This window comes from Panthera pardus, unplaced genomic scaffold (genome assembly GCF_024362965.1).
Source record: "Panthera pardus isolate Hobbes unplaced genomic scaffold, ASM2436296v1 HiC_scaffold_27, whole genome shotgun sequence".
Taxonomy (NCBI): domain Eukaryota; kingdom Metazoa; phylum Chordata; class Mammalia; order Carnivora; family Felidae; genus Panthera; species Panthera pardus.
In genome coordinates this window covers 65,931,656-66,075,834 of record NW_026526843.1, presented here as the reverse complement: position 1 = coordinate 66,075,834, position 144,179 = coordinate 65,931,656, and the positions used below count along the sequence as shown (strand labels likewise).

General features: G+C 36.8%; 2 long non-coding RNA genes across 5 annotated transcripts; one reads left to right on the top strand and one right to left on the bottom strand.

Annotated features, from left to right (window-relative positions):
- Positions 1–32,185: 32,185 nt before the first annotated feature.
- Positions 32,186–98,687, top strand: LOC109260315 (uncharacterized). Of its 4 annotated transcripts, none has more exons than XR_008418221.1 (3): positions 32,186–33,825; positions 48,375–48,490; positions 98,555–98,687. It is a non-coding gene; the product is annotated as an uncharacterized LOC109260315 (long non-coding RNA). The 4 variants fall into 4 exon arrangements; XR_008418218.1 differs by having other exon boundaries at positions 48,375–48,519; XR_008418220.1 differs by having other exon boundaries at positions 48,375–48,519; positions 98,507–98,687.
- LOC109260314 (uncharacterized) lies at positions 86,845–89,082 on the bottom strand. Its single transcript, XR_002076954.2, has 2 exons — positions 88,715–89,082; positions 86,845–88,002 (listed from the first exon to the last, which is right to left on the bottom strand). It is a non-coding gene; the product is annotated as an uncharacterized LOC109260314 (long non-coding RNA).
- Positions 98,688–144,179: the final 45,492 nt, after the last annotated feature.

The window sequence follows — 144,179 nt, the reverse complement described above, 5'->3', positions numbered from 1 at the left end:
AAGCCTGGAGAGAAAGGTGAAGTGAATTGGGATTCAATAGGAATTGTAATTTCATTGTGTGTCTGTGAACAATATACTGAAACTCTTGGAACTTATTTTGTCTTTTGTAAAATGAATTGTACCATTTCTTTTTTAAAAAGATTTTATTTATTTTTTAATGTTTATTTTTGAGATAGAGTGCAAGTGGGGGAGGGGCAGAGAGAGAGGGAGACACAGAATCCGAAGCAGGCTCCAGGCTCTGAGCTGTCAACACAGAGCCTGACATGGGGCTCCAGCTCACAAACCTGCGAGATCATGACCTGAACCAAAGTCGGACACTTAACCGACTGAGCCACCCAGGCACCCCGAAGTGCACCATTTCTATACTTTGTGGGACAGGCATAAGGGATAAGCAATGCCAAGGAGGTTTCAAATAGGAAATATCTCCTGCTCCCCATCTAGAATCTCTGGCCTTCCTACTCAGTTCTCAGCCTTAATATTGAGGTATCTTGGCCTCCACAGATGGCTTTCAACTCATTATCATACCTATTTTAGTTTTAGAACCAACTGTTCTTCCAGGAGCATGTCTATCAAATCCCTTGGGAAATAAGCCATAGGAAGAGTTATACAGGGCAGAGTCCCCCTCTCAGGTTACAACTGGAAAGCACCTCTCCTTCCTCATACTGGGAACTTGGAACCTTGACAGGCAAATGAGTTCTGCTGGAGCCAGTGTAACATACATACAGGTAAACAAATGAGGAGACTGGTAAAAATAACTCTTACATTGAAAGACATAAATAGGGTATCCTGAGCCTGGAGACAGATCTATTCTCCCATCCATGGAAAGCCAATGGAAATATAAGGCACCTAATCAATGGAACACAGGTCAAGACTCACTGTGTTGTAGTAGAAAACATAGATCAAGGAATCAGGAGACATTTGCAGTTATACAAGTTGCTGTATAACTTTGGACAAATCATTTTCATGTTATGGAACTCAGTTTCCTAGATAAAAATTGAGGGACCTGGACACATAATCTCTAAGAGTTTTCAGCTAAGTGGGAAAATGGTCCACATTCTATTCATTAATAGCCAGGAAACGGGTCAGGTTTTAGATATCAGGTAAAGAAAATGGGGTGGGGGTAGACAGAGTGCCTGAGAGAGAGAATCTCTCAGGAAAAGACAGATGCAAGGATTCAGTTTCACCTGCTTTCTCATTTTTTCTGAAGGCTTACTTCTCCCTTCCTACCCAGTGCCACTAGCACCCTGCTTTTGGTCTAGTCTTAGGAATGGACACCTGCCTATCTCTTGGAGATGTAGCCTAGGCTGATACTTCTCAAAATGGCCTCCAGATAATTGGGATACCCATGGATCTGTCACAGAAAATTCAGTGGATCTTTGTGCTGTAATCAGCCCAGAGTCAAGGTCCAAGGGAGGAAAGCTTCATAAGGGAGACTGTTGGCTGAGCTTGGCTACAGTGAGCCTACCACTCACTGTCTTTGGGGATTTGAGTACAGCACCTCTATTGTCTCTTGGCAATGCTTCCTCTGCCAGTTTCTGCCAGCTTGCTATGGTACCAACCTAGAAAATATGAGAAAAATAATTTTTGGAGCCATTTAATAACTTCCTATAAAAATGATTGACATAACTTCATAGAGTGTCAGGAAAGCAGTGCTATGTATAACTTAAGATTCTTCTCTCATAACCACATACACTGTACTTTTAATATACATACATATATACATTAGACACATATTTGCACACAGCAGATAAAGACACATACAGAGGGGAAAATGTGTGCGTGCGCACGTGTGTGTGTGTCTATATTCTGTGTCTTTCCTAGATAGCCCATTCTGACTAAAAAAGTGTACTTTTCACTTACCTCATTCTTACTCTCTTAGTGGATTTTCTCCTCTAAGTTCATATCATTGGATGGAATTTCTGGGGATAGGGTCCCATGGAGATTTGGAGAGATTTTCCCTCCCTTAGTAGGTATAGATTTGAATGGCTCACCTCTTTTGATGCTTTCGCTTCATGTGAAGTACAAAGGCTGGAGAGAAAGAAAGGGAATAAATTGGAGGAATTTCAGGATGGGGAGGAGAAGAGGGTAGAAGAGAAACTAAAGGAAGTTTGCATTTCTCCGCAAGGCATCTGCTTCCTGTTTTTTGAGGATGGTAGTAGTAAGAAGAGCTTCATGGGCTACATTCATGGGTATTGGCCCATAGTCTCCAACAAAATAATCAGTGAGAGAGCTGAGCACCAGAGCTGTACAACAAGGTAAAGATAATACTTTATGCTACCCTACCCTCCTCTTTTTTAAATATGAAATTTACTATGATACTTAAACATCATAAAAGCCATTTATGAAAAGCCCACAGCTAACATCATCCACAATGGGGAAAAACTGAGAGCTTTCCGCCTGAGATCAGGAACATGACAGGGATGTCCACTCTCACCACTGTTGTTTAACATAGTGTTGGAAGTTCTAGCATCTGCAATCAGACAACAAAAGAAAATCAAAGACATCAAAATTGGCAAAGATGAAGTTAAGCTTTCACTTTTTGCAGATGACATGATACTGTACATGGAAAATCCGATAGACTCCTCCAAAAGTTCACTAGAACTGATACATGAATTCAGCAAAGTTGCAGGATACAAAATCAATGTACAGAAATCAGTTGCATTCTTATACACTAATAATGAAGCAACAGAAAGACAAATAAAGAAACTGATCCCATTCACAATTGCACCAAGAATCCTAACATACCTAGGAATAAACCTAACCAAAGATGTAAAAGATCTGTATGCTGAAAACTATAGAAAGCTTATGAAGGAAATTGAGGAAGATACAAAGAAATGGAAAAACATTCTGTGCTCATGGATTGGAAGAATAAATATTGTTAAAATGTCAATACTTCTCAAAGCAATCTACACATTCAATGCAATCCCAATCAAAATTGTACCCTACCCTCCTCTTGACTTCCCTCTGTAGGAGCCCTTGGAGAGGGATAAGTTTCTTGGGTTGAATGATTGACTTGTTTGATGTTGAATAAACCTTTGTTCCATCCTAAAACAGACAAATCTTAGAGAATGGTAATTTTCCTAAACAGTTATTAGCCAACCCCCAAGAGAGAACAGGAGAGGTAAGCAAGTGAAAGAAACAGTAAAGAAAGTCACAGATCTCCTCTCCATGATGAGTGGGTGCCTGGAGGTGGAGAGCATCACTGAGTTGCAGTTTTGTTTTCCCCAGGCAGCTGAACTACCTGTAGAGTTGGAGGGGAGGTGCTTCTATTTCATCTCTCAGAGCTACTGCCCCCTGGATCAGGCTCAACTACTTACATCCACTTTTAGCCCCAATCCTCTATCTCCGAGTTTCCTGCACAAATAACCTACTGACAGGCTCTGGGTTTTCACCACCCACTTCAACCTGATTGGTGGCATCCTTCTCAATAAAATTCCTTTGCTTTCCCCCCACAAGGTCCTCTCATCAGCCAGTCCTCTTAGTTGTTCACTGTGTGGTGAGGAGAGGTGACCACTGGATTCCATTGCCCTTTGTCCCCCTACCCTAAACACATATACTCAGGAGGCAATCCTTACCTGGCTTCCCCCTGGCACCACAATCTTGATGCTTCTAATGGGTGGGGTAACCAGGATGGGATACTCTGCAACGGGCACCAGGTGAAAGTTGGTAGAAAATTAAGAAACGACTGAGGTGGATATGGGCCACATGACTGCAGAGCCAAGGGGGCCAAAGGCCAAAGATCTCTTAGACAGTTTCCTTGCTGCTACTGGCACTTCTTTCCTCAGGTGTCACTTCTTCACTTTCACCTTTTATATCCAATTCCTCTCCCCTGCTTTCAGTAGCAGGGGATCAAGGATCTTGGTCTTCTGCAAGAATCTCTCTCTTCTCTGTCTGATGGCAAAGTTGCAAGGAAAAAATATTGTTACAGTGAAAGCTAACTCCTCTGAGTCTAAACTAATCCAAAGTTAAGTTGGGCTATTCCCAAGACCAGGGAAAGGAGGGAATGCTGGCATGGGCAACAAAAAATAAACTATCAGTACTCCATCTTCCTCACCCCAAGTTTAAATATAGAATGTCTCAGCTGATGAGGATTTAGGGATCAGAATCTACATTCTTTATGTTTATAGTTGAGGAAAATGAGGTTCAAAGACATACTCTCACTTGCTTGCTGGGTAGGATGTGGTATTTGGGAATAAGCATGTGGAAGTCAGGGTCAGAACGGGGGTCAGAATCCAGGTTTCCAGTTTTCCTATGCAGTATGGTCCTTATTGCCACTGCTGATCTCTTCTTTCTTTAAGTGAAAAATCTGCAGAGTTGGAAAGGGATTAGGCTGTATGGGTGCCAGTTGGCCAAGAAAGAGACAAAAGAGCAACCAAGTAAGTACCTTTCTAGGGTGACACTTTGGGCAAGGGGACAGGTCTTTTGAGATTTGTTGTGCAAGTTTACTGTTGCCCCAATTTTTAAATAAAAATGTCATAATATGGAGCATGCATTCTCTAGTTGCCCATAGCCTCTACGACTCCCTACTGTCTGGTGACTTAACCCATTTATGTTACTTCTCTGACTCCTGGAAAATATTTGATTGGTCAACTAGAGTAACTTGAGGGAAGGGACTAGGCCAAATTCAGTATCTATCACCAAATGGAAATGGTAGGGAGAAAGCATTGGAAATTCCCATCCACATACCTGAAGGTTTGTCTTTTTGTGACTGCCTGTCACAACTTTTAAAGACTACACTTGACCTTCAGAAAAAAATTTATATCATCTGGATATAAATATGTGTATTGTGGAGAGCGGCTGCCAAGAAGAGAATGGAAGAGACAAGGAGTGATTTATTAAGAACTCTCCTTTCTCATGAACATAGAGGACATTATGCTAAGTGAAAGAATCCAGATACAGAACAAATACACTTTATGTAAGTGATATATAAATACACTTTATATAAATGATACCACTTATATGAGGAATCTAAAATAGACTCATAGAAACAGAGTTTCTATGAGAACAGACTGGCAGGTGCTAGGGGTTGAAGGGAGGGGGAAATGGACACAAAGTTTCAGTTATGCAAGATGAATAAATCCTAGAGATCTACTGTGCAGCATAGTGCCCAGAGTTAACAATACTGTATTGTATTTGCTAAGAGGGTAAATCTTATATTAGCTTATCACAAAAACATAATAAGAGGATGGGAGGAAAGTTTTGGAGGTAATTGATATATGTTTATGGGATAGACTGTGGTGATGGCTTCATGGGTGTATACCTATCTCCAAACTCATCATGTTGCATGCATTAAATATATACAGCTTTTTGTGTGTCAATAATACCTCAGTAAAATAGTTTTTAAAAAGTGGTAAATAAGGTGGGGCAGGGAGGGAACTGACCTCGTTCCTCTTAAAATTCCTGCCTGGGTTTCTTATTGTGGTGATGGTACAGCCAAAGGGCATACCTACAATCTGAACTGCTTAGCACAATAACAATATGATATTATAACTCTGTGGCACTTTAGTTTGAAATTTTATCCTTTTCTTACATGTATAAACACTGTCATTTATCTTAACTAATATATAACCCTGTCAGTTAGATGGAGCAAGGAGGAGGAAACACGTTCAGAGAGGTTATTTGTCCAAGGTCATAAATATGTGAATAGTCAATAGGCTCCCAGCTTTACTCCTGACTTCTAGTCTGACCCTTTCTACTATACTAAGCTGATATTTTTCTGGAAGTGTTTCATTTGTGAGTATGTCTTGTCTTCACAACGAGTCTATGAATGTTTGGAAGGCAGGGATCACATATTACTCACCTCTGTATTCCTTGAAGCAGCAACCATAGAGTCTTGCATGAAGCACTCAATTATTTCTGGTTAATTGGTTAGCCAATATATCCACTCTGTCTTGTTCCCAATACTGGATATCACTTATCTGTAACTTCTAAGTGTCCATTTTTAATCTTTAATTTTAATAAACTTTTGCTGGGTGTAAAAATACATTTGCAAGGCACTCTGCTAGGCCCTGCTCTGGAAATTAAAGCTGTAAGTAAGCTAGTGTCTCTGTACTCAATTAGCTTAAAGTTTTGTTAGAGGTGCCAAAAGGCAGGAGAAATAGAGGGATAAAAATAAGAGAAAGGCTCTTATTTTTCCAAGTATCAGGTCGGGCTCATTTGTGCAAGTTACTATGATCACAGGACAAGTTTAAGTTTCTATTAAAATTATTGTCTTTCTAGAAATGAGCTATTTTAGATTTAGGCTTTGTCTTTCCTGGGGAATGGAAGTGAGGGGCTGAGAGAAGACATGGCCTCAAATCAGTGGTAGAACTTTCTGAGGACAACCTGGCCAAATTTACTATGGAGATAGGCTTATTCTTCTGAGAGCAAAATTTGCCCCTGTTGTGGTTATTCTATCTAAAATGGCTACTTAGAGTGAGTACTTCATGAGCAGGGGATACGTTCTCCTCCAAGAGGCCTCAGTGCCCTTTACAAAACAATTTACCACCATTTTTCTTTCCTCTCCTGACCCTGATTAATGGATTCACAAAGTCTTAACTGAGCACTGAGCCAGGTAATATTATGGGAAATACAGAGATTTAAAACTGTAGACTCTACAAACTTTCACTTTTTGCAAATAACATGATACTCTATATGGAAAACCCAAAATATTCCATCAAAAAACTGCTAGAACTGATCCATGAATTCATCAAAGTCGCAGGATATAAAATCAATGCACAGAAATCAGTTGCATTTCTATACGCAAATAATGAAGCAACAGAAAGAGAAGTCAAGGAATCGATCCCATTTACAATTGCACCAAAAACCATAAAATAAGTAGGAAGAAATCTAATCAAAGAGGTGAAAAATCTATACACTGAAAACTATAGAAAGCTTATGAAGAAATTGAAGAAGAAACCAAAAAAAAAAAAAAAAAAAAAAGGAAAAATACTCCATGCTCCTGGATAGGAAGAATAAATATTGTTAAAATGTCAATACTACCCAAAGCAATCTACATATTCAATGCAATCCCTATCAAAATAACACCAGCATTCTTGACAGGACTAGAACAAACAATCCTAAAATTTGTATGGAACCAGAAAAGACCCCGAATAGCCAAAGCAATCTTGAAAAAGAAAACGAAAGTGGGAGGCATCACTATCCTGGACTTCGAGATGTATTACAAAGCTGTAATCATCAAGACAGTATGGTACTGGCACAAGAACAGACACTCAGATCAGTGCAACACAATAGAGAACCCAGAAACGGACCCACAAATGTATGGCCAACTAATCTTTGACAAAGCAGGAAAGAATATCCAATGGAATAAAGACAGTCTCCTCAGCAAGCAGTGCTGGGAAAACTGGACAGCGACATGCAGAAAAATGAACCTGGAACACTTTCTTACACCATACACAAAAATAAACTCAAAATGGATGAAATACATAAATGTAAGACAGGAAGCCATCAAAATCCTCGAGGAGAAAGCAAGCAAAAACCTCTTTGATCTTGGCCACAGCAACTTCTTACTCAACACGTCTCCAGAGGCAAGGGAAACCAAAGCAAAATTGAACTATTGGGACCTCATCAAGATAAAAAGCTTCTGCACAGCAAAGGAAACAATCAGCAAAACTAAAAGGCAACCAACAGAATGGGAGAATATATTTGCAAATGACATATCAGATAAAGGGTTAGTATCCAAAAATCTATAAAGAACTTATCAAACTCAACACCCAAAAAACAAATAATCCAGTGAATAAATGGGCAAAAGACATGAATAGACACTTCTCCAAAGAAGACATCCAGATGGCCAACTGACACATGAAAAAATGATCAACGTCGTTCATCATCTGGGAAATACAAATCAAAACCACATTGAGAGACCACCTCACACCTGTCAGAATGGCTAACATTAACAACTCAGGCAATGACAGATGTTGGCGAGGATGCAGAAAAAGAGGATCTCTTTTGAACTGCTGGTAGGAATGCAAGCTGGTGTGGCCACTCTGGAAAACAGTATGGAGGTTCCTCAAAAAATTAAAACTAGAACTACCCTATGACCCAGCAATTGCACTACTAGGTATTTATCCAAGGGATACAGGTGTACTGTTTCGAAGGGACACATGCATCCCAATGTTTATAGCAGAACTATCGACAATAGCCAAAGTATGGAAAGAGCCCAAATGTCCATCAATGGATGAGTGGATAAAGAAGATGTGGTATATATATGTATATAATGGAGTATTACTTGGAAATCAAAAAAATGAAATCTTGGGGTGCCTAGGTTGCTCAGTTGGTTAAGCATCCAACTTTGGCTCAGATCGTGATGTCGCAGTTTGTGAGCTCGAGTCCTGCATCATCAGGCTCTGTGCTGACAGCTTGGAGCCTGGAGCCATCTTCGGATTCTGTGTCTCCCTCTCTCTCTGCCCTTCCCCTGCTTGCACTCTGTCTCTCTTTCTCCCTCAAAATAAACAAATGTTAATAAAAACATTAAAAAAGAAAGAATGAAATCTTGCCATTTGCAACTACGTGGATGGAACTAGAGGGTATGAAATGAAGTGATATTAGTCAGTCAGAGAAAGACAAAAATCATATGACTTCACTCATATGAGGACTTTAAGATGCAAAACAGATGAACATAAGGGAAGGAAAGCAAAAATAATATAAAAACAAGGAGGGAAAAAAACATAAGAGACTCTTAAATATAGAGAACAGAGGGTTGCTGGAGGGGTTGTTGGAGGGGGGATGGGCTAAATGGATAAGGGGCTCAAGGTATCTACTCCTGAAATCATTGTTGCACCATGTGCTAACTAACTTGGATGGAAATTATAAAAAATAAATAAATTATAGATAATAAATAAATAAAACTAAAAAAATTTTTAGACTCTTAAGCCCTTTCTGATCTAGAGGGAGAAAAGACTAAAGTGAATAAAAAACAGGTTCCACACAAAGCAGATGTATTCCAAGAACAAAATGAGTGGTACTGATAGTTCATATTATAGTTCCGAGATGGAAAAGATTCTGTGGTCACAAAAGTTTTCAAGACTAAAGTCTTAAAGGATGGGTAACATTTAGAGTGGTAGAAGAAGGGAGGCAGGCAAGGGCAGCCCAGGCAAAAATAAAGATATACAGTATGGCTGTGATGATATACTATCTAAACTGCTTTTAGGTAAAGTAGAGGGAGGGTAGTGAGAAATGAAGCTGGACCAGACATAGGCACACAGGAATGGTTTGATCTAACTAAAGAGCTGGGACTTTAATCAGGAAGCAATGGCAGCTGTTTGGCATTTACAGCCTTGACTGCACTGTCACTTTTATACGTTCCAGCTCCTCTACTGGATTCTAAGCTACTTCAAGATGAGAATGGTATCCTATATCTTTATAACTCCAGAGTGCTTGGCAGTGTAAATGAAGGGCCCTGAGATAATTCGGTGGAGTTGGCAGTTGGCTTATGAACTGAATTCCTGATTTTGTTTATATGTAAAATCAGGTGTATGAGACGAAAAGGTCACACTATCCACTTGAAAATTCAAGATAAGTAAAAAACAAGTGAAAACTTGAGATGAACTTGAGTGAGAGAGAGAGAGGTCCTCTGCCTTTTATGAAATCAAGGCCTCTTTAGGGAATGGCAAGTGTCCTTGAGGAATTCAAGTTTTGCTCTCAAGGCCCTAACTAAAGGTAATAAGAGAGGTCTTATGACTTGTTCTCCTTAAGCGCTTGTAAACTGTTATGCAAAGTTATTGTAAGGCAAATAGCCTCCCTGCAACCTCTAAAATTATATTTTGTACAGTCTCTAACTTATAAATGTTTGATTTTTGTTTTGTTTTTCTTTTTTTTTCAATATATGAAATTTATTGTCAAATTGGTTTCCATACAACACCCAGTGCTCATCCCAAAAGGTGCCCTCCTCAATACCCATCACCCACCATCCCCTCCCTCCCACCCCCCATCAACCCTCAGTTTGTTCTCAGTTTTTAAGAGTCTCTTATGCTTTGGCTCTCTCCCACTCTAACCTCTTTTTTTTTTCCCTTCCCCTCCCCCATGGGTTTCTGTTAAGTTTCTCAGGATCCACATAAGAGTGAAACCATATGGTATCTGTCTTTCTCTGTATGGTTTATTTCACTTAGCATCACACTCTCCAGTTCCATCCACGTTGCTACAAAGGGCCATATTTCCTTCTTTCTCATTGCCCTGTAGTACTCCATTGTGTATATAAACCACAATTTCTTTATCCATTCATCAGTTGATGGACATTTAGGCTCTTTCCATAATTTGGCTATTGTTGAGAGTGCTGCTATAAACATTGGGGTACAAGTGCTCCTATGCATCAGTACTCCTGTATCCCTTGGGTAAATTCCTAGCAGTGCTATTACTGGGTCATAGGGTAGGTCTATAAAATCAGTACTTTTTAATGGAGACAACTTGACCAAAAATCTGTCACAAAATTTTGAAACCCATTAAAACGAAAGTTTAATGAGAAAAAAAAAACACTTGGGAATAAATTTAACAAAAAAGTACAAAATTTGTACATAGAAAAAAGTACAAAATGTCATTGACAGAAATTGAAGAGGACCTAAATATGTGGGAAAACATTCAATGCTCATGGATTAGAAGACTTCATATTGTTTAGATATCAATACTCCCCCAAATTTTGAACACATTTAACACAATCCCTATAAAAATCCCAGCTTGATAATTTCAAAAATTGCCAAGCTGATCCTAAAATTAATATGAAACTACAGGGGCACCTGAGTGGCTCAGTCAGTTAAGCATCTGAGTCCAGCTCAGGTCATGATCTCATGGTCCGTGGGTTTGAGCCCCACATCGGGCTCTGTGCTGACAGCTCGGAGCCTGGAGCCTGCTTTGGATTCTGTGTCTCCCTCTCTCTCTGCCCCTCCCCTGCTCATGCTCTGCCTCTGTCCCTCTCTCTCAAAAAATAAACATAAAAAAAAAAAAAAGAAACTACAAAGGACCAGAATAGCTAAGAATGATCTAGAAAATGGAACAAAGTAGTAGCATTCGCACCTCTTGATTCTAAAACTCACTTCAAAGCTACAGTAATCAAGATTTGTGGTAGAGACATAACATTAGAAATATAAGTAAATAGGGGTGCCTGGGTGGCTTGGTCGGTTAAGCGTCCGACTTCGGCTCAGGTCATGATCTCACGGCCCGTGAGTTCGAGCCCCGCGTCGGGCTCTGTGCTGACTGCTCAGAGCCTGCAGCCTGTTTCAGATTCTGTGTCTCCCTCTCTCTCTGCCCCTCCCCTGTTCATGCTCTGTCTCTCTCTGTCTCAAAAATAAATAAACGTTGAAAAAAAAATTAAAAAAAAAAGAAATATAAGTAAATAAAATAGAATTGAGAGTTCAGAAATAAAATCTTCACATTTTATGCTCAATTTTCTACAAAGAAAGACCAGTCTTTTAAACATATGGTGCTGGAACAACTGAATATTTATATGCAAAAGAAAGAAGTTGGGTCTCTATCTTCCACAATATACAAAAACTAATTCAATTAAAGATTTAAATGTAAATGTGAAAACTATAAAAGTCTTAGAAGAAAACTTAGGTGTATATCTTCATGCTCCTAGATTAGACAATAGTTTCTTAGATACGACATCAAAAGTCCAAGGAACAAAGAAAAAGCAGACAAATTATACTTAATCAAAATTTAAAACTTTTGTCCTTCAGATGACACACCAAGAAATTGAAAAATCCATAGAATAAGAGAAAATATTTGCAAACAATATGTCTGATAATGAACACATATCCAAAAATATATATTCCATTATATATATTATCATTTTATATGTATATCTTACTACTCAACAGTAAAAGTTCAATAACAGTAAAAGATCAATAACATATCTAAAAATATATATTCCATTATATATCATCATCAAAAGTAAAAGATCAATAACCCAATCAAAAAATGGGCAAAGGATTTGAATAGACATTTCTCCAAAGAAGATACATAAATGGCCAATAAGCACGTACAAAGATGCTCAACCTTATTGGCCATCAGGGAAATCCAAATCAAAAACACAATGGGATGCTACTTCATACCTCCTAGGCTGGCTATAATTAAAATGACAAATGTTAGTGAGGATATGGAGAGACTGGCACCCTGATATATTGCCGGTGGTAATGTAAAATGGTACAGTGCCTTGGAAAACAGTTTGCAACTCTTCAAAGGGTTCAACGTTGGGCTACCATATTATCTAGCAGTTCTGGTATATTCCCAAGGAATTGAAAACATGTCCATACAAAAACTTGTTCACAAATGTCCATAGCAACATTATTCATAAGAGCCAAGAAGTGGAAACAATCCAAACATACATATTGGATGAAAAAATATGTCGTATATCCATACAATGGGATATTATTTAATCCTAAAAGGAATGGAAAAGGAATAAAGTACTGATAAATGCTATAACATGCATAAACCTTGAAAATGTTATGCTAAGCAAAAAAAAAAGGCCAGAAACAGAAGGTCACCTACTGTATGATTTAATTTATATGAAATTTTCAGAAGGGATAAATCCATAAATACAGAAAATAAATTAGAATTTGCCAGGGACTTGTTTGGGGGCTTGAAGAGGGGATGAGTGATAAGGGGTACAGGGTTTCTTTTTGGGGTGATGAAAATGTTCTGAAATTAGTGGTGAGAGTTACACCAGTCTGTGAGTTTACTAACAACTACTGAATCATACTCTTTGAAATGGTAATTTTTATGGTATCTGAATTACATCTCAAAAAAAAAAAAAAAGGAGCTTCGAGGCAGGTCAACTTTACACAGAGAAAGTTGTGTGATTTTACATGTCTCATGATACATCCTTCATTCTAATATAAATGCCTTCAATGGTTCAAAGTACATTTATAGATTTCTCATTGTTCTTCCCATATCCTACATCATTTAGTACAGTGCCTTGCAAAATGTATGACCTTATTAATCATTTTAGGTGTGAAATATATGTATTCATCTCCTTAAGTCTCCTACTAAAAAACATTACACAACCTTCATATTTTATTTTTTTCCACTCACCCATAAATTTCCTGAGGCTAAGCATCATGGTAGATTCATTCCAATATTCTCTTTCCACACTCAAACATCACTTTTATTCCCACCTTGTACCTAGTATAGTGTCTGATACACAAATACTGCTTATAATTCTTTTAAAACTCCTTTTATTTTCTGCTTCCCAACTTGAACCTAATCTTCTTGAGGACCAATACTGGGTTTAATTCACATTTGTATTCTTTACCATCCTCTCTTGAATAGCCCTATTCTTTACATGCAAGTTCTTTTTTTTTTTTTTCTCTCTTCCAAGTTTTTATTTAAATTCAAGTTAGTGTAGTATTCATTACACTACACATACAGTGTAGTATTGGTTTCAGGAGTAGAACCCAGTGATTCATCACTTCCATATAACACCCAGTGCTCATCCTAGCAAGTGCCCTCCTTAATGCTCATCACCCATTTAGCCCATCCCTCCCACTTCCCCTCCAGCAGCCCTCAGTTCATTCTCTATAGTTAAGATTCTGTTATGGTTTGCTGCCTCCTCTGTTTTTATCTTATTTTTTCTTCCCTTCCCCATGTTCATCTGTTTTGTTTCTTAAAATCCATGAGTCAAATCATATGGTTATTTGTCTTTCTCTGACTTATTTTGCTTAGCATAATACACTCTAGTTCCATCTATGTCATTACAAATGGCAAGATTTCATTCTTTTTGATGGCTGAGTAATATTCCAATACATATGTGTGTATACATATACATATATATATCATATATCATATATCATATATATAAATCACCTTTTCTTTATCCATTCATCATTCAATGGATATTTGGGTTCTTTCCATAATTTGGCTACTGTTGATAGTGCTGCCATTAACATTGGGGTGCATGTGCCCCTTTAAATTAGCATTTTTGTATTCTTTGGATAAATACCTAGTCAGGCAATTGCTGGGTCGTAGGGTAGTTCTATTTTTCACTTTTTGAGGAACCTATATACCGTATTCCAGAGTGGCTGCACCAGTTTGCATTCCCACCAACAGTGCAAGAGGGTTCCCCTTTTCTCTGCATCCTCACCAACATCTCATGTTTCCTGAGTTGTTAATTTTAGCCATTCTGACAGGTGTGAGGTGGTATCTCATTGTCATTTTGATTTGTATTTCCCTGATGATGAATGATGTTGAGCATTTTTTCATGTGTCTGTTAGCCATTTGTATGTCTTCTTTGGTGAAATGCCCATTCATGTCTTCTGCCCATTTTTTAACTGGATTATTTATTTTTTGGGTATTGTGTGTGATATGTTCTTTACAGATTTACATGTAAGTTCTTAATGAATGAATAAATTATGTTATATCTGCTCTCCCGTTTGCCACATCAAATTGTACTTTTTCCCAACTCATGTTTTAAATGAATGCATTCTAGTCTAACTATGCGTGCATCTATCATTTGGACTGTCATTATAGGTTCATGACTCATTTATTTGTCTTAAAAATAAATGCAAAGGTAAGAGAAACTCTTGTCCCAGGGATCATTGCCTGTGCAATTATCTTTGTAAATTCTCTGAGAGTTTGCCAAATATGGCTGAATGATGGTGAAATCCCAACTCTTCTTTTGTCTCTTTGGATTTTATATTGCAGGAGACAGTTTTCTTACTTTTGAAACATTTACAATGAGAGAGGAAAACTGGGCTCTCACAGAGAATGGAATAGGAACTGACTGGACCAGGAGTCCAGGAAACCAACAGGATCAGCCTCAAAGAGCAGATATTGTAGCTTGGCCATCAAACTCTGCCTCGGGTATTTTCTGGACGCATTTTTCTTGGGATCAAGGAAGTTAGACTAGGAGAAATGTGAATGGTAGAGGCAGGGATATGAAGTTTCTACCTTTGCTATCAATAGAGCTTTTCTCCGCTTAGGTCTCTGGGTCCAGCACCTCTCAATCTGAAACACCACTAAATAAAACAGTGCATCAGGTTTTCCCCCACTAAAATTGACTAGCAGCGTCACAAGCCTATTCTTCTAGTAGTTCTTCCTCCTGATTATTTATTTATATGTATTTCTTTAAAATCCAAATGGTCCTGGGGCACCTGGGTGGCTCAGTAGGTTAAGCGTCCAGCTTTGGCTCAGGTCATGTTCTTGCGGTTCATGAGTTCAAGCCCCATGTTGGGCTCTGTGTTGACAGCTCAGAACCTGAAGTCTGTCCTGGATTCTGTGTCTACCTCTCTGCCTCTCCCATGCTTGCTCTCTCTTTCTCTCTCAAAAAGAAACATTAAAAAAATTAAAATCCAAATGGTCCTTTGTTCCAGGCATAAAAAGTCCTGAGAGTCATCAGAGCAAAACTGCAATAGATTTCACTCAATTTTCTCTACTTTTCTATTTACAATTAAATCACTGCAGAGAGATGTCGTGTACCTAGCTTAAAATAAATACACTTTGTAGTACAACCAAATCCCCTGCAATACTCAGAATTGATTCTATATTTACCCTAGGTTGTCTGCCTGACTCCCTCCTCTCTTAGGATAAGTAATTTCTCAAGAGGTCAGCAGTTCCTTCTGCAATTGACTTCTGGTGTCTGCCCTACCAGTTTCCAAGATGTGCTCAAACTTGTCTAAACTCCAGGCAATGACACACTTTAAGCTTAAGATAAGACCTCTTCATTTCACTACACAGGTTACTGACAAGACAGATTGGCTTTATGTAGTGTTTTACACAAGAATGGCCATAAATCAAGGCCCAGAAGTTTACACATTCTCTACCATTAACCTCTATTTGAAGGTAACAATTTTGAAAATAAAGAAAGGAAAAGTAATGATGCAAATAAATAGAATAAGAGGTGTTCTGTGCTGGGTTCTTGTAGAAAGCTAGAGATGACATTAGAATGTAGACAGAAATTATGCCTTTGGAAAGGGATTAGGACCTCTAAATTGTCTTTTCCTTACTTATGCAGCACAAACCCTCCCCTACTAATCTTTCACACCATTCATACACGATGCTTCACAAAGAAGTTTCAGCCTCCTTTTTAAAAAATGTTTTGGGAGCTGGCATCCAGCTAGTGTATTTTCCCTCATGGAGAGGGATAGAAAAAAAGATAAAGATTTTGATAAACATAAAGGCTTCTTAAAGGAGTCACCACTTGAGCTGAGTCAAAAAAGAGGAAGGAATTTTAGGATGGAGAAAAGCATCCCAACACCTTTATGGAGATGTTTTCTGTTACAGAATTAAACAAGGAAGCAGATTGTTTTGATTTCAGTTTTGTCACTGACTCAATGTGTGAATTTAGGCCCAAACTCTTCCTATTTCTGTCTTCAGTTTTCCCATCTTTTCAATTAGTTGAAGTACACGGTTATCTCTAGCAGCACGAGGATCACTGGAGCAAAAAGAAATATGTTCTGTCCACTCTAACACTAGCTGTTGCAGCTTTTGGAATACTGGTTCACTATATATGGGCTTTGGTTTCCTCATTTATAAAATTGGGAAATTCAGTCCCCCAGCTTACCTTACAAAGTTGTAATAATTAGGTAAAATAACAGAAATACAGTTTTGTCCATTATAAAATTCTGTACACTTGTGAGGTAACTGACAGTCGAGGAGAACGAGACATCCAGAAATGTAGAAGGAAGAAAGGAGTGGAGGCAAAGGTAAAAGAAATCGGGGGGGGGGGGGGAGAAAGAAAGAAAAGGACGCAGAAAGTAGCAATTCCGTTGAAGATAAAGGCAGAGAGAGAGGAGGAAGTGCAAGCTCTCTGGAAGCCTGGGGGACGGGCCACAGTGAGACTGGGTCACGTTGCCGGCGGAGCCATTTGAGCAGTGCACGGCGGTTGGGCGCAGGACCTATTTGGCTGTGACGCTCACTCCAGGTTTTTAGCGCCCTATCCCCTAGGGCTCATCTAAGACTTAAAATGGCGGCGTTTGTACCGAGGGAAAGTACCGACCAAGTACCGGGTGTGGAAAGCAGCCAATGGACAAATCTATTAAGGAAAGTACAGAAACCCGCTAATTTTTTGTTTTGTGGTGAGTGCTGAGTTTCACGTCAGCTAGAAAAATGTCCGTTAATAAGGCTGCATACTTGGGGATCGCGTGGCCTGCCTGAGTGGGGGAGGAGCTGGCCTGCTGTTCATTTTACTCTCTTGCCTCTGTAAAATATCGGAGAATAATTTCTCTTTTTTTAGTCACTTACCACCACGGATGAAGTTAGACGGTTGCGGATACTAGCTTGTAGGGATTCTGAGCCGTTTTCCTCTCTTTTTAACTTGTTTAAATGGGTTTTTATTGACACCACGCCGACGCCAGAACGCTTTCAGTAACAGCCTAACCCGTTGGACCTACCTTATTTCCTTTGTGTTGCATTTCGCGTGCAAAGGTTGTTTTGATAAACTAATCAGTTTGTAGCATACTTATTATGGGCTAGATTTAAAATTTTTTTGTATCCTTTGTATAGGTCTCAGATGAGGACTTCTGGGCATACATTTATTCTGGAAGCACATTGTTCTGTTCAGAAGTAGGGGTGTGTGTGTGTACAGGTAATCTCTTGGGGGAATTGTTACATTATTTTGTGGATTATTACCTTGATGATTCACTAAGAAAAGAGCTAGATTTTTCATGTTCAAATCTTTTGGTGAAAATATGTTTATGTTAAGCGTAGCATATTTGGGGAAGACTAAAACGTTTGCAGCTTTATTTTTATGAGGAGTAACTGAAAACAACCTGTATATCCATCTATATAGGACATTTATGTTATGAAATATTTTGCAGCTGTGGAAACAGATTTACCTCTTCACACACTTTAGATCTAGAGAATGATATAATGGATTGTTATGTGAGAAAAGCAAGTTACAGAATATCTAGTATGCTGTTTTTGGTGGGAGGAATGGTGAGGGAATGTAAGATTAACTTTCTTTGTCTTTTTGGGGGGGGCTTTCCACATATGTTATGAAGTACTTAAGATATACAAACATAAAGAATAATACAATGAGAGATGCAAAAAAAAAAAAAATACAGTGAACCTCTGTTTTCACCATCCAAACATAAAAATAAAATATTACCATCATAGTTGAAGTTCTCTGTGTACTCATCCCTGAATGTGTCCCTTTCTTCCTTCATCCCCAGAGGTAACTATTATTTTAAACAGTGATTATATTTCCCATGCATTTCTTAAACTTTTGTGACACGTGAACTTCTAGCATGGATTAGTTTTTTAAATAAGTTTTGAAGAGAAATTTTAAAAAGAAAAGTCAATAAAAAAGAGGAGTTTTAAAGTGCCTGTTATGTGGATTATAGTAACAGGGGCCATTTGAAATTTCTTTTAAGTTGCGGGCAGAATCTAATTAAAAAAAAAACAAAAACAGGAAATAAGTGTTGGTAAGGAAGTAGAGAAATTGGAACTGGTGTACATTGTTTTGGGGATATAAAATGGTGCAGCCACTGTGGAAAATAAAAATAGATTGCCAGTTTATAGGTTAAACACGGAATTACCATGCTTCCTTGCCAACACTTGTTATTTCCTGTTTTTGTTTTGTTTTGTTTTGTTTTTTAATTCAACCATATTAGTGTGTTTGAAGTGGTGAGTCCTTATGGATTAGATCTGTGTTTTCCTAAAGACTGATTTGGGGTATGTTTTCATGTCCTTGTTGAACATTTGTATGTTTCTTTGCAGAAATGTCTATTCAAATCCTTTGCCCATTTTTTAATTTAGGTATTTTTTTTTGTTGCTGTTGTTGAGTTGTAAGAATTCTTTATATATTTTGAACTGTTATATATTTGATTTGAAATTTCCCATTCTGTAGGTATTTTTCACACTTTATTGATAATGTCGTTTGGCGTACAATTTTTTAAAAGTTGGAAGTCCAATTTGTTTTTTTCTCGTTTGTGCTTTTGGTGTCAAATCTAAGAATTCTTTGTCAAATCCAAAGTCATGAAGTCATACATCTCTATTCTTTTAAATGTTTTATGGTTTTAACTCTTGTATTTATGTCATTGATCCATTTTGAGTTCACTTTTGTATATGATGTGAGGTCCAACTTCATTCTTTTATACGCACATAGCCAATTGACCCAGCACCATATGTTGAAGAGACTGTTTATTCCCTATTGAATGGTCTTGGCACCCTTGTTGATATCAGTTAGCCTTAGATGTGTAAGTTTATTTCAGGTCTTTCATATTCATTCCATTTGTCTCTGTATCTGTCCTTATGCTAGTACCACACTGTTTTGCTTACTATAGATTATAGTAAGTTTTAAAATTGCAAAGTGTCACTCCGCCAACTTTGTTCTTTTTCAAAATTGTTTTGGCTATTCAGGGCCCCTTGCAATTCCATATGAATTTTAGGATCAGCTTGTCCATTTCTTTTTAAGTCATACAGAAAAAAAATAAGAGGAGCTACAAACCAAAAATACAATAATACTGGCATTTATGTTTACCTATGTAGTTATCTTTACCAATGTCTTTTATTTATTCATACACTTTTGAGTTAGTCTTTTATCCTTCCGTTTTAGCCTGAAGAACTCCCTTTGACAGTACGTGTAAGGTAAATCTATTAGCAACGAACTTCCTCAGATTTTCTTTATCTGGCAATGTCTTAATTTCTCTTTTCAGTTCTTTTGATGGATATATTGAAATATAGTTCACACATCAGTTACCCGCTTAAGGTGTATCGTTCATTGGTTTTCAGTATATGTGCAACCATCACTACAAACATTTTAGAATGTTTAATCACCCCAAGAAGTCCATGCACTTTAGCCATAAACCCATACCCCTTGAGCCCTACCTGCTCAGCCCTAGGCAACCACTAATCTACTTTTTGTCTCTACAGATTTCCCAGTTTTGAACATTCTGTATGGATGGAATCAGAATATGTAGTCTGTTGTGTTTGGCTTCTTTCACTTAGCATAATGCTTCAAGGTTTATCCATGTTGTAGCATGTATCAATACTTCATTCCATTTATGACTGAATAATGTTCCACATTATGGATATACCACATTTTGTTTATGCATTCATTTATTGATGTATATTTAAGTTGTTACTGCCTTTGGCTATTAAGAATAATTCTGCTGAAATATTCATGTACAAATTTCTTTCTAGAAATGTTTTCATTTCTCTAGGTATATATTTAAGAGTGTTTTTGCTGGGTCATATGGTATCTATGTTTAATTGGGAAACTGTAGACTTTTTTCCAAAGTGGCGGCACCATTTTACATTCACAGCAGCGCGGTATATGAGGGCTCTAACTTGGCTACATTCTCACCAACCATGTCATCATCTGACTTCATCCAATTCTAGCCATCCTAGTGGGTGTGAAATGGTGTCTCATTGTAGTCTTCTTTCCCACAAGGTTAGTCCTCTGACCTTGGTCCTTAGGGAGGGGCAATTTGAATATGCCCCCAATCACCCTGGGATGGCTGGTTTTGTTAGGGCTGTCTTTCCCTGACCACACCCAGCAGCCAAGATCCACTTACTGGGAACTAATTAATTGTTTTCCACAATGCCCTGGGGCATAAACTACTTTGAAAGCAAATGCAGTCAAAACGTGTGTCCTTTGAAGAAATAGTTTCTAAGCTTATTGTTTGATATTTGTTCTGACCCCAGGAGGGCCCCTCCCAGTTGTTTTAGTCTCTAGTTCTCTCCTGCAAACTAGTTTCCCTACAGTTTAGCCTCTGTATTTTGAATGGGCTATTTGGCTTTTGCTCCAACCTCACTTTTCTCACTACTCCTGTAGGCTTGACTTTCTCCAAGCTCTTACAAATGAAGTTAGTCCCTTTGGGAAGAAATTAAGAGCTATCTGTTTTAATGTCTGCTTCTTTCCTCAAACAGAAGCTCTGAGCCTGGTCTCTGGAGGTGGGGTGGGAACAGTGGCAAGTTTCTGAGTGACAATAGTACTTCTTGGAGGGGAGGGTGCAGCCACAGGTCATCTGGTTTTGCTTTTCTCTCCTCACAATCCAGGGCAAGGATGATTAGGGTCCCAGGCTTTTCCATGCACCACACCCAATAAAGTATACATTCTACCAGTGGGGGCCGGAAGGCCTGGAACCCCTGCCTCTCAAGCACACTTGTCTAGGACTCAGCCCTAGCAACAGGCAGCTGGGGGTTGGATGAGAAACTCTGTTCCTCCTGGGAAGAAAGCCCTCTGAATGAGACCTGTGGGGGTAGGGTGGGGACAGAACCCTGTGTTCTTGGTTGCAGGAGTCTTGAGTGGAGGTTCCCCTTCCTTGAGCTGGCATGGGAGAGGGAGGGAGTGGTCTTGGTTCAAATACAACTCATCTTTCTTAGTGAATTTTTGAAGTTGTTCTTGAATGTAGGTTTCTTCATTTGCCTTTTGTCTTTAGGTCAGTTTCCAGAGGCTTTAAATGGCTTAAAAAAGTAGTTTTCATCAGTTTCAGTGCAGAGCAACAGGTCACTTGAGCTCATGCTGTCATGCCATAAATTGTTCTCTTTCCTTTATTTTTGAAAGACATTTTTGTCAGAGATTTGTTGGTTGACAGCTTTTTTCTTTCAGCACTGTAAATATGTCATTGCACTGCTTTCTGGCCTCTGATGATGGGTTACTTTTCTTGCTTTTAGAATTCTGTCTTTTTTTGGGGAGTTTCAACAGTTTGATTATACTACATCTCACTGCATCATTTTGGGTTTATTCTCTTTGGGGTTCATTGAATTTTTTTAAGATATGTAGATTGGCCACTGTTCAAATATTCTTTTTTTTTTTTTCTTTTTTAAGTAGGCTTCATGCCCAGTGTGGAACCCAGCACAGAGCCCAATGCAGGGATTGAACATGACCCTGAGATCAAGACCTGAGCTGAGATCAAGACTTGGATGCTTAACCAACTGAGCCACCCAGGTGCTCCTGTTCACATATTTTCTGTGCCTCTTTGATTTTGTTCTGGACCTCTCATTTTGTATATGTTGGTATACTTGATGTTGTTGCTTAGGCTCTTTCCATTTTTCTTCATTTTTTTTTTTTTTTCTTTCTCTACTCCTCAGACTGGATAATCTTTTTTTTTTTTTTTTTAGTGTTTATTTTTGAGAGAGAGCAAATGCGTGAGTCAGTGGGGGGAGGGGCAGAGAGAAAGGGAGACACAGAATCCAATGCAAGCTCTAGGCTCTGAGTGGTCAGCATAGAGTCTGATGTGGGGCTTGAACTCAGGAACTGAGATCATAACCTGAGCTGAAGTCAGACACTTAACCGACTGAGCCACCCAGGTGCCCCAGACTGGATAATCTTAATTTACATATCTTCATGGTCATTTTTTCTTTTTTTGGCCTATTGAAATCTTATGTTGAACCCCTCTAAAATTCAGTGAATTTTGAATTTCAGTTATTGTGCTTGTCAGCAACAGGATTTGTTATTTGGTTCCTTTTTGTAATTTTTGTCTCTTTTTTTAATTAAAAAATTTTTTTTTCTGTTATTTATTTTTGAGAGAGAGACAGAGTGTGAGCACGGGAGGGGCAAAGAGAGAGGGAGACACCGAATCCAAAGCAGGCCCCAGGCTCTGAGCTGTCAGCACAGCCTGACACGAGGCTTGCTCGAACTTACAAGCTGTGAGATCATGATCTGAGCCCAAGTTGGACGCTTAGCCGACTGAGCCACCCAGGTGCCCCAGACTGGATAATCCTAATTTACTTACCTTCATGGTCATTTATTCATTTTTTGGCCTATTGAAATCTTACGTTGAACCCCTCTAAAATTCAGTGAATTTTGAATTTCGGTTCTTTTGCTTTTCAGCAACAGGATTTGTATTTGTTCCTTTTTGTAATTTTTGTCTCTTTTTTTAAAAAAGTTTAAAAATTTTTTTTTATTATTTAGTTTTGGGGGAGAGAGAGAGAGAGAGAGAGAGTGAGTGAGTGAGGAAGGGTCAGAGAGAGAGGGAGACACAGAATCTGAAGCAGGCTCCAGGCTCTGAACTGTCAGCACAGAGCCTGACATGGGGCTCGAACTCAAGTTGTGAGATCATGACCTGAGCCGAAGCTGGTTGCTTAACCGACTGAGCCACCCAGGCGTCCCAGTAATTTTTGTCTCTTTATTGCTATTTTCTATTTATTGATACACTGTTTCCTGGTTTTCTTTAGTTTTTGTCCATGGTTTCTGTTAGCTCTTTATCATATTTATGATAGTTGATTTTTCTAGTAAGTGATGTCTGGGCTTCCTCAGGGACTCTTTCTGTTAACTTTTTTTCTTTCTGTGAATGGGCCATACGTGTTTCTTTACATGCCTAATAATTTTTTAATGAAAGATTTTCTTGAAAAGTAGGTACTTTGCATTTTGAAGTATGGTGGCTCTGGAAATCAGAGTATTTCCCCCCTCCCCAGGGTTTGTGTTGTTCCATATTGTGGGGTGCAGTCATCTACTTGTTTGATGACTTTTCTAAATGATTTTTGCAGACTATATTCCTTGTTATACGTGAGGAGTAAAGTGTCCATTCCATTATCTTAGTTGTCAGGCAGAAGCCTGATAAGATTTCTTTAAATGACAGAATGGCAGCCCTTTTCTTCATTAAGCACTGTCCTGATTAGAGTAAGTTTCTGATTAGGTTCTGGAGTTCTGTAAAAGATTCTTACGTTTTTTGCCAGCTTAATAATTTCAGTGGAAGAATGGATCCTAGGAGCTCCATATTCTCCCATTTTTGGTGTTGTCCTCTCATGTCATACATTTTGGTTTGTGATTTCATTATAATTCAGTTCACAGAAATTTCTATTAATTTTGCTTCTGATTTCTTCTTAGTTTCATGGGTAATTTAGAAATGTAGTATTTAATTTCTAAGTATTTGTTGAATCCTGAATTTTTGTTTTGATTTTGAATTTTAAAAATTCCATTGTGTTAGGGGCATCTGGGTGGCTCCGTTGGTTGAGTGTCTGACTTCAGCTCAGGTCGTGATCTTGTGGTTTGTGGGTTTGAGCCATGCATCGGGCCCTGTGCCCTCAGCTCGGAGCCTGGAGCCTGCTTTGGATTCTATGGCTCCCTCTCTCTGTGCCCCTTCCCTGCTCGCTCTCTCTTTCTGTCTCTCAAAAAATAAATAACAGTAAAAAAAATTAAAGATAAAAATCTATCATGTTGGAGAACATACTCTGTATGATTTCAGTCCTAAAGTTCTTCAAGGTATGGTTTGTGGGTGAAATTGGGCCTGTTGCCTGACTTTGTATGGCTGGTAAACTATGAGTAATTTTACGTTTTTAAGTGGTTTAAAAAATTTACAAGCAGAATTGTATTTCTTAACTCGTGAAAATCATGTGAATTTCAAATTTCAGTGTCCATAAGTAGTTTTACTGGTATACAATTATACTTACCTGCATACATATTGTCTATGGATACTTTCATTCTACAAAAACAGAATTGAGTAATTAAGACAGTGTCCATGTGACCTGCAAAGACTAAAATATTTACTGGCTCTTTAAAAAATAATTTTTTTATGTTTATTTATTTTTGAGAGAGGGAGGGATAGAATGTGAGCAGGGGAGGGTCAGAGAGAGAGAGGGAGACACAAATCTGAAGCAGGCTCCAGGCTCTTAGCTGTCAGTTCAGAGCCTGACATGGGGCTTGAACTCAGGAATGGTGAGATCATGACCTGTGCTGAAGTTGGATGCTTAACCCACTGAGACACCCGGGTGCCCCTGACTCTTTTTTAAATGTTTAGTTTTGAAAGAGGGAGAGAAGGGGGGAGGGTGGACAGAGAGGGGAGAGACAGGAGACAGAGGATCCAAAGGAGGCTCTGTGCTATCTGCGGAGGGCCCTACTGTGAGATCATGACCTGAGCCAAAATCAAGAGTTGGACACTTAACCAACTGAGCTACCCAGGCGCCCCTTACTGACTTGTAATGAAAGGGTTTGCTTACCCTTAGTTTATTTTTTTTTATACATTTATTTTTTTTTAAATTTGTTTTTTTTAACATTTATTTATTTTTGAGACAGAGAGAGAGCATGAACAGGGGAGGGTCAGAGAAAGAGGGAGACACACAGAATCTGAAACAGGCTCCAGGCTCCGAGCTGTCAGCACAGAGCCCGACGCGGGGCTCGAACCCACGGACCGCGAGATCATGACCTGAGCCGAAGTCGGATGCTCAACCGACTGAGCCACCCAGGCGCCCCTAGTTTATTTTTTTTAATGTTTATTTATTTTGAGAAAGAGAGACATAGCGAGCAGGGGTGGGGCAGAGAGAGAGGGAGACAGAATTCCAAGCAAGCTCCTCACTGCCAGCATGGAGCCTGATGTGGGGCTCAAACCCATGAATCACGAGATCATGACCTGAGCCAAAACCAACAGTCTGATGCTTAACCAACTGAGCCACCCAGGTGCTCCTACCCTTAGTTTAAACAAACATCCCTTGTACCTGTTACTCTATATTATGCTATCACCACAATAGCACTCAACAATAATTGAGAAAAGATTTTATGCTATAGCATTTCTCTTAAACATGAGTAAATATATTCTTTCTGCATCTTACCATTTTGCCCCTTTGAAAGGCAGAGATAAAAGCACACTGAACAAAAATATTGGTGACTGATATATGAGGAAAACTACAGCTATCTTATGCAAATAATTTTTTTTGTATTAGAACTTTCTGCACATCTCTTCCATTCTGATTTCTTTCCAAACTTAAATATACCAAAGGTAATAAATATTAAACCATTTTTATTCAAACTAATCTGTCTTTACTAATGTACACATAAGCATTGTGTGTAGTTATAATCAATCTGTCTTAAAAATACCATTTTATATTTCACTTTTTAATGTTCTTTCTTAAAGTGTTATTTTATATCTATCAATATGGGCCCCAGAGCTGTAGTTTCAAATAGGTTTTTAGTATTGAATTTCTTTTTTCTCTTTTTTACTCTTTGACCCCTTCACCCATTTGTCCTCCCACTCCATTCCTCTGGCAACCGCTAGTCTGTTCTTTGTATCTGTGAGCTTGGTTTTGTTGTTTTAGATTTTACATATAAGGGAACTCAATACAGAACTTGTCTTTCTCTGTCTGATTTATTTCATTTAGCATAATGCACTTGAGATCCATTCATGTTGCAAATGGCAATATTTCATTCTTTTTTATGGCTGAATAATATTGTATAATATACACTATACTTTCTTTATTCATTCATCCATCAATGGACACTTACATTGTTTCCATGTCTTGGCTGTTGTAAATAATGCTTCAGTGAACAGGGAAATTCATATGTCTCTTGGAGATCCTGATTTTAATTCTTTTGTATATATGCCCATAAGGGGAATTGCTGAATCATATGGTAGTTCTATTTTTAACTTTTTGAGGAACCTCTGTACTGTTTTCAATAGTGGCTCTACCAGTTTACATTCCCACCAACAGTGCACAAGAGTTCCTTTGTCTCTACACCCTCACAGACACTTGCCATTCCTTTTCTTTTTGATAAAAATCATTCTAATAGGTATGAGGTGATAATCTCATTGTGGTTAACATTGTTATTTGCATTTTCCTGATGATTAGTGATGTTGAGCATCTTTTCATGTACATGTTGGCTATCTGGATGTCTTTGGAAAAAAAGTCTATTCAGATCTTCTGCCCAATTTTTAAGTTGGATTTTTATCTATCTTATGACAGTAATTTTTGACTACCAATATGGTGGAAAAGAGTGGCAAGGTAACAAACGTTTTTACTTTGAAAAGTGAATAAAGTAGATTAAAGAAATAATATTACGCCGGCATAGATCTGGAAAATATGAGGAGAGAAATCTATCAATTGAAGCTGACTCCAGAATGATATAGATGATAGAGTTAATGGTTTAAAGACTTTACAGTTATTATGAATGTAGAGGAAAGACTGAAAATGTTAACTTCTATGAAAGATATAAAAAAGATTTCAACTTCTGAGAATTAAAAGTGTAATTTTTTAAATGTTTATTTAGAGAGAAAGAGAGAGACAGAGCACAAGTAGTGGAGGGGCAGAGAGAGAGGGAGACACAGAATCTGAAGGAGGCTCCAGGCTCTGAGCTGTCAGCACAGAGCCCAATGTGGGGCTCACACCCACAAACCGCAGTCGGATGCCCAACTGACTGAGCCACCCATGTACCCCTGGTTTTTAAATTTTAAGATGTCGAGAGAGTTTCTCATCATCTTCCTGTTATTGATTTCTATTTTAGTTATATTGCAGTTTGAGGTAATACTTTGTATACTTTCAATTTTTCTATGTGTATTAAGCTTTGCTTTATGTGAGTATTCTGTATGTACTTAAAAAGAATGTGAATCCTGCTGTTGTTGGATTGTTTATAACTACTGAAAACATTTCCTTGGTTGATAATCTTGTTCAGTCTTCTATACCCTTGCTGATTTTATGCCTGTTAATTCTACTACTCACAGGAAAGTGTTGAAGTCTTTATACTTGTTGATTTGTATTTCTTTTGTCAGTTTTTTTTCCCATGTATTATGAGGCTCTATTAGGTGCATATATGTTTAGCATTGCTGTGGCTTCTGGTTGAATTGACCCTTTTATCATATGTAATTCCCCTCATTTTCCCTGGTAATTTTCTTTGCTCTGAAATCTGTTTTTGCATTTAATGTATAAAATAGCCAGTCCTGTTGTTTGGTTGGTGTTTACATGGTGTGTATTTTCATATTCCTTTACTTTTAGTCTTCCTGTATAAATATATCTGAAGTCTTTCTTGTAGATAGGATATTGTGTCATGGTTTAGGCTCTTTCTTTCTGTCATTCTCACAATTTCTGTGTTTGAGTTTTCGTGCTTAGGTAATTTATATTTAATGTAATATTGATATGTTATATTTGGATTTAGGTTTACTACTTTATTCTTTGTTTTTTTTTTTTGTTCCTTTTTTGTTTCTCTTTCTCCCCCCGCCCCCCACCCCCTTTGTGCCTTCTTTTGGGTTATTTGAATACTTTTTAGTTTTCCTTTTTAAGTATTTGTTTTAGGAGTTATACAATACTTATTTAAGTTTTCACTGTCTTTTACCCTATAATTTGGAATGTAGAAACCTTAACATCTTTTAGGTTCCTTAACTCTCTTTCATGCTATAATGTCATATATCGCATCAGCATACATTGAAAACTATCAGATGCTCGTATTTTTTGTTTTCAACCCTAAAACGATTTTAATTTTTTTTTTTTTAACGTTTATTTATTTTTGAGACAGAGAGAGACAGAGCATGAACAGGGGAGGGGCAGAGAGAGAGGGAGACACAGAATCTGAAACAGGCTCCAGGCTCTGAGCTGTCAGAGAGCCCGACACGGGGCCTGAACTCACGGACCGTGAGATCATGACCTGAGCCGAAGTCGGACGCTTAACCGACCAAGCCACCCAGACGCCCCTAAAACGATTTTAAAGAATTCAAGAGAGATAAATAATCTATTGCATTATCCAGATAAATGTTTGTTGCTCTTTATTCTTGATGATTCAGAATTCCTTCTGGTGTTTCCCTTCTACATGAAGAACTTTTAGCAATTCTTTAGATAAGATCTGAGGGGCTATATATGCTTAGTTTTCTATCATCTGAGAATGTCTTTTATTTTCATTCTTACAAGTAATTTTTCTGGATAGATTATTTTAGGCTAACATTCCCTTTCTTTCAGCCATTTAAACATGTGCACCACTTCCTTTGGCTTCCCTAGTTTCTGATGGGAAATCAATTGAATCATTATTTCTCTATATGGTAACGTTTTATTTTTTTTTCTTACTGCTTGTATAATATTTTATTTGGTTTCACTTTTTGGCAGTTTTATTATGATATATCTGGCTGTGGATTTCTTTGTGCTTATCCCTTTGAAGTTTTCTTAGTTACTTGAATCTGTAGGTCTATGTGTATTGCAAACTTTAGAAAGTTTTCATGCATTAATTTTTTCAAATATTTTCAGTCCTACACTCTTTCTCTTACCTTCTGTTATTGTCTCATAGTTCCCTGAGCCTTTGTACATTTATGCTCATTTATGCTATTAGCATTGGATGGTTTCTATTTATCTCTTTAAGTTCCTTTGTCATCTCCATTGTGCTTTTGAGTGTGTCCATTTATTTATTTTTTAATTTTAGTTATTATATTTTTAACTTTAGAATTTTCACTTTTTTTGATATCCTATTTATTGACAAGATTGTCACTTTCAATATTTGTTGCAAAATGTTTGTGGTTGCTTTTCTCAGCATTTTTATAATAGTTATTTTAAGGTCTTTATCAGATAGTTTCAAGAACTGTCATCTTGTTGGCATTTTTCATGATTTAATTCATGTTATGCAGCCTTGGCAATAATGCAGTAGAAGCAGTGCTGTGCCATTCTCTGTGCATCATGTTGTACATGTTGTCAGTATGTCTTAATACATGTGATGGTAACTTTCATCTCTTGGTTAAAGTGTACCAAAGTTGTAAAGGAGATGTGATATATGTATACAATGGAATATTACTCAGCCATAAAAAATGGAATCATTCCATTTGTAACAACATGGGTGTATCTAGCAAGTATTATGCTAAGAGAAATAGTCAGAGAAAGACAAATACTGTATGATTTCACTTGCATGTGGAATTTAAGAAATAAAGGAAATGAACAACAGAAAAACAAACTGGGACACCGGGTGGCTTAGTCTGGTAAGTGTCTGCTTTGGCTCAGGTCATGATATTGTCGTTCGTGGGTTCGAGCCCTGCATCGGGCTCTGCTGAAAGCATAGAGCTTGGAACCTGCTTCAGATTCTGTGTCTCCCTCTCTCTGCTCCTCCCCAACTCGTGCTTGCATGCTCTCTCTCAAAAATAAATAAATATTTTTAAAATATGTAAAAAAGGAGACAAACCAAAAACCAGACTCTTAGCTGTGGAAAACAAACTGATGGTTACCAGAGTGGAGATGGAATGGGGGGATGGGTGAAATAGGTGATGGGGATTAAGTGTACACTTATTTTGATGAGTACTGAATGATATATAGAATTGTTGAATCATTATGTTGTAAACCTGACAGTAATATAACACTGTGTGTTAACTATAATGGAATTAAAATTTTTAAAAAAGAACAACAAAAAAATAAAGTGTTACCAACATTTTCCACTGTAAAGTTGTTGCTTTTCTCTTTCAGTTTGATATGTTTCTTGTGGGGATCTACTTTGAGATTTTGCATATGTCATGTTTTTCATCTTACTTTCACCCACTGAAATTATCTATCCATGCCTCTTAACCTGCCACAATGATTATATTAGTGTTTGTTTCAAGGTTATTCCTTCTATGTTTAGTAATTGGAAGTCTGTAAGGAATAGCTGTGCCTTCTCTCCACTTTATTTATTTAATTAAATATTTATTAATTAGTATAGACTCATTGATACTTACTTCATTCTTTGGTTGTAATCTAATACTATCATTTTGTTGTAATGGCTCTGAGGTTTTGCCATTGGGCTTTTCTTTGGGTTAGCTCCTGTGTCCTTTTGATATGCCCCCATGGATTTTGAGTATTGCTCTACTTTCTCACATCACAATATGTATTAGGCATAACTTGTTTTTTTTCCCACCCAACTCTGGAATCAACCATTTTACTAAGGGATCTTGGTTCCTGTGCCCATTGTTATTGGGGTGTCATTGTTTTTAGGTCCTCTCAGTCGACAGAATTAGGAAGTGTAAGTTTATAGTCACAAACATAGACATCCTTATTTCTGTAAGTATTCTTCTATACATATGTGTTTGTGTGGTTGTGTGTATGTAAAACCATGAATTCATATTTATATGTGTGATTCTAAATAAAAGCACAGGGTTCATTCTCTTCTAATCTTCCAATTTTTCTTTTCTTTTTTTTAAGTTATTAAATTTGTTTTGAGAGAGTTAGAGACAGTATGAGCAGGGGATGAGCAGAGAGAGAGGAAGAGAGAATACTAAGCAGGCTCCACACCGCCAGCACAGAGCCCAGCACAGGGCTTGAACTCACAGAACCGTGAGATCATGACCTGAGCCAAAACCAAGAGTCGGACACTTAAGCAACTGAGTCACCCGGGCACCCCTAATCTTCCCACTTTTTAAAAAAAATTTTTTTAATGTTTATTTATTTTTGAGAGAGCATAAGTGGGGAAAGGGCAGAGAGAGGGAGATAAAGAACTGAAGCAGGCTCCAGGCTCTGAGCCGTTCGCACAAAACCTTATGCGGTACTTGAACCCGTGAACTGTGAGATCATGACCTAAGCTTGGTTTCAGCTCAGGTCATGATCTTGTGGTTTGTGGGATTGAGCCCCACATTGGGCTCCACACTGACAGCATATAGCCTGCTTGGGATTTTCTCCCTCTCTCTCTGCCACTTCCCTGCTCGTGCATGTGCGTTCTCTCAAAATAAATAAACATTTTAAAAAAGTAAAATGGGACACCTAGATGGCTCAGTTGGTAAAGCATCCGACTTCAGCTCAGACCATGACCTCACGTTTATGGGTTCAAGCCCTGCATCAGGGCTCTACACTGACAGCTTGGGGCCTGGAGCCTGCTTTGATTCTCTGCCTCCCTCTCTCTCAGCCCCTTCCCCACTTGTGCTCTCATGCTCTCTCTATCAAAAATAACTTTAAAAATATTAAATAAAAAATAAAATCAGATCTTAATCTGTATAAATATGGTCTGTGTATTTTTTAAAAATTAAACTTTTATATTGAAATAATTGTAGATACACATTTAGTTGTAGGAAATAATACAGAGATAACCCATGTATTGTTTACTGAATTCTCCTCAATGGTAACATCTTGTAAAACTGTCCAAATGTAACAAGGAAATTGCTTTGATACGGTTCTCTAATCTTTTTCAGATTTCTGAATTTTCATATATTTTTTATTTTAATTTTATTTTCAAATTTTTATTAAATTCCAGTTAGTTAACATAGTGTAATATTAGTTTCAAATGTAGGATTAGTGTCAGATGTAGAATTTAGTGATACGTCACTTACATAAAACACTCAGTGCTCATCACAAGTACCCTCCTTAATACCCATCATCTACTTAACACACCCCATACCCACCAACTCTCCAGTAGCTCTCCAGTAACTCTCATTTTGTTCTGTATATTTTTTTTTTTTTTAAATTTTTTTTAACGTTTTTTATTTATTTTGGGGACAGAGAGAGACAGAGCATGAACGGGGGAGGGGCAGAGAGAGAGGGAGACACAGAATCGGAAACAGGCTCCAGGCTCCGAGCCATCAGCCCAGAGCCTGACGCGGGGCTCGAACTCACGGACCGCGAGATCGTGACCTGGCTGAAGTCGGACGCTTAACCGACTGCGCCACCCAGGCGCCCCTGTTCTGTATATTTAAGAGTCTGTTTCCGGGGCATCTGGGTAGCTCAGTCGGTTAAGCATCTGACTCTTGATTTTATTTTGACTCAGGTCATAATCTCAAGATTTGTGAGATCAAGCCCTACCTCTGTCTCTGGGCTGACAGTGCAGAGCTTGCTTGGGATTCTCTTTCTCCTTCTTTCTCTTCCCCTCCCCTGCTCACTCACTCTCAAATTTAAAAAAATTAGAAAGATGGGGCACATCTGGTCCCCAACCCCCAAAAAGAGTCTGTTTGCAGGTTTGCCTTTCTCTTTTTTTCACCTATGTTTATCTGTTTTGTTTCTTAATTTCCACATATGAGTGAAATCATACGGTATTTGTCTTTCTCTGACTTACTTTGCTTAGCGTAATACCCTCTAGTTCCATCCATGTTGTTGCAAATGGCAAGACTTCATTCTTTTTTATGGGTAATATTCCATCTCTTTTTTATCCACTTATCAGTTGATGGACATTTGGGCTTTTTCCATAATTTGGCTCTTGTTGATAATGCTGCTATAAACATCAGCGTGCATGTATCCTTTTGAATCACTGTTTTTGTATCCTTTGGATAAATACCTAATAGTGCAGTTGGCTGGATCATAGGATGGTTCTATTTATATATTTTTTTGTTTTAAGTTTATTTATTTATTTTGAGAGAGACAGAGACAGCATGAGCGGAGGTGGGGTAGAGAGAGAGGGAGTGAGAGAATCCCAGGCAGGCTCCACACTGACAGCACAGAGCCCAATGCAAGGCTCAAACTCACAGAACCTGAGAGTTTATGACCTGAGCTGAAACCGAGAGTTGGACGCTCAACCAACTGAGCTACCCAGGCACCCCAAGATAGTTTTATTTTTAACTTTCTGAGGAACCTTCACACTGTTTTTCCAAGTGGCTATACCATTTTTCATTCCACAGTGTAAGAGGTTTCCCCTTTCTCTCCATCCTTGCCAACACCAGTTGTTACCTGTGTTGTTAATTTTAGCCTTTCTGACTGGCATGAGGTGATACCTCATCATAGTTTTGATTTCTGTTTCCCTGATGATGCGTGATTTTGAGCATCTTTTCATGTGTCTGTTAGCCATTTGTATGTCTTCTTTGGAAAGAATTTCTATTCAGGCCTTCTGCCCATTTTTTAACAGGATTATTTGTTTTCTTGGGTGTTGGGTTTTATAAGTTCTTTATATATTTTATTTTATTTTTAAAAAATATTTATTTTCGGGAGAGCACAAATCAGGAGGGGCAGAGAGAGGGGGACAGTGGATCCGAAGCAGGCTTTGCACTGACAGGCTGGCAGCAGCAAGCCTGATGTGGGGCTCAAACTCATGAATCGCAAGATCATGACCTGAGCCGAAGTCGGACACTCAAGTGACTGAGCCACCCAGGTACCCCAGTTCTAACCCTTTATCAGGTATGTTATTTGCAAATACTGTATCTTCTCTCATTGCAGAGGTTTGTTTTGTTATGCAGAAGGTTTTTATCTTGATGAAGTCCCAACACTTTATTTTTGCTTTTGTTTTCCTTGCCTCAAGAGATGTATCTAGTAAGAAGTTGCTACAGCCTGGCCCCTGTCAAAGAGGTTACTGTTTGTGTACTCCTCTAGGACTTTGATGGTTTCCTCTCCCACACAAAGGTAGGTCTTTCATCCATTTTGAATTTATTTTTTTGTATGGTATAAGAAAGTGGCCAGTGTCATTCTTCTGCCTGTTGCTGTCCAGTTTTCCCAACCCCATTTGTTGAAGAGAGTGTCTTATTCCCATGGGATATTCTTTCCAGCTTTGTGGAAGATCAGTTGACCATATAGTTGTGAGTTCATTTCTGGGTTTTCTATTGTTCCATTGATGTATGTGTTTATTTTTGTGCCAATTCCATACTGTCTTGATCACTACAGGTTTCTTTTTTTTAAAAAAAAAATTTTTTTTAATGTTTATTTATTTTTGAGACAGAGAGAGACAGAGCATGAATGGGGAGGATCAGAGAGAGGGAGACACAGAATCCGAAACAGGCCCCAGGCTCCGAGCTGTCAGCACAGAGCCCGACGCGGGGCTCGAACTCGCGGACCGCGAGATCATGACCTGAGCCGAAGTTGGCCGCTTAACCGACTGAGCCACCCAAGCGCCCCGATCACTACAGGTTTCTAATATAGCTTGAAGTCCAGAATTGTGATGCCTCGAGCTTAGCTTTTCTTTTTCAAGATTTCTTTGGCTATCTGGGGTCTTTTGTGGCTCTATATAAATTTAAGGATTGTTCTAGCTATGTGAAAAATGCTGGTGGTGTTTTGATAGGTGTTATATGAAATGTGTAGATTGCTTTGGGTAGTATAGACATTTTAACAATATTTGTTGTAATCCATGAATGTGGAATGTTTTTTCATTTCTTTTTTTTATTTTAAAAGGTTTCTTTCTTTTTTAATTTATTTTGAGAGAAACAGTGTGCCAGCAGGGGAGAGGGGCAGAGAGAGAGGGAGAGAGAGAATCTTAAGCAGGCTCAATGCTCAGCAACAAACCCAATGTGGGGCTCAAAATGTGGGGCTCAATCCTACAACTGTGAGATCATGACCTGAGCAAAAATCAAGAGTTGGGCGCCCAGCTGACAGCCACCCAGGTGCTCCTGTTTTTTTATTTCTTTGTGTCATTTTCAGTTTCTTTCATCAGTGTTTTATAGTTTTCAGAGTACAGGTCTTTCACCTCTTTGGTTAGGTTGATTTCTGGGTATCTTATTATTTTTCGTGCAATTCTAAATGGGATTGGTTCCTTGATTTCTCTTTCTGCTGCTTTATTATTGATGAATAGAAGTGCAACAGATATCCGTATGTTGATTTTGTATCCTGTGACTTTAATTAATTCGTGTTATCAGTTCTAGTAATTTTTTGGAGTTTTTTGGGTTTTCCGCATAGAGTATCATGTCATCTGCAAATGGTGAAAGTTTGACTTCTTTTCTTGCTGATTTGGATGATTTTTATTTCTTTTCTCTGATTGTTGTGTTTAGAACTTCCAGCACTATGTTAAATAACAGTGGTTAGATTGGACATCCTTGTCTTGCTCGTGACAATAGAGGAAAACCTCTTAGTTTTTGCACATTGAAGATGATATTAGCTGTGGGTACTTTGTAAATGACCTTTATTATGTTGAGGTGTGTTCCTTCTATCCCTACTTTCTTGAGGGTTTTTTTTTAAAAAGAAACGATGCTGTATTTTGTCAAATGCTAGGTTGACTAATTTGTTGGCATATAATTTTTCATAATATTTTCTTGTAGTTGTTTTTCTGTGGTGTTGGTTGTTCTTTTGTCTCTCTCATTTGTGATTTATTTATTTGGGTCCTCTTTTTGATAAATCTGGCTAGGGGTTTATTGATTTTATTAATGTTTTGAAGGAACCAGCTCCTGGTTTCATTAATCCGTTCTACTGTTTTTGTTAGTTTGTTTTTTAGTTTTTGTATCATTTATTTCTGCTCTAATTTTTATTTCTCCTCTGCTGTCTATATGCTTTGTTTTTTGTTCTTTTTCTTGCTCCTTCAGGTGTAAGGTTAGGTTGTGTATTAAGATTTTTCTTACTTCTTGAGGTAGGCCTGAATTGTTAAATACTTCCCTCTTATGACTGTTTTTGCTGTATCCAAAAGATTTTGGACCAGTGTGATTTTATTTTCATTTGTTTCCACAGTTTTTTTATTTCTTTTTTATTTTCCTGGTTGACCTATTGTCTACTCACATGTCGTTTAACCTCCATGTATTTGTGCTCTTTTCAAATTTTTTCCTTGTGCTTGACTTCAAGTTTCATAGTGTTGTGGTCAGGAAAGATGAATGGTATGATCTCAGTCTTTTTGTACTTTTTGAGGCCTGATTTGTGACCTAGTATGTGATCTATTCTGGAAAATATCTCATATGTACTTGAAAAGAATGTGTATTTTGCTGCTTTAGGATGGAATGTTCTGAATATATCTATTAAGTCCATCTGGTCCAGTTTGTCATTCAGAGCCATTGTTTCCTTGTTGATTTTCTGCTTAGATGATTTGTCCATTGATGTAAGTGGGATGTTAAAGTCCACTGCTCTTATTATTATGAATGATGTTCCTTTATGCTTGTTAATTGTTTTATATATTTGGGTGGTTCCAAGTTAGTGGCATAAATATTTACAATTGTTAGATGTTCTTGTTGGATAGACCCCTTTATTACAATATAGTGCCCTTTTTCATCTTATGTTACGATCTTTGGTTTAAAATCTAGTTTGTCTAGTAGAAGTATTGCTACTCTGGCTTTCTTTTGGCATCATCTGCATGGCAAATGTTTCTCCATTTCTTCACTTTCAATCTGTACTTGTCCTTAGGTCTAAAATGAGTCTCTTGTAGGCAGCCTATAGGTGGGTCTTGCTTTTATTTTATCCATTTTTACACCCCGTGTCTTTTGTTTGGAGCATTTAGTTCATTTACATTCAGAGTAATTATTGATAGATATGAATGTAGTGCCATTTTATTACTTGTTTTTACATTGGTTTTGGAGATTTTATCTTTCTTTCTTTCTAATTTTTGTTGCTTTTGGTCTTCCTTTGTACTTAAAGAGTCCCCTTTAATATTTTTTTGCAGGGCTGGTTTAGTGGTCACAACGTTCTTTAGTTTTTGGTTGTCTAGGAAACTTTCTTTCTCCTTCTATTCTGAATGGTACCCTTGCTGGATAGAGTGTTCCTGGTTGCAGATTTTTCCCATTCAGCACATTGAAAAATCATGCCACTCCTTTCTGGCTCACAAAGTTTCTTTGGAAAGATCTGCAGTTAACCTTATGGGTTTCCTTTTGTAAGTTAGGGACTTTTGTCTAGCTGCTTTTAGGATTTTTCCTTTATCACCATATTTTGCAAATTTAACTACAATATGTCTTGGTGTTGGCCTGCTTTTTTAAATTTTGTTGGGAGTTCTTTGTGTCTCCTGGATTTGGATGTCTGTTTCCTTCCCCAGACTAGGGACGTTTTAAACTATTTCCTCAAATAAACTTTCTACCCTTTTTTTTTGTCTTCTTCTGGGGCTCCTATGATATGAATGTTACTATGTTTGATGGAGTCACTGAGTTCCCTGAGTCTACTCTCATGATCTGTCATCCATCTTTCTTTCGTTCAGCTTCATTATTTTTCATAATTCTGTCTTCTATATCACTTATTTGTTCCTCTGCTTCTTGCGTCCTTGTGGCCATTACAACAGTTGCTTTCGAATGTCAGTTATATTTTTCATTTCTGCCTGATTTTTTAAATTCTTTTATCTCGGTTGTAAGGATCTCCCTAATGTCCCCTATGCTTTTCTCAAGCTCAGCAAGTATCTTTATGATATTTGTTTTAAATTTTCTATTAGACATATTACTTATATCTGTTTTGATTAGATCTCTGTGACCTTTTCTGGTCTTTCTTTTGGGATGGATTTCTCCATCTTGGCATTTTGTCTAGGCCACTGTCTTCTGTGTGTTAGAAAAGCCTGTTATGTTTCCTGGTCCTGAAAATAATGGCTTTATGAAGAAAATGTCATGTAGTGTCCAGGGCCTGGCACTTTAGGGAATGTCTCTAGTAAATGCTGCATGCACTCTGGTGCTGTGTTTTGGCCGCTCTATCCCTCAGGTCATTCTTCTGTAGTGGTTCTCCTTGCCTTCAGTGGGCAGTGTTTGGACCTTGGGCAGAGTGTGGTGGGTTTTAATTAGGTATGCTCTGGTCTTGTTAAATGAGCCCTGATGCTACTTCCACTAGAACTGAAGCCTTGCCGAACTCTGTGGTTGGTAGACTTGGTGTGTTGGGAGTTTCTGTTGGACTTTTGGGATAGGAGCCTGCTGTGCTGGTCATTAGGCACACTTGTTGGAGTAAAACAGTACCAGCAGAGTGTGGGGGAAGGCAGGAGGATGGGTGGGATTTGGTATAAGCAGTTTAGGCAGCCAGTGTTGGTGCTGTGCTATTTACTGAAGTTGGTTCATGCTGATGGATGGGGGAGAGAAATGGCTCCAGTCAGCATTTTGTCCTCAGAGGGAGAGTTCGTGCTCGCTGCTCTAGGGAAGCACTCCAGAAAGAGCAAATAATTTTCCCTCCTGTGTTCCAAGTGTTTTTCAGATCACTGTTTTCACACTGTCTATCTTTAGGTTTGCCTGCCTGGAGCAGTGCAGTGCACTTTGGGCTCTATTACATGCAAGTCTGCTGACTTTTAAAACTCCAAACTTTAGGAACTTGGTGTGGCAGGGACATGTGCTGATCTTCTGGGGAAGGGTCTCTCCACACTGGGACTGATGAAGGTTTGACAGAGAAAGGCAGTCACACCAGAGTGTAAGGGTGTGGGATTTGGAGCAAAGCAGGCAGGCTCAGAGGTGTCTCTGCATCTATGCTGAAGGGTGGGGGAGGGAAATAGCGCTGGCTGGCTCTTTTGTCCCCTGAGAGGTAATGCCACCTCTCACAGATGTGCTCTAAGAACAGCGAGACTGTGCACCATAGGTGATCCTCAGATAACACCGTGTGCCTCAGGGTTGCCTATCTGCCTTTTCTTCAGGAGTAGGGCAGTAAGGTACCCTCAGGTCTCTGTCCCAGCCAAGTCCATGGACCTCTGAAACTCCATCCTTTAACCCCCACTGATTTAAAAAACTCATGAAAATCAGCCTCTTGGGTTTAGTAGCCAATAGCTTTGGAGAAGTGTTCTCCTTGTGCATATACCTGTGTACTCCACTCTTCTCTCACCTTCCTCCACAATCAGCACTCCCTCCCCTCTGCTGCACCCATGATCCATTTCTCCCTAAAACTGGGTGTTGGCACTTCCTACTTTCCCCAACATGGGCTCTTCTCTTTCTCTGGTTGTGTAATTTTTTCTGTCAGTTCTCAGGTCGATTTCTTGGGTATTCAGAATGATTTGATAATGATCTAGCTGAGTTCAAGGGATGAGGCAAGCCTAGGGTCCCCCTACAATGCTGCCATTTTAGCTTTTTCTTTTTTCCCAGTTCTCATATTTTAAAAATATTGCCAATCTGGTTGGTGAGGAATGGCATTACAGTGTTTTTTAAATTTGTATTTTTAAAAATTTTGAGTTTAAAGTTTTTCTTATATTTAAGTATCATTTTTATAGGCTTTTCTTTTTCAAGTAATTGCTTCTTTTTCCATTTACCTGTTAGATTTTTGATACTTTTTCCTGCAATTTTAAAGATTTCTTTATATATTTAATAGGATATAACCCTTTGTGGAGATAAATTGCAAATATTTTCCCCGGGTTTGTTAGTTACCTTTCTTCCTTTTTCTTTCAATTTAGATATAATTTACAAATAAATTAAAATTGACAGTAATTTATTCACTTGTTGAAGGGTTTTTTTGGTGATGAATAAAGCCTCTGAATATTTGCATACCAGTTTTGGTATAGATATTTATTTTTATTTTTGTCTTAGGTAAATACCTAAGAGTAGGATTACTAACTCCTACGGTAAGAGTATATCTAACTTTACAAGAGACTACCAAATGATTTTCTAAAAAAGCTTTACCGTTTTATATTCCCACCTGAAATGTATGAGTTTCCAGATGTTCTACATTCTCACCAGCATTTCATAGTGTTAAAAAAAGCCATGTTAATAGGTGTTTAGTAGTATCTTCTTGTTGTAGACTCTAAGTCTAAAGTTCTCTTTTGGCCAGCAAAAGAGCAGGATGCAGGATTAAAGCGAGAGATGGCTAATGTCTGGGAAGAGACAAGAGCCCTGAATGAGGGTCCTTGCCCCGTATTTATTCAGATCAGAAGGCTTACAAATGTGGTGGACATGCATAAAGAGACAAACTGGGAGCATTAACTTGGGGACGTGAGGGGAAAGGGGGGTTTTGAAGGTACACAGTGTTTGGAGTTTGGGTCAATATAAAGCAAAATCCTGGTGCTGGGCAGATGGGCGGGTCGTTGTTAATGGCAGACCGGAGGTGCGGTGTCTGTTTGACTTAGCTAGCCTAGGGGATGAGACAGATAGGGGAAATAACCTCAGGGTTAACAAGGCACCTTGTCTTTTTTTAACCATCTCCACACTGGGCTGCTTCACCTGCAGCACAGCCGTCTTTAGCCCAATTTGCCTGTTTACCTAACTTGGTCCTTTCTTCCTGTGAAAGCAGCTTTCTGCTATAGTACTAAATTTGGGGTGCTTCCACCCTGAATGTATAATCTTATTTATTTCATATACCTATGTATTGGACACCTTTGTGCCCCTATATTTGGGCCTTTGCCCCTCCCTCTCTATTCTGGGGGCTCTGCACCCCTTTCTATTTTGGGGTATCTTTGTATCCCCTCTCTATTCTGGGGTGCATTTGCTCCTCCATGTTCTTGCGGTGCCAATCTGGTTTACCCAAACTTGGGTGTGAGCATTCTATGGCTTTGTATTTCTTTATGCCTTGTTAACCCGTTGGTGTAAGCCTGGGGGATTCCTAAGCCTATCCCCCACATCTTGTCATTTTAATTTGCATTTCCCTAATAACTATGATGTTGAGTATTTTTTCATGTGTTTTTGACATTTATATCTTTGGTGAAATGCCTGGTCAGAATTTTTGTCCTTTTTAAATTGTGGTGCTTCTCTTAGTATTGAGATAGAATTTTTTTTATATTTTCTATATATAAATCCTTTGTCAGCTGTATGTATTGTGAATATTTTCTCCCATTCCCTGGTGTGCCTTTTGGTTTACTTAAGTATGTTATTAAGAGATCAGAATTTTTCTGGTGAAATCTATTTCATAAATTTTTTTTCTTTTTGGTATGTACTTTATGTTTTTTATCTAAGGAGTATTATGCCAAAGTATGGAAAATACTGTATGTTTTTTTTCTAGTTTTATCATTTTATTTCTTACATTTAGGTCTTTTAGTCTATTAAAGGTAATTTAACTTACTCTAATTAATTTTACTTATAAAACAGTTTTCAACTTACAGAAAAATTGAGCAAATAGTACAGAGAGTTCCCATAATACTACTCCTCGGCGCCCCCCCCCCCCCCAATCATACACAGTTTGCCCATCTTCATTAGTGTGGTACATTTGTTATAATAAATGAACTAATAGTCATATTATCATTAACTGTAGTCTGTAGTTTATATTAAGGTTCACTCTTTGTGTCCTACAGTTCTAAGGGTCTTGACAGATGTGTGATGTCATGTATCTAACATTGTAATATTACACGGAATAGTTTCCCCTGTGCACCATCTATTTATCCCTTCGTTTCCTCTGCCCTCACCCAAGTCTCTAGCAACCACTGATCCTTTTGTCTCTATAGTTTTTCCTTTTCCATATCATATTGTCTGAATTACATAGTACGTAGCCTTTTCAGATTGGTTTCTTTCACTTAGCAATGTGCTTTTATAGTCCCTCCATGTCTATTCATGGTTTGATTGCTCATTTCTTTTTAGTGCAGAATAATAATCCATTGTCTGGATGTACCATAGTTTCTTTACCATTCATCTACTGAAAAACATCTTAGTTCCTTCTAATTTTTGGCAATTGATGTATTATTAATTAAACCCGTACCTTTATGAATAAAACTGCTATAAACATCCTTGTTCAGGTTGGTGTGTAGACATAAATTTTCAGTTCTTTGGGGTAAATACCAAGAAGTGTGATTGCTTAATTGTATGTTTAGTTTTGTAATAACTGTCAAACTATCTTCTGTAGTGGCTGTGGTAATTTTGCATCTCACTAGCAATGAATGAGTTTCTGTTGCTCTTTGTCCTTGCTAGCATTTGGTATTACCAAGTTTTGTTTGTTTTGGGGGTTTTTTGATTTTTGTTTTTTGTTTTTCTATTTTAGCCATTTTGATAGGTGTGTAGTGGGGTTTCATTGTTTTAGTTTATAGTTCTCTTATCACATATGTTGCACATCTTTTCATCTCCTTATTTTCTTTGGGTGACTATTCAGATTTTTTTTTTTGACTAGGTTTCTTATTTCCTAATTGTTGAATTTTATGAGTGTTTGTATATTTTGGATACAAGTCCTTTATCTGATATGCGTTTTGCAAAATTTTCTCTTAGTCTGTGGATTGTCTTTTCAGTTTCTTTTACAAAGCAGTATAACCTATCAGTTATTTCTTTCATGGATCATGCTTTTGGTGTATCAAAATTGTACTTAAAGGAAATATTTAAGACAATTATGGTATATATGGGGGAGGGTGAAGGGTCATAAAGGAAGGGTGGTTTCTACACTTGATTTGAACTAGTAAAATGTTGACAGTAATAGTGATATATATAGAGAGCAGTCCCTAAAAAGCCATATAAAAAACATACTCAGAAACAGAAGAGATAAACCAGAATTCCAAAAGAAATGTTAAAGTAACCCACAGAGAGGCAGGTTAAAAGAAAAAGAAAAAAGAATACCAAGAGAACAAAGGAAAAATAAAATGCCAGATGTAAGCACTAATACATTAGATTTAAATGGTCTGACTGTACCACTTAGAAGAGACTGTCAGAATATTGTAATAGCTGTGACCCAATTATATGTGTTAATAAGAAACTCACTTCAAATATGATTATACAGGCAGATTGAGGGTACAAATGTAGGCAGAGTATGCCATGCAAACCTTAATCAAAGGAAAGCAGTAGTGACTATTTCTTAAAAAAATTTTATTGTTAAGTAATCTCTACATCCAACATGCTGCTTTGAACTTATAACCCCGAGATCAAGAGTCACATGCTCTACTGACTTGAGCCAGCCAGGTGCCCCAGTAGTAACTATTTTAATATTGATTAAGTAGGCTTTAGACAAAAAAAAAAAAAAAAAAAAAAAAAAAAAAAAAAAAAAAATTGCTAAAGGGGACGATACTTTGTAAAGATAAAATTCACTTAGATTATATGACAGTCCTAAAGTATATGTACCAAGCAATAGAACTGTAAGACTTAAGCAATCTTTTCACAATTGGCAGAACAGTAAGACAGAATATCAGTAAGTATATAGGAGAACTCAATAGTGTTGTAAACCAATAAGATTTAAGTGGCATTTATAGAATATTTTACCTAATAAATGAAGAATATACATTATTATTTTTTAATTAATAAGGGTTCATTTTTTTAAAGTTTTAAGTTTACAGAAAAATTGAGAAAATGCAGATGGTTCCTATATATCCTTCACAACCCCTCCCCCATAAAACCAGTTTTCTGTATTACTATCGTGTATTGGTATGGTACATTTATCACAATTGAACCAATATTGATGTATTATTAACTAAGATCTATAGGTTGCATTAGGGTTCACTCTATACATATTTGTTTTTGTCAAATGTTAAATTATAATATCACATTACAGTATCACAGAGTAGTCACACTACTGTAAAAATCCCCTGTACTCCCAACTTTTCATCCATCCCTCCCTTCAAACTCCAAACAACTACTGTATTTTACTCTCCTTATTTTTGTGCCTTTTCCAGAATGTCATACAGTTGGAATCATATATTATGATTATGATTATGATTAGCCTTTTCACTTTATTTCTTCACTTAGCAACATGCGTTTAAGGTTCCTCTATGTCTTCCTGGCTTGTTAGTTCATTTCTTTTTATTGCTGAATAGTAAATACATACTGTTTTGTAGTATTTTCTGTACTCTTTGGACCAAATATCAGCCATGAAACAAACCTCAACAAATTTGAAATAATTTAAATCATACTTAGTGTGTTCTGACTTTAATAGAATCAAACTGAAAATTCAAAGTAGAAAAACAACAAGGGACTTTCTAACTACTTGGATATTAAACGTCTCTTTTAAATAATCCGTGGGTCAAAGATAAAGTCTCAAGGAGGAAAATTTTATATATATGCATCTGAAAGAAAATGTAAGCACAGCTACCAAAATATGTGAGACAAAGTATTAAAGCATGGTATGGAGAAGAATTTATATCACTAAATACTTTTGTTAGAAATGAGGAAAGTTCTCAATTCCATAATTTACTTCCCACTTCAATAAAGTAAAAACGGGGGTGGGGTAGGGGAAGGAGTATAATTAATCCCAAACCAGCAAAAGGAAGGAAATTAATGAATTTGAGAGTAGAAAACAATAGAGAAATCAGTGAAACAAAAAATAACGTTGGTAAACTTCTTGGAAGTATAACAAAGATAAAGAAGACAAGTCACAGTATCAGGAAAGATCCTATAGCCCTTGAAAAGATAAGGGCATAATATGAATGAGTTTATACTCATAAATTAATCACCTTAGAACTTAAAGACCAGTTCTTCAAAATCAACAAACTACTTAATCTAAACCACAATTAAAAAAAATTTTTTAATGTTTTTTTTGAGAGAGTGAGAGAAAGACAGAGTGAGAGCAGGGGAGGAACAGAGAGAGAGGGAGATGCAGAATCTGAAGCAGGCTCCAGGCTGTGAGCTGTCAGCACAGAGCCTGACATGGGGCTCGAACCCACAAACCATGAGATCATGACCTGAGCCGAAGTTGGACACCTAACCGACTGAGCCACCCAGGCGCCTCTTTTTAAAAATTTTTTTTAAATCTTTATTTATTTTTGAGAGAATCTAAACCACAATTAAATGCACAACTTGAATAGTCCCATAGCCATTAAGGAAATTGAATGTGTAATTTGAAAGATTCTAAATAGAAATCTTAAGACCCAGGTGATTTCAATGTTATATACTGCAAATTATTTAAGAATAATTAAAATCAACTTTATGTAATCTCACCGAAAAAAATAGAACTCATTTTGACCCTAATATTACCCTAATATGAAAACCATTCAAAGTTAGTACAAAATCCCCACAAAAGTCCAGACCAATGTCTTTCACTACCTTAGACCCAAAATAGTTTTGACATATTAGCAAATTGAATCTAGTCCTGTATGAGAAGAATTATACACCATGACCAGTGGAATTTTCCCAGGTATGCAAGGCTGGTTTAGCATTTGAAAATCAATCAGTATAATGCACCTTAATAACAAATCATGTGATTATATTAATTGATGCCAAAAAGGCATATGACAAAATCAAATGCCCATTTGTGATAACTTTCAGAAAATCAGGAATATAGCGTAACTCTGTTGACTTGATAAAGAGCATCTATAAAAAAACCCACAGGTAACATCATATATAATGATGAAAGATTGAATACAAAACCCTTGGGTCAGGAAAACGGAAAGAATGTTACTCTTACCTCTCTTACTCAGCATAGTACCAAAAGTTCAAGCCATAGGAAGGCAAGAAAATGAAATAAAAGGTATCCTAATTAAAAAGAAAGAAATTTGTCCCAGGGTGCCTGGGTGGCTCAATTGGTTGAGCGTCCGACTTTGGCTCAGGTCATGATCTCGCGGTTCATGAATTCGAGCCCCACTTCGGGCTCTGTGCTGACAGCTCAGAGCCTGGAGCCTGCTTCAGATTCTGTGTCTCCCTCTCTCTCTGCCCCTTCCCTGCTCATGCTCTCTGAAAAATGAATAAATGTTAAAAAAAAATTAAAAAAAAAAAAGAAATTTGTCCCTATTTGCAGATAATATGTTTGTATATGTAAAAATTTTCAGAGTCTACAAAAAAGCCCCCCAAACTCCTTAGAATTAGTGATTTTAGCAATGTCACAGGCTCTAAGATCAATACACAGAATCAGTCATATTTCTGTATATTATTGATTTATATATGAAAATCAAAATTTATAAATACAATTTATAGCTACTCTAAGGAAATATAATACTTAGGTATAAACTTAATGAAACATGTATAGGATCTGTATTCCAGAAATTATATTTAAATCCTAGGGTGTTTTTGTAGATATAGACAAGCTTATTCTAAAATTTGTATGAAAAAGTAAAGACCCTAGAATAGTTAAAACAATCTTGAAAAAGACTAAATTGTTGGAATCATTCTACTCGTTATTAATGCCTACTGTATATCTAGAATAATCAAGGTATTATACTGTATATCTAGAATAATCAAGGTAGTATTGTACTAGTAAAGGGATGGACACACATCTCAATGTAACAAAATTGAGAAATGAGAAATAGACACAATTATGCTCAACTGATTTTGACAAAAACAGAAAAAGTTCAGTAGGGAAAGAGAGCCTTTCAACAATGGTACTTGAGCAACTGGACATCCAAAGGGGAGAAAAAAGACTCTTGACCTGAATTTTATACCTTATACAAAAATGAACTGAAAACAAATTATAGCCTTCAGTATAAAATGTAAAACTTAAAACTGTAAAACTTCTAGAAGAAAATAGGAGAAATTCTTCAGAATCTTGGCGTAGACAAGGAGTTCATATACTTCAAAAGCATGACCCATAAAAGGAAAAATTGATGAATAAAACCTTGTGAAAATTAAAAACTCTTATTCTGCTGAAGACGCTGGGTAAGAGGTTATAAAGAAAAGCTACAGAGTGGCAGAATTTATTTGTAAACCATGTTATCTTGCGTGTAAATACTAGCATTTACAATACATAAAAAAATTAGAGAATAGTAAAAACAGACCACCAATCCAATTAGAACATGGACAAAAGACATGAAGGGATATTTCAAGGCGGAAGATATGCAGATGGCACATTAGAAAAGGAAGAGCTGGGGGCGCCTGGGTGGCTCTGCCGGCTGAGCGTCCGACTTCGGCTCAGGTCATGATCTCACCGTCCATGAGTTCAAGCCCCACGTCGGGCTCTGTGCTGACAGCGCGGAGCCTGGAGCCTGCTTCGGATTCTGTGTCTCCCCCTCTCTCTGACCCTCCCCCGTTCATGCTCTGTCTCTCTGTCTCAAACAATAAAATAAAAACATTAAAAAAAAATTAAAAAAGAAAAGGAAGAGCTGTTTAACATCATTAGCCATGTTTGAAATACAAATTAAAACCACTGGGAAATATACCTATTAATAAAATGAAAAATAGTGGTAACACCCAAGTATTGGTTAGGATGCAGAGAATCTGGATTACTCCTGCGTTTTTGATTGGAATGTAAAATGGTATAGCTGTTCTAGAAAAGTTTGGTGGTTTCTTATATCAAACTTGCAACTGCCCTATAATCCAGCAATTATACTCTTGAGTGTAAAAAATAAATCCCAGAGAAATGAAAACTTATGCTCACAGAAAAACCTGTGTATGAGTGTTCATAGCATCTTATTCATAATATTAAGAATGGAGAAATGCCCAGATGTCTTTTAATAGTTAGATGCCTTAAACAAATTGTGGTGCATTCATTGCAAGTTGTTGTTACATTAACATTTGTTAAGTAGGGCCCCTTAGGATGTTTGATTGTGAGCCCAGGTTCTATAAGAGACCACAAGGGAAACTGAAATAAGAGTTTATTATTCACTGGTCCTTGGAAGGAAGTACACAGCACATCTTCAGGGGCCACATGAAGTCAAGGCAGGGTGCAGGCAGACAACAGGTCAGGATTTGGGGTACATGCCTTTGTTAGAGTCTGTAGGTAGTGCTTTGGGGTTTTGGGGCTGAGACTGGATTGATCAAACTGGAGAAAGTAAGGTTTTGGTAAGCTTTTCAGGGGTCTAATATAAAGAGTACGCAAGGGAAAAGCCCTGGGAGGCAAGGGAAACTCACAAGGGCCATTGGGGAAGTTATATCAGGACTTAACATACAGTTGTGACTCTGCAGGCTATTATCTAGGACGTGTGCTTGCATGAAGAGCTAATGTCAGTTTAGGGCCCCTTCAGGCCTATTGGCCAAACAAAATGGATGCTGAGGCAGCAACACTATGAGGGAGGTTAGCTAAACTCTTGACACATGTAAAATACCACTTAGGAATAAAAAAGAATGAAGTTGATAAAACAACCTGGGCAAATCCTCAGAGAATTCTGCCAAATGAAAAAAATCCAATTGTGAAAGATTACATATGATTTATATAATATTCTTAAAATGACAGAATTATGGCAATGGCAAATAGAGTAGTGGTTGTTAAGTTCAGGGATGGGGTTGGGTGCAGGAGGGTGATGGGTTATGAAAGATTACATGAAATATCTTTGTGTTAATGGAAATGTTCTGTATCTTGACTACCAATAAAGTATCTTGGTGGTGACGTAATATGGTTCTGTAAGCTGTTGTTGGAGTAATGTGGTAAATAGTAAAAGGGTTATCTTTGTGTTATTTATTACAACTGCATACGAATGTACATTTATCTTAAAATTGAAAATTTAATTAAGAATACTCTGGTCTTAAGTAATTGATTTATCAGACCTCTTTTTGTGTAGATTTCAAGTTATCTGGGTAAGCCTTTGTTGTCTTTTCTGTTTTTAGTTTTTGTTTACTTATTTTTTAAAGTAGGCTCAGGCTCCATGCCCAGCGTGGAGTCCAACATGGGGCTTGAACTCACGACCCTGACATCAAGATCTGAGATGAGATCAAGAGATGGATGCCTAACCACCTGAACCACCCAGGTGCCCCTAAGCCTTCATATTAAATGCAAGTACGTTATCATCTTAATGTCTGGAACTCAACTGTTTAGCCAGTGAACATGTTTTGAACACAGCTCAGAAGTAGAATGAAAAGTATTTTGAATATCTAAAAGAGGTACAGCAGTGTCTGTACTAGAACTTACGTTGAATTCATTTCAGTGTATCTCTCACTTGAAGCCTTTAAGTACATAATTCTAATAAGTCTGGTTTCCAAGTCTATGACAGATTTAGAAGGTAGAAGAGGAGTGATAGCATGATATATTGATCGTTACTACAAATGCAGCTCATAACCTGACTGCAGGTAAGGAGACAAACATATAAAATAGAGTAGTCCGGGACAATTAGTAGAGGGCATCCAGAAAAGGTGAAGTTATATTCTCTGTTTGTCAGGGAGAAATGTATGCTATACATCTTAGGATTCTCTTCTAAAGTTAAAAAAAAAGTTTGCATGTGGTGTAAACCCTCAGCTCATTGAGAAAACTCAGCTATTCAGAAGACAACAGCTTTTGTAGTTCCTGGGAGGGGTGGAAAATCCTTATTGATTTGGAAATGAAGTGTGGGTGTGTTTTTTTGGGGTTTTTTTTGGATCCCTTGTTTTCTACAAAACAGTAGGTTAAATGATAGTGAAGTTTTCATTGTTTAGATTGGTATCAATATCAGTAGTACTGTTGGGAAACGGCAATAAGCTGAAATACAGTGGGAGCAGATCTAGGGGGACATATTTTCCTGAGGTGATGGCCAATAGTATAAAACAGTTTTCAGTGTGTGGGCTTCTCAGGGGAATTGCAAAGTGGAAAAATATTTTCAGAATAGTACTAAGTTATTACTTTCACTTTTACTGTGTTGGCATCTGTACTAATGGTGTCAAAGCAGCAGAAAATAAATCTACTTCTGCCTGAGTACAGAGTTAGTGGTACCAAACTGTAGCAGTAGTCATTGTCTTCTTCACCATGCACTTGTACTAAAAAAAAAAAAACAACAAAAAAACCAAAAAAAAAAACCCACAATTTTTCTTAAAAAATGTTTTTGAGCAATAAATGTTACTAATTATATTAAACATAGACCCTTGAATACATGTCTTAATATAGTGTAATAAAAAGGGAAGTAAGCCCAAATCACTTCTGTAAATTGAGTTATGGTATTTGCCTTGAGAAACATGACCTGTAATATAAAAAACAGTGTTACTCGCTTTTTTCACTTACAACAGTTACTTAGCAGAATAACTGATAGACAAACAGTGGTTTTTTATAATTAGATATTAGGCATATTTTTTTCCTAAATAAATAAGTGAGCTTATCCCTTCAAGGAAAACAACTGATAGTATTTGTTGCTCATTTAAAATTTTAGCTTACAAACAAATTTTAGAATGTTTGTAAACTTAAATCCACCTGTGTGAGCTTTATAGCTTTCACTGATACTTAAAAGACTTTTATGATGACAGAACTTAATGAACATGATTTTTAAAATATTGTCCAGTGAAATATGCCAACATTTTGAAGATCTGTATTACTCAGTGAACCAATATTTTCTTTTTGTAATATGAAATTTATTGTCAAATTTGTTTCCATACAACACCAAGTGCCCTCCTCAGTACCCATCACCCACCCTCCGCTCCCTCCCCCCCGTCTACCCTCAGTTTGTTCTCAGTTTTTAAGAGTCCCTTATGCTTCGGCTCTCTCCCTCTCTGACCTCTTCTTTTTTTTTTTTCTTCCCCTCCCCCATGAACTTCTGTTAAGTTTCTCAGGATCCACATAAGAGTGAAAACATATGGTGTCTGTCTTTTTCTGTATGACTTATTTCACTTAGCATAACACTCTCCAGTTCCATCCACGTTGCTACAAAAGGCCATATTTCATTCTTTCTCATTGCCACATAGTATTCCATTGTGTATATAAACCACAATTTCTTTATCCATTCATCCGTTGATGGACATTTAGGCTCTTTCCACAATTTGGCTATTGTTGAGAGTGCTGCTATAAACATTGGGGTACAAGTGCCCGTATGCATCAGCACTCCTGTATCTCTTGGGTAAATTCCTAGCAGTGCTATGCTGGGTCATAGGGTAGGTCTATTTTTAATTTTTTGAGGAACCTCCACACTGTTTTCCAGAGCGGCTGCACCAGTTTGCATTGCCACCAACAGTGCAGGAGGGTTCCCGTTTCTGCACATCCTCTACAGCATCTATAGTCTCCTGATTTGTTCATTTTAGCTACTCTGACTGACATGAGGTGATATCTGAGTGTGGTTTTGATTTGTATTTCCCTGATGAGGAGCGACGTTGAGTATCTTTTCATGTGCCTGTTGGCCATCTGGATGTCTTCTTTAGAGAAGTGTCTCTTCATGTTTTCTGCCCATTTCTTCACTGGATTATTTGTTTTTCGGGTGTGGAGTTTGGTGAGCTCTTTATAGATTTTAGATACTAGCCCTTTGTCCGATATGTCATTTGCAAATATCTTTTCCCATTCCATTGGTTGCCTTTTAGTTTTGTTGATTGTTTCCTTTGCTGTGCAGAAGCTTTTTATCTTCATGAGGTCCCAATAGTTCATTTTTGCTTTTAATTCCCTTGCCTTTGAGGATGTGTCAAGTAAGAAATTGCTGCAGCTGAGGTCAGAGAGATTTTTTCCTGCTTTCTCCTCTAGGGTTTGGATGGTTTTCTGTCTCACATTCAGATCCTTTTTCCATTTTGAGTTTGTTTTTGTGAATGGTGTAAGAAAGGTGTCTAGTTTCATCCTTCTGCATGTTACTGTCCAGTTCTCCCAGCACCATTTGTTAAAGAGACTGTCTTTTTTCCATTGGATATTCTTTCCTGCTTTGTCAAAGATTAGTTGGCCATACTTTTGTGGGTCTAGTTCTGGGGTTTCTATTCTATTCCATTGGTCTATGTGTCTGTTTTTGTGCCAATACCATGCTGTCTTGATGATGACAGCTTTGTAGTAGAAGCTAAAGTCTGGGATTGTGATGCCTCCTGCTTTGGTCGTCTCTTCAAAATTACTTTGGCTATTCGGGGCCTTTTGAGGTTCCATACAAATTTTAGGATTGCTTGTTCTACCTTTGAGAAGAATGCTGGTGCAATTCTGATTGGGATTGCATTGAATGTGTAGGTAGCTTTGGGTAGTATTGATATTTTAACAATATTTATTCTTCCAATCCATGAGCATGGAATGTTTTTCCATTTCTGTATATCTTCGTCAATTTCCTTCATAAGCTTTCTATAGTTTTCAGCATGCAGATCTTTTGCATCTTTGATAAGGTTTATTCCTAGGTATTTTATGCTTCTTGGGGCAATTGTGAATGGGATCAGTTTCTTTATTTGTCTTTCTGTTGCTTCATTATTAGTGTATAAGAATGCAGCTGATTTCTGTACATTGATTTTGTATCCTGCGAGTTTGCTGAATTCATGTATCAGTTCTAGCAGACTTTTGGTGGAGTCTGTCGGGTTTTCCACGTATAATATCATGTCATCTGCAAAAAGTGACAGCTTAACTTCATCTTTGCCCATTTTCATGCCTTTGATTTCCTTTTGTTGTCTGATTGCTGATGCTAGCACTTCCAACACGGTGTGAAACAACAGCGGTGAAAGTGGACAACCCTGACGTGTTCCTGATCTCAGGGAGAAAGCTCTCAGTTTTTCCCCATTGAGGATGATATTAGCAGTGGGCTTTTCATAAATGGCTTTTATGATGTTTAAGTATGTGCCTTCTATCCCGACTTTCTTGAAGGTTTTTATTAAGAAATGATGCTGAATTTTGTCAAATTCTTTTTCTGCATTGATTGACAGGATCATATGGTTCTTATCTTTTCTTTTATTAATGGGATGTATCACATTGATTGATTTGCCAATGTTGAACCAGCGCTGCAGCCCAGGAATGAATCCCACTTGATCATGGTGAATAATTCTTTTTATATGCTGTTGAATTCGATTTGCTAGTATCTTATTGAGAATTTTTGCATCCATATTCATCAGGGATATTAGCCTGTAGTTCTCTTTTTTTACTGGATCTCTGTCTGGTTTAGGAATCAAAGTAATGCTGGCTTCATTGAATGAGTCTGGAAGTTTTCCTTCCCTTTCTATTTTTTGGAATAGCTTGAGAAGGATAGGTATTATCTCTGCTTTAAATGTCTGGTAGAATTCCCCGGGGAAGCCATCTGGTCATGGACTCTTATTTGTTGGGAGATTTTTGATAACTGATTCAATTTTTTTCACTGTTATGGGTCTGTTCAAGCTTTATATTTCTTCCTGTTTGAGTTTTGGAAGTGTGTGGGTGTTTAGGAATTTGTCCATTTCTTCCGGGTTGTCCAGTTTATTGGCATATAATTTTTCATAGTATTCTCTGATAATTGCTTGTATTTCTGAGGGATTGGTTGTAATAATTCCATTTTCATTCACGATTTTATCTATTTGGGTCATCTCCCTTTTCTTTTTGAGAAGCCTAGCTGGAGGTTTATCAGTTCTGTTTATTTTTGCAAAAAACCAACTCTTGGTTTCATTGATCTGCTCTACAGTTTTTTTTTAGATTCTATATTGTTTATTTCTGCTATGATCTTTATTATTTCTCTTCTTCTGCTGGGCTTGGGGTGTCTTTGCTGTTCTGCTTCTATTTCCTTTAGATGTGCCGTTAGATTTTGTATTTGGGATTTTTCTTGTTTCTTGAGATAGCCTGGACTGCAATGTATTTTCCTCTCAGGACTGCCTTCACTGCATCCCAAAGAGTTTGGGTTGTTGTATTTTCCTTTTCATTTGTTTCCATATATTTTTTAATTTCTTCTCTAATTGCCTGGTTGACCCATAAATTCTTTAGTAGAGTGTTCTTTAACCTCCATGTTTTTGGAGGTTTTCCAGACTTTTTCCTGTGGTTGATTTCAAGCTTCATAGCATTGTGGTCTGAAAGTGCACATGGTTTGATCTCAATTCTTGTATACGTATGAAGGGCTGTTTTGTGACCCAATATGTGATCTGTCTTGGAGAATGTTCCATGTGCACTCGAGAGGAAAGCATATTCTTTTGCCTTGGGATGCAGAGTTCTAAATAGATCTGTCAAGTCCATCTGATCCAATGTATCATTCAGGGCCCTTGTTTCTTTATTGATCCTGTGTCTAGGTGATCTATCCATTGTTGTAAGTGGAGTATTAAGGTCCCCTGCAATTACCACATTCTTATCAATAAGGTTGCTTATGTTTATGAGTAATTGTTTTATATATTTGGGGGCTCCGGTATTTGGCGCATAGACATTTATAATTGTTAGCTCTTCCTGATGGATAGACCCTGTAATTTTTATATAATGCCCTTCTTCATCTCTTGTTATAGCCTTTAATTTAAAGTCTAGTTTGACTGATATAAGTATGGCTACTCCAGCTTTCTTTTGGCTTCCAGTGGCATGATAAATAGTTCTCCATCCCCTCACTTTCAATCTGAAGGTGTCCTCAGGTCTAAAATGAGTCTCTTGTAGACAGCAAATAGATGGGTCTTGTTTTTTTATCCATTCTGATACCCTATGTCTTTTGGTTGGAGCATTTAGTCCATTTACATTCAGTGTTATTATAGAAAGATATGGGTTTAGAGTCATTGTGATGTCTGTAGGTTTCATGCTTGTAGTGATGTCTCTGGTACTTTGTCTCACAGGATCCCCCTTAGGATCTCTTGTAGGGCTGGTTTAGTGGTGATGAATTCCTTCAGTTTTTGTTTGTTTGGGAAGACCTTTATCTCTCCTTCTATTCTAAATGACAGACTTGCTGGATAAAGGATTCTCGGCTCCATAATTTTTCTGTTCATCACATTGAAGATTTCCTGCCATTCCTTTCTTGCCTGCCAAGTTTCAATAGATAGATCCGTCACGAGTCTTATTGGTCTCCCTGTATATGTTAGAGCATGTTTATCCCTTGCTGCTTTCAGAATTTTCTCTTCATCCTTGTATTTTGCCAGTTTGACTATGATATGTTGTGCAGAAGGTCGATTCAAGTTACGTCTGAAGGGAGTTCTCTGTGCCTCTTGGATCTCAATGCCTTTTTCCTTTCCCAGATCAGGGAAGTTCTCAGGTATGATTTCTTCAAGTACACCTTCAGCACCTTCCCCTCTCTCTTCCTCCTCTGAAATCCCAATTATGTGTGTATTATTGTGTTTAATTGTGTCAGTTCTCTAATTTTCCCCTCATACTCCTGGATTTTTTTATCTCTCTTTTTCTCAGCTTCCTCTTTTTCCATAATTTTATCTTCTAATTCACCTATTCTCTCCTCTGCCTCTTCAATCCGAGCTGTGGCCGCCTCCATCATATTTTGCAGCTCATTTATAGCATTTTTTAGCTCCTCCTGACTGTTTCTTAGTCCCTTGATCTCTGTAGTAATAGATTCTCTGCTGTCCTCTATACTGTTTTCAAGCCCAGCGATTAATTTTATGACTATTATTTTAAAAAACATTTTCTGTTACATTGCTTAAATCGTTTTTGATCAGTTCGTTAGCTGTCGCTACTTTCTGGAGTGTCTTTTGAGGAGAATTCTTCCGTTTCGTCATTTTGGATAGTCCCTGGAGTGGCGCGGAACTGCAGGGCTCTTCCTCTGTGCTGTCTGGAGTAACTTGTGTTGGTGGGCGGGGCTGCAGTTAGTCCTGATGTCTGCCCTAGTCCACTGCTGGGGCCACAGTCAGCCTGGTGTGTATCTTCTCCTCCTCTCTCCCAGAGGCAGGACTCACTGTGGAGTGGTGTGTCCCCTGTCTGGGCTACTTGCACACTGCCAGGCTTGTGGTGCTGCTTCGATGGGATCTGGCGTATTAGCTGGGGTGGATCCGCAAGGTGCATAGGGGCAGGAGGGGCAGACTTCGCTTGCTTTGCCTTCGGTGGTCTGCTTTGGGAGGAGCCCTGTGGCACCAGGAGGGAGGCATACCCGTTGGAAGGATGGATCCACAGAAGCACAGTCTTGGGTGTTTGCACGGTGCAAGCAAGTTCCGTGACGGGAACTGGTTCCCTTTGGTAGTTTGGCTGGGGGGTGGGTGAGGGAGATGGCGCTTCCCAGTGCCTTTGTTCCCCGCCAAGCTGGGCTCTGTCCTCCGGGGCTCAACAACTCTCCCTCCCATTGTCCTCTAGCCCTCCCGCTCTCCGCGCAGAGCTGTTGACCTATAACATTCCAGATGTTAAAGTCCCGCTGGCTGTCAGAACACACTCCGTCTGGCCCCTCCACTTTTGCAAGCCAGACTCGGGGCCTCTGCCTGGCCGGGCGGGCTCCCCCTCCACTGCCCCAGCTCCCTCCCACCAGTCCATGGAGCGCGCACCGCCTCTCTGCCCTTCCTACCCTCCGCCGTGGGCCTCTCGTCTACGCTTGGCTCCGGAGAGTCCATTCTGCTATTCTTCTGGTGGTTTTCTGGGTTATTTACGCAGATGTGGGTGGAATCTAAGTGGTCAGCAGGATGTGGTGAGTCCAGTGTCCTCTTATACCGCCATCTTCCTGAGCCAATATTTTCCAAATGATCCTTGTAGGATGTTCCATAATCATGCATGGATCAAATATTCATTGAAAGAGCAAGACAGACCAGTGGGTTTTAATATAACAGGGTATGAAAAGTTACATTTTTAGATTCAACATTACAACTAATCTTTGGGAAACTACCACTTGTTGGGTTTTGGTATAGTACCATTGAAGAATATTCATAATTTTTTGAAAGGATATTAATGTATTTATTTTTCAACTACATATCAGGCAGGATTTTATACATTTCCACCCAAGCAAAACATTTCATAATAGTTTGAATGCAGAAGCGTATATGAGGTCTAGTTCTCTTCTGTTAAACTAAGGATTAAGGAGAATTGCAAGAATGTATACATGTATATAAAACAATGTCATTCATCACTAAGGTTATTTGGTTTTGAAAATATCATTTTCCACAAGAATTTGTTATGTATGTAATATATTAGGGTTAGGGTTATAAATAAATCATTAACCATTTTAATCAAAGTTAACTAATCAAATCATTAAATTGATGATTATATTATTAATAGATATTTTAAACACGTATGTAAATTATTAAATTATTTTAGTAAGTAAATTAACTAAAGCTCTTTGGGTTCTCAATAGTTCTAAGAGTATAAACTCTTGAAAAGCTTTAAAACCACTGGTCTAAAGTGCATGTTTGGGATTGGGGACAAGGTATAAGTCGGATCTAGCCTGGCATTCAGGGGGATGGGATCCAAATTGGTAGGTAGAGCATTTCAGCAGAAAAGTTCTCGGTAGGTATGTTACTCAGGCAGATGGATACTAGCACATTATCCTCCCTTGGTGGTTGGTTTAGATGGTGTAGGACCCAAACCAAAGGATTGAGATACAGGGCAAGATTCCTAACAGTCTTATCAGATTGAGAATAGGAGGTTAGAGGAAAGCTCCATTTTTGTGAAATCATAGGTTGTCAGGGCTCACCTTTGTCATACTACATATCAGGTTTTTGTAGTGAAGTAGTTTCAGTTTTACCCATTGGTAAGGGGTAGAACTCCAGAATTAATCCTTTTGCAGTCAGTGCCCAGCCTCAGAGACTCCAGCTGATTAAGTTGCAATTTTATACTAGATGGCTACCTAAGCTGTTTATTTATAGTAATGTTTGGACTTAGGGAATGCACTATTCCTTTGTATTTAGAAGTCTCCCCATCCCCATCTTCTTGTGCATCTTTTAAATGATCCTTAACTTTATGTAAAATGTAATTTATAAGTTAACTAAACAATAGTTTAATGTACCAGTGAACTAATGGCACATATTCCAGATGCAGATGTACTTCTTATGATTTAAATTTAAAAATAAAATCTGGGGTGCCTGAGTGGCTCAGTCGGTTAAGCAGCTGACTTCAGCTCAGGTCATGATCTCACGGTTTGTGAGTTCAAGCCCTGCATCAGGCTCTGTGCTGACAGCTGAGAGCCTGGAGCCTGCTTCAGATTTAGTGTCTACCTCTCTCTCTGCCTCTCCCCTGCTCATGTGCTCTCTTGCTCTCTGTCTCTCTCAAAAATAGCATTTAAAAAATTATTAAAAATAAAAGCTCTACCATAGAGTTGTACAGTTTTATAAGGTTGTTTAAACAAAAAATACAGTTGTCTGATTTCCCTCACCCCTGAATTTTCCATTTTCAAAGGTAAACAGATGATGTTGAAATTTCAGTTGATTCTTCTGTTAGATCTGCTTATCTAAATAATATGCTAGTAGAGTTTATTTTTAAGTTTTAGCCATTATCTATTGACTGACCACCCTGGATTATAAAGATTTAACTTCTTTCATACACATACCCTTCAATCCCCCACCCTGAATTCAGCTATCTGAATACATACTCAACTGCTAGTCATTTCCATTATCTTAATATCTTTATATCATGATTTTTATTTTCCCACTATGCAGTGTCTAGTTTTTAAAATTTTATTTAGGTTTACTGAAGTGTAATTTAAATAATGTAAAATTCACCCTCTTTAGTTTTATACTTATATGAGTTTTCACAAAGGGATTTCACAGTATAACTATCACTATAATCAAGGTATAGAATTGTTTCACAGCCTAAAAAATTTCTCTCCTGATCCTTTGTAGTTAGCCGTTTTCCCTCATTCTCTAATAATCTAGTACTGTTTGTGAAAAGCCTGTTTTTTTCTTTGAACTCTTTTACATCAGTGCCACAAATTAATTGACCATATATGTGTGGGTCTGTTTCTAGATATGGTATTTTGTTCCACTGATCTACGTGTCTTATATTTTGCTAACATAGCATAATATGTTGTGAAATCAGTCTTGAAAACAGGTAGTGTGAGTGCTCCAACTTTAGTGTTTTTAGGGGTTTTTTTGGTGTGTGTGTGTGTGTGTGTGTGTGTGTGTGTGTGTGTGTGTGTTCTCCTCCTTAGCCCCTGGCAACCACTGATCTTTTTATAGTCTCCATGGTTTTGTCTTTCTAGAATGTCAGATAGATGGAATCATACAGTATGCAGTTTTTTCAGATTGACTTCTTTCACTTAGTAATATGCATTTAAGGTTCCTGTTTGTCTTTTCATGGCTTGATAACTCATCTCTTTTTAGTGCTGAATATTCCATTATTTCGTGTACCAGTTCATTCACTTACAGAGGGACGTCTTGATTGCTTCCAAGTTTTGGCAATTAATGAATAAAGCTGCTATAAATATCTATGTGCAGGTTATTGTGTGGATACAAGTTTTCAACTCCTTTAGGTAAATACCAAGAAGTATGATAATTGGATCCTGTTATAAGAGTATGTTTTGTTTTGTAACAAACTGCCAAACTGTCTTATAAAGTGGCTGTACCATTTTGCATCCCCACTAGCAATGAATGAGAGTTCCTGTTGTTCCATACCCTCTCTAGCATTTGGTATTGTCAGAATTCCAGATTTTGATCATTGTAATAGGTATATAGTGGTATCTCATTGTTACTTTAATTTGTTTCCTGATGATACGTTGTGGAGCATCTTATACGATTATTTGCCATCTGTATATCTTTGGTTAGGTGTGTCTGTTCAGGTGTTTTGCACATTTTTTAATTGGGTTTCCATGTTGCGTTTTAAGTGTGTTTGTATATTTTGGATAACAGTCTTTTATCAATTAATGTCTTTACGGATATTTTTCCTTCACTTTTTTTTTGATAGTGTCTTTTGCAGAGCAGAAGTTTTGAATTTTAATGAAGTCCAACATATCAATTTTTTTTCATGGATCTTACCTTTGGTGTTATATCTAGAAAGTCCTCACCATACACAAGTTCATCTAGATTTTCCTGTGTTGTAGGAATTTCATAGTTTCACATTTTATATTTAGGTTTGTGATCCATTTTGAGTTAATTTTTGTGAATGCTGTGTCTAGATTAATTTTACTGCATGTGGATGTCCACTTATTCAGTCACCATTTATGGATAAGACTCTTTTTTTCTTTATTACCTTTGCTTCTTTGTCAAAGTTCAATTGAATATATATGTGAGTCTATTTCTGGGCTTAGGCTCTCTATTCTGTTTTGTTGATCAATTTGTCTATTCCTTCACCAATAGCACAGTGTCTTCATTACGGTAGCTTTATAGCAAATCTTGAAGTCAGTGTCAGTCCTATATTTTTCTTTTTCAGTATTGCATTGGCTATCTTGAACCTTTTACTTCTCCATATAAAAAATGTAATCAGTTTGCTGATATCCACAGAATAATTTTCTGGGATTCTGATTGGAATTACATTGAGTACGTTGAAACAAATTGGGAAGAACTGACATCTTGGCAATACAGATGATGCCCAAGTTATGATACCTCAACTTAGATTTTTCAACTTCATGGTGGTGGAAAAGTGCAATTGTACTCCAGATTTTGAATTTTGATCTTTTTCCCGGCTAGCAGCATCCAGTATGATACTCTCTTGTGATGCTGAGCAGTGGCAGTGAGCTGTAGTGCCCAGTCAGCCATGAGATCATGAGCGTAAACAACCAACACACTTAAAACCATTCTGTACCCATACAGCCATTTTGTTTTTCATTTTCAGTACATTATTCAATAAATTACATGAGATATTCAGCACTTCATTTTTTTTAAGTTTATTCTGAGAGAGAGAGAGAGAGAGAGAGAGAGAGAGAGAGAAAATGAATCCCAAGCAGGCTCCAGGCTCCATGTGCACCATCAGCGTGGCGCCCAGTGTGGGGCTCTAACTCTTGAATGCATGAGATCGTGACCTGATCTGAAATCAAAAGTCTGACACTTAACTAACTGAGCCACCAGCACCCCAATATTCAGCACTTTAGTTATAAAATGGGCTTTGTGTTAGATGATTTTTGCCCAACTTTAGGCTAGTATAAGTGTTCTGAGCATGTTTAAAGTAGACTAGGCTAAGGAATAATGTTCAGTAGGCTAGATGCATTAAATGTATTTTCAACTTACATTTTCAATTTACGATGGGGTTTTTTGGGACATAACCTCGTCATGAGCTGAGAAAGATTAGCATTTAGACTTCCTATCTATGAACATGGAATGTGTTTCCATTTTTTAGTCCTTTGATTTCTGTCATCAGGGTTTTGTAGTTTTCCTCATATAAATCTTGTATATATTTTATTAGATTTATACCTAAGTATTTAATTTCAGGGGGTGTAAATGTAAACAGTATTGTGTTTTTAACTTCAAATTCCACTATTTATTGCTGGTATGTAGGAAAACCGTTGATTTTTGTATATTAATCCTATTTTCTGCAACCTTGGTATAATTGCTTATTAGTTCCACTTTGGGTTTTTGTTTTTGTTTTTTATTTTAATTTAAGTTAGTTAACATACAGTGTAGTTCTGGCTTCAGGAGTAGAAATCAGTGATTCATCTCTTACGTATGATACCCAGTGCTAATCCTGAAAGGTGACCTCCTTAATGTCCATCACCCATTTAACTCATTCCCCCACCCACCTCCCCTCCAGCAACTCTCAGTTTGTTTTCTGCAATTAAGAGTCTCTTATGGTTTGCCTCCCTCTTTGTTCTTATCTTATTTTTCCTTCCCTTCCTCTATGTTCTTCTGTTGAATTTCTCAAATTCCACATGAGTGAAATCATATAATTCTGTTTTTCTCTGACTTATTTTGCTTAACATAATACCCTCTAGTTTCATCCATGTTGTTGCAAATGGCAAGATTTCATTATTTTTCATCTCCAAGTAGTATTCCATTGTATATATATACCACATCTTTTATCCATTCATCATCCGATTAACACTTGGGCTCTTTCTGTAATTAGGTTATTGTTGATAGCGCTGCTACAAACATTGGTGTGTGTGCCACTTTGAATCAGCATTTTTGTATCCTTTGGATATATTCCTAGTAGTGCAATTGCTAGCTCGTAAGGTAGCTCTATTTTTATTTGAGGAACCTCCATATTGTTTTCCAGAGTGGCTGAACCAGTTTGCATTTGCATCAGAGGTGCAAAAGGGTTCCCTTTCTCTGCATCCTCACCAACATCTCATGTTTCCTGAGTTTTAATTTTAGCCATTCTGACAGGTGTGAAGTGGTATCTCATGGTTTTGATTTGTATTTCTCTAATGATGAGTGATATTGAGCATCTTTCCTTGTGTCTGATAGCTATCTGGATTTTTTCCTTAGAAAACGGTCTATTCATGTCTTCTCTCCATTTCTTCACCGGATTATTTGTTTTTTGGGGTATTGAGTTTGGTAAGTTAACAGATTTTGGATACTAACCCTTTATCTGATATGTCATTTGCAAATATCTTTTCCCATTCCGGAGGTTGCCTTTTAGGTTTGTTGATTGTTTCCTTCAGTGTGCAGAAGCTTTTTATCTTGATGAGGTCCCAATAGTTCATTTTTGCTATTATTTCCCTTGCCTCCAAAGACACGTTAAGTAAGAAGTTGCTGCAGCTGAGGTCAGAGAGGTTGCTGCCTGATTTCTTCTGTAGGATTTTGATGGTTTCCTGTCTCACATTTAGGTCTTTCATCCATTTTGCATTTATTTTTGTGTATGGTATAAGAAAGTGGTCCAGTTTCATTCTTCTGCATGTTGCTATCCAGTTCTCCCGACACCATTTGCTAAAGAGACTTTCTTCCATTGGATACTCTTTCCTGCTTTGTTGAAGGTTAGTTGGGTTCTCTATTCTATTAGTCTGTTTGTCTGTTTTTGTGCCAATACCATACTGTCTTGACAATTACAGCTTTGTAATACAGGCTAAATTCTGGGATTGTGATGCCTCTTCCAGCTTTGGTTCTCTCCTTCAACATTACTTTGATTATTCAGGGTCTTTTTGGTTCTATACAAATTTTAGGATTCTTTGTTCTAGCTCTGTGAAGAATGCTGGTAATATTTCAATAAAGATTGCATGGCATGTTGTAGGTTGCTTTGGTAGCATTGACATTTTAACAATATCTTCCAGTCCATGAGCATGGAATATTTTTCCATTTCTTTGTGTCTTCTTCAATTTCTTTCATAAGCTTTCTGTAGTTTTCAGCGTACAGATCTTCTACCTCTTTGGTTAAGCTTATTCCTGGGTATCTTCTGGTTTTTGGTTGTAAAGTAATCGATTATGTGGGATCGGTTTCTTGATTTCTCTTTCTGCTGCTTCATTATTGGTATATAGAAATGCAGCCAATTTCAGTACATTGATTTTATATCCAGTGACTTTCCTGAATTCATGTATCAACTCTCACAGATTTTTGGTGGAGTCTTTTGGGTTTTCCATGTAGACTATCATGTCATCTGTGAAGAGTGAAAGTTTGACTTCTTCCTTGCGTATTTGGATGCCTTTTAATACTTTTCGTTTGATGCTGAAGCTGCGACTTCTACCACTAGGTTGCCTCTGTCTTGTTCCTAATCTTAGGGGGAAAGCTCTCAGTTTTCCCCATTGAGAATGATATTAGCTGTGTGCCTTTCACATATGGCTTATATGATATTGAGGTACATTCCTTCTATCCCTACTTTCTTGAGGGTTTTTATTAAGAAAGGATGCTGTATTTTGTCAAATGCATTTTCTGCATCTATTGACAGAATCCTGTGGTTCTTACACATTTTTCTATTGTGATGTATCACGTTGATTGATTTGCAAATACGGAACCAGCCCTGCAGCCCAGGAATGAATCCTGCTTGATCATGGTGAATAATTCTTTTAATATACTGTTGAATTCGATTTGCTAGTATCTTGCTGAGACACTTTGCATCCATGTTCATCAGGGATATTGGCCTATAATTCTTTTTAGTAGGCTCTTTGTCTGGTTTGGGAATGAAGGTAATGTTGTCTTCATAGAATGAGTCTAGAAGCTTTCTTTCTGTTTATATTTTTTGAAACAGAATGAGAAGAATAGGAGTTAACTCTTCTTTAAATGTCTGATAGAATTCCCCTAGGAAGCCATCTGGCCCAGAACTCTTACTTGTTGGGAATTTTTTGATAACTGATTCAATTTCTTCACTGGGTCTGTTCATATTTTCTACTTCTTCCTGTTTGAGTTTTGGTAGTGTGTGTCTAGGAATTTGTCCATTTCTTCCAGATTGTCCAGTTTGTTGGCATATAATTTTTCATAGTATTCTCTAATAATTGTTTGCATTTCTTTGGTGTTGGTTGTGGCCTCTCCTCTTTTATTCTTGTTTTTATCTATTTGGGTCCTCTCTTCTTTTTGAGAAGTCTGGCTAGGGGTGTATCAATTTTGTTCTTTCAAAAAACCAGCTCTTAGTTTCATTGATCTGGATTATATATTGATTTGGATTATATATCGTTTATTTCTGCTCTAATCATTATTTCCCTTATTTTGCTGGCTTTGGGCTTTATTTGCTGCTTTCTAACTCCTTTTGGTATGAGGTTAGGTTGAGTATTTGGGATCTTTCTTGCTTCTTGAGATAGGCCTGAATTGCAATATGCTTCCCTCTTAGGACTGTGTTTGCTGCATCCCAGAGAGTTTGGACTGTCTTGTTTTCATTTTCATTTGCTTCCATGTATTTTTTTAAATTCTTTAATTTCCTGGTTAACCCATTCATTCTTTAGTAGGATGTTCTTTAACTTCCATGTGTTTGAGGACTTTCCAAATTTTTTCTTGTGGTTTCAAGTTTCATAGAATTGTGATCTAAAAATATGTATGGTATGACTTCAGTCTTTTTGCACCTGTTGAGGACTGATTTATGATCCAATATGTGATCTAATCTAGGGAATGTTTCATCTGCACTTGAGGAGAATGTGTATTCTGCTGCTTTAGGATGAAATGTTCTGAGTAAATCTGTTAAGTCCGTATGGTCCAATGTGTCATTCAGATCCATTGTTTCCTTGTTGATTTACTGCTTAGATGATCTGTCCATTGTTGTAAGTGGAGTATTAATGTTTCCTACAATTACGGTATTATTATCAATGAGTTTGCTTACATTTGTGATTAATTGATTTATATATTGGGGGTCCCAAGTGGGGGCATAAATATTTATAATTGTTAGCTCTTCTTGATGGATAGACCCCTTAGTTATGATATAATGCCCTTCTTTATCTCTATAGTTTTGTTTTAAAATGTACTTTGATATAAGTATGGCTACTCCAGCTTTTTTTGACATCTAGTAGCATATTAGGTGGTTTTCCATCCCCTCACTTTCAATGTGCAGGTGTCCTCAGGTCTAAAATGAGTCTCTTGTAGACAGTATATAGATGGATCTTGTGTGTGTGTGTGTGTGTGTGTGTGTGTGTGTGTGTGTGTGTGTGTGTGTTTTAATCCATTCTGGTACCCTGTGTCTTTTGATTGGGGCATTTATTCCGTTTACATTCAGAGTGATTATTGAAAGATAAGGACTTCGTGCCAATGTGTTGTCTGTAGGTTTCATGTTTGTGGTGATGTTTTCTAGTTCTTTGTAGTCTTTGCTGCTTTTCACTTACAGAGTCCCTCTTAGAAAAAAAAAAAAAATAGTTGTCTGTTGGTACTTGGGGCTGGTGGCTGTGCTGGTCTGGAGGAGAGGCCAGCTACATTGGGTCTGTCAGTCTTACTCTAGAAAGTAAGCAGTTGCCAGGCATGGAGGGGCACGGTTTGGTGTAAGCAGGTCCCACCGCTATTGGGGGCTTCTGTGCTCCTCTCTAAAGTCCCACTGTTTGATGTTGGGGGGAAAATGGTGTCACCACATTCTTTCCTCTCTGGACTGGGAATCTCAATCCACCCTGTTCAGGCAGCCCTAACAGAATAGCAAGGGTGGTCAGCTTGCCCTGTGCCACAGTTCTCCTGAGCCTTCTTCTTGATGCTTGGCTGGGATTCAAAACCCCATTTCTTAAGGGCCCTGGCACCACATGGATCTACTCCCCTGCTCCGGAGTAGAGCCTCTCCACCCTACTGATGAAAGGTCTGTGGCTGACCTGCAGAGTCTTTTTGTCCTTGGGGAGGCAATAAACCCTCTTACCAAAGTACACCAGGAAGTGTACTGCTCTCTCCCATTGCAACCTGGAGATCACTACACTACACTGTGCACTCCGGAACCAACTTCCTCCCCAACAAGGAGTGAGTGCTAAGTCTCTCCTCTGGGTTTTGTTTTAGCTAGCCTCTAGTTTTCCTAAATGACTATGGCACCTTCAGGTTAAGTTTTTCCTTTGTGCTATGTGTCAGAGAATGTCTCTTTCAACATTAGTGTTCCTCTCATCTACAAAAATATCTTTAAAAAATCTTAAAAAGAGCTTGCTGGGATTTCGATTGGAATGGCATTGAATCTATAGATGAATTTGGGGAGATTTGATATCTTATTGAGTCTTCTAATTCATAGGCATAGTATTTCTCCCTGTTTATTTAGATCTATTTTTGATTTATTTCTTTAATATTTTGTTTCCACATATAGTTCTTGCATACATTTTGTTAGATTTATACATAAGAACTTTATTTTTGGAGGTGCTATTATAAATTTTATTATTTTTTTCATTTCAAATTCCATTTATAGCCACATATAGGAATATGATTGACTTGTCTATTGACCTTATATTCTGCTACCTTGCTGAACTCACTTTTTCATTCTAAGAGGGGTTTTTTGGTTTTTTTTTTTTTTGAGAGAGGACACAAGTGAGTGAGGGGCAGAGAGAGAGAGAGAGAATCTCAGGAGGGGCAGAGAGAGAGAGGGAAGCAGGGCTCACCTGAAGCGGATCTCGTGTTTTACCTTGAAGCGGGGCTCAAGCTCACCCGAAGTGAGGTTCGAGCTTACCTGAAGTGGGGCTCAAACTCATGAACCATGAGATCATGACCTGAGCCGAAGTCAGATGCTTAACAACTGAGCCACCCAGGCACCCTAAGAGGGCCTTTTATTTTGATAGATTATTTTAGATTTTTCAGATAGACGGTAATCTTTCTTGCAACTTAAATAAATTTTTTCTGTTCCAACACATGTGCCTTATAATAGGTTTTCTTGCTTTATTAAACTGGTATGTCTTCCAGTACAATATGCAATAGGATAGAGAGGGCATACTTTCCTTTCTTTCCAGAGTTTGGTAACTGTAGGTCTTTTGTAGGTACCCTTTATTAGGTTAAGCACCACTCTATTTTTAGTGTTCTGGGAGTTTTTATCATGAAAGTATGTTGAATTTCTTAAGAGTCTTTTTCTAAATGTATTGAGATGATTTTATGGTCTTCTTCAAGTCGTTGATATAGAAATTCATTGATTTTTGAATGTTGAACTAACTTTATATTTCTTGAATGAAACCCACGTGATTGTGATATATATTTTTCATATTACACCATTTTATTTGCTAACATTCTGTGAAAATTTTTTAAATCTACATTTATTAGAGATACTGATTTGTAATTTTCTTTTCTGGTAGTATTTCTCTCTGGATTTGTAAACAGGGTAATACTGGCTTCATAATTGAGACATGTTCTCTCTTTTTCTTTTTAATGGAATTGGTTGTATAGAATTGGTATGACTTCTTACTTGTTTGGTAGAATTTAGGCATGAAGTTTTCTTCTTTATGAAACCTTTGCAACCTTTGCAAGTTTGTAACTTGCAATCCAATATTATTTACTGGGTATAGGGCTATTTGTTTTCTTGAGCGAGTTTTGGTGGTCTTTCAAATAATTGTTCATTTCATGTAATTTATCAAATTCATGAGCAGATTTTTTTTGTAGTATTTCTGTATTTTAATGTCTTTGGCATTATTTGTGATACTAATGATTAATACCCCCCCCCCCACCTTTGGTCATCTGGCTATAAGTTTATCAATTATATTAATGTTTACAAATAACTAGCTTTTTGTTTTAGTGATTTTTTTTGGTATTGTTTTTGTTTTCAATACCTGCTGTTAATCTTTATTTCTTTTCTTTTGCTTGCTTTAGATTTGATTTCCTCTTTCTCTAGTTTTTTTTAATACAAGCTTTAGTTATACTGATTTTAGTTGTTATTGTCTAATATATTGATTTAATGCTATAGATTTTCCTGTTAGTACTGCTTTACTTGCATCCCACAGATTTTGATATATTGTATTTTCATTGTCTTTTTGTGTAATCCATGTTTGTATCTCCCTTAAGACTTTCTCTTTGATCTGTGTACTATTTAGAGGTTAGTTGTTTAATTTCCAATTATTTGGGAATTTTTCAGATACCTCTCTTTGTTGATTTCTAGTTTAATTTTATGTTCTGTGAATGCTCTTTGCATTATTATTATTTTTTTAATTCATTGAAATTTATTTTATAGACTAGAACATGATCTTTTTTGTTGAATGTTACACATCTGTATTCTAGAAGAATATGTATTCTGTTGTTTGGAGTATTCTGTAAGCATATCCAGGTGGTTGATAGTATTATACAGGACTTCCATATCTTTTAGGATTCTTCCGACTCTGTGTTACTCATTTTTGAGAGAGCAGTGTTGATATCTCAAACTCATTATGGATTTACCTGTTTATCTTTTCACATCTATAATTTATTTTCTTATGCATTATGAAAATCTTGCTAGGTACATGTGCACATGGAATTATGGCCTTGCCAGATGTTACCCCTTTATTTTTTCAAAATATTCCTCTTTATCCTCTGATATTATTTTTGGTTTTGATGTTGATGTTGTTTCAAATTAATACAGGTTCTCAGCCTTTTTCTTTGGTTAATGTTACCATGTTATATCTTTCTTTATCTTTCTAGTTTTTAAAGAAAATGTTTATTTTTGTGAGAGAGAGAGAAAGAGGGAGTGCATTAGCGGGGGTGGGGTGGGGGAGGGGGGCGGACAAAGGATCTGAAGTAGGCTCTGTGCTGACAGCAGAGAGCCCGATGTGAGGCTTGAACTCATGAACCATGAAATGGTGACCTGAGCCGAAGCTGGACACTTAACTGACTGAACTACCCACGTGCCCCATTCATCTTTCTACTTTTAATCTTTGTGTGTTTGTATAGCTTGTGTGTGTGTGTGTGTGTGTGTGTGTGTGTGTTTGTATTTCTCAGTAAGTAGGTTGGTAGTTGGATTTTTAGGTCAGATAAAATAGGTAGATGGTTTGGCTTGTGTTTCACTTCATATGACAATGTTTGTCTTTTTACTGGTGGTGGTTAGAAGATGCTAATTTTTAAAAACGTTTTACAGATAAAACTTTAACATACTATGTAGTTTACTCATTTAAAGTATACAATTAAACAGTTTTTGGTAAGTTTAATAAGTTCTGCAACCATCACCATAATACAGTTTTATAATATTTTCACCACCCTTGTAACATTTTCATACTGGTTTATATTTCATCTGCATTCCCACCCTCAACCCCAGGCACAAATGTACTTTTGTTTCTGTAGATTTGTCTTTTCTAGACCTTTCATGCAATTGGGATTAGATGATATATAGTCTTTTATGTTTGAGTTCTTTTACATAGGTTAATTTGAGGTTTATCCATATTATTATATGTATCACTATTTCATTTTTATTTATGAATAATGTTCAATTATATGAATATATACCACTCTTTGTTTCCCCATTAAACAGTTGATGGGAATTTGTTTTCTGTTTTATTGGCTATTAAAAATTACGCTTCTAAGGACATTCACTTGGAAATGTTTGTGGGTTTTTTTCATTTGTATATGAATTGTTAGTCATTTGTATATTTTCTTTGGTAAAGTGTCTGTTTAAATATTTTACCCAATTTTTAAGTGGATTGTTTGCCTTCTTAATGAGTTGTAACAGTGTGTGGTGTATTCTAGATAGTAGTCTCTTACCAGATGTGATTTGCAAGTATTCTCTTTTAGTATAGTATATACCTTATATTTTTCATTATCTTATTAGTGTCTTATGAAACAAAAGGTTTTGGTTTTTGATGAGTCTAATTTTCAGCTGTTTTTTTTTAGGGTTCATCTTTTGGTACCATATCTAGCAAACCTTTGCCTACCCCACTGACTCAAGGATTTACTTATGTGTTTATAGTCTATTCTTTTACAGTTAGATTTCTGTATATACTTTGAGATAATGTTTATGTATGTTGTGAAATAAGGGCCTAAGTTCATCTTATTGTTTGTGGATATACAATATTTCCATCACCATAATTTGAAAAGACTGTTATTTCCCCATTGAATTTGCTTGGTACCTTTGTTGAAAACAAATTGTCCATAATGATAAAGGTTTACTTCTGTAGTCAGTTCTGTTGCTTTGAACAATATCTGTGTCCTTATTCCAGTAGCACATTGTCTAGATAATTGAAGTAATTTCTGAAATAAACTTTTTTTTTCCCTCTGGAAAAGGCCTGATGTAATTTTGATAGCAATTGTAATTGAATCTATAGATCAGTTTTGGGAGAATTGTTATTTTAATCATAATGCACCTTAAACATGAAGTATCCATCCATTTATTTAGATCTTTTAATTTTCTTCAGTAGCATTGTGTAATTTTCATTGTACAAGTCTTGCAAGGTTTTTGTTGAATTGTTTTTATTTTTTTTATTTTTGAGAGATAGAAAGAGAGTGATCAGGGGAGGGGCAACTGGAGAGGGAGAGAGGGAATGTTAAACAGGTTCCATGCCCAGGGCAATGCCCGACTCAAGGCCAGTCTAACAATTGTGAAATCTTGAGGTGAGCCAAAATCAAGTCAGATTCTTAACCAGCTGAACCACCTAGGTATCCCTATTGAATTATTTTTGAATACTTAATCTTTTTGATCCTGTTGTATATGGGATTGATTTCTTAATTTCATTTTTGGTCTGTTCATTGCTAGTATGTTGGAGAAACAGTTTATACTGTATATGGATTTTGTATAGTATAGGCAGCTCTCTCAGCTGACAGGGAAAGAACTATACATATGCATACTAACAAATATGTATACACATTATCTACAAATATTTTCTTAAGTTTATTTATTTATTTTGAGAGAGACAGAGAGAGAGCATGAGCAGGGTAGTGGCAGAGAGAAAGAGGGAGAGAGAGAATCCCAAGCAGGCTCCATGCTCATTGTGGATTCCGACATGGGGCTCAATCTTGCTACCGTGAGATCATGACCTGAGCCGAAATTAAGAGTTGGTCACTTAATCAACTGAGCCACCCTGGCGCCCATCTATAAATATTTTTGTATTTATTCATCTGTATTTATCTTAAGCTAAACATGCATTCATATTGATGTCTTCAACTCTAATCTGTTAGCACATGAGTAATTATAGTTCTCTCCCCTTTGTCTATTAATCTCCCACTCCTGCAGGGAGTAATCTGGCTCCTAGTATTTGCTGTCCATTAAACTTAATTGTTTGATTCAGTTATGTATATATAGCAGTTTAAAAACTTCGAAAAGATTTTTACCCCTGTGGGAAATAGTCTTATCCACTGGAGTATAGTATTTATAGATAGTTCCTTTTGCCTTTAGTCTTACAGACTAGACCCACCTCGTTAATGGTGAGAGTCTGGTTACTTTCCCCCTTGGATCAGTAACATGGTAAGCATGTCCTTTTTTGCCATCCTACTCAAAATCATACTGGAAGTCTTAGCTAGTTCATAGTTCAATAAGATAAGAAAAAGAAATTAAAATGTTTATTGGAAAAGAAATAAAACTATTTTTCTTTGTTGATTATAAGATTATGTAGAAAATTTCAGAGCATCTCCAAAAACCTAGAACTAATAAGCAAGGATAAGAAGGATGCATGACACCTGTTGCATATGCAGAAGTGGATGGTTTTCTTATAAGCCAACAGTAAACAATTAGAGTGTATAATTTTAAAAATACCATTTCCAGTTGCACCAAGTGAAGTTGAAATACTTGTATATAAATCTAACAATATATGTACAGGATCTATTGTTGGAAAATTAGAAAGCACTGAGAAAAGATGTCAAAGAAGATCTAAATGTATTTTGTGTTCAGGGATTGGAAGACTGAATATTATTAAAATGTCTGTTTTTCCCATCTTGATCTACAAATTGAATGCAGTTTCCATCAGAATTCCACCAAAAAGGGGTGCCTTGGTGGCTCAGTCGCTTAAGCATCTGTCTTTGGCTTAGGTCATGATCTCACAGCTTGTGAGTTCGAGCCCCATATCAGGCTCTGTGCTGACAGCTCAGAGCCTAGAGTCTGCTTCGGATTCTGGTCTCCCTTTCTGTCTAAGCCCTTCCCCAACTTGTGCTTTCCCCCTCAAAAATAAATAAACATTAAAAAAATTAAAAAAACAATTCCACCAAAAAAAAAAAAAATTCCACCAAAATATGTTGTAGCTACTGATAAGCTAATTCTGAGCTTTATGTGGAAAGGTGGATACTCTGTAACAAGTAATGTAGTGGGAAAGAAGCACAAAGTCGAAGGACTCAAAAATCGAAGGACTCAGACCACTTGGTTTCAAGACTTAGTGTGGAACTACAGTTATGAAGATAGCATGCTACTGGTAAAGGGACAGATCTGTAGATCAATAGAACAGATTAAAGAGCTCAGAAATAGGCTCACGCAAATATAACAAACTGATCTTTGTCAAAGGCAGAAAGACTGCTCTGTGGTGAAAGGATAGTCTTTCCAAATAGTGTTGGAACAATGTATGTTCACAGGTTTAAAAAAAAAAAAAAAAGTGAACTTACTTAGAGACCTTACACTTTAACAAAAATTCACTCAAAATGGATCACAGACCTTAAATATAAAATGGAAAACTGTAAGACTTCTAAAAGTAAATACAAAATAATATGTGACCTTGGGTTTGGGTAGTGAGTTTCAGATACAACATCAAAAGCCATTAATTCATCGAGCACCTGGGTGGCTATGTCAGTTAAGCATCTGACTCTTGATTTTGGCTCCGGTCATGATATCATGGTCGTGAGATCGAGCCCCACATTGGGCTCCATCCTGGGCATGGAGACTGCTTAAGATTCTCTCTCTCCCTCTTCCTCTGCTCCTCCCCCATGTCTCTCTCAAAAAGCATAATTCATGAAAGAAGAAATTGATAAGTAGGACTTCATTAAAATTACAAATGTTTGCTCTGAAAAAAGTGTCAATAGAATGAAAAGACAAACCACAGACTAGAAGAAAATTTTGCAAAACCCATATCCAGTAAAAGACTTTAGTATACAAAGAACTCTTAAAATACAGTAATAAGAATACAACCCAAATAGAAATAGTGCAAAAGGTCTGAACATACACCTCACCAAAGAATATACAGAGATGGCAAATGAGCAAATGGAAAGAAGCTCATTTGCAATTAGAGAAAGTAAATTTAAAAAAATGAAAAATCCCCATACCCAAATTAGAATGATTAAAATTTTTAAAAAACTCAAAATACCAAAAGACAGTAATATTAATAGAGATTATTTTTGCTTTTGTTTTCCTTGCCTCAGGAGACATATCTAGTAAGAAGTTGGTACAGCCCATATCAAAGAAGTTACTGACTGTGTTCTCTTCTAGGACTTTTATGGTTTCAGGTCTCACATTTAGGTCTTTACTCCATTTTGAATTTATTTTTGTATGTAGTCTACAAAAGTGGCCAGTTTCATTCTTTTGCATGTAGCTGTCCAATTTTCCCAGTACCATTTGTTGAAAAAGCTTTTTTGCATTGGGTATTCTTTCTTGCTTTGTCAAAGATTAATTGACCATAAAATTGTGGGTTTATCACTGGATTTTCTATTCTGTTCTCTTGATCTGTGTCTGTTTTTGTGCCAGTTCCATACTGTTTTGATCACTACAGCTTTGTAATGTTACTTGGAAGTCTGGAATTGTGATGCCTCCAGCTTTGCTCTTCTTTTTCACAATTGCTTTGGCTATTTGGGGTCTTTTGTGGTTCCATACAAATTTTAGGATTGTTTGCTATTGGTATTTTGATAGGGATTGCATTAAATGTATAGATTGTTTTGGGTAGTATAGACATTTTAACAGTTTGTTCCTCCAATCCATGAGCATGGAATGTCTTTCCATTTTTTTATGTTGTCTTCAATTTCTATCATCAATGTTTTATAGTTTTCAGAGTACAGACCTTTCACCTCTTTGGTTCAGTCTATTCCTAGGTATCTTATTATTTTTAGTACAGTTGTAAATGGAATTGATTCTTTAATTTCTCTTTCTGCTGTTTCATTATTGCTGTATAGAAATGCAACAGATTTCTGTATGCTGATTTTGTATCTCCACTTTACTGAATCCGTTTATCAGGTCTAGCAGGTTTTAGCAGTTCTAGGAGTCTTTTGGGTTTTCCATATAGAGTATCATGTCATCTGCAAATAATGAAAGTTTGGCTTCTTCCTTGCTGATTTGGATGCTTTTTATTTCTTTCTGTTGTGTCTATTTTTCTGGCTAGGACTTTCAGTACTACATTGAATAAAAGTGGTCAGAGTGGGCATCCATGTCTTCTTCATAAACTTAGGGGAAAAGCTCTCAGTTTTTCTCCATTAAGGATGATGTTAACTGTGGGTATTTCTTTTTTCTTTTTTAACTTTTAAATTTTTATTTATTTATTTATTTTTTGAGAGAAATAGGTACAAGTAAACAAGGGACAGAAGAGAGGGAGAGAGAGAGAGAAGCAGGACTCACCCGAAGTAGGGCTCGTGTTTACCTGAAACAGGGCTCATGCTCACCTGAAGGGGGGCTTGAGCTCACCTGATGCGGGGCTCGAATTTGGGAACCATGAGGTCATGACCTGAGCCAAAGTTGGATGCTTAACCAACTGAGCCACCCAGGAGCTCCTGGAGAGTATTATTTTAAAGGTATCAACTTAAACTGCAAGGATGTCCATTAAATATCACTATTAAACATGGCGATAGGAAAGCCTTGTTGTCAAAATGCCCACTTAACCCAGCCAAGCATCTCAAACCCACCCTTTGCTGACCTTCTGTAATCCCATTTTTTAAAGTTTTCCTTTGAAAAAACTTTTTAAAAAAACTTAAAAAAAAAAAAACTTTTTAATGTTTATTTTTGAGAGAGATAGAGCGTGAGTGGGGAAGGGGCAGAGAGAGAGACACAAATCCGAAGCAGGCTCCAGGCTGTGAACTATCAGCACAGAGCCTGACGTGGGGCCTGAACCCATGAACCATGAGATCATGACCTGAGCCAAAGTCGGACACTTAACCAACTGAGCCATCCAGGTGCCCCTCTTATTTTTTTAAATAATTTTTTAAAATAATTGAAAGTAGAGGGATACATGTTGGTAAATGCTAACTGTCCATATTCACATAGAGATACTGTGTGATCTCTGAGCCCAAAATATAGAAAAAGGAGGAAAAAAGCTAAAATTCTGTGCACTGCTATACAGGGGCACAGCACCCTCCAGCTTCTAGCAGGTGAGGGAGCAGAGCTCTTTTTCCCACAGAGCACAGTGGTGTTGATTCTATACTGTTTTTGTTGAGACAGGAATCAATAAAAATGAATTTAGAACAGAAAGGGATATTCTTTTCCCAGTGTGTTCTGCTCAAGGTATTCTCCTTCCCCAGGTAAGTTGAGGACCATGTTATAAAGGGAGAAAAAAGAGACTTCAAAAAACAGGGCAGGGGTGCCTGGGTGGCTGAGTTGGTTAAGTGTCTGACTTTGGCTCAGGTCATGATCTTATGGTTCGCGAGTTCAAGACCCACGTTGGCCTCTGCGCTGCTGGTGCAGAGCCTGCTTGGGATTCTTGCTCTCTTCTTGCTCTCTGCCCCTCCCCCACTCGTGCTTTCTCTCCCTCTCAAATAAACAAATTAAAAAAAAAAAAAACGGTAAATGAGCACAAGAGGAGGGGAAAAAAAAAAAGTGTACAGCTTGCTCTTAGGGACCAGAGAAAATTTTAAAAAGGAAGGTTGGAATCCATCAGCGTTCCATTAGGTATCTTCTCCTTCATCCTCCTGTCCTTCCTCCTCCTCCTCCTCTTCCTCTTCACCTTCATCTTCATCTTCATCACCTCTTCTTCACCTTCATCCTTATGTCCTTTTTCATCTTCCAGTCCTTCATTGTCATCTTCTTCCCCTTCCTCTTCATCGTCCATATCAGGAGCCAAGTAGGACTGTAATAGATTTGGCCAAATATCATCCTTGCTGACCTCTCCTAACTCATCTGCACCAGCCCCTCTGGTTTTTAAAGCTGACATTATGGGGTTAATCTTCCCTGTGTGAGTTCCTGATGTAAGGGCCCATTTCTCTCCCTCCTGTGGGCAGCCTTTCTTTGCCTTTCTGACCTTCCTAACCTTTCAGATGCAGCTTCTTCTCTATATTTACTTGGTGGAGTTTGTTATGTCAGTCTTCAAACTGTTCTCCAGTTTATTGACTCGGATGTGGATGATATCTAGTTGTAAACATGGGTTGGGGTGAGCTCAGGGTCCTCCTTATCTGCCATCTTCCTGCAACCTCCTGAGGTAAATATTTTTTATTCTTTGAGGAAAGTACACCTTTCCTTTCTCTAGGGTCTTCATGTAGAATTTTGTGTCAAACTAGAATTGGACTGGCTTTAGAGTTTTGTTACTAAGGTTACTCTCTACACCAGAGACTTAGAACCATGTAAAGATGCTTTGTTGTTGTGTCCCTGCTTGGTTTTGGGTTTCCTCCTTTGTACTGCTCGCATGACAGGATCTTTCTTACTCAGCTTTCCCCTGTGTGTGATTCTAATTTCACTCAGTGCTTGTGAGGGTAGAATAGGGGAGAGTATTCTCCAATGTTTGGATTAAGACTTAGTCTTTTTTTTTTTTTAATGTTTATTTTGAGAAAGACACACACACACACACACACACACACACACACACACACACACACACACCGCAAGAGGGGGAGGGGTAGAAGAGCATCCCAAGCAGGCTCTATGCTCTCAGTGCAGAGCCTGATGTGGGGCTCCATCTCACAAACTATGAGATTATGACCTGAGCCAAAATCAAGAGTTGGACATTTAACCAATTGAGCCACCAGGGTGCCCCCCCAACACTTTTTTCTTTCTGAATGATAGGCAGAAATATGCAAAAGATGTTCACTAAATTTCAAGCCTGTTTTTGATGATAGTGTTGGTAGTAATTTATTGCTTTTTTATTTCTACTTTCCTGTCTTTCTCTCTTGTTCAGCAATAGAGCAGACGCAGAAATGTAAACAAGAGGGGCACCTGGGTGGCTCAGTTGGTTAAGTGTCTGACTTCGGCTCAGGTCACGATCTCGTGGTCCATGAGTTTGAACCCCGCGGACAGCTCAGGGCCTGGAGCCTGCTTCTGATACTATTTCTCCCTCTCTCTCTGCCCCTTCCCTACTCATGCTCTGTCTTTCTCCCTCTCTCTCAAAAATGAATAAATGTTAAAAAAAAAATTAAAAAAAAAAGTAAACAAGAGAGGCTAATGTCCAGGAAGTGACAAGAGCCCAGAGTAAGGGGCCTTTCTCTGTATTTATTAGAATCAGAAGGCCTGCATACATGATGGACATGTAGAAACAATAAAATAGTAATCATTAATTCATGTGTGTGAGAAAAGGGGTTTTGAAGGTATGCAGTGTTAGGGGTTAGGGTCGAGACAAATCAGCATAGCATCTCAGTGCTTTTACTGCAGGCACTTTACTTAAAGCAGGCACCATATCTGTTTATTTTATCTTAACTTTTCTAGGGATTAAGGTAAGTGGGGCATGCCACCTTAAGGTTAAGGAGGCATTTTTCTTGCTAGCTAGCCTTGGGCGTTTTCACCCTGCAGCTCTATCCTTTTTTTTTTTTTTTTTTTTTTTTTTTTTTTTTTAATGACTAGCCTTGGGCACTTTCTACCTGTGGCAGCTTTCCTCCCCTACCTGTTACTGTGGAAGCAAAAGCGGCTTTCTGCTCTAAGCCTTGTTAACCCATTGGTGTAAGCCTAGAGAATTCTTAAACTTATTCCCCACAGTTCCCTCTTGTTTTTCTTGGTTCTTCTGGTCTTGTGTGAGAGGACTGTCAAGACGAGCTCTTGGTCCTTGTTTTGCTGTCGGGTGGCTTGGAGGGTGATTCTGCAAAGATATAAAAAGAGACACAGAGTTATCCAGAATTTGAGATGGATGCTGGCTATAAATGAGAAAGGATTTAGGTTATGCTACATTGCCCAGGAATCAGCCCATTCATTTCTTAGTTGGTCTTCTGCATATTGTACTTGTTGGTGCAAGGTCACATCTAAATTTTCTATATTGTTACAGAGGTTGGAAGAAAAAACACTGCGAAGGTGTGTCTAGACAGCATCCCAAGATTGAGAGTGATTATAAGGAATGCCAGTCACGCAAATATGTTGGTAGTTAGGGTTGCAGGTTAGTTTAGAGTGGAGGATCAAGGCGTCCTGTCTTTTCTCAATAAATTCCACTGCAGTCTCAAGAGCTTCGAGGTGGGCCAGAACTTGTCTATCAATAGAAGTTTGGCCTATTAATTCTTCAATAGCGTTAACTGTAAATTTATTAAGGACATAGCTGTTTGGATAGTATAATGTAGACTGATTCCAGTGACAGTGGCAGAGGCGATAATGCCTACTGCTGCTAAGATACCCATGATCAACAGGCCAACAAATCATTTTTGTCTTATAGTTGAGTGCCAGTGTTGAACAAGCTTGGAAAGAGCACCTAGTCCCAATGGATGCATATAGGGCTCAGAGCTGTTAACAGGAACCCAGGCCGAGACACGCCAAGTACTAATACTTGTACTAAGTACTATTGTTTGTATCTGTAACAGGGTTATATGAGGTGGAGAGTGAGTGGTAGGTGATAAGATAGACATAGTTTGGGGCTAGAGTGTACAGAACCCACAAGGTTTTCCTTGGTAATTTGCACTTCATTGTGGTGAAAACAACAAGCCATCTGAAGATTTTAAATACAGTTTTTTAGATGAAATATTTCAGACAGAAAATACTGGAAATGACGTACTGAACACTTCTTACCACTATTCTGCTTTAACAAATCTTACACTTTACCATGTTTGTTTTAGATTTTTAAAAAATTTAAATAACATAGGTACAGTTGAAGTCCCTTTTGTACATCTCCATTCCACATAAGTAAGTCCTGTTCTGAAGGTGTATATCCTTACTATGCATTTTTATACTTTGTGCAGTTATAGATTAATGGTATTTTGATGTACTTAAACTATAAAATTTATATCATTTTATTTATCCCACCATTTGATTTTTTTCACTCATGTGTTTGGACATATAGGGTAATGAGCAAGTATGGACTTCTGTATCCATAGTAGTTATTTACAGCCCATGTCCTTTCTGATTAATACCTATACTAGTTTTTAAATTTTTTAGTATTTCACCCTTGGATTTATCTGATTTGATAAATGTATTGATCTAATCAATTTATTTCAATTACTGTGTCATATTCCGCTTGGTGAAAATACAGTAGATCTATTATTCTATCGATGGACTTTTAGGTTGTTTCTAGTTATTGACTTAAAATGAGTTCTTATGAACATCTATGAGAATTTCTTTAGTTTTTAAACTTAAAGTTAAAATTGCATTGTATTTAAAGTGAAATGTGTGTTACTCTCCAGATTGTCCTAATTTATACTTTCACCAAAGGGTCTGAGAATATTGGTTTCTCTATATCATTTTCTTTCCTGTCTATATCCCTTCCCCCCCCACCCCTACTTGTTCTTTTCAGCACTTTGTTATTTGTTTTTAAAAATTTGCCAGTATAATGGATATAAAATGGTATCTTGTGCTTATGCGAAGATCTTTTCATAGCCTTATTACTGATTGCTTTCTTATTTTCTGAAGTTTCTGTTCATGTCATTCACTGTTATCTGTTGGCTTGTTTTATTTTTTAATTTTGTTAATTGATTTGTGACTTTAAATATTCTGGATTCTGTTTTACGTTAGTTTTTTTTTTAATGTTGTAGATATCATTCTTCCTAAAAATTTATTTGAAAACAATTTCATACTTCAACAATTTACCAAAAAATAATACAATGAACACATTTATTCCCTTATCAAGATTTGTCTTTTGTTCACATTTTACATCACTTGTTTTATCTTTTGTGCTCCTCCTCTTCCACTGTGAATAGTTTTTTTCTAGACTGTTTGGTCCTTTACTTATAAATACTTAAGTGGATACTTCCTAAGAATTGGATTTGTTTTTATAACCATAGTAAATTTGTCAACCTCATTTTTCTAAACTACCCTTCATATTACATAGCCATGTTTTCTTAATAGCATTTTTACCCCTTCTAAGTTTGCATTCAGTCTAGGTACAAGTATTGCATTTACTTGTCATGTCTTTTTAGCCTTCTTTAATCTGCAGCATTTCTACAGCCTTGAAAAACTGTAGTACAGTATGGCAACCTGAATATTCATGTTGTTGCAGTCTAGAATACACAATGATTCCATCAAAATGTAGTGAGACATTTATGATCAGGAAAATATTCTCCCTATCAAACATGTCTCCTTGTATTTAGCCTTTTACCTTGCCCATTCTTTACCATGATTGTTTTGCAACTCTGGTACTCTCTCTAGATTTATCGGTCAGGCCTCAGCATAATACCATAAGCACAAAACCTACCTTCTCTCTATTTATTAATTATCATGAGGGATTCGAATTCTTAGCTTTTTTTCAATGGCTTATAATTCATCATATTTATTTTTGTGATCAAAATGATCTAGATTTTTTGGACAGTGTGAGCCCCTTCAAACTGTCTTTTTGTGTTTTTGTGATATATCCCCAACACATATTTGAGAACGTCCTTACTTTTGTTGTTGTAAGACTCATCTTGTACCTATCCTGCCTCATCTTACAATTATACATTTTTTTAGGAGCCTTTTAGTGGAGGAATAGTATTTAGAAACCGAGATCTAGGCAGTAGATTGCTCATTGCTCCTGGGGTTTTTGCCCTTTCAGCTAGGAAGTACATGTGTACATATACACAGATACACAAATATATATAAACAAAAACACATATATTTAAGAAGTCTGGACAGCTTCTATACAACAAAGGATAGAGAGGGATAACCTAGAGAATGGTAGGAGAGACACACTAATGATGGGAAACCCATTCCTGATGCTTCAAACTGCAGTAGGGAAGGATAGTACTGAGGTACCAGAAGCAGATTCATCTGCCCTGGGGCAAAGAAAAATTGTAGTTGGAAAAGGCAACTAAAATATAAAGGAACTACTCTTCTGCCAAATGGTAGGTGGCCTGCTGGAATTCTCTCCGGGGTTGGGGGGGGGGGGCTGATAGACACTAATGTTTACATTTCCTTCCACTTTGGTAGTGCAGACAATAGCAGGGTCTGGACACCCTAACATGCCTGCTGTCTCAGTAAGCCCTAGTCCCCTAGGTCAGTTTCATTCTTTTACATGTAACTGTCCTGAAACTGGGCCACTTTCTTACACCATACACCAAAATAAACTCACAAGGGATTAAAGACCTAAATGTGAGCCCTGAAACCATAAAACTTCTAGAAGAGAACACAGGAAGTATTCTCCTAGATATTAGCCTTAGCAACATTTTTCTAGCTATGTCTTCTAAGGCAAGGGAAACAATAGCAAAAATAAACTATTGAAACTACACCAAAATAAAAAACCTTGCACAGCAAAGCAAACCATCAACATAATAAAAAGGCAACTTACTTGATGGGAGAATATTTGCAAATGATATATCTGAGAAAGGGTTAATATCCAAAATATATAAAGAACTATACAACTCAACACCAACAAAACAATCCAGTAAAAAAATGGGCAGAGGACCTGAATAGATATTTTTTAAAAGACATACAGATAGCAAGTGACACATGAGGGTGTGTTCAGCATTGCTAATCATTAGGGAAATGCAAATAAAAACCACAATGAGATACTACCTCACATCAGTCACAATGGCTAGTATCAATAAGCCAATAAATAACATGTTGATGAGGATTTGGGAAGTAGGGAGACCTCGTGCACTGGTGGTTAGGAATGTAAACTGGTATAGCCAGTGTGGAAAACAGTATAGAGCCTCCTCAAAAAATTAAAAATAGAAATACCATATGATCCCATAATCCCATCACTGGGTATTTACTCAAAGAAAACAAAAAACGCTAACTTAAACAGATACATGCACCCCTGTGTTTAGTGTAGTGTTATTTATAATAGCAAAGTTACGGAAACAACCCAAATGTCTATCAGTAGGTAAATGGATAAAGATGTGGTGTGTGGGTGTGTGTAATATAATGGAATATTACTCGGTCATTAAAAATAATGAGATCTTGCCATTTGTGACAACATGGATGGACATAGAGTGTATTATGTTAAGTGAAATAAGTCAGCCAAAGAAAAATAATTACCATATGATTTTACTTGCAGGAAAAGCATTTCACAAAATCCAACACCCATTTGTGATAAAAAGTTACAGTAAACTAGGAATAGAGGGGAATTCCCTCATCTCATAAAGATGATCTATCCATAGACAAACTACAGCTAACATTATGCTTAATGGTGAGAAACTAGAAGCTTTCTCATTAAAATCAGGTAAAAGCAAGGATGTCACCTCTTACCACTTCTTTTCAACATTGTACTGGAAATTCTAGCTAATGCAATAGGGCAAAAAATAGAAATTAAAGGAATACAGATGGGAAGGAAAAAGTATAACTGTCTTTGCAGATGATGTGATTGTGTAGAAAATCCAAACTGACACACACACAAACTGGAACTAAAATGATTGTGGCAAGGTTGTGAGATACAAGGTTTTTGTCAATTGCTTGTTTGTATACCACCATTAAAAAGTGGAATTTGAAGTTAAAATGCAATACCATTTACATTGACACCTCCCAAAATGAAATACTTAAGTAGAAATTTAATAAAATATATACCAGATCTGTTTGAGGAAAATTATAAAATTCTGATGGTAGAAATCAAGATTTAAATAAATGGAGAGATACTCATGTTTGTGGATAAGGAAGACTCAGTATCTTTAAGATGTATGTTCTTTCCTACTTGATTGATAGATTCAATGTAATCCTAATCAAAATCTCAGGAACTTATTTTGTGGATATCAACAAACTGCTTCTAAAGTTTATATGGAGGGACAAAAAGACCCCACATTTCCAACCACATTATTCTAGGAGAAGGACAGACTTAGAGGACTGATACTATTGTACATCAAGACTTACTTTAAAGATACAGTAATCAAAATACTGTGGTATTATCCAACAAATAAACAAATCTATCAATGAAATAGGATAGCCAGAAATAGACCCAAATAAATATTGCCAACTGACCTATGACAAAGGACAATGTCAATACAATGAAGCAAAAGTAATCTTTCTAACAAACAGTGTTGGAACTACTAGATATGCATATGGGAAAAGTGAATCTAGACACAAACCTTATACTCTTTGTAAAAATTAACTCCAAATGAATCCCAGGCATTTTACAGTAAATTTAAAATGCAAATTTAAAGTCCTACAAGATAATAGAAAACCTAAGTGACCTTGGGTATGCCAATAACTCTTTAGATACACCAAAGGTACAGTCTATGAAAGAAATAGTTGATAAGCTAGACTTCATTAAATTAAAAATCTCTGCTTTGTGAAAGACAATGTCCAGAGATTGTCAGGACAAGCTACACATTGGGAGAAAATATTTTTTTAAGACATATCTGATAAAGAGCTGTTAATCTAGTATATACAATGAATTTTTAAAATTTTTTTAAATTTTTATTTTTTTCGAGATATTTTATTTTAATTTACATCCAAATTAGCATATAGTGCAACAATGATTTTAGGAGTACATTCCTTAATGCCCCTTACCCATTTAGGCCATCCCCCCTCCTACAGCCCCTAAGAATTTTTAAAGTGGGTCAAAGGCCTTAACAGACACCTCACCAAAGAAAATATACAGATATGTTGTAAACATAAGAAAAGGGAAATGTAAATTTAAAAACATCAATGAGATACCTCTACATACCTATGAGATGGCCAAATTCTGAAACGTTGACAATACCATGTGCTGACAAGAATGTGGAACATCAGTAACTCCCCTTCATTGCTGGTAGAGATTCAAAATGGCTCTTACAAGAGTAAACAGACTCTTACTATACAATCCAGCAATCATGCTCTTTGATATTTACCCAAAAAAGTTGAAAACTTATGTCTACACAGTCTGCACATGAATGTTTATAGCAGTTGTATTCATAATTGCCCAGGTGGAAGTAAAAAAGACATCCTTTAGTAGGTGAATGGATGAATAACCTGTGGTACATCCAGAAAATGGATGCATTTTAAAATACACATAAGCACAATAGATGATATAAAGCACTTGACAAAATCCAACACGTGTTCATGTTAAGGAATGGAAGATCACTTTCTCAACCGAATAATGGGTATTTAGGAATAATCTCCAGCTAAGAAACTTAATGTGGGTTTTTAAAAAAAAATTTTTTTTAATGTTTATTTTTGAGAGAGGGAGAGACAGAGTGCAAGCTGGGGAGGGGCAGAGAGAGAGAGAGGGAGACACAGAATCCAAAGCAGGCTCCAGGCTCCGAGCTGTCTGCACAGAGCCCAACGCGGGGCTTGAACTCATGAACTGTGAGATCATGACCTGAGTCGAAGTCAGACGCTCAACTGACTGAACCACCCAGGCTCCCCAAGAAACTTAATGTTTAATGACTCAATACTTTCCCCTTGAGATCAGGAGCAAGACATGAATGTCTGCTTTTACTACTTCTTTTTGACATTACACTAGAAATTTCATTCAGGTCATTCAAGGCAAGAAAAACAAATTGCATCTAGATTGGAAAGGAAGAAGAAAAATTGTATTCACAGATGAAATGATCTTGTATGTAGAAAATCCTAGGTAACCCACATAACATGATTAGATCTAATAAATGATTTCAGGAAGATTGCCAGATAGAAGAAAAAATAGAAAATAAGTTGTATTTCTGTATAGTAGCAATGAACAGTTTGAAAATGAAACTATGAAAATTCCATTTACAATAGTGCTGAAGTTTTGGGGTGATGGTGGGAGTTCGTGGGGTCCGGAGTCTACGACAGCCAAGGAAGAATTCTTGAAGATGTCTTTGGTACAAAAAGGTGATTTTTTTTTTTAATTTTTTTTTTAACGTTTTTATTTATTTTTGAGACAGAGACAGAGCATGAACGGGGGAGGGGCAGAAAGAGAGGGAGACACAGAATTGGAAGCAGGCTCCAGGCTCTGAGCTATCAGCCCAGAGCCCGATGCGGGGCTCGAACTCACGGACCCCGAGATCGTGACCTGAGCCGAAGTCGGACGCTTAACCGACTGAGCCACCCAGGCGCCCCCAAAAAGGTGATTTTATTAAAGCATGGGGACTGGACCCTTGGGCAGAAAGAGGTGCACTGGGGTTGTGAAGAGTGGTTCAGTATATACTTTGAAGTTGGGGGAGGTAAAGTCAAAAGGGAGGCCTCCAGAGGGACTTTGATATGCTAAAGAGGACTCTAAGATACCCGAGGCCTTGCTATTGTCAAGCTAAGGTTGTTTTTCCCTCTAGCAAAGCATTAACATTAAGACAGTAGGGAGTTCCTGGAGAAATGTTTTCCTCTGCCAGCCTCAATTATCTGTCAATGGGCTGCAGGTTGTAAGGAAATTTAATTTTACCTGCCATTTCCTTTTGCCTTTGTTTCCCCATATCATTATTGAGGGGTGATGTTGGGGCTCCAGAAAACTGAGCCTATAGGTTTCTGGAGATTAGGCTACTGATAAGCTTGCCTTTTTCTTGTAATTTACTAAGATATTTGCAAACTGATGGAGACCCATGGACAGTCAGGAGTGCCTGAGGAATATCACACATATCCCACCTAGGGGTGGGGGAGGTGTTTGCAGCCTGTCAGCTTACCTTATGTTTCCCCATCAATAGTATCCAAAAGAATAAAAATACTTAGGCATAAATTGAACAAAAGAAGTAAGAGTTTTACACTGACAACTAGTAAAACCACATTACAAGAAATTTAAGAACTAAACACCTTGTTCATGAATTGGAAAAATTTGTAATGTTAAGATGGTGTCCTGGGTTGAACTATGTACCCCTAAAAGATATTATTAACATTCTGATCTCTGTTTCCTATGAATTTGATCTTATTTGGAAATAGGGGCTTTGCAAATGTCATCAAGTTAATATGAGGTTATTTTGGAGGAGGTTGGGGCTTTAATCCAATGGGACTGGTGTTCCTGTAAGGAGAGGACACAAAAGAAAGAGATATACAGGGAAAATGGCATATGATTGCAAAGGCAGAGATTGATGTTTCTACACGATCAAGAACACTAAGGATTGCTAGCTACACTAAAAGCTTAGAGAAATATGGAAGAAGAAATATGGAAGAGAAATATGCTTCAGAAGAAGCACGGCTGTGAATATTTTGATTTCAGATTTCTGTCCTCCAGAATGGTGAGAGAATTAATTTCACTTGCTTTAAGCTGACAATTTCATTTCTGTCTTCTAGTCTCCAGAACTGTGGAAGAACCAGTTTTTCTTGTTTTAAGCTTTCCAGTGGTAGTTTGTTAGGCAGCTCCCCAAATTGATCCAGAGATTTAGTACAGTCTCATCAATGTTCTAACTGGCTTTTTTTGTAGAAATTGGCAAGCTGATTCTAAAATTCACATGGAAATACAGCTACAGAATAGACAAAGCAATCTGAAAAAGAACTGAAGTGCAGAACTTACATTTTACTTTTTTAAAAGTTAGTACAAAAATCCAGTACATAAGAATAGTAATATTGTTAAGGATAGACCTATAGGTTAGGTTACAAAGGCATATGGAAGGATAGAATTGAAAGTCCACAAATATACTCATATGTATATGATTAATTGATTCCCTGAAAAGGGTGTCAAGACAGTGCAGTGGAGAACAATAATCTTTTCAACAAATAATATTGGGATATGTGGATATCCCCATTCCAAACAAAAGAAGTTTGTCCAAGGATTTAACACTGCAAAAATGATGACAACATGAATCAAAGACCTAAATTTAAGAGCTGAAATAACCAAAGCAGTTGTACATCTTCGTGACCTTGGATTTGATATGATATGTAAAGTACAAGCAGCCAAAGACAACCTGTACATAAAATTCATCAAAATTAGTAACTTTCATGCTTAAAGAGACACTGCCAAAAAAGTGAAATAAATTATAATAAAAAGAATATAGTACTATGACTTCACTCATATGAGGACTTAAGAGACAAAACAGATGAACATAAGGGAAGGGAAACAAAAATAATATAAAAACAGGGAAGGGGACAAAACAAGAGACTCATAAATATGGAGAACAAACTGAGGGTTACTGGAGGGGTTGTGGGAGGGGGGATGGGCTAAATGGGTAAGGGGCACTAAAAAATCTCCTGAAACCTTTGTTGCGCTATATACTAATTAGGATGTAAATTTAAAAAAATAGAAAATAAAAAAAATTGATGAAATAAAGTGATCCCCTATTGATAAAAAAAAAAAAAAATTCTACAATGAAAAAAAAATAGAGTACTGATGCTTGGTACAATATGGATGAATTTGAAAATATTATGCAAATGGCAGAAGCCAGACACAAAATGCCATTTATTATGTGATAGAGCAGAAGTAAAGAGTAGTTTTCAGAGACTAGAAAGAATAAGTGGGTAGTGAAAAGGGTTAATTTTGTAGCATATGAATTATATCACGATTAAATGTACAGAAGATGGAAATACATTTTTTATTAATACACAAGCAAATAGAAAAATAGCATCCATTTGTCATTAAGGAAATGGTGATTAAAATCACCATGACGTCACTAAACATCTTGAATGGCTGAATAAGAAAAACCAACATTTTAAGGTGCTGCTAAAGATAGAGAATAAATGGAAGTCCTATGCATTGCTTATCAAATGAGACAGGTACTTTGTAAAAGCAGTTTGTCAGTTTTTTAGAAAATTAAATGTACATCTATTATATGGCCAAGCAGTTACTCTTAAAGGTATTTATCCAAGTTGAAATAATCTGTGTTCTAACATAGAACTGTGCGTTAATGTTGTGCACCATCAAAACATAGTAGCTTTTTTTTTTTTTTTTTTTTTTGTCAGCCCAAACTGGAAAAAAACCTGAATGACCCTCAAATAGAGTATTGGATGAATAAAATGTGCTACATCCATATAATGTAAAACTAAACAATAATGCAGAATGAACTATTGATACATGAGCAATGTAGATGAATTTCAAATGGATTTTGGTAGGTGAAGGAATCCATATTCAAAATTCCTATATATAGATGATGTTTTGGTAAAAGCAAAGTATAGTAACACAGAATAAGTTGTTTTCCTGAGGTTAAGTATGAGATGAGAGTAGACAAGTTATTTTGTTGGTTATAGAAGTTTTTGCTTTGTGTTGTTTAGATGAATCTATGCATTTTAAAATAACAGTATGCAGTAAGGAAAGGGTTTATTTGAGAGGCAGCCAAACGAGACAGGAGGGCAAGCCTCAAATCCAACTCCGCAAAGGTGGAGAGAACAAGTTTTTTATAACCATAGGAGTTGAGATTACATACATATTGAAGAAAAGAGTGGGGAAACTTGTGACTATTCATGAGGAAAGGTGGAACATGCTCATTGAGCAAACATATATGTAACATACATTCCTTGTTCACTTTGGGGTGGAAAGTTAACATCAAAATGAGGCAAAATTCAGTCCCTGATGTCAGGAGGTTATCTTAGAACAAGAAGAAGGAGCTACTTGCATGCTCTCAGAACTGGCATAAACTGAATGGAACTTTGCTTGTTCATAGGCTGGAACCATATTAGTTGACCTTGAGTCCAGGCTTCTGCAGAGACAGCTAGTGGATTTATTGGTGGGTTCTGAAAAGATACAATGGCTGATTAGGGGAAAACAGTTCTCTGAAACACAAGCTTTAAATTTTCTGCTAGTTTCAACCTCATTAACCCTATGGGCACAGTTTCAGACATAATAACAGAATCAGCAAAGTTAAAGGGTTAAAAATCACATAAAATTAATTGCATTTCTATAGCTAATTACAGTGTGAAAAATTAAAATAATTCCATGCATACAAAAGAAAATACCTAGGGATAAATTTAACCTGAGAGGTAAAATGCATGTTCAGTGAAAACTGCAAAACTTTGCTGGAATACATTAGAGAACATGTAAATAAATGGCAAAACATCCTGTGTTCGTGTAATGTAATACAATGTTCTTAAGATGTTGGTGCAACCCATAGTGATCTACACATTCAATGCAATCTCTTTCAAAATCTGAACAACATTTTATGCAGAAGTGAAAAAGCTAATCCAGAAATTCATATAAAATTGCTAGGGTTTCTGAATACCCAAGTCAATCTTGAAAAAGAATAAAGTTGAAGGACTCAAGTTTTTATTTCAAAGCTTAATAGAATCTGGAATAGAATTGAGGTTCCAGAAATAAACCCATACATCTGTACCCAGTTGATTATTGATGAGGGTCCCAAGATGATTTACAGGAATGAAGAGTCCCTTCAACAAATAGTGCTTGGACAGCTGGATTTCCACATGCAAAGAAATGAAGATGGACCCCTACCTTACACCTTCTACAGAATTAACTCAAAATGTATCAGCATCCCAAATACAAGAGTTAAATCTCTATAACTTTCAGTAGAAAATAGGAATAAATCTTCATGACCTTGGATTTGATGATAGAATCTTAAATGTGATTCCTAAAGCAGAAGCAAAAACAAATAATATATTCAATTCATCAAAAATTAATACTTCCATGCATCCAGAGACATTACCAAGAAAATAAAATGACAATATGCAGACGATGAGAAAATATTTACAAAGCATATATTAAAGGTCTGGTATCAAGAATATGTTATGTACTTTTTTTTTTAACGTTTTTATTTATTTTTGAGACAGAGACAGAGCATGAACAGGGGAGGGTCACAGAGAGAGGGAGACACAGAATCTGAAACAGGCTCCAGGCTCTGAGCTGTCAGCACAGAGCCCCACGCGGGGCTCGAACCCACAGACCGTGAGATCATGACCTGAGCCGAAGTCGGACGCTTAACCGACCAAGCCACCCAGGTGCCCCATGAATATGTTATGTATTTTTTAAAAACCTGGTCACATCTCAATAACAAATTGACAATTAAAATGCAAAATCTTGAAAAGACATTTTTTCAAAGAAAATGTACAAATGGACAAAAAACACATGAAACATTCTTCACATTAGACGTAAGTGAAGTGAAAATCAGAACCACAGTGAGATCATTTCACATCCACTAGTTTGCTTGTAATTTAAAAAGCGTGAAAGGGGCGCCAGGGTGGCTTGAAGTCGGTTAAGTGTCCGACTTCGGCTCTGGTCATGATCTCATGGTTCATGGGTGCAAGCCCCACGTCGGGTTCTGTGCTGACAGTTCAGAGCCTGGAGCCTGCTTTGGATTCTGTGTCTCCCTCTCTCTCTGCCCCTTCCCTGCTCATGCTTTCAATCTCAAAAATGAGTAAGTGTGAAAAAAAAATATTTTTAAGCATGAAGAATAGGGGCATGTGGGTGGCTCAGTCAGTTAAGCATCCAACTCTTAGTTTTGGCTCAGGTCATGATCTCAGTTCATGGGATAGAGCCCCACGTTGGGGCTCTGTGCTGATAGCGTGGAGTCTGCTTGGGATTCTTCCTCTCCTCTCTCTGCCCTTCCCTGCTTGTGTGCTCTCTATCAAAATAAACATGGTTTTTAAAAAACATGAAAAATAATAAGTCTTGGCAAGAATGTGCATAAATTGAAATGTCTACATAACTGCTATTTAAAATGGTTTAGCTGCAGTAGAATACAGTGCAAATGTCCAAAGTAATAAAATTTTGGTATATGCATAAAATGGAGTATTATTCAGGCATGAAAAGTCATGAATTACTGATACATGCTATAGTGTCGATGAACTTACAAAACATTATGCGAAGTGAATGAAAGTAGACACAAAGGTCATATGTATGATTCCATACATATAGATAATTCCTTTGAAAAAGAATTTTGATTGGTAGCTGCCACAAGCTTGGAGAGGCAATGTGGAGAAACTGTTTAATGACTACAGTGTTTTGAGTGAGGTAAACATTTTGCAGGTAGATCATGTGAATGTGGTTTAATGCTACTAAGCTGTTTACTTTAAAATTGTTACTTTGATGTTATATGGATTTCATATCAGGAAATTGTGTTTTAAAAAATGACCTGACACAAGAATAGCCTAGTACCAAATTGTTCCACTGGTGAGTTCTTTCAGAAATTAAAGAATTAATACCACTTTTCAACCTCTTTCAGAAAATAAAATTGAGAAAACACTCCAGCTCATTTTGAGACATTTCCCTTGTACCAGTGTCAAACACAACCTATATATACCTTATCTATAAATGCCAAAAACCTTAATAAAGTACTAGTAAATCAAATGTAGCAACATGTTAACAAAATCCACACCCTTTCACAATGTACAAAGCTCTACAAACTAAAAATAGAATGGAATTTCCTCAACAGGATGAAAAGCATTTGTGAAAAACAGCTAACATACTTACTGTGAAAAGTCTGTCTTCCCTTTGTTATCACAAATAAAACTATGATGCCACTCGTATTTAGCTTTGTGCTACAAGTTCTAGCCAGAGCAGTCAGGCAAGAAAAAGAATAAAATACACTGAAATTGGAATGGATGAAGTAAAGCTGTCTTAATCTCAGATGAGGTGATCTTACATGTAGGAAGTCCTAAAGAATCTGCATGAAAAACCAGTAGAGCTTGTAAGAAATTCAGCAAAGTTTCAGAGCATTTGCAAAATACACAAAAGTCAGTTGTATTTTTATACAGTAGCTATGTACAATGCAAAAGGGAAAGTAAGGAAACAATTCCATCTATAATATTAGCATAAAGAATAAAATAGGGTACATTTATTCAAGTAGGTGGGAGGCTTGTAAATTTAAGTCTATAAAACTTCGCTGAGAGAAATAAAAGAAAACCTAAACAAATGGAAAGGCATCCTGTGTTCATTTACTGGAAAGCATATTTTAGCATGGTGGCAGCCCTTAAAGTGATACAGATTGAATGCAATCCTTATCAAAATCTCAACTGTCATTTTTATAGAAATGGAAAAGCTGATCCTAAAATAGATACAGAATTACAAAGGGCCCTGGATAGCCTAAACAATCTTGAGAAACACAAATCTAGATGATGGACACTTCCTTTTTTCAAACCTTACAACAAAGTTATAGTAATCTAAACAATGTGGTATTTTTATAAGGATAGACATATCAGCCAATGGAAAAGAAAAGAGAGTCCAGAAATACTCCCATACATCTATGGCTAATTGATTTTTAGAAGGTTGCCAAGATGACTCAATTATGAAAGAATAATCTCTTCAACAGATGGTCCTTCAACAACTGGAGAGCAACTTAGAAAAGAATGTAGTTGGACCTTTACTTCATACCCTTTACAAAAATGAACTCAAAATCAATGAAAAGCTAAATGTATGAGCTAACACTATAAAAACTTTAATAGAAAATATAGTTAAAATTTCCTGACCTTTAATTTGGCAGTTGATTCTTAGGTATAACACTGAAATTAAAATCACGAAAAGAAAATAAATTGGACTTCCATCAAACATAAACTTTTATACCATAGGACACTGTCAGGAAAGTGAAAAGACAACCCACAAAATTGGAAATACTTGGAAAAAATATATTTAAGAAAGTACTAGCATGTGGGGTGCCTGGATGGCTCAATTGGTTAAGCATCTGACTTCAGCTCAGGTCATGATCTTGCGGTTCAGGGGTTTGATCCCGCGTCAGACTCTGTGCTGATGGCTCAGAGCCTGGAGCCTGCTTGGGATTCTGTGTCTCCCTCTCTATCTGCTTCTCCCCCCTGCTTGCATTCTGTCTCTCAAAAATCAAATAAAAACATTAAATTTTTTTTTAAAAAGAAAGTACTAGCATGCAGAATATATAAAGAACACTTCCAATTAAAAAACAGAAACAAAACCCAATTTATAATGCACCAAGAGGGGCACCTGGGTGGTTTAGTTGGTTAAGCATCAGACTTTTGATCAGGTCATGATCTCACAGTGTGAGTTCAAACCCGTCTTCCAGTCCCATGTCAAATTCCACATCAAGCCCTACATCAGGCTCCATGCTGACAGTGCAAAACCTGCTTGGGATTCTCCCTCTCTGCTCCTCCCCTGCTCTGTCTTCCTCTCTTTCTCTCTCTCGCTCTCTCTCTCTCTCTCTCTCAAAATAAATAAACTCAAAACCAAATACACCAAGAGCTTAAATAAGACATTTCTCCAAAGTTGATACATCAGCAGCTATAAGTACATGAAAATATTTTGAACATTTTTATTTGAGAAATTCCATCCAATCTGTTGAGGGCCTCAATAGAACAAAAAGGCAAAGGAATTCTCTTTCCTACTATCAGACATTGGAGTTCCTGGTCTCAGGCTTCAGACTCCAGGACTTACAGCAGCACATCTCTCCTCCCCTAGGCTTTCAATCTTGACTAAGTTACACCATTGGCTCCCCTAGTTCCCAGAACTTCAGACTCAGACTGAAGTATACCACCAGATTTTCTGATTGTCCAGTTTACAGTCAGCAGATCGTGGGACTTAGCCTTCATAATTACATGATTTAATTCCTATAATATATGTATATGTATGTGTATTTATGTGTGTATATATATATACATCTCCCCTATTGGTTCTATTTCTATTTATCTGGAGAACCCTAACTAATACAACTACTTTATGTGTGTGAAGTGAAATAATAAGAAACAACAGTTTCTTTTCTTTTTTTCTTTGTTTTTATTTATTTATTGTCAAGTTAGCTAACGAGCAGTGTAGTCTTGGCTTCAAGAATAGATTCCTGTGATTCATCACTTATATACAACACTCAATGCTCATCCCAACAAGTGCTCTCCTCAGTGCCCTTCACCCATCTTCCCCACTTCCCCAGCCCTCCACCCCCATCAACCCTCAGTCTGTTTTCTCTAATTAAGAGTCTCTTAGGGCTTACCCCCGTCTCTGTATCTTATTTTTCCTTCCCTTTCTCTATGGTCATCTGTTAGGTTTCTCAAATTCCACATATGAGTGAAATCATACGATATTTGTCTTTCTCTTATTTAAGCTTACCATAATACCCTCTAGTTGTATCCATGTTGTTGCAAATGGTAATATTTCTTTTTCATTGCCAAATAGTATTCCATTGTGTATATATACCACATCTTCTTTATCCATTCATCAATTGATGGATATTTGGACTCTTTCCATAGTTTGGCTATTGTTGATAGTGTTGCTATAAACATTGGGGTGCATGTGCCCCTATGAATCAGCACTCCTGTATCCTTTGGATAAATTCTGAGTAGTGCTATTGCTGGGGTGTAGGGTAATTCTTTTTTAATTTTTTTGAGGAACCTCCACACTTTTCCAGAGTGGCTGCACCAGTTTGCATTCCCACCAACAGTTTAGGAGTGTTCCCTTTTTTCCACATCCTTGCCAACATCTGTTTTGTTTCCTGAGTTGTTAATTTTTGCCACTCTGAGCAGCTTGTTTTCATTTGTATTTCCCTGAAGATGACTGATGTTGAGCATCTTTTCATTGTGTCTGTTTGCCTTTGGATGTCTTCTTTGGAAAAGAGACTGTTCATCTCTCCTGCCCATTTCTTCACTGGATTATTTGTTTTTTGGGTGTTGAGTTTGGTAAGTTCTTTATAGATTTTTTATTCTAACCCTTTATCCAATATGTTATTTGCAAATATCTTCTCCCATTTTGTTGGTTGCCTTTTAGTTTTGTTGATTGTTTCATTTCTTGTGCAGAAGGTTTTTATTTTGATGACATCCCAATACTTCATTTGTGGTTTTACTTCCCTTACCTTCAGAGACATGTCAAGTAAATTGCTGTGGCAAAGGTCAAAGAGGTTGCTGCCTGTTACCTCCTCGAGGATTTTGATGGCTTCCTATCTCACATTTAGGTCTTTCATCCATTTTGAGTTTATTTTTGTGTATGGTGTAAAAAAAGTGGTCCAGTTTCATTCTTATACATGTTGTTGTTCAGTTCTCCCCGCACCATTTGCTAAAGAGACTTTTTTCCAATGGATACTCTTTTCTGGTTTGTTGAAGATTAGTTGGCTGTATGTTTGTGGGTCCATTTCTGGGTTTTGTATTCTGTTGCATTGGCCTAGTGTCTGTTTTTGTGCCAATACCATACTGTCTCAATTACAGCTTTGTAATACAGGCTAAAGTCTGGGATTATGATGCCTCCAGCTTTGGTTTTCTTTTTTAACATTACTTTGGTTATTCAGGGTCTTTTCTGGTTCCATACAAATTTTAAGACTGTTCTATCTCTGTGAAGAATGCTGGTGCTATTTTGATTGGGATTGCATTGCATCTGTAGATTGCTTTGGGTAGTATTGACATTTTGACAATATTCTTCTGATCCATGAGTATGGAATGTTTTTCGATTTCTTTTTGTCTTCAATTTCTTTCATAAACTTTCTATAGTTTTCAGCATACAGATCTTTTACCTCTTTGATTAGGTTTATTCCTAGGTATTTTTATAGTTCTTGGTGCAATTCTAAATGCGATCAATACCTTGATATCTTTCTGTTGCTTCATTATTGGTGTATAGAAATGCAACTGATCTCTGTACATTAATTGTATATCCTGCGACTTTGCTGAATTCATGTATCAGCTCTACCAGTTTTTTTGGTGGAATCTTTCGGGTTTCCCATGTAGAGTATCATGTCATCTGCGAAGAGTGAAAGTTTGACTTCTTCTTTGCTAATTTGGATGCCTTGTGTTTCATTTTGTTGTCTGATTGCTGAGGCTAGGACTTCCAACACTATGTTAGACAACAGTGGTGAGAGTAGACATCCCTGTCGTGTTCCTGATCTCAGGAGGAAAGCTCTTCTGTTTTCCCTTATTGAGGATGATATTAGCTGTGGCCTTTTCATATATGGCTTTTATGATGTTTAGGTGTGTTCCTTCTATCCTGACTTTCTTGAGGGTTTTAATTAAGAAAGGATGCTGTATTTTGTCAAATGTGTTTTCTGCTTCTATTGACAGGATCCTATGGTTCTTACCCTTTCTTCTATAATGTGATGTATCACATTGATTGATCTGCAATTATTGACCCAACCCTGCAGCCCAGGAATGAATCCCACTTGATCATGGTGAATAATTCCTTTAATATACAGTTGAATTAGATTTGCTAGTATCTTGTTGAGAATATTTGCATGCATGTTCATCAGGGATATTGGCCTGTAATTCTCCTTATTAGTGGGGTCTTTGTCTGGATTGGGAATCAAGGTAATGCTGACTTCCTAGAATGAGTCTGGAAGCTTTCTTTCCATTTATATTTTTTGAAAAAACTTGAGGAGAATAGGAGTTAACTGCTTTAAATGTCTGGTAGAATTCCCCAGGGAAGCCATCTAGTCCAGGACTCTTACTTGGGAGTTTTTTGATAACTGATTCAGTTTTTTCACTGGATATGGGTGTATTCAAATTTTCTATTTCTTCCCATTTGAGTTTTGGTAGTGTGTGAGTGTCTAGGAATTTGCCCATTTCTTCCAGATTGTCCAGTTTGTTGACATATGATTTTTTCATAGTGTTCTCTAATAATTGTATTTCTTTGGTGTTAGTTGTCATCTGTCCTCTTTCATTTGTGATTTTATCTATTTGGGTACTCAATTCTTTTTAAGAAGTGTAGTTAGGGGTTTAACAATTTGGTTTATTCTTTCAAAAAGGCAGCTCTTAGATTCATTGATCTGTTCTACTGTTTGGTTTTTTTTTTTAGATTCTATATTGTTTATTTCTGTTCTAATCATTATTATTTCTTTTCTTTTGGCTTTGTGCTTTCTTTGCTGCTGCCCTTCTGGTTCCTTTAGGTGTGAGGTTAGGTTGTATATTTGGGACCTTTCTTGCTTCTTGAGATAGGCCTGAATGGCAATGTATTTTCCTCTTAGGACTGCCTTTGCTGTATCCCACAGGGTTTGGACTGTTGTGTTTTCATTTTCATTTGCTTCCATATATTTTTAAATTTCTTCTTTAATTTCTTGGTTAACCCATTCATTCTTTAGTAGGATATTCCTTAATCTCCATGTATTTGGGACTTTCCAAATTTTTTTTTTGTGGTTGATTTCAAGTTTCATAGTGCTGTGAACTGAAAATATGCATGGTATGATCTCAATTCTTATATTTATTGAGGGCTGTTTTCTGACCCAATGTGTGATCTATTTTAGAGAATGTTCCATGCACACTTGAGAAGAATGTGTATTCTGCTGCTTTTGGATGAAAAGTTCTGAATATATCTGTTAAATCCATTTGGTCTAATGTGTCATTCAGAGCCATTGTTTCCTTATTGATTTTCTTCTGCCGATGATCTGTGCATTGCTATGAGTGGAGTATTAAGGTCCCCTACAATCACGGTATTATTATCTATACATTTATTTATGTCTGTGATTGATTTATATATTTGGTTATTCCATGTTGGGGGCATAAACATCTATAATTGTTAGCTCTTCTTGATGGATAGGCCACTTAATTATGATATAATGCCCTTCATCTCTTGTTACAGTCTTTTTAAAGAATATAGTTTGTCTGATGTAAGTATGGCTACTCTACCTTTCTTTTGATGTCTGGTAGCATATTAGGTGGTTCACCATCCCCTCACTTTCAATCTGCAGGTGTCCTCAGGTCTAAAATGAATCTCTTGTAGGCAGCATATACATGGATCTTGTTTTTTTTTTTAAACCCATTCTGTTACCCTATGTCTTTTTATTGGGGCATTTAGTCCATTTACATTCAGAGTGATTATTGAAAGATATGAGTTTAGTGTCATTGTGATATCTGTAGGTTTCATGCTTGTGGTGGTGTTTCTGGTTCTTTGTTATCTTTGCTGCTTTCCAGTCACAGAGTCCCTCTTAGAATTTCCTGCGTGAACTCCTTTAGTTTATGTCTTGGAAAACCTTTATCTCTCCTTCTATTCTGAATGATAGCCTTGCTGGATAAGGGATTCTTGGCTGCATATTTTTCCTGTTCAGCACATTGCATGTTTCCTGACACTTCCTTCTGGCCTTCCAAGTTTCAATGGACAGGTCTGCTACTACCCTTATGTGTCTACCCTTGTGGTTTAATACCTGTTTGTCCCTAACTGCTTTCAGAATTCTGTCTTCATCTTTGTATTTTGCGTTTCATGATGATATGTCGTGGTGTTTACCTGTTCTTGTTGATTTTGAAGGGAGTTCTCTGTGCCTCTTGGACTTGGATGCCTGTTTCCTTCCCCAGATTAGAGACATTCTCAGCTATCATTTGTTCAAATAAACCTTCTGCCCCTTTCTCTCTTCTGGAATTCCTACGATATAGGTATTATTTCATTTCATTGAATCACTTAGGTCTTGAATTCTCTCCTTATGGTCTAGTCATTTATTTTCCCTCTTTTTTTCATCATTTTCCATAATTTTATCTTTGATTTCACCTATTCTCTCCTCCATCCTCACTGTCACTGCATCTAGTTTATTATTTTGCATCTCATTTATACCATTCCTTAATTCATTGTGACTATTTCTTAGGTCTCTGATCTCTGTAGTAATAGATTCTCTGCTGTCTTCTATGCTTTTTTTTTTTTTTTTTTAAAGCCAGGCTATTAGTCTTTTGACTGTTATTCTAAATTCTTGTTCAGATATATTGTTTGTCTCTGTTTTGAGCAATTCTCTGGCTGTCATTTCTTCCTGGAATTTCTTTTGAGGAGAATTCTTCTGAAGAAACAACACTTTCAAATTTACATCTCAGAGCTTAGAATGCTCAAATTAATTTTGGAAGACTGATTTTTAAGCATTAGATTAAAATTCTCATTTCTCTTTCATAATATTTTCAAATGTTAACCTTAAAAGGTTAGAGCAATTATAATTAGAAAACTTTACCTGTAGAGCAATTTTAACTCACTTTGGCAAATTTATTTGAGAACCAGTTTATAATCGCTTATCGGTGTTCTTAAGTTGGGCTATGATACTTTATTCCAAAAATAAAATATTTCCTCATATATTCAGAAGTGTCTGTCATCAAGATTTTTTGTAGGCTGATGGAAATAAAATTAATGTTTGTTGTGTTTTTTACTATCACAATATTAGCTATGGCAATTGTAAAAGAGTAAATTGCAGCTAGTAGTAAAAACATGGGAAAGAAAGTAATCTATTTTATATACATACAGAATTCATAGTAATTTGTTATCTTCTTAAGTCTGAGAAATATCATGCCTAGGTAACATGATATTTCTCTTGGTCCCTGTCATTTTTAAAATTTTAACCTCTCTTGGTCCTGTCATTTTTTTAATTTTAATTTAAAAATTTTAAAATTATTTCAGCAACCTGAATGAACTTGGAAATATATTCTTCCCCATTTATTTCTCCAGATGAGAATGCAGCCCAGCTAACACCTTGATTACAGTCTTGTGAGACCCTAAACAGAGGATGCAAGTAAACTGTCACAAATTCTTGGCCTTCAGAAAACACGATGTAATAAATGTATTTTATTTAAAGCTGTTAGGTTTGTGGCAATTTTTAGACAAATGTAGAAAACACATACAAAGCTTAATATGAATCTTAGTTGGTTCTCTGTAAGTAACCTGTCTTTCAAAAAAATATTTTCCCAAGGTAAATATTTTCTTTAAGTTTGTTTACTTAGAGAAGGGTGAGGGGCGCAGAGAGAGGGAGAGAATCTCAAGCAGGCCCTGTACTGACAGCACGGAGCCCAGTGCAGAACTCGATCTCACAATCATGAGAATCTGACTTGAGTCGAAATCAGGAGTCAGACGCTTAACCAACTGAGCCACCCAGGAGCCCCCACCCAAGGTAAATATTTAATTCTGATTTACCCTCTAGAGAACCAGTGAATTCCCATGGCATACAATGGGAAGAGGCTATTTTGTCTTGAATGACATTTTTAAAATATTAACATACCTACAAAGACCTCTGTATCATTGAAGACTGTCTTCATATTAAGTGGCATGGGAACTTGTTATATAAATAAGCCAAAAAGTAAATAAATAAGCCAAAGATGGCTCTTGTATATTGGCCCTATATTGTTTCCTTCTTCACAGCAGGCCAGAATAATTAACTTTAAGCCCACCAGTGACAAACTCAATTTTTTACCCATTTTACAAATTTGTACAATTTTTAACAAATGTATACATTGTATGCATGCATTTACTGTAAATGTAGCCCCTATAAGGATTTGCTTAGCCATTTTGGGTTTGCCTGGTTTGCATGCTTTATAAAACTGTACTTGTAAATCTGCTGGTGACAAATAAGGTAAATTCTGGTGCTATAAATGACCTCAAGCCCCTGTTGCCTTGTGGAGCTCACTGACCCAGAGTCCCCATCTTGCTGCTGAGTGATACCACCTAGACAGTAAGACCCTTCCTTTTTTTTTTTTTTTTTTTTTTTAAATTTTTTTTAATGTTTTTATTCATTTTTGAGACAGAGAGAGACAGAGAATGAATGGGGGAGGGTCAGAGAGAGGGAGACACAGAATCTGAAACAGGCTCCGGGCTCTGAGCTGTCAGCACAGGGGCCCGATGCGGGGCTCGAACTCACGGACCATGAGATCATGACCTGAGCTGAAGTCGGCGCTCAACCGACTGAGCCACCCAGGCGCCCCTAAGACCCTTTCTTATTTCCCTTCTTTCAATGAAGTTTCTTCGCCTCCTCGTCTTCTAAGTTGTGAGACTCTGTAAGGTCCCATGCTGTAAGGAATTCCCCCATCCCCTGTTCTTCATACAAATTTATTAATGTACCATCTGAATAAAACTCATGGTATGCTACTGCCACCTGGTGGTCACATTTTTCCTAGGTCAGGTCAGAAATTTCCAAATTCACTACAAAAAACTGGCCCTCAGCTTATATATTTCTCTCATTTTCTTTAGAGATCATTTCAGAGGTATAACAGACAACCTGTCAAGAACTATATCTAGAATCCATTTTAACAGGCTTTTACCTTTTCTAATAATATTTGATTAGCACTGGAAAAGATTATCATCTAATATATTTTTCAGGACTGCTCTTAAAAGTTTAATCTTTTTTTATGAGAGGGTTTATGAGCTATCTACTGTGGTGTAACAAATTGTAGTGGATCAAAACAACAAACATTAATTGCACAGTTTTGTAGGGGTTAGAAATTTGGGTGTAGCTTAGTTAATAGTTCTGGCACAGAGGCTCTCAGGATACTGGAGATAAGGAGTCTGCTGTGACTACAATTATCTGAAGGTTTGACTGGGTTGTAGGATTAATTTTTAAGATTTCTCAACCACATTTCTTTGGGTAGAAATACTCCATTCCTTCTGTGTGGGCCTCAGCATGTGCACTTGGCTTTCCCAATAGTGAATAATCCAAGAGAGCGGGAGGAAAAAAGATGTTTTTTGTGACATAGTCCTTTTGAGTCATGTACCATCCCTTCCACTTTTTTCTATTTATTATGATTGAGTCACAAAATGCAACCCACATTTATAGAATGATAGACTCTACCATTTAAAGAATGAGGGGTGCCTGGGTGGCTCAGTTGGTTAAGTGTCCGACTTCAGCTCACATCATGATTTCACGATTCGTGAGTTTGAGCCTTGCGTCAGGCTCTGTGCTGACAGCTCAGAGCCTGGAGCCTGCTTCAAATTCTGTGTCTCCCTCTCTGTCTGCCCCTCTTCTGCTCACACTCTGAATCTCAAAAATTAATAAACATTAACATTTTTTTTTAATTTAAAGAATGAATACTAGAGAGTTTGTAGACGTATTTTTAAACCATTATAGGAGAGATGTCAGCAATTGTGACAGTAAAAGACTCATAATCTTACCTCTCCACAAAACCAATGAACAAATGGACAAAAATAGTCAAAATCAACTTTTTTTTTGATCTCTGGAAGTTAACCAAAGTCTTGAATCAACCTGGGCGATGCTTATTCCAAAAAGTGTAATTGATTCTCAATGAGAACCGCAAATTGTGCCATTTTAATTTATCTCAGTATTATTCTCCAATCCTTGGCTAAATGGTAGTAGTGAAAATACCAGCCCAGATGCCTGGAACTGACATTATAAATAAATGTAATTAATTATTTGTTTTTACCTGTCTTATGGCTACCTGGGACACTGATTCAGAATTTTATCTTTATTAAGATATCTTTAACTCAGAACTGATCTAGTGATAAAGATGTTTCTCAGGAGGCATTTATGGAAAATATGTGTAAGATAATGTCTTAGGTGTCTGCTGCCTGAAGCAATAGGTAACAGGGCATATAATACATTAACAAAACAGTTTGAGAGCTAAGGCTGGGGAATGATATATCTGAAAGGGCTTTGAAAACCTCTGTGAAATTTCTGGAAATCTAAAAGGCCACATGCTTACTCATGGCTGTGTGTATATGTAGAAAAAATCTGAGTAGACCCTAAGTCTCTCACTTTCTACTTCTGTGAGTGAAATGATGGTATTTAGACTCTACCATGTAAAGGATGAATATTAGAGAACTGGTAGATGTATTTTTGAACCATTATAGTAATGTTGTCAGCAATAATGACAGAGTAAAATACTCAAAATTTGATGTCCTCCCCATAAATTCAGTGAACAAATAGACAAAAAACTGTCAGATCAACATTTTTCAGAACTCTGGAAATTAACCAAAGGCTTGAATCAACTTGGGCACTACTTATTCCAAAAGGGGTAGCTATGGAGGCAAGAAATGAAGACAAAGGCAGAAGTGTAAACTGTCTGGACTCAGTTTTGGAGATGTGCCCCAACACAGAGCCCATGGTCAAAGATGAAGATTTTTTGTCTTCAAATGTTTAAGGAAATCTGTGCAATTATTAGGGGACAGAATAGAGACTTCAGAAGCCAAAACAACAAGGAGTACGGGATTAGTGTTAAAGTCTCTAAATAGGGTGGGAGGAGGGAATTGGATGACAGTGATCAAAAGGTACAAATTTACAGTTATAAATACTGAAGATGTAATGTACAACACGGTGACTATAGTAAATACTGCTGTATAGTATATTTGAAAGTTGTTAAGAGTAGATCCTAATGTTACCAAGTCCAGGCTCATTCTGCTCACTGCATTGACCGGCCTGTAAGTCATGAGGCAGGATTTGGGATATGGAAAGTGACTATTCAGGAAGCCATCAAACCAAGGAGATTGCAGACTGTTGTCCCAAAGAATCATCTCCCCTTGGCATAAAATTCAAGTTTCTTTTATGTTAGCAAAAGGGGAAATCAGGAGAGGCTAGGGGTCAAAAGGTTACTGATGTCTGTAGACACCCCAGGAAGGTCATGTAACTTCTCTGTCCTTGGTCAGTTGAACTTTGTGTACTGAAATCTGGTCATGTCATTACTGTAAATTTTAAACATAGCATAGTCATTTTGTACATACTTCTTTATCTCCTTGGATAAGGTAGATTTTAAGTAAAAAGCAGTTTTTGCAAATCTTATCTGTAACATGCATATGTTCAGGGCTAAGCCGAAGCTTCTAAGCTATAGGTAACAGCAGCGAGGGAAATAGAAGCTGCAAGGAGCCATACATGTTAAATTTCCTCCCTGTTACACTAAAAGTTCTTATCACAAGAAAAGAAACCATTTTTTTCTTTATTTATTATCTATATGAAATAATGGATGTTAACTAAACTTACAGTGATTATTTTACAGTATGTGTAAGTCAAAACATTATGCTGTATACCTTATACCATGCTGTATGGCAATTATATCGCAATAAAACTGGAAAAAAAGAAAAATTTCCCTTTGAGAATAAAAAGGTCATTTAAGGGGAGTTCAGGGAAGATGGTGGAGTAGGAAGATCCTGAGCTCACTGTCTCCCATGCGCACACTGAGATAACAGCTACATCCGTGAAACTGACTGGACTCTGAAAATAACCTGAAGACTGGTAAAACAGACCTTCCACGGTTAATTGTAGAAAGGAGGCCACATCAAAAAAGCTAGGAGGGGCAGAGATGTGGTTGGGAAACAAACCCTTAACAAGACTAGTCACAAACAGGAGGGACACCACAAGCACAAAGAAGCAAGAAGATCAAATCCCATACCAGTCACCCTAGGCACTGGGGACTTACACTCAGAAGATGAATCCCCATAACATCTGGCTTTGAAAACCAGTGGGGCCCCCATTGAGTTTGAGCCCCACATTAGACTGTGCTGACAGCTCAGAGCCTGGGGCCTGCTTCAGATTCTGTGTCTCCCTCTTTCTGTGCCCCTCCCCTGCTCAAGCTCTGTCTCTCTCTCAAAAATAAATAAAACATTAAAAAATTTTTAGAATGTATTCAAATTTAAGGAACCATCAACTTAATATAGACGGCTACACATATTTTATGTTATATATGAGCCTAATGGTAACCACAAATCAAAAACCTATAATACATACATATACACAAAAAAAGAATGGAATCCAAGTATAATAAAGCTGTCATCCACAAGAGAGCAAGAGAAGAAGAAAGGAAGAAAGAACAACTATAAAAATATCCAAAATAATTAACAAAATGCCAGTAAGTACATGCTATGAGTTATTTTAATGCAAATGGTCTAAATACTCCAATCAAAAGACATAGAATAATGGAATGGATTAAAAAAACAGCGTGTGAAGATGGCGGGGGAGTAGGAGGACACTAGGCTCATCTTGTCTCACAAACACAACTAGATAACTATCAAATCACCCTAATTATCCCAGAAATCAACCTGAAGACTGACAGAATGAACTGCACAACTAGAAGGACAGAAGAGGTCACATTGAAGAAAGTAGGAAGTGTGGAGACTTGGTTTAGGAGAGAAACCCATCATGGGTGCTGTGGAGGAGAGGGAGCCATGGTTGTGGAGAGAAGGGTAAGAAAGCACACATGGGAACACATAAGGAGAAGATTTCCCCCAAAGACCTTGGCTGGGAAAAAAAGGGGCTGATTTCCTGAGTTCTTGCAACTAGCAGGGTTTAAAACCTTGAGTTTTAAAGGTCAGCAGGCTTGGCTGGGATAGAGTCCTGAGGGCAAGGCCCTGTCCTGGAAGGAAGGCAAGCAAACCACCTGGAGGTAGACTGCATGGAAACAGTGATCTGAAGAATGCCTGGGGCACACAGGGAGTAGATTATTTGCTCTTCTCCCAGTGCATTCCTAAGAGGCAGTGTTTACAGAGACGCTTCTCCAGGGACAAAGGAGCTGGGTGTTGCCATTTCTCTCCCCCCACCCTTCAACATTAATACAGAGCCCTCTGTGTGAAGCAGCACAGTGCCAATACTGGCTTCCTAACTTGTTTACACCAAACCCATATCCCTGCACTCTGGTGGGACTGTCCTCAATCAAGCTTGCTTCAGACCCAGTGTGACAGGACCCTTCCCCAGAAGACCAGCACAAACCCCTGACCACAACACATTTCCCTACTAAAGAGTTCTGCATGGCTTTAGTTCTAGTGGAAGTAGTATCAGGTCTCATTTCACAAGCAGACCAGGACACATCTAGTTAAAACTTACCACAGTAAAACCAAGGACTGCCCACTACAGGCAAGGAGAGCCTATGCAGATGACTGGACTGAAGGATAGAGCAAACAAAACACAACACCAGAGTGCACACAGCAGACACCAGAGATACTCTCTGAAGCACCAGGACCTGGGGACTACAGGATCTCTAAATAAAGCCATTATTTTCAGGAGCAGGAAACATAACTCGTTTTTCTAACACAAAATGCCAAGATGGAAAAATTCACCCCAAATGAAAGAAGAAGATAAGGTCATGGCCAGAGATCTAAGCAAAACAGGTACAAGTAACATGCCTGATGGGGAATTTATAGCATAATGATACTCACTAGGCTTGAGAAAGAATGGAAGACATCAGGGAAACCCTTACCACAGAGATAAAAAAGTTAAAAAAAAGAATCAGTCAGAAATGAGTGCAAAAAAAAAAAAAAATGGGACTGGAAACATTCTCAATTCAATGAACAGCAGGCTGGAGAAGCAGAGGAATGAATTAGTGACCTAGTAAACAATATAATGGAAAATAATGAACCTGAACAAAAGAGAGAAAGAAGAATTATGGACCATGAGAATTGACTTAGGGAACACAGGGATTCCATCAAACATAGTAACATTCATATTTTAGGAGTCCCAAAAGAAAAGAGAGAGAAGAGGGAGCAGAAAATTTATTTGAGGAAATTGTAACTGAAAATTTCCCTAATCTGGGGAAGGAAACACATATAGATCTAGGAGGCACAGAGAACTCAACAATATCAACAAAAGTGGGGTGCCTGGGTGGCTCAGTCGGTTAAGCATCTGACTTCAGCTCAGGTCATGATATAGTTCATGAGTTCAAGCCCCGCATCGGGCTCTGTGCTCTCAGCTCAGAGCCTGGAGCCTACTTTAGATTTTGTGCCTCCCTCTCTCTCTGCCCCTGTCCCACTCATGCTCTCTCCCTCCCTCTCAAAAAAAAAAAAACAGTAAAAAAAATTAAAAATATCAACACAGGTATGCCAACACCAAAAACTATTGGAATTAAATTGGCAAAATATAGTGATAAAGAAAAAAAAGTCTTAAAAGCAGCAAGAGAAAAGAAGTCCTTAACTTACAAGGGAAGACTTATAAAACTAGCTGGGGATTTCTCAACATAAACAGGGATTTCTGTCAAAGCCAGAAGTCAGTGACATGATACATTCAAAGTGCTGAATTAGAAAAATCTACAGACAATATTCAGCAAGGCTATCATTCGGAATAGAAGGAGAGATAAGGAGTTTCCCAGACAAAAACTACAAGAATTCATGACCACTAAACCAGCCCTGCAAGAAATATTAAAGGGAACTTCATTGAGTGGAACCGAATGACCAAAAATGACAAAGAAAGGATCAGAGAAAATCTCCTGAAGCAACATCAACAACAACAAAAACAAGTAGCAACATAGCACTAAATACATATCTATCAATAATTACCCTGAATGTAAATGGACTAAATGTGCCAATCAAAGGACATAGGGTGTCAGAATGGATAAAAAACAAGACCCGTCTATATGCTGCCTACAAGAGACTCTTTTTAGACCTAAAGACACCTGCAGATTGAAAGGGGATGGAGAAAAATTTATCACGCAAAAGAATGTCAAAAGAAAGCCAGAGTAGCAATACTCATATTGGACAAATTAGAATTTAAAACAAAGACTGTAACAAGAGATTAAAAAACAAAGCCACTATAATATACTATATTATACAATCCAACAAAAAGGTCTAACAATTGTAAATATGTATGCACCCAACATGAAAGCACCTAAATATATAAAATGATTAATAACAAGCATAAAGGAACTCATTCATAATAATACAGTAATAGTAGGTGACTTTAACACCCTACTATCGTCAATAGACAGATCATCTGAATGGAAAATCTTTGAATTTTCCAGGAAACAGTATCTTTGAATGACACACAGGACCAGATGGACTTAACAGGTATATTCAGAACATGCCATCCTAGAACAGAAGAATACACATTCTTTTCAAGTGCACAGGGGACATTTTCCAGAATACATCACATATTAGGTCACAAATCAGACCTCAAAAAATACAAAAAGATTAAGATCATACCATGCATGTTTTCTGACTAGAGCACTATGAAACTTGAAGTCAACCAGAAGAAAAAATGTGGAAAGACCACAAATACATGGAAGTTAAAGAACATGCTACTAAAGAATAAATGGGTCAACCAGGAAATCAAAGAAGAAAGTTTAAAAATACATGGAAACAAATTAAAGTAAAAACACAGGCCAAAACCTGTGGGATGTAGCAAAAGCAGTCTAAAGAGGGAAGTATATAGCAATACAGAAGTAACTCAAGAAACAAGAAAAAAATATCAGAAAACAACCTAACCCTACACCTAAAGGAGCTAGATAAAGAACAACAAACTAAGTGTAAAGCCAGCAGAAGAAAGGAAACAATAAAGATTAGAGCAGAAATAAATGATATAGAAACTAAAAACAATAGAACAGATCAATGAAACCAGGAGCTGGTATATAGAAAAAATTAATAAAATTGATAAACATTTAGCTAGACTTATCAGCAAGAAAAGAGAAAGGATCCAAATAATAAAATCATAAATGAGAGAGGAGAAAGAACAACTAGTGCCACAGAAATACAAAAAAAATAGAATATTATGGAAAACTATATGCCAACAAATTGGACAACCTGGAATAAATGGATAAATTCAAGACACATAAAATACCTAAAGTGAAATAGGAAGAAGTAGAAAATTTGAAGAGACTGATAATTGGCAAAGAAATTGAATCAGTAATACCAAATCTCCCTATAAACAAAGTCTAGGGCCAGATGGCTTCACAGGTGAATTCTACCAAATATTTCAAGAACAGTAACTATTCTCAAACTACTCCCCAAAATAGGTAAGGAGGTAAAATTCTGAATTCATTCTATATGGCCAGCATTACCCTGATACCAAAACCAGATAAAAACGTGCCTAGCTGGCTCTGTTGGAAGAGCATGCAACTCATGATCTCAGGGTCATGAGTTTGAGCCCATGTTGGGTGTAGAGATTACTAAAAACAACAACATCATCAACAACAACAACAACAACAATAAACGGTTAAAGTCTCCACTAAAAAAAAGAACTACAACCAATATTCCTGAGCATGGATACAAAAACTGTCACTGAAATACTAGCAAACTGAATTCAATAATACATTAAAAGAGTCATTCACCAGTATTAAGTAGCCTTTATTCCTGTGTTGCAAGGGTGATTCAGTATTTGCAAATCAATCAATGTGATACACCACATTAATAAAAGAAAGGATAAGAACCATCTGATCCTTTGAATAGGTGCAAGAAAAAGCATTTGACAAAGTACAACATCTTCAACAAAGTAGGTTTAGAGGGAACATACCTCTGTATAATGAAGGCCATCTATGAAAAACCCACAGCTAAGAAAGGACATCTATGAAAAACCACATCATCTTCAATGAGGAAAAACTGAGAGCTTTTCCTTATGATCAGGAATAAGACAGGGTTGTCCACTCTCAACACTGTTATTTAACATAGTACTGGAAGTACTAGCCACAACAATCAGGAAACAAAAAGAAATAAAAGGCATCTGATTCAGCAAGGAAAAAGCAAAACTCTATTTACAGATACATGACAGTCTACTATGGAAAACCTGGTGGAGGAGTTAAGATGTCAGAGTAATAAGGGGGTCCTGGGCTTGTCTCATCCCTCGAAGACAGCTAGATCAACATCAAGCCATTTTGAACACCTAGGAAATCAATCTGAGGATTAACAGAACAATTTGCATAATTTGAGGGAGAAAATGTGGCAGCTTCTCTTAACAAGAAGACCGAAACACACCTAGTATCTAGCTTCCTTTGTTTGATTTTTTAAACATTTTTGAATTTTTCATTCTATCATTGTTGTTTCTTCCTCCAAATGACAAGATGGAGAAATTCAACTCAAAAGAAAGAACAGGAAGAAATGACAGCCAGGGATTTAGTCAATGCAAATATAAGTAAGATGTCTGAACTAGAATTTAAAACAATGATTATAATAAGTATACTAGTTGGGCTTGAAAACAGCATAGAGACACCAGAGAATTCTTCTGCAGAGATGAAAGAACTAAAATAAAATCAGGAGCAAATAAAAAATGCTAAAACTACATGCAAACTCAAACGATGGCCATAAAAACGAGGATGGATGAGGCAGAGGAGCAAATTAGCAATATAGAAGATAATATTATGGAAAATAATGAAGTTGAAAAGAAGAGGGAAAACAAAGGTCAGGGATCATGAAGGCAGACTTAGGGAACTCAGCAATTTATTAAAATGTAATAACATTCCTATCATAGGAGTCCCAGAAGATGAAGGAAACGAAAAAGGGACAGAAGGTTTATGTGAACAAATTATAGCTGAAAACCTCCCTAATCTGGGGAAGGACACTGACATCAAAATCCAAGAAGTAGAGAGAACCATTAAATTCAATACAACCTGGCCATCACCAAAACATATCATAGTTAAATGCACAAAATACACAGACAAGGGAAGAATACTGAAAACAGCAAGGGAAAAAAATCCTTAACCTACAAGTCAAGACTGATCAGGTTCACAGCAGATCTTTCCACAGAAAATTGACAGGCCAGAAATGAATGGCAAGATATATTCAATGTGCTGAATGGGAAAAAATGCAGCCAAAATATTTTATCCAGCAAAGCTGTCATTAAAAATAGAAGGAAAGATAAAGAGTTTCCCAGACAAACAAAAGCTAAAGGAATTTGTGACCATTAAGACACCCCTGGAATGGGAATGCAAGCTGGTGCAGCCACTCTGGCAAACAGTATGGAGGTTCCTCAAAAAATTAAAAATAGAACTACCGTATGACCCAGCAATTGCACTACTAGGCATTTATTCACGGGATACAGGTGTGCTGTTTCGAAGGGACACATGCACCCCCATGTTTATAGCAGCACTATCAACAATAGCCAAAGTATGGAAAGCGCCCAAATGTCCATCGGTGGATGAATGCATAAAGAAAATGTGGTATATATATACAATAGAGTATTACTCAGCAATCAAAAAGAATGAAATCTTGCCATTTGCAACTACATGGATGGAACTGGAGGGTATTATGCTAAGTGAAATTAGTCAGAGAAAGACAAAAATCATATGACTTCACTCATGAGGACTTTAAGAGACCAAACAGATGAACATAGGGAAGGGAAACAAAAATAATATAAAAACAGGGAGGGGGACAAAACAGAAGAGACTCATAAATATGGAGAACAAACTGAGGGTTACTGGAGGGATTGTGGGAGGGGGGATGGGCTAAATGGGTAAGGGGCACTAAGGAATCTACTCCTAAAATCATTGTTGCACTATATGCTAATTTGTATGTAAATTTTAAAAAATAAAAAAAATAAAGGTGAAAAAAAAGACACCCCTGGAAGAAATTTTAAGGGGGACTCTTTGAGTAGAGGGGGAACAAAGACCAAAAGCAAGAAAGACTAGAAAGAACCAGAGAGCATCACCAGAAACACCAACTCTAAAGGTAACACAATGGCACTACATTCATATCTTTCAATAATCAATGTGAATGTAAATGGACTAAATGTTCCAATCAAAAGACAGGTATTGAATGGATTAAAAACAAGGGGTGCCTGAGTGGCTCAGTCAGTTGAGTGTCTGACTTTGGCTCAGGTTGTGATCTCACAGTTCGTGGGTTCTAGCCCCGTGTCAGGCTCTGCACTGACAGCTCAGTGCCTGGAGCCTGCTTTGGATTCTGTATCTCCCTCCCTCTCTGCCCCTCCCCCACTCACGCTCTTTCTCTCTCAAAAATAAATAAATGTTAAAAAATTTTTAGAAAAGGGGCGCCTGGGTGGCTCAGTCGGTTAAGTGGCCGACTTCGGCTCAGGTCATGATCTCGCGGTCCGTGAGTTCGAGCCCCGGGTCGGGCTCTGTGCTGACAGCTCAGAGCCTGGAGCCTGTTTCAGATTCTGTGTCTCCCTCTCTCTGACCCTCCCCCATTCATGCTCTGTCTCTCTCAAAAATAAATAACCGTTAAAAAAAAAATTAAAAAAAAATTTTTAGAAAATAAGATCCATCTATATGTTGCCTAAAAGATGCATTTTAGATCTAAAGACACCTGCAGATTGAAATGAGGGGATGGAGAAACACCTATCATGCTGATGGATGTCAAAAGAAACCTGAAATAGCCATATTTATATCATACAAACTAGACTTAAAACAAAAACTGTAAAAAAAGATGTAGAAGGGCATTATATCATAGTTAAAGGGTCTATCCATCAAGAAGATCTAAGAATTGTAAATATGCTCCCAACCTGGAGGCACTCAAATATATAAATCAATTTATCACAAACATAAAGTTATGGATAATAATACAATAATAGTAGGGAAATTTAACACCCCACTTACAACAATGGACAGATCACCTAAGCAGAAAACCAACAAGGAAAAAATGGCTTTGAATGATACACTGAACCAGATGGACTTAACAGGTATATTCGGAACATTTCATTCTAAAGCAGGAGAATACACATTCTTTTTGAGTGCACATGGAACATTCTCCAAAATACGTCACATACTGGGTCGCAAATCAGGCCTCAACAAGTACAAAATTGTTGAGATCATACCATGCATATCTTCAGATCACAATGGGAAGCCAATCACAAGAAAAAATTTGGAAAGCCCTCAAATACATAGAGGCTAAAGAACATCCTACTAAAGAATGAATGGGTTACCAGGAAATTAAAGAGGAATTAACAAATAAATCTAAGCAAATGAAAATGAAAACATGACAGTCCAAACCTTTTGGGATGCATCAAAGACAGTCCTAACAAGGTAGCATATTGCAATTCAGGCCTATCTCAAGAAGCAAGAAAGGTCCCCAGTATGCAACCTAACTTTACACCAAAAGGAGCTAGAAAAGGAACAGCAAATAAAGCCTAAAGCCAGCAGAAGGAGGGAAATAATGAAGATTAGAGCAGAAATAAATGATAGAGAAACAAACAAATAAACAAACCAGTAGTACAGATCAACAAAACTAAAAGCTGACTCTGTGAAAGAATTAACAAAATTGATAAACCCCTATCCAGACTTATCAAAAAGAAGAGAGATGACCCACATAGATAAAATCACAAATGAAAGAGGAGAGAACACAACCAACACCACCGAAATACAAACAATTATAAGAAATTCTTTGAAAAGAATTATGAAAAATCTTTGCCAACAAACTTGTTAATCTTGGAGAAAGGGGCAAATTCTTAGAAACTCTTGTACTACCAAAACTGAAACAGGAAGAACAGCAAAGAAATCGACTCAGTAATAAAAAATCTCCCACCAAACAAAAGTCCAGGGCCATGTGGTTTTCCAGAGGAATTTTACCAGACATTTAAAGAAGAGTTAATACTGGGGCACCTGGGTTGCTCAATCTGTTAAACGTCCGACTTTGGCTTAGGTCATGGTCTCACGGTTCATGAGTTTGAGCCCCACATCAGGCTGTGTGTTGCCAGCTCGGAGCCTGGAGCCTGCTTCAGAGTCTGTGTCTCTTTCTCTTTCTGCCCCTTCCCAGCTCATGGTCTGTGTCTCCCTCTGTCTCAAAAATAAATAATAAAAAGACTTAAAAAAAAAAATAAAGAAGAGTTAATACCTATTCTTCTCAAACTGTTCCAAAAAATAGAAATAGAAGGAAAACTTGCAAACTCATTCTATGAAGCCAAGCATTACCTTGATTCCAAAACCACACAAAGACACCACGAAAAAGGAGAACTACAGGCCAATAGCCCTGATGAACATGGATGCAAAAATTCTCAACAAGATATTAGCAAATCAAATTCAATAGTACATTTAAAGAATTATTCTTCAGGGCACATGGGTGATTCAGTCATGCATCTGATTCTTGACTTCAGCTCATGACTTCATGATCTCATGGTTCATGAATTTGAGCCCTGTTTCAGACTGCACAGTGCATGGAGCTTGATTGGGATTCTCTGTCTCCCTCACTCTCTGCCCTTCCCCTGCTCTCTGTCTTTCAATAAATACATAAATGTAAAAAAAGAAGAATTATTCTTCATGTAAAACAAACACAACATGTAAATTATTCTTCATGTAAAACAAAGTTGTAGGATATAAAATCAACATGCAGAAATTTGTTGCATTTTTATAAATCAATAACAAAGCAGCATAAAGAGAAATCAAGGAATCGATCTCATTTGCAATTGCACCCAAAAACAATAAGATACCTAGGAATAAACCTAACTAAAGAGTTAAAAGATATATACTCTGGAAACTATACAATACTTATAAAAGAAATTGAAGAGAACACAAATAAATAGAAAAACATTCCATGCTCATGGATTATAAGTACAAACATTGTTAAAATGTCTATACTACCCAAAGCAATCTACATATTTATTGCAATCTGCAATCCTTATCAAAAATACCATCAGTATTTTTCGCAGAGCTAAAACAATGCTAAAATTGTTATGGAACCACAAAAGACCCTGAATAGTCAAAGCAACGCTGAAAACGAAAACAAAAGTGGTGGCATCACGATTTAAGATTTCAAGCTATATTACAAAGCTATAGTCATCAAGAAAGTATGGTTCTGTCACAAAAACAGACACATAGATCAGTGGAACAGAAAAGAAAACCCAGAAATGGACCCACAGCTATATGGTCACCTCATAAAATGTGGGACAGGAAGCCATCAAAATCCTTGAGAAGAACACCAGCAGCAACCTCTTTGTCCTTGGCGAGAGCAACTTCTTACTAGATACGTTGCCAAAGGTAATGGAAACGAAAGCAAACCTGAACTATTGGAACTTCATCAAGATAAAAAGCTTCTGCACAGCAAAGGAAACAATCAATAAAACTAAAAGGCAGCCTATGGAATGTGAGAAGATATTTGCAAATGACATATCTGATAAAGGATTCGTATCCAAACTCAACACCCAAAAAACCAGCTAAGAAATGGGCAGAAGACATGAATAGACCCTTTTCCAAAGAAGTCATCCAGATGGCTAACAGACACATGAAAAGATGCTCAACGTCATTCATCATCAGGGAAATACAAGTCAAAATGACAATGAGATACCACCTCACACCTATCAGAATGGCTAAAATTAAGAACACAAGAAACAACAGGTGTTGGCAAGGATGCAGAGAAAGGGGAACCCTCTTGCACTGTTGGTGGGAATGCAAAATGGTACAGCCATTCTGGAGAACAGTATAGAGGTTCCTCAAGAAACTGAAAATAGAACTACCCAAGATCCAGCAATTTCACTATTAGGTAGTTACCCAAAGGATATATAAATACAGATTTGAAGGGGTACATGCACCCTGATGTTTATAGCAGTATTATCAGCAATAGGCAAACTATGGAGAGAGCCCAAATGTCCATCGACTGATGAATGGATAAGGAAGATGTGACACACACACACAACACACACACACACACACACACACACACACACACACAATGTAATATTACTCAGCCATCAAAAAGAATGAAATCTTTTCATTTTCAAAGACACTGATGGAGCTAGAATGCATTATGCCGAGTGAAATAATTCAATCAGAGAAAGATAAATCCCATATGATTTCACTCATGTGTAATTTAAGAAACAAGACAGATGAACATATGGAAAGTGGGGAAAAAGGAGAGAGGGGAAACAAACCACAAGAGACTCTTAATGATAGAGCGCAAACTGAGGGTTGAATGAAGAAGTTGGATTGGATGGATTAGATGGATGATGGGTGTTAAAGAGGGCACTTGTTATTATGAGCACTAGGTGTTGTATGTAAGTGATGAATCACTGAATTCTACTCCTGGAACCAATATTGCACAGTATGTTAACTAACTAAAATTTAAATAAAAAGTAAAAAAAATATATAAAAATGAAAAAATGAAAGATGTGTTCTATATATAATGGACTATTACACAACCATAAAAATGGATGAGATTATTCCATTTTCTACATAGATGGATAAAGTTTATTATGCTAAGTGAACTAAGTCAACCAGAGAACAACAAATACCATATGATTTCACTTATATGTGTATTCTAAAAACAAAAACAAGTGAATAAACAAATGAAAGGCAGAATCAGTTCTGTAAATACAGAGAACAAAGTGATGGTTGCTAGAGGGCAGCATATGGGGGAATGGGCAAAATAGGTGAAGGGAGGTGGAAGATATAGGCTTGTAGTTATGGAATCAATAAGACATTGAAATAGATGGAATGGCAGAAGGAAAATAGTCAATGATATTGCAATAGCCTTGTATGGTAAGAGATGGTAGCAACAATTATGGTGAGTATAGTATAATGTATAAACTCGTTGAAACACTATGTTGTACATCTGAAAGTAATGTAACATTGTGTGTCAGCTACACTCAAGTTAAAAAAAATATGATAATCTCAAGAGGTGCATAAAAAACATTTCACAAAATAAAACATCCATTTATGATAAAAACTCTCAACAAAGTGGGCTTAGAGGAAAAACACTTCAACATAATAAATGCCATATATGAAAAAACCACAGCTAACTTACTGAAGTACTGACAGTTTCTCTTCTAAGATCAAGGACAAGTCAAGAATGTCCTTTCTCATCACTTTCATCCAACGTAATACTGGAATTTCTAGCCACAGAAATCAGAAAATAAAAAGAAATAAAACACATCCAAATTGCCAAGGAAGAAATTAAACCATCATTCTTTGCAAATGACATGATACCATATATAGAAAACCATAAAGACCCCATAAAAAAAACTATTAAAACTGATGGCACAGTAGGAGGACCCTAAGCTCACCTCATCCCATGTATACACCTAAATAACAGTCACATCAGTACAACTAACCAAAAAATTATGTGAAGACTGGAAGAACAGACTCTCTACAGTTAGAGACAGGAGACCACATCAAAAACGGTAGGAGTGGTAGAGACCTGGTCTGAAATGAAACTCCCAGCAAGACTAATCACAAACAGGAGTGACACCACAAGCACAGATAAAGGAGAGGAACAGTCCTCACACCAGGCACCCCAGACATGGGGCACCTGCACTGGGAAGATGAGTACCCATAATATTTTGCTTTGAAAATCAATGGGGCTTAATTCTGTAATTTTTTGAATTGGTGGAGCTTAACTCCAGTTACTTTAAAAATTAGGAGGTTCAGCTCTGGAAGATACTGAGGGAGATAGGGAACTGAGTCCCCACCCTTAAAGAGATAACATAACAAACAACCTCACCAAGATATAGCATAGAAGCATCAGTTTGAAAAGCACTCAAGGTATACAGGAAGGATATTTAGAAAATTCAGAAAGTGTGCTGGAGAGACAGGAATACTTAGGAAAATTCTCCAAGAAAAAAGGCTGGCTGGCACCATTTCTCTCCCCTCTCCAGCCTAGATACCCAGATACCTGCTGTAGCCAGAATGAACACTCTCCACACAATATGTTAACATACCATACCCAGGCTCATCTTGTCCTGTAGATATACCACATCCAACCTGACCTACTCAGCAGGAATCCCTCCAAAGTGGCACCTGACCTGTCTCATTCTGCAAGCAGCTGAGATAGTGACCAGCACCACCTCAAAGTGACTCTTGCCCTGTTGAGAGTGGAAGATAATTACACAACAGCTCAACTGCAGTCCCAGTAGTGGGCTGGAGGCAGACATATGATCAGACTTCTGGCTTTGCCAACCAACAAAAACCTCACAAAGGGCAGTACAAGGAGAAAGTCCTATAGTTCAGGGTCACTGCAAACCCAACAGATAGACTGTGGGCAGATATCTGATACTGCAGGCCCCATTCACAAATTAGAGCCTCTCAGGGATATCACAGGGAGAGTGCCCTGCAGTTCAGTGCAGTCACAACATTGGCAGTGGGCTGAGGGAAGGCATTTGATTAAATTCAATTAAAAGACAAAGGTGAGGTTTTCGGGTTAGGATGGCAGAGTAGTGGGGTGCCTGGGTGGCTCAGTTGGTTAAGCATCTGACTTCAGCTCAGGTCGTGATCTCACAATTTGTGAGTTTGAGCTCTGATTTGGGTGAGTGCCATTTCTCTCTCTCTCCTTCTCTCTCTGCCTCTTGCTCACTTTCACCCTCTCTCTCTCAAAAAGAAAAAAAATAATGAAACATAAAAAAAAGGATGACAGAGTAGTATGGAGTCCCTGAACTTATTTTGTCCCTGAAACGCAGCTAGGTCAGCATCAAACCATTTTGAACACTTAGGAAATTGATCTGAGGATTAAAGCAACAATCTGCATATTTGAGCCACAGAACTTGGCAGGTACATGGTGTGGAGAGGGGAACTGGGGAAGAGCCATGGAGCCATGGAGGGTAGGAAGCTGTTTTCTTGGAGAAAGAGAGAAAAAGAGAAAGGGGGAGAGTGCAGTGTTTCATTATCGTCCAAGAAAAATGCCCTCCCTGCCAAAAGTAGCTGGAGAGAAAGAGAGAGGAAGAGTGAAAACATTCGCAGGGGACTGGACAAGAAATCTGTTCTCCAAAACCATTGACAGGGAGAAAGGAGAGGGTTCCAATACCACCAGGATTCTATAAACAGTGGAACAGAGACTGAAGGTTCAGAGCTCAGTGTCTGGCAGTGCTCTGGTGGGGACGTAGGGCAAATCTCAGGAGCAGGGAGCATGGTCTGTGTGGTCTATGTGCCACATGGGGAGAAGTGGTTCCCCTGATTGGAGTTCATTTAGTAGAGGCCATATGGCCTCCCCATGGGCAAAGGTCCCAGTGGACCCCGGAGAAGGGCCATGTTTGCTGGTATTGGGACAAAGCCGCCAGAGTGTGGCAAAACCTGGCACTGGCTGTGTTGTGATTTGCCATAAACTCTGAACTTCTGCCACTGCATGATCCCACAAACATTTTCTGAGACAAGCTAGCACCTGGCCATTCCTGGGTGAGACTCTGCCCAAGAGACTCACCATTTGTTCAGGCCACAGGGGTCTCTGAAGTGTGGGGTTTTGAAATACAGCCCAATCTAAGATAAAACTCTGGAGGGAGGTGCCACCTGGCAGGCAGACAGCTTGGACACAGACAAGGTAGGGGCAGGGAGCCGATGGAGGCCTGAGACAAAGGAGGGGTGTTTGATCACAGCATGGTGAGAGTGAAAAGTTCCTGCGCCAGATACCAGGGAGCTGGGTGGTGAAGCCATTTTCACTTCGAGTGCATGCATGCAGACATGTGTGGGCACACACACAGATCCACCCCAGTAAGTTAAGCAGTGCCACCAAGTGGAGAATGGAACTGTTGCACCAAGCCTCACCCAAATGTACCCTCCAGGCACATCCCCCAGAAGACGAGCACAAATCCCTCCACCTACTTAGTCTATGGATTATAGTATGCTTCAAAGTTCCAGTGCTAGGGAACACTGAATGTAACCTCATTTGGGTTTCATTTTGTTTGCTGGTTCGTTTGTTTTCTTTGCTTCTGTTTTTGCTTAAATTGTTTTCCCTTTTTCTTTCATTTTCTTTCTCTTTCTTGGATACAGAAACAGCAAATCTTTTTTTATTTTTTTTAACTTTTTACTCTTATTTTATTTAAAAAAAATTTTTTTTCCTTTTTCTTTTTCCTCTATTCTATCAAGCTTGTTTTTTTAAAGAGATGATTTTATTTTTCTAAATTTTTAATGTTTGAGAGACAATTTGTGAGTTGGGGAGGGGCAGAGAGAGAAGGAGACACAGAATCCAAAGCAGGCTCCAGGCTCTGAGCTGTCAGCACAGCTCATGATGCCAGGCTTAAACCTATGATCTGTGAGATCATGACCTGAGCTGAAGTCAGAAGCTTAACCAACTAAGCAACCCAGGTGCCCCTCTATCAACCTTCTTTCAATAAGCAGACCAAAACACACTTAGGATCTAGCTTCCTTTATTTGACTTTTTTGTTTTGTTTTTAATTTTCATTTTTTATTTTATTATTTTTTTCTTTCTTCAAAATGATAAGACAGAAGAATTGTCAAAGGATAGAACAAGAAGAAATGGTGGCCAGGGATTTAATCAACACAAATATAAATAAGATGTCTGAAATATAATTTAAAACCACAATGATAATACTAGCTGGGGTAAAAAAAAACATAGAAGACACCAAAGAATCCCTTTCTGCAGAGATAAGAGAAGTAAAATCTAGTCAGGCAAAAATTAAAAATGCTGTTAACTGAGATGCAGTCTCGAATGAATGCCATGAGGGCAAGGATGGACAAAGTAGAGCACTGAGTCAGTGATATAGAAGATAAAATTATGGAGAAGAAGGAAACAGAAAAAAAGAGGGAAACAAAGGCAAAAGATAATGATGCAAGACTTAGAGAACTCAGTAACTTATTAAAAAGGAATAACATTTGGATCATAAGAGTCCCAGAAGATGAAGAAAGAGAAAAAGGGGAAGAAGGTTTATGTGAGCAAATTATAGCTGAAAACTTCCTTAATCTGGGGAAGGACATAGACATCAAAATCCAAAAAGTACAAAGAACTCCCATCAGATTCAATAAAAACCAACCATCACGAAGGCATTTCTTAGTCAAATTCACAAAATACACAGAGAAGGAAAGAATTATTAAAGCAGCAGGAGAAAAAATGTCCTTAATGTACAAGGGAAAACATCACTTTAGCAGCAGATCTGTCCAAAGAAACTTGGCAGGCCAGAAGGGAGTGGCAGGATATATTCAATGTGCTGAATCAGAAAAATATGCAGCCAAGAATTCTTTATCCAGTAAAGCTCTCATTCAAAAGAGAAGGAAGATAAAGAGTTTCCCAGATAAACAAAAACTAAAGGAGTTCGTGACCACTTAACCAGCCCTGCAAGAAATTTTAAGGGGGAATCTTTGGAGTAAAAACAAAACAAAACAAAAAAGAGCAAAAGCAACAAAGACTAGAAAGGACCAGAGAACATCACCAGAAACACCAACCCTAGAGGCAACAGAATGGCACTAAATTTATATCTTTAAATAATCACTCTAAATGTAATCAAAAGACATAAGGTATTAGAATGGATAAAAAAACCCAAGACCCATCTCTATGCTACCCTCAAGAGACTCATTTTAGACCTAAAGATACCTGCAGATTGAAAGTGAGGGGATGGATAACCACTTATCACTCTAATGGATATCAAAAGAAAGCCAGAGTAGCCATACTTATATCAAACTAGATTTTAAGTGTAAACTGTAACAAGAGATGAAAGAGGGCACTATATCATAATTAAGAGGTCTATCCACCAAGAAGATCTAACAATGGTAAATATAAATAAAATGGTAAATGGTAAATGCCCCCATCATGGAAAACCTGAATATATAAATCAATTAATCACAAATATAAAGAAACTCATTGATAATGACACCAAAATAGTAGGACTTTAATACCCCCATGTGTAGCAATGGACAGATCATCTAAGCTGAAAACCAGCAAGGAAACAATGGCTTTGAATGACACACTGGACCAGAATGACTTAACAGATATATACAGAACATATCATCCCAAAGCAGCAGAGTACACATTTTACTCAAGTGCACATGGAACATTCTCCAGAATAGATCATATACTGGGTCACAAACCAGTTTTCAACAAGTACAAAATAGTCAAGATCATACCATGCATATTTTTGGACCACAATGCTATGAAACTTGAAATCTACTGCAAGAAAATTTTTGGAAAGACCACAAGTACTTGGAGATTAAAGGACATCCTACTGGGACACCTGGGTGGATCAGTCAGTTGAGTGTCTGACTTCAGCTCAGGTCATGATCTTGCAGTACGTGACTTCAAGCCCCACGCTCTCAGTGCACAGCATTCTTTGTATCTTCTGTCCCCCATCTCTCTGTTCCTGCTCTGCTTGTGTTCTCTCTCTCAAAAATAAACAAAACATTAAAAAACTAAAAAAAAACCATCCTATTAGAGAATGAATGGTTTAATCAAGAAATTAAAGAGCAAATTAAAAAGTACATGGAAGCCAATGAAAATGAAAACACGACAGCTCCAATCTCTGGGATGCAGCAAAGGTGGTCATAAGAGGGAAGTATATAGCAATCCATGCCTTCCTAAAGAAGGTACAAGGGTCTCAAATACACAACCTAACCTTACACCTAAAGGAGCTGGAAAAAGAACAGCAAATAAAGCCCAAGCCAGCAGAAGAAGGGAAATAAGATTAGAGCAGAAATCAGTGATATCAAAATTAAAAAAAAAAAAAAAACACAGTAGAAGATATCAACAGAAACAGGAGCTGGTTCTTTGAAAGAAAACAAAATTGTTAACCCCCTGGTCAGATTTATGAAAAAGGAAAAGGAAAAGACCCACATAAATAAAATCAGGAATTAAAGAGGAGAGTCACAACAAACACCACAGAAATACAAACAATAATAAGAGAATATTATGAGCAATTATATGCCAACCAATTGGGCAATCTGGAAGAAATGAAAAAATTCCTAGAACATATAAACTACCAAAACTGAAACAGGGAGAAATAGATTTGAACAGACTCATAACCAGAAAGGAAACTGAATCAGTAATCAGAAATCTCCCAAGAATCAAGACTCCAGGGCCAGATGGTTTTCCAGGGGGAATTCTACCAAACATTTAAAGAAGAGTTAATACCTGTTCTTTTGAAGATATTCCAAAATATAGAAAGGAAAGGAAAACTTTCAAACTCATTCTATGAGGCCAGCATTACATTGATTCCACAACCAGACAACGACCTCACTAAAAAGGAGAAGTACAGACCAATTTCCCTGATGCACATGGATGCAAAAATTCTCAACAAGATACTAGTAAACTGAATCCGACAATACATTAAAAGAATTATTAACCATGATCAAGTGGGATTTATTCCTGGGCTATAGGGCTGGTTCAATATCTACAAACCAATCATCGTTATACATCACATTAACAAAAGAAAGGATAAGAACCACATGATCCTCTCAATAGATACAGAAAAAGCATTTGACAAAATACAGCATCCTTTCTTGATAAAAAGCCTTAAGTAAGTAGGGACAGAAGGAACATACCTGAAGATCATAAAGGTTATATAGGAAAGACCCACAGCTAATATCATCCTCAATGGGGAAAAACAGAGTTTTCTCCCTAAGGTCAGGTATATGACAGGGATGTCCACTCTCACCAATGTTATTCAACATATGTTGGAAGTCTTAGCCCCAGCAATCAGACAACAAACATAAATAAAAGACATCGAAATCCTCAAGAAAAAAGTCAAACATTCACTATTTGCAGATGACAGGATACTTTATGTGGAAAACCTGAAAGATTACACACACACACATACACACACACACACACACACACACACACACACAAAACTGCTAGAACTGATTCATGAATTCAGCCAAGTCACAAGATATAAAACCAACGTACAGAAATTGGTTACATTTCTATACACCTATAATGAAGCAGCAGAAAAAATAGAGCTACCCTATGACCCAACAATTAAGGAATCGATCCCATTTACAGTTGCACCAAAAACCATAAAATACCTAGGAATAAGCCTAACAAAAGAAGTAAAAGATCTACACACTGAAAACTAGAGAAAGTTTATGAAAGAATTTGAAGAAAGGCACAAAGAAATGGAAAAACATTAAATGTTTATGGAGTGGAAGAACAAATATTGTTAAAATGTTGATACGACCCAAAGCAATGTACACATTCAATGCAATTGCTATCAAATAGCACAAGAATTCTTCACAGAGTTAGAACAAACAATCCTAAAATTTGTATGGAACCAGAAAAGATCCTGTTGGAAAATAAAACCAAAGCTGGAGGGATCACAATTCTAGACTTCAAGCTATATCACAAATCTGTAATCATCAAGACAGTATAGTACTGGCACAACAACAGACACATAGATCATGGAACAGAATAGAGAACCCAGAAATGGACCCAAAAATGTATGGCTAACTAATCTTTGACAAAGCAGGGAAGAGTATCCAACAGGAAAAAAACAAAACAAAACAAAACAGTCTCTTCAGCAAATGATGTTTGGAAAACTAGACAACGATATGCAAAAGAATGAACCTTGACTACTTTCTTACACCATACACAAAAATAAACTCGAAATGGATAAAAGACCTAAATGTAGGACAGGAAACCATAAAAATCCTAGAGGAGAAAACAGGCATACAACCTCTTTAACATAGGCTGCAGTAACTTCTTACTAGACATGTCTCCAGAGGTAAGGGAAACAAAAGCAAAAATGAACTATTGGGACCTCATCAAGATAAAAAGCTTCTGCACAGCGAAGGAAACAATCAACAAAACTAAAAAGCAACAGACAGAATGGGAGAAGATATTTGCAAATGACATATCAGATAAAGGCTTAGTATCCAAAAGCTATAAAGAACTTATCAAACTCAACACCCAAAAAATGAATAACCCAGTAAAAAAAATGGGCAAAAGACATGAATAGACCCTTCTCCAAAGAAGACATCCAGATGGCTAACAGACACATGAAAAAATGCTCACCATCACTCATCATCCGGGAAATACAAATCAAAACAACAATGAGATACCACCTCACACCTGTCAAAACCTGCTAAAATTAACAACTCACTAAACATGAGATATTGGTGAGAATGCAGAGAGAGGGGATCAATTTTACACTGTTGGTGGGAATGCAAACTGGTGCAGCCACTCTGGAAAACAGTGTGGAAGTTCCTCAAAAAATTAAAAATAGAGTTACCCTATGACCCAGCAATTGCACAACTAGGTATTTATCCAAAGGATATAAAAATGCTGATTCCAAGGGGCACATGCCCTGCAATGTTTATAGCAGTGCTATCAACAGTAGCGAAATTATGGAAAGAGCCCAAATGTCCATTGACTGACAAATAAAGAAGATATGGTATATATACACAATGAAATATTACTCGGGGATCAAAAATAATGAAGTCTTGCCATTTGCAACAACATGGATGGAACTAGAGTGTATTATGCTAAATGAAATTAGTTAATCAGAGAAAGATAAATATATGATTTCACTCATATGTGGAATTAAGGAAACAAATGAACACAGGGAAGGGAAGGAAAAATAAGGTAAAAACAGGGAGGAAAACCATAAGAGATGTTTAAATACAGAGAGGAAACTGAGGGTTGCTGGAGGGGTGTTGGGTGGGGGATGGGCTAAATGAGTGATGGGCACTAAGGAGAGTACAAGTTGAGATAAGCACTTGGTATTATATGTAAGTGATGAATCACTAAATCCTACTCCTGAAACCATTAAAAAAAAGATTAAAATAAACATAAGTGGTTGGTATAAATAAGAGGTTCTAGATTGGTTAATAATCAACATCTGCCATGGATAGGTGAAGGTGAATTGACCAATAGAGCTGAATTTTATGCTGATTATCAGTTTTTATTCTTTTGTGAAGTTTGACTTTTCAGCTCTCTCAATTTTTTTTAACTTCTTCATATATTAATATGATAAATTTCTATTATCTGAATTAGGTTTTAGATGACCTGGCAACCCAATGGAACTTTAAAATGCATGCACAGATCATATAAGGTGCAATTATCTGTTTTTTAAAGGCTAGAAAGATATCAATATTATTTTATTCCATATCCTTATTTGGATGTAATTTTTGAATTTTTCAACATTTTTTATAGTTTTCGATTTATTCATAGTTTCTCTTTCTTCAGTCAATTTTGTCTTTTATATTTAGGAAAATCATTATCTTTTTGAGATTTCAAATTAATTAGCCTGTATGTAGACATAGTATTTCCTTAAGATATTACAAATCTCCTTTACATATGTTGGAAATGTTCATACATGTACTTTTTTTTAAGTTAAAGCACTGTAAGATTTGGAGAAAAAAAAGACCAAGGTAATGTCAGACTAGACTCTTAACAGCACAGGTATCAAAACCTCCCCAAAATAGGCCAAAGGGGTTATGGCAACTGACTGTACTGAAGCCATACGGGTTCAATCACAACAATAGGGTGCACAAAACACACAATACACACACCTGAAGGCCTAGTTCTGGTGAACATGGGACATTGCACTACAGGACCTCTTCTTCATAAGGCCACTAATTACAGGATCACGAGATGTAGCTCACTTTCCTAATATATACAAATAAAGAGGGTTATACAAAATGAGACCAATGTATATGTCCCAAATGAAGAATAGGACAAAATCACAGCAAGGAGTTAAATGAAATGAAGATAAGCAGTATGCCTTATAAAGAATTCAAAATAAATAGCCACAAAAATGCTCAATGAACTTGAGAAAATAGTGGAAAATCTCAGTGAAAACTTCAATAAAGAGATAGACAATATTAAAAAATAACCAATCATAGATGAAAAACTCAATAACTGAACTTAAAAATACACTAGAGAAAATAAATATGTGACTAGAGAAAGCAGAATAATGCATCAGTATCCTGGGAGACAAAGTAATGGAAACCAAGCTGAAAAAGCAAAAAGAACAATAAAAAAATGAGAATAGGTTAAGGGAACTCAAGAACATCATCATGCATAATAATTTTTTGTATCATAAGAATGCCAGAGGGAGAAGAAAGAGAAAGAGGGGCAGAAAAGTTATTTGAAGAAATAATAGCTACAACATCCTTAATCTGATATAGGAAACAACACCAGATCTAGGAGGCACAGAGAATCCCGAACAAAATCAACCCAAGGAGGTCAACAATGAGACACATAATATTTAAAATTTAAAAAGTACTGATAAAGAGAGAAATTTAAAAGTAGCAATAGAAAAGAAAACAGTTATGTATAAGGGAAATCACATAAGGCTCTCAGGGAATTTTTCAGCAGAAACTTTGCAGGCCAGAAGACAGTAGCATGAGATATTAGTCAAAGTGCTAAAAAGAAAAAATCTGCAGCCAAAAATACTTTATCCAGCAAGGCTATCATTCAGAATAGAAGGAGAGACAGAGTTTCTCAGATAAACAAAAGCTAAAGGAGTTCATGACTACTAAAAAAACCATACAAGAAATGGTAAAGGGTAATCTTAGAGTGGAAAAGAAAAACCATAAGTAAAAGAAAAGTAGGAAGCACAAAAGCAGTAAAATTAAGTATATCTGTAACAATAAATCAAGAAACTAGCAAAATCAAAGGATGTGAAATATGACACCATATACTTAAAACATGGGGAGGAGAAGAGTAAAGAATGGGTTCAAACTTAAGTGACCATCAACTTAATATAGACTGCTATATGCTGAAGTTGTTATATACAAACCATAGTAATGATGACCATAAGTCAAAACCAGTTATAGAGATATAAAAAATAAAGAGAAAGGACTACAAGTATATCACTAAACAAAGCCAACCTATGATGAAAGAAGAGAGCAAAGGAAGAAAGAACAGAGAAGAACTACAAAACCAACCAAAACCAAATCAAATAGCAATAAATACACACCTATCAATAATTACTTAGAATGTAAAAGGACTAAATGTTTCAATAAAAGACATAGGTTGACTGATTGGATAAAAAAAAAAACTATGTACTGTCTAAAGAGATTAATTTCTGACTTAAAGACACATGTAGATTGAAAGTGAGGGGATGCAGAAACATTTATAATGCAAATGGATGTGAAAAGAAAGCCAGATACCAATATTTATATCAAACAAAATATACTTTACAGCAAACTATATTTTAAAACAAGAGTTTTAGGGGCACCTGGGTGGCTCAGTCAGTTAAGCATCTGATTTTGGTTAGGGTCATGATCTTGCAGTCTGTGGGTTGGGGCCTTACGTCAGGCTCTGTGCTGATGGCTCAGAACCTGGAACCTGTTTCGGATTCTGTGTTTCCCCTTCTCTCTCTTCCCTTCCCCCACTCATGCTCTGTCTCTCTTGCTCTCACAAATAAATAAAACATAAAAAAATTTTAAACAAGAGTTTTAAATCATATTTTAAATTAAGATTTTGTATCCAGAGACAAAGAAGGAAACTAATAATAATAAAGGAAACAATCCAAGAAGATATAACAATTGTAAATATTTATGCACACAACATGAAAGCACCCAAATACATAAAACAGTTAATAACAAACATAAAGGAACTAACTAACAGTAATATAATAATAGTTGGGGACTTTAACATCCAACTTACATCGGTGGACAGATCATCTAAACAGAAAATCAGCAAGGAAACAGTGGCTTTGAATGACACACTGGACCAGATGGACGTAACCAATATATTCAGAACATTCCATCCTAAATCAGCAGAATGCACATTTTTTTTACAAGTGCACACAGAACATTGTCCAGAATATATCATATATTATCCCACAAAACAAGTCTCAACAAATTCAGAATATCACTAAACAATGAATGTTTCAACCAGAAAATCAAAGAAGAAGAAAAAGAAAAACAAGGAGACAAATGAAAATGAAAACAAAAATGTCCAAAATCTTTGGGATGCAGCAAAAGCTGTTCAAAGAAGGAAATTTACAGAAATACAGACCTGCCTCAAGAACCATGAAAAATCTCAAATAAACATCATAATATTACACCTAAAGGAGATAGAAAAATAAACAAAACCCCAACCAGCAGAAGGAAGGAAATAATAAAGATTAGAGTAGAAATAAATGATATAGAAACTAAAAAAATTAAAATAAGAGATCAATGAAACCAGAAGCTGGTTCTTTGAAAAGACAAACAAAACTGATAAACATCTAGAAAGATTCATAAAAAAAATGAGAGAGGACTCGAATAAACAAAATCAGAAATTATGAGGAGAAATAACAACTGACAACACATAAAAACAAAAGATTTTAAGAGAATATTATGAAAAAGTATATGCCAAAAAATTAGACAACCTAGAAGAAATAGATAATTTACTAGAAACATACAACATACCAAAACTGAAGCAGGAAGAAAGAGAAAATTTTAAGGGACAGATTACCAGCAATGAAATTGAATTAGAAATAAAAAAAAAAAAAAAGAAAAACTCCCAACAAAGAAAGTCCAAGATCAAACAGCTTCACAGGTGAATTCTAAAAAACATTTAAGGAAGAGTTAATACCAAAAAAATAAATAAAGAAGAGTTAATATGTATTCTTTTCAGACTTTTCCAAAAATTAGAAAAAGGAAAACCTGCAAATTCATTCTATCAGGCCAGCATTACCCTGATACGAAAACCAAATAAAGACACGACAATAAAAGAGAACTCCAGGCCAATATCATTGATGAACACACATGCACAAATCAACATAATATTAGGAAACTGAATCCAACAATACATTAAAAACATTACTCACCATAATCAAGAGGGATTTATTTTCAGGATGTGTGTGTGGTTCAATATTCACAAATCAATCAATGTGATACATCATATCAATAAAGGAGAGGATAAAAAACATATGATCATTTCAATAAATGCAGAAAAGTCTTTTGACAAATACAACATCCATTCATGATAAAAACCCACAATAAAGTAGATTTAGAGGAAACATACCTTGACATAATAAAGGCCATATATGAAAAACCCACAGCTAGCATAAAAATAAATGGTGAAAACTGAGAACATTCTAAGGTCAGGAACAAGACAAAGAACATCACTCTTGGCACTTCTACTTAACATCGTGCTGGAAGTCTTAGCCACACCAAACAGGCAAGAAAAAGAAATAAAAGATATCTAAATTGTTAAGAAAGAAGTAAAATTGTCATTATTTGCAAATGATATAATACTATATTCATAAAAATCCTAAAGGCTCCACCTAAAAACTATTAGAATTAATAAATAAATTCAGTAAAGCCACAAGGTACAAAATCAATATACAGAAAATCACTGTATTTCTATACACTAATAATGAATCAACAGAAAGAGAATTAAGAAACTATCCCTTTTGCAATTGCACGAAAAAGAATAATATACCTAGGAATAAGCTTAACCATGGAGGTTAAAGACCTGAACTCTGAAAACTATAAAATATTGATAAAATATATTGAAGATGACACCAACAAATGGAAAGACATTCATGCTCATGGATTGGAAGAATAAATATTGTTAAAATGTCTATACTATCCAAAGCAATCTACACACTTAATGAAATCCCCATCAAAATACAAACAGCATTTTTCACAGAACTAGAAAAAACAATCCTAAAATTTGTATGGAATCACAAGTACCCCAAATAGCCAGAGCAATCTTGAAAAAGAAAAACACAACTGGAGGTATAATAATTTTAGATTTCAACTTATATAACAAAGCTGTAATAATCAAAAGAATACGGTACTGGCACAAAATAGATTGATAGATCAATGGAATAGAATAGAAATACCAGGAGTAGACCAGTGATTATATGGTTAATTCATCTTCAACAAAGGAGTCAAAAATATGCAATGGGAAAATGACAGCCTTTTCAACAAAAGGTGCTGGGAAAACTGGACAGCAACACACAAAAGAATGAAACTGGACTACTTTCTTATAGCATACACAAAATTAAACTCAAAATGAATCCCACTATGATGGGAATGCAAACTTGTGTGCCACTATAGATAGCAGTATGGAGTCTTCTCAATAAGTTAAAAACCGTATTACCATATGATCCAGTAATTGCATTACTAGATTTTCCACCATATACCTAAAAAGTGGGGGAAGGGGGAAATAAAAATTAAATGCTTTCAGAATGGGTTTAAAATTTAGCAACCATCAATTTAATATAGACTGCTGTATGCATAGGATATTAAAAATAAATCTAATGATAACCATAGATCAAAAACCTGTAATACATATGCAAAAAATAAACAGAAAGAGATCCAAGCATATCACTAAAAAAAAAACGCATTCAAACCACAAGGGAAGAGATATAGAGAAAAAAGGAACAGAGAAGAGCTACAAAAACATCCATTAAAAATGTAACAAAATGGCAATAAGTACATACTTATCAATAGTTACTTTGAATGTAGCTGAACAAAAAGCCCTAATCAAAAGACACAGCATCACTGAATGGATAAAATGCAGACCCATATTTATGCTGCCTACAAGAAACTCACTTCAGACATAAAGACACATTCTGAAAGTAAAGGAATGGAAAAATATTTATCATGCAAATGGAAGTGAAAAGAAGGTAGGGTGACAATACTTATATCAGACAGATAAGCTTTAAAACAAAGACTGCAACAAGAGACAAAGAAGGACACCACATAATGATAAAGGGGACAATCCAAAAAGAAAATGAAACAATTGTATTTATGCACCCAATATGGAACAACAAAATATATAAAGCAACCATTAACAGACATAAAGGAAAACATCAATAGTAATATAATGATAGTAAAGGGCTTTAATACTCCATTTATATAAATGGATAGATCATCCAGACAGAAAATCAACAAGAAAACAGTGACTTTGAATGACACATTGGAACAGATGGATCTAACATATATATTCAGAACACTCCAGCAAAAAACAATGGAATACATTCTTTTCATGTACACATGGGATATGCTGTAGAATAGATCATGTTAGGACACAAAAGAAGCCTCAATTTTTTTTTAATTTGAAATCATATCCTGTATCTTTCCCAAACACAATGGTATGAAACTAGAAGTCAATACCAAGAAAAAAATCTGGAAAGGACACAAGTACATAGAGGTTAAATAACATGCTACTAAACAATTAATTAGTCAACCAAGAAATTAAAGAAGTTTGTAAACACATGGGAACAAATGAAAATGAAACACAGCAGTCCAAAATCTTTGCAATGCAGCAAAGGCTGTTCTAAGAGAGATTACAGCAATACAGGTCTACCTCAGGAAGCAAGAAAAATATCAAATAAACAACCTAACATTACACTTCAAGGAGCTAGAAAAAGAAGAATGAACAAAACCCAAAGCCAGTAGAAGGAAGGAAATAAGAAAGACTAGAGGAGAAATAAATGAAATAGAGGCAAAAAAAAATGACAAAAATTCTATCTATTCAGTAGAATAGATCAATGAAACCAGGAGCTGGTCCTTTGAAAAGATCAACAAATTCGATAAACCTTCAGCCAAACTCAACAACAACAAAGCAACAACAACAACAACAACAACAAAGGAGATAGAAAAAGAGAGAGAGTACACTCAAATAAAAGAGAAATAACAACTGACATGATAGAAATAAAAAGATTATAAGTGAATATTATACAAAATTATATACGAACAAATTGGACAACTTAGAAGGAATGGAGGAATTTGTAGAAACATATAACTTTACAAAACTGAATAAAGGAGAAATACAAAATCTGAACAGACCAATTACTAGCAATGAAGTTGGATCAGTAAAGAAAAACTCCCAATAAACAAAATTTCAGGACCAAACATTTAAAAGAATTAATACCCGTTGTTGTCACACTATTCCAAAAAAATACAAGAGGAAGGAAAGCTCCCAAATTCATTCTATGGGTCCAGCATTGCCCTGATACCAAACCCTGATAAAGATACCACTAAGAAAGAAAACTACACTCCAATATTTCTGATGAACCAAATTCTCAACAAAATATTAACAAACAAAATCCAACAACACATTAAAAAAATCATTCACCATAATCAAGTGTGATTTATTTCCAGAATGCAAGGGTAATTCAACATCTGCAAACCAATTAAAGTGATACATCACATTCACAAGAGAAAGGCTACAAACCATATGACCATTTCAATAGATGAAGAAAAAGCATTTGATAAAGTACAATATCCATTCATGATAAACACTCTCAACAATGTAGGTTTAGAGGGAACATATCTCAAAGTAATAAAGGCCATAAATGAAAAACCCACAGCTGACATCATACTTAATGGTGAAAAACAGAGCTTTCCCCTAAGGTCAGGAACAAGACAAGGATGTCCTCTCTCACCACTTTTATTCAACATAATACTGGAAGTCTTAACCATAGCAATTAGACAACCAAAAGAAATAAAAGGTATCCAAATCAGTAAGGAAGAAGTAAAACTTCCACTGTTTGCAGATGACATGATACTCTGTAGAAATCCTAAAAGGCTCCATCAAAAATTGCTAGAACTGATACAGTTCTAAATACGAATTCAGTAAAATTGCAGGATACAAAATCAAAGTACAGAAATCTGTTGCATTTCTGTAACCTAATAATGAAGTAGCAGAAAATAAATTAATAAAGCAATCCCATTTACAACTGCACCAAAGAGAATAAAATACCCAGGAATAAACTTAACAACAAGGAGGTGAAAGACAGGAACTCTGAACGCTATAAAACTTTGATTAAAGAAATTGAAGATGACACAAAGAAATAGAGGGATGTTTAATGTTTATGGGTTGGGGGAAACTATTTTTTAAATGTCCACACTATTCAAAACAATCTACACATTTATCAAATCCCTGTCAAAATAACAACAGCATTATTCAAAGAAGTAGAATAAATAATCCTAAAATTTGTTTGGGACCACATAAGTCCCCAAATAGTCAAAGAAATATTGAAAAAGAACAAAACTGAAAGTATCACAGTTCCAGATTTCAAGATATGCCGCAAAGCTGTAGTAATCAAAACAGTATGGTACTGGAAGAAAATTAGACACATAGATCAATGGAACAGAATACAGAGTTCAGAAATAAACCGATGCTTGTATGGTCAATTAAAATCTAACAAAGAAGGCAAGAATATATAAAGGGAAAAAAGACAGTCTCTTCCAGAAATAGTGTTGGGAAAACTGGATAGCTACATGCAAAAGAATGAAACTGGATCATTTTATTACACCGTACATAAAAATAAACTCAAAATGAATTAAATATCTAAATGTGAGGGGTGGCTGGGTGGCTCAGTTGGTTAAGCGTCCAATTCTTGATTTTGGCTCACATGATCTCATGGTTCATGAGTTTGAGCTCTGCACTGGGCTCTGCACTGACAGTGTGAAGCCTATTTGAGATTCTCTCTTTCCCTCTCTGTCTCTTCCTCTCTTTCTGTCTCTCTCCATCTCTCAAAAATAAGTAAATAAACTTAAAAAAATACCTAAATGTGAGACCTGAAACCATGAAATTCCAAGAAAATATAGGCAGTAATTTTTTGACATCTGCTATAGAAACATTTTTCTAGATATGTTTTATAGATATAAAGGAAACAACAGAATTAAAGTATTGGGACTACACCAAAGTAAAAAGCTTTTGCACAGTGAAGAAAACCATCAAGAAAGCAAAAAGGCAACCTACTGATAGGAGAAGGTATTTGTAAATTACATATTTGATAATGGGTTAATATGCAAAATATATAAAAAGCTTATACAACTTAGAATCAAAAAACAAATAGTCCCATCTTAGCTATAGACAACAGATGGTTACCAGAGCAGAAGGGGGTAAGGGGATGGATGAAATAGGTGAAGGGATTAAGAGTATATTTTTCTTGATGAGCATTGAGTAATATATGAAACTGTTGAATCACTATATTGTACACCCAAAACTAATGTCACAGTGCATGTTAACTACACTGGAATTTAAAAACAAACAAAAGAGCATCATGGCACTAAAAAAAAATTGACTTGAATAATGCCATTAAAATGGTCAGAGGACATAAACATTTTCCCAAAGATGACATAGAGATAACGAACAGAGACATGAAAAGATGCTCAACAACACTGATCAGGGAAATATAAATCAAAACCAGAGTGAGAAATCACCTCACACCAGTCGCATGGCTAGTATTGAAAAGACAAGAAAAACAAGTCTGGCGAGGATATGGAGAAAAAGGAATCCTCGTGCACATTGGTGAGAATGCAAACTTGTGCATCCATTGTGGAAAACAGTATGGAAATTAATCTAAAAATTAAAAATAAAATTACAATATTATCCAGTAATTTCCCCACTGGATATTTACCCCCCCCAATAAAATCATTAATCAAAACAATATATGCACTCCAATGTTTACTGCATTGTTATTTACCACAGCTAAAATATGGAAGCAATCCAAGTGACCATCAATAGATGAGCAGATTAAAAAATGGTATATATATGTGTATATATATATATATGTGTGTGTGTGTGTGTGTGTGTATGTACACATATACATACACACACACACAATGGAATATCACTCAGCCATGAAAAAGAATAAAATCTACCCACTTACAATAACATGAATGGGCATAGAGTATAATGCTAAGTGAAATAAGTGAAATAACATATGAATTCATTCGTGGAATTAAAAAAAAACATGAACAAACAATGAAAAAAAAAAGAGACAAAGAAAAAGACAGACTCTTAAATAGGGAGAACACACTGGTGGTTGCCAGAGTGGGGGTCGGTGGGGAGATGGGTGAAATAGGCAAATGGGACTAAGAGTACACTTAACTTGATGAGCACTGAGAAATGTATAGAAGTGTTGAATCATTGTGTCATACACCTGAAACTATATAGCACCGAGTATCAATTATACCTCAATAAAATAAAGAGAAATAAGAAAATGGTCCAATTGTACCAAACAGAATAAAATATCTAAGAATAAATTTAACCAAGGAGGTGAGAGAAATTGGGGATGACACAAATGTAAACATACACCATGCTCATAGTTTAGAATAATTAATATTGTTAAAATATTCATATGATGTAAAGCAATCTACAAATTCAATGCAATCCCTTTCAAAATACCAGTACCATTTTTTTCCTTTGCAGAACTAGAACAGAGAATTCTAAAATTTGTATGAAACCACAAAAGACTTTGAATAGTGAAAACAATCTTAAGAAAGAAGAATAAAGCTGGAGGTATCATAATCCTAGATTTCATGATATACTACAAATCTGTAATAATCAAAACAGTATGGTACGGACACAAAAGTAGACACATAGGTCAACAGAACAGAATATAGAGCCCAGAAATAAACCCACATCTATATAGTCAAACCCACATCTTTGTGACAAAGGAGATGAAATTATACAATGAGGAAAAGACAGTTTTTCCATAAAAGAATAAAATTGGTTCACTCTCTTCTATCAAATGCAAAAATAAACCCAAATGGATTAAAGAATTAAATATGAGACCTAAGAGTATAAACATTTTAAAAGAAAACATAGGCAGGAAACTTTTGGCTATCAACCTTAGCAATATATTTATGGATATATTTCCTCAGACCAAAGACAAAAGCAAACATAAACTATTGGGATGACACCATAATAAAAAGCTTTCACACAGCAAAGGAATCCAATAACAAAAAAAGTGTAAGAAAGTGATCTAGTTTCATTCTTTTGCATGTTGCTGTCCAGTTTTCCCAACACAATTTGTTGAAGAGACTGTCTTTTTTCCATTGGATATTCTTTCCTGCTTTGTACAAAATTAACTGACCATATAGTTGTGGGTTCATTTCTGGGTTTCCTATTCTGTTCCATTGATCTATGTGTCTATTTTTGTGCCAGTACTATACTGTTTTGATTACTACAGCTTTGCAATATAACTTGAAGTCTGGAATTGTAATGCCTCCAACTTTGTTTTTTCTTTTTCAAGGTTGCTTTGACTCTTTGGGGGTCTTTTGTGGTTCCATAGAAATTTTAGGATTCAAAATGGATTAAAGACTTAAATGTGAGACATGAAAACATAAAAATCCTAGAGGAGAACACAGGCAGTAACCTCTTTGACATCAGCTGTAGCAACTGCTTTCTAGATATGTTACCTGAGTCAAGGGAAACAAAAGGAAATATAAACTATTGGAACGTCATTAAAATTAAAAGCTTCTATACTGCACAACGAAGGAAACAATAAAACGAAAAGGCAACCTACAGAGTGGGAGAAGGTATTTGCAAATGACATATCTGCTAAAGGGTTATTATCCAAAATATGTAAAGAATTTAAAACTCAACACCTCTAAAATGAATAATCCAATTAAAAATGGGTAGAAGACACGAACACACATTTTTTCCAAAGAAGACATACAGATGAAAAGATGCTCAACATCACTCATCATCCCAGAAATACAAATCAAAACTACAGGAAGCTATCACCTCACACCTATCAGAATGGCTAAAAATCAACAGCACAGAAAATAATAGGTGTTGGTGAGGATGTGGAGAAAGGGGATCCCTTGTGTGCTGTTGATGGGAATGCAAACTGGCTCAGCCACTGTGGAAAAGAGTATGGAGGTTTCTCAGAAAGTTTAAAAATTAGAACTACCCTACAATCCAGCAATTGCACTACTAGAATTTTACCCAAAGAATACAAAAATACTAATTCAAAGGGATGCATGCATCCTGATGTTTATACCAGCATTATCTGCAATAGCCAAATTATGGAAAGAGCCCAAATGTCCAATGAATGGATAAAGAAGATGTGATATACATATATACACAATGGAGTATTACTCAGCCATAAAAAAGAATGAAATCTAACCATTTGCAATGACTTATATGGAGCTAGAGAGTATTATGCTAAGCAAAATAAGTCAATCAGAAAAAGTAAAATACCATATGATTTCACTCATATGTGGAATTTAAGAAATAAAACAAATGACCAAAGGGCATAAAAAAAGAGAGAGAAACCAAGAAACAGACTCTTAACTAGAGAGAACAAAGTGATGGTTACCAGAGGGGATGTGGTTGAGGGGATGGGTTAAATAGGTGATGAGGATTAAGGAGTACAGTTGGCTGTGAATAGCATTGTGTGTAGTATGTAAGTTTTGAATCACTAAATTGTACACTTGAAATTAATATTACACTGTATGTTAACTAACTGGAATTTAAATAAAAACTTTAAAAAATTTGCTACCATCTATCCTCATATAATACTATTAAAATATCATTGAATATATTACCTATGCTGTAACTTTGTGTGTGTGTGTGTGTGTGTGTGTGTGTGTGTGTGTGTCTACCACATCTTCCACTTGGATTACTTCCATATCTTGGCTATTATAAACAATGCTGCAATAAACAGAGGGTGTCTATATATCTTTTCAAATTAGTGTTTTAATTTTATTTGGGTAAATACCCAGTAGTGGTATTATTGGATCATATGGTATTTCTATTATTAACTTTTTAAGGAAATTCCATACTGTTTTCCACAGTGGCTGTACTAATTGACATTTCCATTAGGGGTTCTTTTTTTTCTTCGTCCTTGCAACATTATTTCTTGTCTGTTTGATTCTGGACATTCTGGTAGGTATGAGGCAATATCTCATTGTGGTTTTGATTTGCATTTCCCTGATTATTAGTGATGCTGAACATCTTTTCATGTGTCTGTTGGCCATCTGTATGAGGAGGAGATAATAATTATAAACAATTACCCTCCTAATAACCAATCCTCAAAATACATGAAACAAAAATGAACAGAATTGAAGGGAGACACAGACAGTTCTTCAATAAGAAGTGGGAGGCCTCAATACTCTATTTTCTATCATGGATCGAGTAACCAAACAGAAAATAAGTAAAGAAAACGAGGATTTGAACAACTCAATGGACCAAATAAGCCTAAAAGACATATGAAGTACACTCTACTCAAGAATAGGAGAATAAACATTCTCTCACATGTACATGGAACATTCTGCAGGATAGAGTACATATTAAGCCACAAAACAAGTCTCATTTTATATAAAAAGATGGATATTATACAAAATATATTAACTGACCACAACAGGATAAAATTAGAAACCAATAACAGAAGGAACTAGAATATTCACAAATATATTAAAATTAAACAACATGCTTAAACAACCAGTGGATCAAAGAAGGAATCCCAAGGGAAATTAGAAGACACCTAGAGACGAGTGTAAATGAAAACACAACATATCAAAATAATGGGATGAGAGAACACAGTTCTCAGGGAAATTTATAGTTGTAAATGTCTACATCAAAAAAGAATAGAGATCTCAAATCAATAACCTAACTTCAACCCTGAAAGAACCAGAAAAGTAAGAGTGAACTACCCCAAAACTAACAAAAAAGGAAATAATAAAGATTAAAGTGGTGATAAACAAAATAAAGACTAAGCAAACAATAAAGAAAATCAATGAAATAAAAAATTATTCTTTGAAAGAAAAGCAAAATCACCAAATGGTTAGCTAGACTGAGAAAAAGAAGAGAAGACATAAATAATTAAGTGAGAAATGAAAGTGGTAACATTATTACTGACTTTAACAAAGTTATTGTAAGAAAATAGTATGACAAATTGTACACCAATAAATTAGAAAACAGAAAAATGGACAAATTCCTTGAAATACACAACCTACCTAAACTAACTCAAGAAATAGAAAATTTCAATAGACCCATAACAAGTAAAGAGATAGAGTAACTAATATAACCCCCCAACAAAATAAAATCCTGAATTATTACAATTATAATTTACAAATCAATATCCTTTATGAATATAGATGCAAAAGTATTCAACAAAATATTAGCAAACCAAATCCAGTAGCATATTAAAGGATCATTCACTATGACCAAGTGGAATTTATCTCAGATATGCAAGACCCATCTATTTTCTGTCTACAAGAGACTCATTTCAGACCACAGGACACCTTCGGTTTGAAAGTGAGGGGATGGAGAACTATCTATCATGCTACTGGAAGTCAAAAGAAAGCTGGAGTAACCATGCTTATTTCAGACAAACTAAACTTTAAATTAAAGGCTGTAACAAGACATGAAGAAGGACATTAAATAATAATTATAGGGTCTATCTATCAGGAAGAGCTAACAGTTATAAATGTCTATGCGCCGAATTCGGGAGCACCCAAATATATAAAACAATCACAAACATAAGCAATCTTATTGATAAGAATGTGGTAATTTCAGGGGACTTTAATACTCCACTTACAACAATGGACAGATCATCTAGACAGAAAATCAAAAAGAAACAATGGCCCTGAACGATACATTGGACCAGATGGACTTGACAGATATATTTAGAACTCTACATCCCAAAGCAGCAGAATATACTTTCTTCTCGAGTGCACACAGAGCATTCTCTAAGACAGATCACATACTGGGGTCACAAAACAGCCCTCAATAAATATAAAAGAATTGAGATCATACCATGTACACTTTCAGACCACAATGTTATGAAACTTGAAATCAACCACAGGAAAAAGTTTGGAAAACCTCCAAAAGCATGGAGGTTAAAGAACATCCTACTAAAGAACGAATGGGTCAACCAGGCAATTAGAGAAGAAATTTAAAAATATATGGAAACAAATGAAAAGGAAAATACAACAACCCAAACTCTTTGGGATGCAGCAAAGGCAGTCCTAAGAGGAAAATACATTGCAATCCAGGCCTATCTCAAGAAACAAGAAAAATCCCAAATACAAAATCTAACAGCACACGTAAAGAAACTAGAAGCAGAACAGCAAAGATACCCAAAACCCAGCAGAAGAAGAGAAATAATAAAGATCAGAGCAGAAATAAACAATATAGAATTAAAAAAAAGTAGAACAGATCAATGACACCAAGAATTTTTTTTTTGAAAAATTAAACAAAAGTGATAAACCTCTAGCCAGGCTCCTCAGAAAGAAAAGAGAGTGGACGCAAATAGATAAAATCATGAATGAAAATGGATTTATTACAACCAATCCCTCAGAAATACAAGCAATTATCATGGAATACTATGAAAAATTATATGCCAACAAATTGGACAACCTGGAAGAAATGGACACATTTCTAAACACCCACACACTACCAAAACTCAAATGGGAAGAAATGCAAAATTTGAACAGACCCATAACTAGTGAAGAAATTGAATCAGTTATCAAAAATCTCCCAACAAATAAGAGTCCAGGACCAGATGGCTTCCCAGGGGAGTTCTACCAGACGTTTAAAGCAGAAATAATACCTACCCTTCTCAAGCTGTTCCAAAAAATAGAAATGGAAGGAAAACTTCCAGACTCATTCTATGAAGCCAGCATTACTTCGATTCCCAAACCAGACAGAGACCCAGCAATAAAAGAGAATTACAGGGCAATATCCCTTATGAATATGGATGCAAAAATTCTCAACAAGATACTAGCAAATTGAATTCAACAGCATATAAAAAGAATTATTCACCATGATCAAGTGGGATTCATTCCTGGGCTGCAGAGTTGGTTCAGTATTTGCAAATCAATCAATGTGATATCAGTATTTGCAAATCAATCAATGTGATACAATAACATTTAAAAAAGAAAGGATAAGAACTATAGGATCCTGTCAATCGATGCAGAAAAAGCATTTGACAAAATACAGCCTCCTTTCTTAATAATAGCCCTCAAAAAAGTCTGGATAGAAGGAACATACGTAAACATCATAAAAGCCATTTATGCAAAGCCCACAGCTAATATCATCCTCAATGGGGAAAAACTGAGAGCTTTCTCCCTGAGATCAGGAACACCACAGGGATGTCCACTGTCACCGCTGTTGTTTAACATAGTTTTGGAAGTCCTAGCATCAGCAATCAGACAACAAATGAAATCAAAGGCATCAAAATTGGCAAGGAAGAAATCAAACTTTAACTTTTCACAGATGACATGATATTATACATAGAAAACCCGATATTATACATGGAAACCCACCAAAACCCTGCTAGAACTGATATATGAATTCAGCAAAGTCTCAGGGTACAAAATCAATGTACAGAAATTGGTTGCATTTTTATACACCAAAAATGAAGCACCAGAAAGAGAAATAAAGAAACTGATCCCATTCACAATTGTACCAAGAAACATAAAATACCTAGGAATAAATCTAACCAGAGATGTAAAAGATCTGTATGCTGAAAACTATAGAAAGCTTATGAAGGAAATTGAAGAAGACACAAAGAAATGGAAAAACATTCCATGCTCATGGATTGGAAGAATAAATATTGTTAAAATGTCTATACTACCCAAAGCAATCTACACATTCAATGCAATCCCAATCAAAATTGCACCAGCATTCTTCTCAAAGCTAGAACAAACAATCCTAAAATTTGTATGGAACCACAAAAGACCCCGAATAATCAAAGTAATATTTAAGAAGAAGACCATACAGAAGGCATCACAATCCCAGTCTTCAGCCTGTGTTACAAAGCTGTAATCAAGACAGTATGGTTTTGGCACAAAAACAGACACATAGACCAATGGAATAGAATAGAGAATCCAGAACTGGAACCACAAATGTATGGCCAACTAATCTTTGACAAAGCAGGAAAGAGTATCCAATGGAAAAAAGACCGTCTCTTTAACAAATGGTGTTGGGAGAACTGGACAGCAACATGCAGAAGAATGAAACTAGATCACTTTCTTACACCATACACAAAAATAAACTCAAAATGGATGAAAGACCTGAATGTGAGACAGGAAACCATCAAAACCCTAGAGGAGAAAGCAGGCAACAACCTCTTTGACCTCAGCCGCAGCAATTTCTTACTTGACACATCTCCAATGGCAAGGGATAAAATCTATAAAGAACTCACCAAACTCCACACCCCCCCAAAAAATAACCCAGTGAAGAAATGGGCAGAAGACATGAATAGACACTTCTGCAAAGAAGACATCCAGATGACCAACAGACACATGAAAAGATGCTCAACATCACTCATCATCAGGGAAATACAAATCAAAGCCACACTGAGATACCACCTCACGCCAGTCAGAGTGGCTAAAATGAACAAATCAGGAGACTATAGATGCTGGCGAGGATGCGGAGAAATGGGAACCCTCTTGCACTGTTGATGGGAATGCTAACTGGTGCAGCCACTCTGGAAACCAGTGTGGAGTTTCCTCAAAAATTTAAAAACAGAACTACCCTATGATCCAGCAATAGGTCTGCTAGGAATTTATCCCAGGGATACAGGAGTGCTGGTGCATAGGGGCACATATACCCCAATGTTTGTAGCAGCACTTTCAATGATAACCAAATTATGGAAAGAGCCTAAATGTCCATCAACTGATCAATGAAGAAAGAAGATGTGGTTTTTATATACAATGGAATACTACTTGGCAACGAGAAAGAATGAAATCTGGCCATTTGCAGCAATGTGGATGGAACTGGAGGGTATTATGCTAAGTGAAATAAGTCAGTCAGAGAAAGACAGATACCATATGTTTTCACTCATATGTGGATCTTGAGAAACTTAAGACCATGGGGGGGGGGAAGTTACAAACAGGGTTGATTGGGATTGGGGGAGAGGTGAAAGTGGGTGATGGGCATCGAGGATGGCACTTGTTGGGATGAGCACTGGATGTTGTATGGAAACCAATTTGAGGATAAATTATGTTAAAATAAATTCTAGTTAGTTAACATATAGTGTATATTGGTTTCAGGAATAGAATTTAATGATGCATCACTTATACATATAACATCCAGTGCTTATCACAAATGACCTCCTCAATACCCATCACCCATTTGGCTCATCCCTGCCCACCTCCCCTCCAGGAACCTGCAGTTTGTTCTCTAGAGTTAATAGTCATTTATGTTTTGTTTTCTTCTTTTTTCCTTCTATGTTCATCTGTTTTGTTTCTTAAATTTCCATATGAGTGAAATCATATGGTGTTTGTCTTTCTCTTACTGACTTATTTCCTGTAGCATAATTCTAACTCCATCTGAATCATTGCAAATGGTAATATTCCATTCTGTTTGATGGCTGAGTAATAGTCCAGTGTGTGTGTGTGTGTGTGTGTGTGTGTGTGTGTGTGTGTGTGTATTATATCTTCATCCATTCATCAACTGATAGACATTTGGGGTCTTTCTATAATTTGGCTATTGATAATACAGTTATAAACATTGTGGTGCATGTGCCCCTTTGGATCAGTATTTTTGTATCCTTTGGATAAATACCTAGTAGTGCAATTGCTGGATCATAGGGTAGTTCTATTTTTAGTTTCTTGAGGAACCTCCATACTGTTCACCAGAGTGGCCACACTAGCTTGCATTCCCAACAATATTGCAAGAGGGTTCCCCTTTCTCTGCATCCTCACCAACACCTGTTGTTTCTTGTGTTGTTAATATTTGCCATTCTGACAGGTGTGAGGTGGTATCTCATTGTCGTTTTGATTTGTATTTCCCTGATGATGAATGATGTTGAGCATTTTTGCATGTGTCTGTTAGCCGTCTCTATGTCTTCTTTGGGAAAAAGTCTATTCATGTCTTATGCCCCTTTTTAAAACTAGATTATTTGGGGAGGTGTTGAGTTTGGTAAATTCTTCATGGATTTGGGGTACTAACTCTTTATCTGATACGTCATTTGCATATATCTTCTCACATTCTATAACTTGCCTTTTTCATTTTGTTAATTGTTTCCTTCACTGTGCAGAAGCTTTTTATCTTGATGAGGTCCCAATAGTACATATTTTGTTGTGTTTCCCTTGTCTCAGGAGACATATCTAGTAAGAAGTTGCTATGGCCAAGGTCAAAGAGGTTGCTTTTTGTGTTCTCCTCTAGGATTTTATTGGTGTTTTGTTTCAAATTTAGGTCTTTCATCCATTTTGAATTTATTTTTGTGTATGGTATAAGAAAGTGGTCCAGCTAAGTAGGTTTTGAGGGTTCAAAGTCCTTTTTTTTTTCCTTTTTTGTGGTGTTTCTGTCCTTGTTAGTAAATTTGGTGATATGTCTGGAAACATAATTCTTTCAAAATTATTTTTGATATTCTATGAAGAAACACCAATCCCCGAAATCTCTTTCATTAAGCCCCGTTTCACCCTGGTCTTCTTTTGGGAGTTTTGTATAATAGTCTTTACATTTCTTAAAAGCCCTATTGTGTGATGAAGATACTCTCCCAGGCACACCCTTAAACTTTTTAAAGTGCCTTTGTCCAGCTTAATATTCTGAGGCACAACATTTTGTCTTTCTCATACTTTAACAAAGAATTTTAGCACCATAGCTTCAGCTTCACCTTGAGACCATATTTTCCTGGCAGGATCTTGGATTTTCTCTTTACTTGGAAGACATAACTTAAACATAGTTGACCTTCAGGAGATGCTAAAACATTTCTAAACCATTAATTAGGTCTAAACTCCTTTATGATTAATACTCCTTTTAGTTTCTCTTTTCACATTTCATTATAAGCATCAAAACACCAGGCAACAACTTTAGCACCTTACACATTTTCTTCTTTCTTTGTTATTTCAGTCACCAATGTTGATAAATTGTTATTTTAATTAGGATACAAGTTCTTGACATTTTTTTCCCTTTAGTGGTGCTTTCTTTAATGCCAGAATTTGCATAGGTATTAACATAATTGACAGGTAGAATTGACATAGAACAAAATGTACATGTTCAAAATGTGCAATTTGATAAGTTTTTACACATGCAAGACTATCACATTCAAGATAATAAGCACATCTATTATCAGGAAAAGTGTTCTCTTGTGCATTTGTAATGCCTTCAACAACACCCCCACATATCCACTGGTAACCATTGACCCATTTCTGATCAGTATAGAATAGTTCTCATTTAAATAATTATATGATTAGAAAACAATGTACCCAAAGAAAATAAAAACTCTAATTTGAAAAGATATATGCAGTCCTATGTTTCTTGCAGCATTATTTATAATAGCCAAGATATGGTAGCAACCTAGGTTAAGATGTGGTATATATATATATATATATATATATATATATATATATATATATAATGGAATATTAGTCATAAGAAAGAATGAATATCTTGCCATTTGTAACAACACGGATGGATCTGCAGG